Genomic DNA, 110806 nt, shown 5'->3' on the forward strand with positions numbered 1-110806 from the left:
TCTGTGATGGTGCATAGGCACACACACACAGAGACTGAGCAGGGATAGCCAAAGGGCAGGACATGGCCAAGGTCCATAAAATGCCCAGGTCTGCCTTATACCCTCCCAAATAGTGGTCCAGTCTACATTTGAAAACCTCCAGTGATGGAGCACCCACAAACTATTTCATTGATTCATTGTTCTCACAGTCAGAAAATTTCTCCTTAACTTCTAAGTTGGATCTCTCCTTAACAAGCTTCCATCCATTGCTTGTTGTCCTGCCCTCTGGTGTTTTGGAGAATAAGTCAATCCCCTCTTCCAGTGCTTTTTTTCTATAAAAAAAGGTGCTGGAACTCAGAGGTGCTGTCACTGGGAGTGATGCCGGTGTCTTGCTACGGCGTTGCCGCCCGTCCTTTGCACCCCCGCCCCTGCGGCTCGAAGCCACATGCCACGGGGATTCCCCTCCCCACAGCCGCCATGGGGATTCCCCTCCCCGCAGTTGCCATGCCGCGGCCCGTGCTGAGCCCCCACCTGGAGCTGCTCCAAACCCCGAACCAGAGCTGTGTTCCTCGTGGCAGTGGTCTCCGGCGCCAAACAGCCTCTTTCCAACCACATCCAGAAAAATTTGTAACAAACATTAGAATTCTTAGGCCATGTTTGGTATTTCCCAGGAATCTGTTACTGTAAGGAAAAAGCAATCCCTGCTGCGTTACTGATCCCAGAGAAGCATTTGCATGTATGCAGGTATCCTTAGGGTGCCATAGTTATGGATGAGAAATATTGGTTGCAAAGTTGGCATTTCTGGATGTAATACAGATATTTTGGACTTATTTTTGTTTCTTTGCATGTTTGATATTTTTAAAAAGGCATATGCAACTGACTACACTTATGCACATATGTAAGATCTTTTGCTAGGATACATGACCACTGCTTGTCCAGAATGTGAAAAGTGAAAGATTGTGACTAAACAAAATTTTAGTGTACAGATAATACCACCAGAAATTATTTTAGCCTTTTTAATAAATGTTCTTATTGATATTAAGCTCACCATGGAAAACATCATATATTGTTATGTATAGGTAAAGGTAAAGGTTCCCCCGCACATGCGTGCTAGTCGTTTCCAACTCTAGGGGGCAGTGCTCATCTCCGTTTCAAAGCCAAAGAGCCAGCACTTGTCTGAGGATGTCTCCATAGTCATGTGGCCGGCATGACTAGACACCAAAGGCGCACGGAACGCTGTTACCTTCCCACCGTAGTGGTTCCTATTTTTCTACTTGCATTTTTTACGTGCTTTCGAACTGCTAGGTTGGCAGAAGCTGGGATGAGTAACAGGCGCTCACTCTGTTATGCGGCACTCGGGATTCGACCCGCCAAACTGCCAACCTTCTGATCGACAAGCTCAGCGTCCTAACCCACTGAGCCACCGCACCCCTTAATGGTTATGTATATACTAGGTTAATTATTTAAAGACTGAAGTGCAACATAACTAGATTCTAAATAATCTATTTTTCAAAACACACAACAGTCCAAACACTAAAAGTAAAGTCCAAATTAAGAATATTTCATTGTTAAGACTTGTTTAATTTAAAGTGGTTTAGTTGTAATAGATGGTTATAGATTCAAAATAGTTTTCAAGAGTACAAAAGATACTATTTTTTTCTAGCATCAGCTAAATTAGACATATTACATTGAGAAAAATGTTTCTCATTTCTTTCCTCTTACCTTTATTGATTTCATTACAGAGATGTTAACAAAGGAAATAGATTATTTTGTTATTTAATTTTACCTTCCAAAAGACAGAAGCAGATGAAAAATGTGAGGTTCTTTCCTGTTGGCTTTTTTGAATTAGCTGTTTTAGATTCTAAAAGTTTAGTTCCTAAAGAAGTAACCTTGTAAATAATTTTAATGTCCTCCTCTAGTGCAGGGTAGGCAACCTTGGCTCTTTTATGACTCAAGGACTTCAACTCCCAGAATTCCTGAGCCAGCATGACTCAGCTTGGGAACCTCTCTCTTTCCCCTCAGTGTGGCTGGCTCAGGATTTCTGGGAGTTGAAGTCCACGAGTCATAAAAAAGGGCCAAGAATGCCTACTCCTAAAGCCAATAGAGAGAGCTTTTTTTTTTGCAAAAAAAAGGTGCTGGAACGTCGTTCTGAGCATTCTATGAGAAAAAAAGCCCTGCCCTCTTCTATGAAACAGACCCCGGAGAGCTGTGGTGGCACAGTGGTTTGAATGCAGTATTGCAGGCTAATTCTGCCAACTGCCAGCAGTTCGATTCTCACTGGCTCAAGGTTGGCTCAGCCTTCCATCTTTCTGAAGTTGGTAAAATCAGGACCCAGATTATTGGGGGGGCAACATGCTGACTCTGGAAACCGCTTAGACAGGGCTGTAAAGCACTGTGAAGCGGGATATAAGTTTAAGTGTTATTGTTATTGCTCAAGTATTGGAAGACAGTCATCATGCCCCCTCTTATTCCTTATTGATAGGCTAGACCACAGGTCTGCAACCCGCGGCTCCGGAGCCGCATGCGGCTCTTTCAGCCGTCTCCTGCGGCTCCCAGTCTTCTGCTATGTGTAGTCCAAAAAAAAAAAGTGGGACTAAAAAAGTTCAACCAATCAATTCAAATATGCAGGGTAGGTGCATATCTCGCCTTGGCTCCACTCTTCAGTCAAACCCTGTTCTGCGCATGTGCGCATGTACGTGCATGCCCACACATTTTTTGCGGCTCCCAGTTTTTCCTTTTGTGAGGGAACCGGTTCCGAGTGGCTCTTTCACTGTTTCAGGTTGCTGACCCCTGGGCTAGACATATCTAGTTCCCTCAACCATTCATCATACGATTTAGCCTCCAGACCATTTATCATCATTATTGCTCTTGTCTGCAACATCTTTTTTGTATCATGGTGATCAGAACTGTACACAATATGCCAAAAGAAAAGTATTTAAACAAAAAGTTCTACTTTGGTCTGATCCATGCATAGAATATTCTTCCAATGGCCTTCTCACTTATCCATGCAGTCTTCTGTGAACTATAGATAGGTAGCAATATTCTTTTTGGATAATTGTTGCAAAAGCCTCACAACCCTGCCATGCACACTATTGTTGTTCAGTGCTCTCCTGATGGTAGTTTGGGAATATTAAGATTCACAAATGCAGGAGAAGCCTTTAATCCCTCCTTACCCTACACCCTTGATCTTGGTGTGATAAGTCCCAAGGATAATAATGGTCTTGAACTGTCTTCATTGGTGCACAATCTACCTAACAGTAGACTGGTTGAGTCTAAACTTATTTTGAAATAGTTTTGTACAGTACTTTCTTTGTCCTAGAACGCACGGAACGGTGGCTTGATCTGGGCTCCAGAGGCCTTTTCCAGGTCTCCGGAGCTCGGATCGGGCTGTGGGGGGGGGGGCAAAATTGCTCCACAGCCATAGATCTGGGTGGCAGAGGTCTTTTCCAGGCCTCCAGAGCCCAGATCAGGCCACAGGGGGCTTTGGATGTGTCCCCTGGCCTCAGATCAGAGTGGCAGCAGGAACCGCGGCAGAGAGGAGATAGACCTTTTCCAGGTGAGTCCCACAGGGCAGGAAGGGAGGGGGAAGCATGAGGTATCTTAGTGGGGTGGGGAGGTCTTGGGGGCCTGTTCCATCAATAGGCCCTCCATGGCCTTCCCCACCCTGTGATACCTCATGTTTACTTAACGGACCATGTGCATTTTAACAAGCAAGAGAGTGATCTTGCTAAAAAAATGAGATTCACTCTACAAGTTTTCAAGTTACGAGTGGAATGAGCAGGCTCCATTACACTTGTAACTCAAGGACTACCCATAAAGCTCTTGCTTGGTGAAAGGAAGCTGCCCGGGGAAATCGGGGGCATTGAAGGTTGACCCAGAAACACTTCCATGGCTCTGAAAGGAGGCCCTCTTCTCTGCCTTGGTTCACGGGGCTCCCCCCACTGCCGTCGCCTGTCCTCACCCCCACCTTGGCTGCCAGGGACCAGGACTGGCTCCTGGAGCGAATCTCTTCGAGGGACCAGGCACACTCCCAAAGCAGCAGGGCCGCCGCCTTAGTTACTCTGGCTCCAGAGGAAGCCTCTGTGTCATCAGAGGCGGAGGAGGATGAGGTGGCAGAAGACATGCCAGTTCTGAACAAGTGCCCTCTCAAAAGTCGTGGCAATGGCATCGGTCAGCTGACGCTGCTCACGTGATCTGTGCCTCGGAAGCTCCCTAAAGCTGTTTCTTCTACACCACCACCACCCCTGCTCCGTAAAGGGCTTTTGACTGGAGACAGAGCTGTGTGTGAGTTCCAGCACCTTTTTTTTTTACTGGTTTTGTACCTTTTTCCAGCCTGGTGAATACCAGCTGTTTTTCAGAGGCCTTCAAAAATCTTGTTTGAGCCATGCCATACTTGACATGCCTCTGTCTTCACTTTGCTTAACTTCTGGTAATCCCCAGACTTCTGCTCTTTAAATAAAGCAGGAACTCTCATGCTCACACCTGATTATCATCCTATGGATTGAAACACCTGACTCTAATTCCCCTTTCAAATAAACTGATAATTCAAGAGGTTCAACTACTTTTGCCATACAGAAATATGTAGCTTTGGATCATTTCCTCAATAAATAATACAATCTTTGTGACTCATTTAATTGGGTTTTTCATCTACTGTAGTTTTAGGACTTGGGTAGAGAACATTGACTATGCTAAAGCCTTTGATTGTGTGGATCATAACAAACTGTGGCAAGTTCTTAAAGAGATGGGAGTACCAGAACATCTTGTCTCTTGAGAAACCTATATGCGGGCCAAGAAGCAACAGTGAGAACTGGACACGGAACCACTGATTGGTTCCAAATTGGGAAAGGTGTCCGGCAAGGCTGTATACTGTCGCCTTGCCTATTTAACTTATATGCAGAGCACATCATGAGAAAGGCAGGGCTAGAGGAGTCAAAAGTTGGAATTAAGATTGCTGGAAGAAATATCAACAACCTAAGATATGCAGATGATACCACTCTAATGGCAGAAAGTGAAGAAGAACTAAAGAGCCTCTTGTTGCGGGTGAAGAAGGAGAGTGCAAAAGTTGGGTTGAAACTAAACATTAAGAAAACCAAGATCATGGCATCTGGCCCTCTCAATTCCTGGCAAATAGATGGGGAAGAAATGGAGGTAGTGACAGATTTTATTTTCCTGGGCTCCAAGATCACTGCAGATGGGGACTGTAGCCAAGAAATTAAAAGACGCTTTCTCCTCGGGAGGAAAGCCATGGCAAATCTAGACAGCACACTAAAAAGCAGAGACATCACCCTGTCAACAAAAGTGCGTATAGTCAAGGCTATGGTCTTCCCAGTTGCAATGTATGGCAGTGAAAGCTGGATCCTAAGAAAGGCTGAGTGCCAAAGAATTGAAGCCTTTGAACTATGGTGCTGGAGAAGACTCCTGGGAGTTCCTTGGACTGCAAGGCAATCAAACCGGTCAGTCCTAGAGGAGATCAACCCTGACTGCTCTTTAGAAGGCCAGATCCTGAAGCTAAAACTCAAATACTTTGGCCACCTAATGAGAAGGAAGGACTCACTGGAGAAGAGCCTAATGCTGGGAAATATTGAGGGCAATAGAAGAAGGGGACGACAGAGAACGAGGTGGCTGGATGGAGTCATTGAAGCAGTAGGCATGAGCTTAAATGGACTCCAGAAGATGGTAGAGGACAGGAAAGCCTGGAGGAACATTGTCCATAGGGTCGCGATGGGTCGGACACGACTTTGCAACTAACAACAACAATGCAGATATATTGACAAGGGTTCACTAACCTTAATTGAGTTTGCCAATCAAACCTGATATAGACAAGTGGCAGGATTATTTTGCCTGCCCACCTTCCATCTTTTGACTATATAACCAGAACATTTTTAAATTGTTTACCATGAGAACATGACAGAAGAGAAGCAAACATAAGCATAACAGGAAGCTTTCATAACGCAAGTCCAGGGCTTCAGTTTGCCTGATGAGAGTGACTGAAACCAAACTTAATGCAACCTTGAAGACTGGAAACTTGGAGCTAATCTTTCTTGATAATTCCGTGACTACCTCTTCTAGGTTTACAGAGGCGAGGTGGAATAATATACACAGTGGATAAAATAAGCACCCTCTGTCTACCTAGTAGCAAGCTTTTCCCTCTGGGACAAGGCCTAGCGACATCATGGACATCACAAGGTACAAATTGCATCTGACACATCTGTCGATAGCTCAGCAGGACACTTAACAGTCACGCATCCTTCACCCTTCCCAAATTTGTCCCGAATAAAGCTCAGCATCTTGATCAATAACCAGGACAATAAGATTTGGGGGCAGGAGGGCAATCAGGCCCTGACCCCTGCAGAGAACCAAGAAGGCACTTGGACCAAAAAAACCTCCACATTAATGCAAGTTAAAGCAACAGCTTCTTCATTGTGAGGGTCCAGGAGTGTTGCCTCAACTTTGACCTTCCCCCCCCCCCCCAAAGTCAGTGCAGGCAACAACTGTCACCAAAGCAGCACACCAGCCTGCATGTTAGCTTCATGGCAATTAGGGAAGCAGGATGAACACTATAGACAGGGTGTATAGAGGTAATCCCACCCCACACATCAACACACACCAGAGCCCAGGAAATAATAATAATAATAATAATAATAATAATAATAATAATAATAATAATAATAATAATAATAATAATAATAATAATAATAATGATGATGATGATGATGGAAGGGACCTTGGAGGTCATTTAGTCCAACCCCCTGCTCAAGCAGGAAACCAAAAATGGCTGTCCAGTCTCTTCTTAAAAACTTCCAGTGTTGGATCATTCACAGCTTCTGGAGGCAGGTTGTTCCACTGATTAATTGTTCTAACCGTCAGGAAATTGCTCCTTAGTTCTAGATAGCTTCTCTCTTTGGTTAGTTTCCATCCATTGCTTCTTGTCCTGCCTTCAGGAGCTTTGGAGAATAGTTTGACTCCCTCTTCTTTGTGGCAACCCCTGAGATATTGGAACACTGCTATGATGTCCCCCTTCATCCTTCTCTTCATTAAACTAGACATACCCAATTTCAGCAACCGTTCTTTATATATTTTAGCCTCCAGTCCCTTAATCATCTTTGTTACTCTTCTCTGTACTCTTTCTAGAGTCTCAACATCTTTTTTACATCGTGGTGACCAAAACAGGATGCAGTATTCCAAGTGTGGCGGTACCAAGGCATTATAAAGTGGTTTTAACACTTCATATGATCTTGATTCTATCCCTCTGTTAATGCAGCCTAGCGCTGTGTTGGCTTTTTTAGCAGCTGCAGCACACTGCTGGCTCTTATTTAAGTGATTGTCCACTAGGACTCTGAGTTCCCTCTCACAGATATTACTATTGAGCAACCACCTATACTATACCTGTGCATTTGATTTTTCTTGCCTAAATGTAGAATTTTACATTTTTCACCATTGAATTTCATTTTGTTAGATAGCACCCAATGTTCAAGTCTGTCAGGATCCTCCTGTATCTTAAGCCTATCTTTTGGAGTGTTGCCTATTCCTGCCAGCTTGGTGTCGTCTGCAAATTTGATGAGTTCCCCATCTATCCCCTCATCCAAATCATTGATGAAGATGTTGAAGAGCACTGGGCCCAGAACAGAGCCCTGGGGCACCCCACTACACACTTCTCTCCATGTAGATGCAGTTCCATTGAGGACCACATGCTGAGTACGGCCTGTCAGCCAGCTACGAATCCATCTGGTAGTGATGCTGTCTAACCCACATTTTTCTATCTTATCAAGTAGTAGGTTGTGATCTACTTTATCAAATGCCTTACTGAAGTCCAAGTAAATTATATCCACAACATTCCTCTGGTCCACTAATTTTGCCACTTGGTCAAAGAATGCAATAAGATTTGTCTGGCATGATCTGTTTTTGACAAACCCATGTTGACTTTTGGTAATGACTTTGTTTGCTTCTAGGTGCTTCATTGCTTGATTATATTTTCTAGAATCTTCCCAAGTATTGAGGTCAGGCTGATAGGTCTGTAGTTTCCTGGATCCATTTTTTCCCCTTTTTTGAAGATGGGAACTACATCAGCTCTCTTCCAGTCCTCTGGTAGTTCCCCAGTGCTCCAGGATCTTTGAAAAATATAGTTCAGTGGTTCCGAGATCACATCTGCTGGTTACTTCAGAACCTTGGGATGTAATCCTTCTTGTCCTGGTGATTTGAACTTGTCTAGGGTGGACAGGTGCTCACTTACCATTTTTTTGCCTATCTTAACTTGTGTTTCTAATCTGTTTTTATAGGTTAGACTGTTTTTTCCCTTTCTGTAAAGACGGATGCAAAAAATGAGTTAAATAGTTCTGCTTTTTCCCTGCTGCTTGTCACCTTCTCGCCACTTTCTTCCACTAATGGACTAATCATTTCCTTAACTTTTTTCTTGTTTTTTACATGTTGAAAGAAGCTTTTTTGTTATTTTTGACTTTGGTCGCAAGCCTTAGTTCATTTTGAGCCTTAGCTTTCCTCACTTCATCTTTGCAGACTCGGGGTATTTGCTGATATTCTGCCTTATGTGCCTCTCTTTCCACTTTTTATACTTGTCCTTTTTATCTTTCAATTTATCAGAGAGTTCTTTATGCAGCCATGCTGGTTTATTTTGAGAGCTGTTATTTTTCTTCTTTATTGGTATTGTGCTTGACTGGGCTTTTATAATCTCACTTTTCAAAATTTCCCAAAGCTTCTTGAGTTGTTTTCCCCTTGAGGATTCTCATCCATGGAATCCTTCCCAAGCTCTAAGTTTATTGAAATTAGCTCTTTTAAAGTCCAAGACTTTAGTTTGACTGTGTTCTACTGTATTGCTTGTGCTTGCATAATGTTGAATTCTAATATTGCATGATCACTCCCCTCCCCAAGGTTCCACTGGCTTCAACGTCTTCTATCATTTCATCTCTGTTAGTGAGAATTAGGTCCAATATGGCTAATCCCCTAGTTTCCTTCTCTACATTTTGGCAGACAAAGTTGTCTGCTAGGGTTATCAGGAAATTGTTTGATCTTCCAGTTGGTGAAAAGTTTGTCTCCCAGCTCTCAGGTTAATTAAAGTCCCCCATTACTATTCTGATGTGCTTCCTTCATACCTTAGTTAGCTGACTAACAAAAAATTCATCTCTTTCCTCTGTTTGGTTGGGTGGCCTATAGTATACACCTATGGCAATGTCAATTTTCCCCCTTTTATATTGACCCAAATGCATTTGAGACAGTTTTCATCATTGTTGTGCTCTATTTCTGTAGAGATGTAGTTATTTCTTATAGAGAGAGCAACTCCATCTCCTCTTTTATTTGGTCTCTTTCTTTTAAATAATTTAAATCCCTCTAGCTATGTGTTCCATTTGTGGGTTTCATCCCACCAAGTTTCCGTAATGGCAACAATATCATATCTGCCCTCATTTACCTGAATTTCTAGTTCACCGTTTATTGCTCGTGCTCTGTGCATTGAGTCCTTTATGACTGACCCTGTGTTTACTTTCTACATAACTTGTGTGGCGCCTGAGTTCCCCTATTTTCTTACCACCTGTTTGATTAGTGTCCTTGGTGTGGCACTCACTATTAAAAGCTTGATTTTGCTTGACAACTAGGTTGATATTCTTGTCCACACACAGCTCTAGCTGGGTGACTTTGAGCCAATTACCAGGAGACTGTGAGTTCTAGTCCCACCTAAGCATGAAAGCTGGCTGGCTGGCTTTGTGCAGGCCACTCTCTATCAGCCAACCCACCTCACAAAAACTAGGAGGAAGGAGAATTAGGTATGATCACTGCCTTATTTTTGAAAACAATAATAAAGGTGGGATAAATAAATAAGTAAATGGTAAGTTTATGGTTCAGAAGCAAGGAAAACGTGAACTAGTGTGAGAACTGAGGAATGGCCCACAAACCTGGAACGACTTGGTGGCTTGTGGGTGCTCTCTCCAGCTTTCAACTTGCCTATTCTTATTTTATTCTGGACTTTATTGTAATTCAGTTTTTCATTCTGTCTTTTTCATATGATTTTATAGTTTGTACCTGTAAGCAGCCCACTGGGACAGTGAGACAAACAGTGTATAAATTTGATGAACAAAATAAAAAAAACACTGATCAGCTGATCAGTTCATTGTATAAACACTAGCATTGTCAAAGTGTTTGAATTCACAGCTACTAAATATGGCAATAGCCACTCATTTGTTTTGAAACAGGCGCAATTCATGGACGATTGGGTTACTGCTGATGGATAATTTTGCTGGTTCTTTCCAATCATCCAACCGCTAGAATCATAGACAGATTATTTTACATACCAGTGGCTAAGGACCTTCCTGAGTATAGCTAATTAGACACTGTGAGAATCCGCAGAATGCTAAATTAAGCAGCTGTTTGGTTTGGCCCAGCAGGATTATTAGACACACTCCATTTCTTGTCTGTTGCAACATTGTCAGAAGCCAATAATACAGAATAGAATAGAATAGAATAGAATAGAATAGAATAGAATAGAATAGAATAGAATAGAATAGAATAGAATAGAATAGAATAGAATAGAATAGAATAGAATAGAATAGAATAGAATAGAATAGAATAGAATCTGGAAGGGACCTTGGAGGTCTTCTACTCCAGCCCCCTGCTCAAGCAGGAGAACCAATACCATCTCAGACAGGTGATTGTCCAGTCTCTTCTTGAAAATTTCCAGTAATGGAGCGCCCATGATTTCTGGGGGTAAGCTGTTCCACTGGTTGATTCTCCTCACTCTCAGGAACTTTCTCCTTAATTCCAGGTTGCTTCTCTCTTTGATCAATTTCCAACCATTGTTTCTCGTCCTTTCCTCTGGTGCTCTTCTGAACAACCTGTCCCCCTCTTCCTTGTGGCAGCCCCTCAGATACTGGAATACTGCTATCATGTCTCAACTATTTCTTCTTTTCTTTAGACTAGCCAAACCCAAGTTCCACAGCCGTTCTTCGTATGTTTTGGCCTCCAGGCCTTTGATCATCTTACTTGCTCTTCTCTGAATTTATTCCAAACTCTCAACATCTTTTTTGTGATATGGTGACCAAGATTGGCTCCAGTATTCGACGTGTGGTCTTACTAGGGCTTTATAAAGCAGTACTAATACTTGGCCTGATCTTGATTCTATCTCTACTTTGAGATCAAGCCTGCATGTGCTCTTACAGCAGAGATGTATTTTCTGTGATATGTTGGGATATAATGCATCAATAAAAGACTCATTACCATAAGAATTACAGTTCCTAGTTGCTTCTCAAACCCATATCAAATGGATCATGAGATTTAATCCTGTAGAATTGTTTTACTAACTAGAACAATCAAGAATGCCAAAAGGAGCAGACCCAGAGGAGAAATTAAGGGCCCTTATGAGCAGGTGGGCTTGCAAATGCAGCAGGAACAGACAGACCTTGTATTTGGAAGTAACAGAGATCACGTTTATTATTTAGAGACAGGCCCTTTGTGGCCAACACTTGAGAATCGCCTCAGATACGCTGCCAGATTTCACAGGCACCAGAGCTGAAAAATGTGGTGCAGTTTCCTTTTGCTGCTAAATGGGAAACCTAATACAACAGTTGTGTGTAAGCCATTTAAAACACATACGTACATCTCCCATATACATCTTGCCAATAGAAAGCAAGATCATCCCAAAGTTTATTTTAAAAAGATGTACTGGAAGAGGATAGGAGAACATTACAGAAACATCAGCAACTGGATTGCTTTCACATTCAAATCCAATTTATCTTGCAGGCTGCTGCGGTAGAAACTCTTTCAGCCTCTCATCTGAGACCTCAGTGTGAATGGAGAGAAGATTCTTCTCTTAAATCAGAGGTCCTCAAACTTGGTCACTTTGAGACTTGTGGACTTCAACTCCCAGAATTCCCCAGCCAGCCTGGCTGGGGAATTCTGGGAGTTGAAGTCCACAAGTCTTAAAGTGGCCAAGTCTGAAAGTGGCCAAGTGGCTGGCTGGGGAATTCTGGGAGTTGAAGTCCACAAGTCTTACAGTGGCCAGATTTGGGCACCCCTGTCTTAAATGTTCAGGTACAGATAGTCCTCGACTTACGACCACAATTGAGCCCAAAATTTCTGTTGTTAAGTGAGACATTTATTGAGTTTTGCCCCGTTTTATGACCTTTCTTGCCACAGTTGTTAAGTAAATCAGTACAGTTGATAAGTTAGTAATAAGGTTGTTAAGTGAATCCGGCTTCTCCATTGACTCTGCTTACAAAAGGGGATCTCATGACCTTGGGACACAGCAACGGTCATAAGTATGAACCGGTTGCCAAGCATCCGAATTTTGATCACACGGTCATGGAGATGCTGCGAAGGTTGTAACTGCGAAAAACAGTCATAAGTCATATTTTTCAGTGCCGTTGTAACTTTGAACGGTCACTAAATGTCGAGGACTACCTGTACATCAAACAAAGTGTCATTCTCAAAGGTGCTTTTTTTCAGGAGGCAACTGGACTTTCTTGAAGACAGTTCACTTCTCATCCAAGAAGCTTCTTCGGCTCTGACTGGATGGTGGGGAATGGAAGGATTTATATTCCTTGCAGACAGCTGGTCATTTGCATTCTTTTAGAGCAGGGCTCTTCAAACCTGGCCCTTTTATGACTTGTGGACTTCAACTCCTTAGAATTCCTCAGCCAGCGTGCCTGGCTGAGGAATTCTGGGAAGTGAAGCCCACAAGTCATAAAAGGGCCAAGTTTGAAGAGCCCTGTTTTAGAGAGTCGTTGGGGCCATTTGGAGGCTTACCTGTGTCGTCAGGGTCACCTGAGTAGGCAAGTGTGCGTGGAGCCTTCTTGGCTACAGGATGTTTCCTGCCTTGTGGAAGACAGGCACAGGCTGTTGGGGATGAGTCTGTGTTGCCTGCCTCTCAAACTGAAGCGCCAAATGGTTCCTGCAGTCTGCAATGTTTGGAAATCCGTGCATACTCCCGCACCATTCGAAGGGTGTTCATCCAAAGCGCATAGCTAAAAAGTCATTCATGCCATGGTTGTCCCAAAACAAGTAAGTCCAGTTGCCTCCTGAAAAAAAGCACCTTTGGGACAACCACGACCTGGATGACTGAGAACCTTCATACATATAAAGCTATGTGTCATTATAATCATGTTTTCCCCAAACCTGGGCGAAATGGAGAATCCCTCACATGCGACAGTTCCACTCAGAAAAAAAAGAGTAGTAAGCCAAATATATATATATATATAAAAAAAATCATCATAATCTTAAAGGCAGAAAGTAACAGAAAAGAAAGCAACACCCTTCACTACAGGGAGTCCTTGACTTATGACAAAATTTCTGTTGCTGAGTGATGCAGTTGTTAAGCGAGTTTTGCCCCATTTGATGACCGTTTGTGTCATAGTTGTTAAATGAATTGCTGCAGTTAGTAACACGGTTGTTAAATGAATCTGGTTTCTCCATGAGCTTTGCTTGTCAGTTGGTCGTAAAAAGTGATCACATGACCCCCAGGACACTGCAACCGTCGTAAATATGAACCAGTTGCCAAGCATCCAAATTTTGATCACGTGACCGTGAGGATGCTGCAACGGAGATAAGTGTGAACAGTCATAAGTCATTTCCTTCAGTGCCGCTGTAACTTTGAACAGTCATTAATCAAAGTTTTGAGGACTACGTACATGTCCAAATATCTTTGTTCTTACAACTTCATTGCCCTCTGTTCACTAAACTTCTTATGTTGATAGAAGATGGAGAAGATTGTGGTTGAATGGAATTGATAAAAAAATATTTTATCAATTCCATCCAAACACAACTTCCTCCATCTTCTCACACCCCTGTACCCATTCACTCTAACTTCACACTTGTGTTTTGAGAGTTAAAAATTCATTTATTCTCTCAGTATGATCAAAGAACCTCAAGATGTCTCTTTCATGCTGGCCAGCTGCTTTTCTATTCAATGCACAATCATTCAGCACCTCTTCAGCGTTGATCCTCTCTCCTCTTGTTTTACCACACTGCACTTCTTCCAGATCCACTTTTCAAAGCATTCAGGTTTTCTGTTTCTCTGATGTTCCCAATTCTCATTTTCATAACCAGGTCCACAGAAACATATTCATGCACACAGCCAGTTTTGCTTCTTTCAACATTCATGGCTGCCTTTCTATCTATATTTGCACACCTTAAAATTTCTCAAATCTATTTTCTTTAACAAATATTCTCCAAAGATAACAAATCTATCCATTTGCTATATATAGTTTATGTATGCATATATGTGTATGGGACGTGGTGGCTCAGTGGGTTAAGACGCTGAGCTTGTCGATCAGATGGTCGGCAGTTTGGCGGGTCGAATCCCGAGTGCCGCGTAACAGAGCACCTGTTACTTGTCCCAGCTTCTGCCAACCTAGCAGTTCGAAAGCACGTAAAAACACAAGTAGAAAAATAGGGACCACTACAGTGGGAAGGTAACAGCGTTCCATGTGCCTTTGGCATCCAGTCATGCCGGCCACATGACCACCGAGACGTCCTCGGACAAACGCTGGCTCTTCGGCTTTGAAACGGAGATGAGCACCGGCCCCTAGAGTTGGAAACAACTAGCATGCATGTGCGGGGGAACCTTTACCTTATATGTATATGTATATATATAGTGCATTCAGAAAGTATTCAGACCCTCTTCACTTTTGTCAATTTTGTTATGTTGCAGCCTGATTCTAAACTTATTGAAATTCACTTTTTTTCCTCCTTAATCTACACTCAGTAACCCATAAAGACAAAGTGAAAACAGAATTTTAGAAATGTCTGTCAATCTATTAAAAAGGAAAAAAACTGAAATATCACATTGGCTAAGTATTCAGACCCTTCCCTCAGTATCTTGTTGAAGCACCTTTGGCAACAATTACAGCCTCATGTCTTTTGTGGTATGACGCGACAAGCTTTGCACACCTGGTTTGGGTTTTTTTCTGAAATTCTTCCTTGCAAACCCTCTCAAGCTCAGTCAGGTTGGATGGCGAATGTTGGTAGACAGCCATTTTCAGGTCCCTCCGGAGATGTTCAATAGGATTCAAATCAGGGTTCTGGCTGGGCCACTCTAGGACATTCAGAGACCTGTCCCTAAGCCACTCCTGTGTTGCCTTGGCTGTGTGCTTAGGGTCATTGTCATGTTGGAAAATGAACCTTCAGCCCAGTCTGAGGTCCTAAGCACTGTGGAATAGGTTTTCATGTACTTTGCTCCATTCAGCTTTCCCTCAACCCTGACCAGTCTCCCAGTCCTTGCTGCTGAAAAACACCCCACAGCGTGATGCTGCCACCACACTTCAGTGTTGGGATGGTATTGGGCAGGTGATGAGTAGTGCTTGGTTTCCTCCAGCCATGATGTTTAGAATTGAGACCAGACAGTTCACCCTTGGTTTCATCAGACCAGAGAATAAAGCTCAGATTGTGGAAGGCTGCAGTGATAGTTGTCCTGCTGGAACTCTGTCCCATCTCCGCACAGGATCTCTGGAGCTTGGTCAGAGTGACCATCAGATTCTTGGTCATCTCTCTTACTAAGGCCCTTCTCCCGATTGCTCAGTTTGACTGGGCGACCAGCTGTTGGAACAGTCCTGGTTGTGCCAAACGTCCTCCGTTTGAGAATTATGGAGGCCACTGTGCTCTTAGCAACCTTCAGTGCAGAAGAAATTTTACTGTAACTTTCCCCAGATCTGTGCCTTCCAATAATCCTGTCTCTGAGCTCTGCAGGCAGTTCCTTTGACCTCATGGCTTTTGCTCTGCTACAGTATGTTGTCTGCTGTGAGGCCTTCTATAGAGGCGTGTGTGCCTCTCCAAATCATGTCCAATCAATTTAATTTACCACAGGTCGACTCCAATCAAGGTGTAGAAACATGTCAGCAATAATCAAGAGAAATGGGAGGCACCTGAGCTAAATTTCAATTGTTGTTGCAAAGGGCTTGAAAGCTTATGCCAATATGATATAAAGTTTTTTTTTCTTTTTACAACATTTACAGACATTTCTATAATTCTCTTTTCACTTTGCCATTATGGGGTACTGAGTGTAGATCAGTGGTTCCCAACCTTTTCTATAGCCCGCACCCTTAGAATGCTTCTGATATATTCTCGCACCCCTTACAAAAGTTTGAAATAACGGTAATGAATTATGCATATACACTATAATTTTGAAAACCCAAGTTACCGTACCCCCTGGAGTATTTTCTCACCACCACCACCACCCCACGGTTGGGAACCCCTGGTGTAGATCAATGAGGAAAAAAATGAATTTCAACAACTGTAGAATCAGGCTGAAGCATAACAAAGTTGACAAAAGTGAAGGGGGTCTGAATACTTTCTGAATGCAATACATATAGCCCTCCACCCCTACAATCACGCTACGTAGGGATGCCACAGTTTGCTTTATTAAAAAAAATACAAAATAGTATTAACAGGTATACAGTTAAACGTATACAAAGTCTACAGTTTTATTACTGTACAGTGTTACAATCAGAGAAGAATTGCAGCCCCGAATGGCTGGGTTGGCCTGGGGAAAAAAGAGATCTTGTTTTTCTAAGTCTAAACTACTTAGAAGTCATTTCAAATCTTGCCTGTGAAGGAAGAGCAAAGGGCAGGCTCCAGTTGGTGAGCAGCAAACATCAAAATGATAGCAGAAAGGGGGCGGGGAGAAGATTAACCATCATGTTGGTGTCTAGGGAACTTTCATTCTTGGAGGTTAGGGAGCATCTGAGCTCTCTAATAATGATGGATTAATCAGTATTAATCCTGGTACAAGCTTGTAGTGCAAATACATTCCTTTGGTTAAACAGATCATCTGCTCACCCCAAGAATCTTCCTTTCCCGAAACCATCTCTTTTATTCTAATGCTAAATAAAAACATGCATATCTGAGCAAGAAAGATGGATTCTACCCCACCATCTTTTAAAGTACCAAAGCCAGGATTATTAATATTCTGCTTTGCCCATGTATTTGTCATATTTATTTATCTGTCACATCTATAAAACATGCTTCTTGCTAACTAGCTGGCTGTGCTGCCTCTCTTATTTCAATGGGAACTCTGGCAGTGTTCATCCAGATCCCAAGGTAGGATTCACTACCTAGACCAAGGGGGTTCAAGCTTGGCGACTTTAAGACTTGTATACTTCAACTCCCAGAATTCCCCACCAGTATGGCTAGTTGGGGAATTCTGGGAGTTGAAGTACATGTCTTAAAGTTGTCAAAATTGGAAAAACACTGGCCTAAGGCCTAATAGGAACATGAATTTCCTAGCATTTTAAAATGCTCCCACTGGGCTTCAGAGTGCGATATACTCTGCAAGGGAAATCTTACCTATTTTTTCCCAGGAAAATTCTTGACAGGTTTATGCACCTCTTGCTTTCCAAACCCACCTGGGGCTTAAAATTCACAATGCTGTCAAAAGAGAAATGTACAGTTCCTCAGCTTCCATCAGGCAGGATTCACACACCACCAATCTGAAGAGCGGTCAATGGGTTGGGTCCTAACTGCTGTGAGGCACCTCATCTTCACTGACTGTCACATCAGAAGAGATTAGAATGATGTAAAAATTGATAGCTAAGGTCTAAAGGAGGCTTTGCGCGGACGTGCCTAAAATACACAGCCCTTCTAGAGGCCAGTACAGACCGGTCACTGTTGAGAATTGGCTACTCACACAGCACCCAATATCCCTAACTAGACCACCAACATCGGTACCCAACATATACTGTACAATACATAAGGGTGTCTTTCACAAGCAATAGCAGTAGCACTTATATACCACTTCACAGTGCTTTACAGCCCTCTCTAAGCAGGTTACAGAGTCAGCCGATTGCCCCCAACAGTCTGGGTCCTCATTTTACCGACCTCGAAAAAATGAAAGGCTGAGTCAACCTTGAGCCAGTGAGAACCGAACTGCTGAACTGCAGGCAGCCGGCAGGCAGCAGCAGTAGCCTGCACCACTGCATTCTAACCACTGCACCACCACGGCTCGTGGGCGTTGAAGTCTTGGAACAAGGTGAGTAAAGAGTGCTCCTTAGGCGCCTGTTGAATAAAAAGATAAGGCCTTTGACAAAACAAAGGAACCGTGTTACTAACCATTGTTTAGTGGAAATGTCAATTGTGGGCACAACCAGTTGCCCACCTGTGTGTGGGGGGGGGAGACAACTGCTGGAAGTGGGGGCCCGCTTCCAATGGTGAGAGGCACAGAAAAGTCCGCATTGTATTAGCAGGGTCGTCTCACATCCCCGTTATTTCTGAGAAAACAGGCGAGGCGGGTGTGAGAGCTCTCCGCAGGGCAACAGAATTTATTCCACGTACTTGTATTTTAACAACTCAGTGGCCAGAGTGAGAGACTTCATACACAACTGTTCAACTGGCAATTACAAAAAAGCCATTGGAGATGGAAAAAAAAGCCCCCAGAAGTCCCTACTACAAAATATTCAAGTTTAACCAGAGGGAGAATTTGGGAGCAAGTTATGAATTTTCCCCGTCACCTCTCCCTCCCAATTTGAGTGTAACAGCCCTTTGAAAATGTGATCAGTGCCAAACACAATCCTGCCTCTTTCTCCTCCTTTGCAGAAAACAGAAGCTAACTTTCAAGCCAGGAAGGCTGTCAGTCCTACCCCGAGCCAAAGGCAGAAGCAGCTAGTTTGAACAACTTCCTGAGCAGGGAGGGATACAGGGTCAGTGGGCAGCTTTGCCCCCTCAGTAGTTTCAAAGAAATGCTACCAGCAGCACAGACCAAAGCCATCTGGATTGTTTCCTGCAGCAGTTTGGTAGCAGCTTCTCACTTGGGAGCGTCTCTGGTCTCTTACAGTCAAGACCTAAGCAGGAAAGCGCGTCTGGAGTCACACCCCGAGGCCTGAAATCCCTGACTTTCCATAGCTTTATTCTTCTGCCCGTGACCTCCTCTGCTGTGCGTAACTCTCCCTTTCCAGGTCCTGTGTTTTAGTAGAGCTTCTTGAGCCAGGTTCCTTCCACCTGTGCAGCTCTGCTCCCGGCTTCCCTCCCTAAAATGAAGCCTGCATCCCTTCATCACCGCTTTGGCTTGCTTTCTTGACAGACGTGGGTCCATGACCGCCTTTTCCGCCATTCCTGTAGCCCAAGGCCAATCGCAAGACCACAAATTAAATATATATATAAAACATGTAAATTAAAGCTAGCTTTTAAAGTCCATAAATAGGACAGGGGAAGAGGGAATAGTGGAACTCAGTGCCTCTTGGAAGTTATTCCGATCTTCTACGATACGTCTGTCTCCAAACCCTTCCCCCACCACAGGGATGGCTGACTTTCTTGGGTCACAATGCATTTCGCCTTGACTACAATGCCTGGGCACGCAGACCCGGCCCGTCGCTTTGCCAGCCAAAGGAGCTGCTCGCTCCCAATTCCTCGGGACACCTGTGAACCGAGAGGGGGGAAAAGTCTGGGAAGGGTCCGCTGCTGGCTACGGGTGTGTCTCTGCAGGCTTTTATTATTGCCCTGTGATAAAAATGCGAAGGAGAATAGCAGCAGCGTGGAGGCGGATCATCGCTTCACTTTGGCATCTTCCTTGATCTTCCAGATCATCAGCTCCATGCAGGCTCGGGCGTCCTCACTGGAGTCATGACCTTCCACTGTTAGCAACCAGAAAAATAAGAAGCCATTCATTTACTTACGGCATGGGGTTTACAGGCCCACCTAACCTGAACAGTGGGACTCTGGGTAGCATACAGTAAAAAACAAGCAAAACTCCAAACTAAACACGACATTAAAAAGCATACCCAACGTAGAAAGCGGCACCAAACACTATCATAAAAGAAGCAAAAGGGAACTCTGTTCAACTGGACTCAGATACCTTGTGGGAGGGGGGGGAATGACAACGGGGGACAGATTTTAACCATTTTTCCAAAAGGAGAGGAGTTAAGCACTTTGCCATATGGGAGGGAGGGGAAATTAGCTATTACTCTGGGGGAGGGGGCAATTGTATCTAAGTTAAGAGGAGTAATATATTACGTAGATTTTTTAAAAAATGTTGTTTTTTCAAAAGGCAGCAAATTTTATTGCGGTGGGCATTAAGTTGAATCACTGTTAAGTGATTAAGAGAACACAGTGATCATTAAGCAAATTCATTATCCACAATGGGCTTTTTTTTTGCTGGAAACTGGAAACAAACACTGGTTTCCAGTAAACAAAATATATATTTTAAGTTGCAGACAGGGAATCCCGAGACACTGCAAATGACCTTAAAGAGCAATAGCAATAACAGGTAGACTTATATAGCGCTTCATAGTGCTTTGCAGCTCTCTCTAAGCCGTTTACAGAGTCGGCCTATTGCCCCCAACAATCTGGGTCCTCATTTTTGCCCCAAAGTCTTACCGCTATCCTGGATGATGCGCTTGAGGTAATCCGCCATCAACGTACGCAATGCCCGCTTGTAAGGCAAACCCAGGCGGTGAGGGAAGACGACAGCTGTGTCTACCACCATAGAGTGGATAAGCTAGTAAGGGAAGAAGAATATTTATTGGATTCTTCCGTACATTCTTTCTTTCCTTTTGGACTTTTAATTAAAAGTGCTTAAATACAAGAGTGTATGTTTCAAGGAAGTGCGTCTTAAAAGACAGGCCAGAGAAGGCAATGGATTTGCCCATCAACTAGCTATGGCCATCATGTCAGGGGGAAGGGCGTATGTAAAACATGTGTGTGTTTCCATGCAACGTTTACCTTTAGTGCAAACAAGTCACTTTCTAAACTATGGCCTATCAGGATAGTTTCTGCGCTGAACATACTCAAGAGAACCGCCTGGACATCCCGAAGAGTTATTGACGCATTCTCCAGATCTGCCTCTGTCACACCTGAAAACCTGCCAAGGAAAACTGGTATCGTCAGCTGTTTTGTTGTGTTTTGAAATTCTGCTGCTTTTCAGACATATGGTTACCACCCATCACGTGTGCAACTGTAGGCTAACTCCAGCTGAGAGAACCTCCTCCCTTTTCTTTCACAAAACCTCTCGAGCAAAATGGACCCCGGTTTCTTTTTGGCAGCACCCCCCCGACGAGGATGGCTAAAAACAGAAGGAACGCTTCTCCACCATCTTGTGCTGGGAAATAGATAAAAACTGTAATATGGGCAGGAATGCAGGTACAACACAAATTCAACTTCCCCCTCAAATCCAGCACCACCCACATGTGTCACATGTGCCCTCTGACCTCTCCTCGATATTACACGTTTGTAAATATCGCCACAAAAAGTGCTCCCGGCCCTGCCTTATTGGAAAGAACAAAGTTCAGAGCAATAACCCAGAAAGAAACGCGAAAAGCAGGTTCCCCCCCATAGGAAAAATACCCAGCTCATTTATTGGGGCGATGTGATCTAGACGGATCCAACGGTTTGGGAGTGCAAATGTTCTGAATTAGTTTTTCTGATTCACAAACCAGGACAAGCAGAGAACAAGGCAATGAATCTGAAGTTCAAAAAATGGAAAATCGCCTGCTGAAACTCAGAAATCCCGCATGGAGGAAGTTGGGTCAGCCTAGCTTGTGCCACACGGCTTTCTTTCTACGGCTTCAGCAGGCAAGTCTAAAGGTGCAGATGCTTAGCAGATACCCTGGCCACTCAACGGCTGTCACCAAGCACGCAGACTTTTGTTTGTATTCCTCGTGCATTTTCACAATTTGTGGGGGCCTCACCGAGTGTTGTAATCCACAACTTTGGAGTCTGGCTTGACAAAGGTATCGTAGACCACTTTCAGGTCTGAGTTGATCACAGTGACACGCGTCAGCTCTAAACCCTGCTTAGTGTAACACTGCAGAAGACAAGAGGTGAGAGACACAAAGAAAGCATGTTTTAGGAGAGGTTCCCACCAGCTGTTGGGCAACAACAGCCATTCATCAGACCTCAAGCCAATTTTGCAATCAGAGGGAAAGACGTGAAAAAGAATCAGGGGGGAAAAACACGATTCAGAAAAGTTTCCAGTAATTTAGGCGTCGGACTCGGTATGCCTTATTTTAACCACATTTCTCTTCTGCCTTCTTTCTGAGGAGTTCAGAAATTGTAATTGGTACCTTCCGCTCTGTATTTTATCTCTACAGTAACATTCTCGGCTAGGGTTAAGTCTAGTACCAAGGACCAGTCCTAGATCCCTCTGCTCGGATAGCCCCCCGCCTCACCAGATGTTCTCCTCTGCAACTCCCAAAATTCCGACCAGCAGAGGTAGACTGATGGGAATGCTAAGAAGGGGTGCAGCTTCAACAAACCTGAAAGAGCACCAGTTTGGGGGAAGGGATATAGCAGGTACATCTGTGCCTGAGCCCCTTCTCATTTCATTTATTAAATTTATATACCGCCCTTCTCCCGAAGGACTCAGGGCGGTGAACAGGGCATATATAAATAGAAAATACAAAAATTAAAAGAGAATTAAATAATCGCCCAGATAAAACAGTAACAATATAAAAACCCATTAAAAACCCTAACATCCCCCATCAGGCCAGGCCAGCTTGTTCAAATAAATGGGTCTTCAGACCGCGCCGGAAGGAGCAAAGGTCTGGTGCCGTCTGGAGCTCAACCGGCAGTTGGTTCCATAAAGCCGGAGCGCCCACAGAGAAGAACCTCCCCCTGGGGGCCACCAGCCAACATTCTCTGACCGGAGGCACCCTGAGGAGGCCCTCTCTGTGGGAACGCACAGGGCGGAGGGAAGTTGACGCCGGCAGCAGGTGGTCTCAATGATGCTCAGACTAGAATTTTTATAAAAAAGTTCAATTCTGCAAACACACGAATTATGGAAATGTGATGAAATTGGCTTCTTTAACCACATCCCGGTTTATGTGCTTGCTAATTGCCTCCTCTTGAATCTCAACAGCCTTGTTTTACTTCGAAAACCCTTTCTGTCTTACCCAAACTCTTCACTGAGCATGCACGGTGGTGTCAAAGGTGTTTCCGTTGGGGCACAACATTTAAATACACATTTCAGAAGAAAGATGGAATCCTTAAGGTCATTCTCTATATGCATCGCCAACCTACCATTTCACAATCCAAGGCGTAGATGCCAGGATGCCCACCTGCCCGTGGCAACTTTTCAAACGTCTTCACAAAACCTTCCAGACTTTCCTTCCGGCCGTCATGGACATGTTGCTTAAGGTGAGAGTGGGGGAAGAATTAAAGAAGCGTTAAAAAGCAATGCCCGGAGAAAGGATCGGGAGGACTCCAATCTTGCCCACTTTTAGTTAGCAGACCAGACCGGTGGTCTTGCAAAATGCCAACCTGAGTAAACACAATACGGGAAGTAAAGGTTACCTTTTTTTTTTTTTTACCGGTGGGTGGAGAGAAGACTGAAAACTGACCTGCTCCATAACGCAGAATCAAAAGATCAATAACAATTATAAGAGTGAAAGAGAACGCCCTTGCTTTGTTACAGAACAATAATAATAATAAAAAACTGACAGAAGTTCTCAAGAACATCCGAGAGAACCACACAGATAAACAAGTCTATCTGGACAGCAAATCTTTTCAAAGAGCAAAACTTGTGATGTCTCGGGGGGGGGGAATAGGATGTACTTCTCCTATAATGTAGATAAGGAACCTTGATAGTGGGCCCAATATCCCATCATCTTTATGGTGGAAAAGGCCATCTTGAAAATGGGGACGTATCAAGACAGCTCCCAGGAGCGTCAGGTTTGAGCACAAAACATTTTACCCGCTCCTAGTAGGGACGCGGTGGCTCAGTGGGTTAGGACGCTGAGCTTGTCGATCAGAAGGTCGGCAGTTTGGCGGTTCGAATCCCGAGCGCCGCGTAACAGAGTGAGCGCCTGTTACTCGTCCCAGCTTCTGCCAACCTAGCAGTTCGAAAGCACATAAAAATGCAAGTAGAAAAATAGGCACCACTACGGTGGGAAGGTAACAGCGTTCCATGCGCCTTTGGCGTCCAGTCATGCCGGCCACATGACCACGGAGATGTCCTCGGACAAACTCTGGCTCTTCGGCTTTGAAACGGAGATGAGCACCAGCCCCTAGAGTTGGAAACGACTAGCACGCATGTGCGGGGGAACCTTTACCTTTTAGAGAGGTGTGGACTAAAATCTCTGGAGAGCAAAAAGATCTGATCTCCTTTAGTTTTCCTCACAGCTCTATTTCTATATCCCTCTAAATGCACTGAGCCCCAATCTCTCTCTCAGAGTGGAGAAGCCCATTTCCTCAAGAAATGCAGCAGCCTCGGGCCTGTGCAGAATTACTTCCTTCTCCTACCATCATTTTCCCTTATTCTCTGTCAAGGAAAGTCCTGCGGACGTCTTCATACTGTGACCAGGGTTACTATGTAATCACGATATACTCTGAATTATAGCTTTGGGATAGGGTGGTGGTAGTGGTGGGTCGAACACGTGCTAACAGCACGATCCAGCTGAAAAAAAAAGTACACACAGTCTTAGGCTGGATCAACCAAAGCCTAATATTAAGTTCAGGAGAATTTTTTGTTTAGATCATACTTGGGAAACACCAGGTTGATATTTTAGGAAGGGCTTTCTTAAACTGGAATATGTTCAGCGGAGAACTTAGATGATACCAGCCCTGGAAGGAAAAAAAAACTTCTGAGGAGGTATACTGGGTATGTCTTGTCTAGAAAGGGGGGAAAAATACACAAAGATGTGATAGCTGCCTTCAAGTATCTCAAAGGCTGTTGTGTACAAGATGGGGTAACACTGATCCAGGGGGGGGAAAAAAGACAAGAAACAACGGATTTAAAATAACTAGAAAGTTGATTTGGGTTGGTCATCAAGCAAATTTCCCAAATGCCAAGAGCTGTTCCACCATAGAGCAGACTGCCTCAGGAACAGCTTTCACTGGAGGTGTCTCAACAGAAGCTGAAGGGAGTATCTGTTGGAGATACTACAATAGCGGACTCTTGCACGGAGCACATGGTTGGATTAGATGACCTCAAAGATCCCTTCCAGACCTTACATTCTGTGATTCTTTGATCCCCGTCCTTCTATTTGGGGAAAGTGTTGAGACTGCAGCATTGTCCTCGGTAGCCAGGGCCCCGTTCTAAGCTTCCCTCTCAAGCTCTTACAGAAAATTCATGTCTGCTGAAGATTTAACAAGCCACAATGACTAACTGGATGAAATTAACCCTCGTGGTAAGAGGAGGAAATATTTTTGATATAATGGCCCATGTGTTTCATGGCATAGAGCCTCGTTTTCTTGAGTGGCCCTTGAGCGGCCGCGTATTTCCAATTGTCTCAGCCAATCCAGTATGTTTGAACAGCTCCTCTCTATTAAATGCTGCCATCTTGTGGGACTGAGGAAGTGGGCCTTCTCTGTCTCTGCCTAGGGAGCAGCATTCCCTGTGAGAGGCAAATGGCACTCCCTCTCCTCGGGTTCTGGAAAGCCCTTAAAACCTGCATTTGTTCATGGGCCTGGATTTCATGTGCGTACTGATGCATTTGTGGGGTCCCATTGTATCCGTTAACATTCGGATAAAGTCTTAAGTTTGGGCTGCTTATTTGGGTGTGTGTTTTTACTGTTTGCTGGATTTTCTAGGCCAGGGGTGTCAAACTCGCAACATCACGTGACGTGTTGTGACTTTTTTTGCCATTGCCGGCAATGGGGCCGGCACGGTTTCGCTATGATGCATCCGGCCCGCGGGCTGGCAGTTTGACGTTCCTCTTCTAGGCCATCCAAAGTCTAATGCAGGGGTACCTAACCTTGGCAACTTTAAGACTTGTGGACTTCAACTCCCATGCTGGCTGAGGAATTCTGGGAGTTGAATCCACAAAATCTTCAAAATTGCCAAGGCTGAACATCCCTGCTCTAATGCATTAGACCGCTATCACAAATTTAACAGTAAATGAAATATTTTGTCCTATTACTACAGAGAATAGCTGATAGAAGGAGCCATGGCTTTTTTCAAACCAAAATAAGATTGAAAAGCATCTCCAAAGCAACTTCTATGAAACAGAGATCAAAGTGGCAAAGCTGTGACTATGCTGAGAGAGAAGGTGGTCCACTTTACCTTGTACTTCATGGTTTGACTTAACATGGTTACATACTTTTGCAATTTGGCATCCGAGTGAACCCACGGCTCCTGAACAACAGCTATAATGTGTTTCCCAGCCACCTGGCACTGCAAAAAGAGAGAGAGAGAGAGAGAGAGAAATGCTAAGTGGGAAACCTTCACTGTGCACAAAACCATCAATCAAAGATTAAGCAAAAACTAGTCTGGTTGAGATAATCCTGATTTTAATACTAACACAATTCCTTTCTATCAAACTACTTGGGGAGGGTTATGTTTAAAATTATAATGAAGATGCAGGCTAGGAAAATGATGCTAAAGGAAAAAGAAAGCAAACAATAGTATGAGCAATTGCATAATGAACATGGAAAGCTAAAATAGCTTACTTCTGAAAGATTTGTAAGCCGTATCATTTAAATAATCTTTTTTTTTATTGAAAAGTTTTAACATACAGTTTATCTTTAACAGTCCCCCCTCCCCCTCCCCTCTCCCTCCCTCCCTACCCCTCCCCCCTCCCCCCCCCCCCGACTTCCCAGAGCTAAATACAAGGTATAGGAAAAAAACAATCATAAACAACCATATACTAACAACCATAAACTCTAAAATCTATCACTCTCTAGCTTATATAGGATAATACAAACCTTAATAATATTAAATATATATAGAGAAGAAAAAAAAAAGAAAAAAAGAAAGAAAAAGAGAAGGAAGACTTATTCAAATGCTACATGAAACTTCTTAACCCTATATTTGTTCTGGATATACTCAATCCATTTTCTCCATTCCATAATATAACGTTCTTGCGAGTGATCTTTCAAATAAGCCGAAATCTTTGCCATCTCTGCCAGGTCGGAAACCTTTAAAGTCCATTCTTCTATGGTCAGCAGTTCCTCTTTCTTCCAATATTGACCTATTAAAAGTCTTGCTGCCGTAATTAAATTCAACATCAACTTAGTGTCCACAACCGTAGCATCTGTGATTATTCCCAACAAGAAAAGTTGCGGACAAAACTTTATCCTTTGCTTGAAAATCTTCTGCATATTCCACCAAATTTTTATCCAGAAGGCCTTAACCTTTTTACATGTCCACCATATATGAAAATATGTTGCATCTTCATCACCGCACCTCCAACATTTTGGTTGATAATTCGGATACATACTTGCAAGCTTTTTAGGATCTAAATGCCATCTATAAAACATTTTATAAAAGTTCTCTCTTAAATTTTGAGCTTGTGTAAATTTTACGTTCCTCACCCAAATCTTTTCCCACGTGTCCATTGTAATAACTTCTTGAATATTTTGGGCCCATTTTATCATACAATCCTTAACAAGTTCTGTTTCTGAGTCAATCTCTATCAATGCAAGATATATCCGTTTAATATGTGCTGGTCCCTGATTTCTAATTTGCTTTATCAGATTTTCATCAGTCATTGTAAAACCAATTTTCTGGTCTTCTTTCCACCTGGCCCGTAGCTGAATATATTGAAACCAAGTTTGAACAATCTCCTCATCTCGCAAGAAGCTATATGGTTTCAAACTCCAGACATTTCTTTCCAAGCTTAAAATCTCTTTATACGTAGTCACATCATGTTTAAAACCCACATTTATATTTTCTATTGCGTGTTTTGGAATTGCCCACAATGGTATCTTGCAGTCTAACGTATGTCTGTACTTCTTCCAAACTCTCAGCAATGCCTGTCTTAAAATATGCACTCTAAACACATTATCTACCTTCTTATCATACAACAAATATGCATGCCAACCAAACAACAAGTCGTGGCCCTCAAGATTTAATAATCTCTCTTGTGTCAAATTAATCCAATCACTTATACCTACTAACGCAGCAGCTTCATAATATAATTTAAGATTAGGCATTTTAAGACCACCTCTTTCACGAGTATCCTGCATAATCTTAAGTTTAACTCGTGGCCTTTTCCCTGCCCAAACAAATTTATTGATACCTCTCTGCCATTCCTCCAAATTAGAATCTTTCTTAAGAACCGGTATCATTTGAAATAAGAATAAAAATTTAGGCAGGACATTCATTTTCACTGCTGCGATTCGCCCCAACAAAGACAATTGCAATTTTTCCCAGCTCTCCATTTCTTTTTGGATTTTTCCCCATAATTTTTCATAATTATTTTTATATAATTTTGTATTAGAGGGCGACAAAAGCACCCCCAAATATTTGACCCTTTTGACAATCTCAAATCCAGTTAACCCTTCTAAAAGGGCCTTTTGCGATGCTGTCATATTTTTGGCCAAAATTTTAGTTTTTTGTACATTAACTTTAAATCCAGAAACCTTCCCATATTGCATTATTATCTCCATCAGGTCCACAACAGAGCTCTCCGGCTGGGTCACTGTAACAACCAGATCGTCTGCGAACGCTCTCAATCTATAATCCTGATCTCTAATCTGTATACCCTTAATTCTTTCCGAACTTCGTATTTTTACCAATAATATCTCCAATGTTAACACAAATAACAAAGGCGATAACGGGCACCCTTGCCTTGTACCCTTCTCAATATTACATACTTCTGACAAACTATTGTTAACTATTATTCGAGCTGTTTGTTTTTGATATAATGCCCTAATTGGTTGCAAAAATTTATCCCCAAAATTCATTTTATCTAAAACTTTCATCAAAAATTGCCAATTCAATTGATCAAAAGCTTTTTCAGCATCTAAAAAAATTAGCGCCGCAGGGATCTGGTTGTTCCTTTCCAAAAATTCCAACACATCAACTATATGCCTCACGTTATTTTTCATTTGCCTACCACTAATAAACCCAGTTTGATCCCCATGAATCACCCGTTGCAGAACCCTCATCAATCTATTAGCCAACACCTTAGCAAATATCTTGTAGTCTGTATTTAATAGTGATATCGGTCTGTAGTTTTTTACTTGAGTAGCATCTTGGTCTTCCTTCGGAATCAGAGAGATAAAGGCAGTTCTCCAAGATGGAGGCACCTTTCCCCCTCTCTGGATTATCTGGAACAATTCCTTTAACGGTTTAACCATCTCTAATTGTAAATTTTTGTAGTAGGCCGCAGTCAGACCATCTGTACCTGGCGCTTTATCCACCTTCAACTTTATCGGAGCTTCACAAAAGCCCTCTTGATATATAAACAGAGTCTGAGGGAACAAATAATGCCAAAGTGTGATGTCTGTGGAGATTCTCATCATCCAGGTCGTAGTTGTCTCAAAAGGTGCTTTTTCAAAAAGTAACTGGACTGTTTTTTGAGAAAGAAAAACAAGGCCTTTTACTTCCCTTCCAAGAAGCTTCATCAGTTGTGACTGGACTGTGGGGGGGGGATCCTATCCTTCCATCCTATCCTTCCATTTCCCTCACCATCCAGTCGCAACTGATGAAGCTTCTTGGATGAGAAGAGAAACGTCTTCTTTCTCAAAAAGACAAGTCAGGCTGCCTTTTGAAAAAGGCTTCTCTCATTTTTTTTTTCTCATTGTCCTCCAATATCCAAAGTGCCACCTGACTACGTGACATTACTATTAGAGAATGGAGAAATACACGGCCACGAGCAGAGAACTAAAACCTAGCTGTCTGAGCTCTCAGATCAGCTTGCAAAACGCCATCTGTGCAGAACCTCACAGGTTTCCTGTCAGGATAAAAATCAATGTCATGCACTTTGAATTCCACTGGAGAAAGAATATGTTTTTTTTTAAAGAATGTAAAACTATTACCTCTCTGCTTGCGCAATCTCCCCCAGTGATGGATGCATTCTTCTTTACGGACACAGTTTCCAGAAGATGTTACCATGTATTCTGTGCCACAACGACAGCAAATCCTGCAAGAACCTTCCAGAAGAAAAAGAAGTGTGTGAAAAAGTATAGATTTTGGGCTCTCGGTCCTTTCTTGTATATCTATCTAAAACACTCGGCTTGCGACCACAACTGGAAGTGAATTTCCAGTTTACTAAGCAAATCGGTTGTGAAGTGAGTTGTGCCCCTTTTTTAGCCACCTTGTTTTGCCACGGTTGTTAAGCAAGCTCCTGCAGTGAAGTGGATCGTTTGGTTGTTAAGCGAGCCAGCTTCCCCCATTGACTTCTCTTGTGGGAAGCCGGCTGGGAAAGTTGCAAATGACAATCCCGTGATCCCAGGACCATGTTGCCGGGCGCCTGAATTCTGTCCCCGTGACAGTGGGGATGCCGAGACAGTTGCAAGTGTGGTGGCTGGTCACAAGCCACTTTTTTTTTTTAGTGCCGTTGTAACTCTGAATGGTCACTAAAGGAAAGGTTGTATGTCAAGGACTACCTGGAGTTCAGACAGACAAAACACACTTTGCGTGTCAACATCCTCATTCATACCGGAGAAAAGTTTTGTTTCTTGCGGCAGAAAGTTTGCAGTCATTCAGCTGAGGAAGACCTGGTTGGTATTACCCTGACATATGGGGTCTACCGAAAAGACTGAAATCTATGGGGGGAAAAAGACAGTTCCTTTCTGTCGCTGAAGGATGTACAAATATTATTTATTTATTATTTAAATTTATATACCGCCCTATTCCCGTAGGACTCAGGGCAGTTTACAGGGAAAATTAAAATACATAGTATACAAAATTAAAATCAGTTAAAACTATTAATTAAATTACAATCCCTGAAGTTAAACTAAAACCCAATTAAATTAAATTAAATTAAAACCCCTCAGTCTGGAAGCCCCTTACTGTTGGCTAAGGCCTCTTCTAGGGCAATTGTAACTGCCGCAACAGCATGAAAGAATATGAGAAAAGGGGAAGATTATTAAATACCCAGAGATTAAACACATTGCTGTATTTCATCAATTCCCCCCTCACTTTCAGACCCCATCGTTGTTTGTTCTGACCATGGTTACTGTACTGTCCCTGCCAGCTTATCATGCCAAAACCACACCTTCCTCTGATCTGATGGCAACGAACACAGAGAACTGCTTTAGACTTAGGGACGGAATCCGTTTACCTGGCCTAGTGCTCCTCTTATGACTGACATTTAACTTTTTGCTGTCTCTGACAGAGGTCTTCTCTCTGTGTTGGCTACTTCAGATCTTTAAAGTGGAAGAGCTGCAACCTAGCCTGGGCCCTGGGCCCTCCATTTGCTTCCAAGGTCCTAGCACCAGCCTTGAAGCCTTCTGGGGCAATCGCTCTACTGGATTCTGAGGTGGCATTTTATGACTGTTAAATAAGACAGATAGACTGACAGACCACAACCTCTGAAATGTCTCCTCAGACACAGGGCACCCCCTAGATCACCAATCTCTTCTTCACTACAGGTAGTCCTTGCCTTATGATTTATGTTGTTGTGTTGTTGTTGTTGTTAGTTGCGAAGTCATGTCTGACCCATCGCGACCCCATGGTCAACATTCCTTCAGGCCTTCCTGTCCTCTACCATCTTCTGGAGTCCATTTAAGCTCACGCCTACTGCTTCAGTGACTCCATCCAGCCACCTCATTCTCTGTCGTCCCTTTCTTCTCTTGCCCTCAACCTTTCCCAGCATTAGGCTCTTCTCCAGTGAGTCCTTCCTTCTCATTAGGTGGCCAAAGTATTTGAGTTTCAACTTCAGGATCTGGCCTTCTAAAGAGCAGTCAGGGTTGATCTCCTCTAGGACTGACCGGTTTGATCGCCTCGCAGTACAAGCGACTCGCAGGAGTCTTCTCCAGCACCAAAGTTCAAAGGCCTCAATTCTTTGGCGCTCAGCCTTTCTTATGGTCCAGCTTTCACAGCCATACATTGCAACTGGGAAGACCATGGCCTTGACTATACGCACTTTTGTTGACAGGGTGATGTCTCTGCTTTTTAGTGTGCTGTTTATGATTGATGTCTTTTAACAATTGGTCAACGTTACCACAGAGTTCCCAAAAGCCATTTGTGATCTGTTTTCAAAGTTACAGCAGCTGCACTTCTCCCTACATTCACACGATTGTATTTTGGGTGTTGGCAAACCATTTGCAGCGACTGTGATTTGTGACGTTTTTGCTGGTTTCTGGTGTTTAATTCGTTTCTGAGGGGAAAAACACTCATTGGGGAAAAGTTACTTGCTCAACGACTGTAGCGTTCACTTAATGCCCACAGCATTCACATAACGACCGCTGCAAAAATTATACAGGGAGGCCTCAACTTACAACTATTCTTTTGTTCAAAGTTACAACAGAACAGGAAAAAAAAGTGACTTTTGACTACTTTTCGCACCTATGACTGTTGCAGCATCCCCATGGTCATGTGACTCTTGAAACCTAGCATGTATTTATGATGGTTGCAATGTCCTGGGATCATGGTTTTGAGGACTTCTGATAAAGTCAATGGGGAAGCCAGATTCACTTAATAGCAGTGTTACTAACTTATCAACTGCAGTGATTCACTTAGCATCTGTGCCAAGAAAGGTCATAAAATTGGGCAAAACTCACTTAACAAATGTAATAATAATAATAATAATAATAATAATAATAATAATAATAATAATAATAATAATAATAATAATAATAATAATAATAATGATGATGATGATGATGATGATGATGATGATAATAAAAAAGTAGAGGTTTTCTACTCCAACCCCCTGCTCAGACAGGAAACCCTATACCATTTCAGACAAATGGCTGTCCAGGTTCTTCTTAAAATCTTCCAGTGTTGGAGCATTCACTGCTTCTGGAGGCAGGTTGTTCCACTGGTTAATTGTTCTAACTGTCAGGAAGTTTCTCCTTAGTTCTAGGTTGCTTCTCTCCTTGACTAGTTTCCATCTGTTGCTTCTTGTCCTGCTTTCAGGTGCTTTGGAGAATAGCTTGACTCCCTGTTCTATGTGGCAGCCCCTGAGATATTGGAACACTGCTATCGTGTCACCCCTGGTCCTTCTCTTCGTTAGACCAGACATACCCAATTCCAGCAAACATTCCTTATATGTTTTAGCCTCCAGTCCCCCGATCATCTTTGTTGCTCTTCTCTGCACTCTTTCTATGTCTTGCTTAGAAATAGAAATTTTGGATTCAATTATGCTTGTTTAGTCCTCGACTTAACAAGCATAACTGAGTCCACAATTTCAATTGGGTCCAGTCATGTGATGTCTCAACGTACTACTTCAACGACTTGCAACTGTAATTCTAGGGTCAGTTATGGTTCTATGTCGAGGACTACTTGTAGTTCATGTGCCTGCACCTCTGGAATGGCCTAGCAATTCAAGAGAAGACCTTCAGGGCTGGTCTAAACACCTTGAAACCTAGCCAGAACAGAAAACCTACAAACAGGACAGCCATCTGTAATCTTCTCCTGTTTTTCCTCCTATGTATTCAAACCAACATACTCATCCTTAGATCCAGAGGATTTGCAAGTACACACAACACTCCAGCACAAGGATCCAGGAGACCACAATGGACATCGCATGTCCATCACTGGCATCACTCTGCACTTCTCAATTGTATTTAGTGCAAACGGAAACTCTCACTGTTCACTGCTTGCTCCAGTCTGGTGCTACAGACAGAGTTCTGCATGAACCTATGTAAAATGTGACCTGCTGTTATAGGAGTTGCAAATTTTCACGGTTTAGCACAGGAACAAAGGGTCTACGTGCAAAAATAAAATAATATCTATAGTAAGTAGCTTCAGAAGATGCTTAAAAGCTCATTAACATCCCATCCACAAGCAGTCAGTGGGGATGTCTGCCTTGAAGGGAATATACTGGCTGAAGGTTCCTTTCCTGACCTCTCTTCTTCTTCCCATTAAACAAAACATCTGAATGGTTCTTAAGAGTCAGAAACTCTCTGGTCCAGCACAACTCACCATCAGTCAATTTCTTCTCCTCCATAGCAAAGACAACAGCCCGGCCAGGTCTCTCGGGACACGGTAACGGGTAGCCATGCTCCTTCAACTCATCCTCTGTCAGCACATATTCTTTGAGCCTTCGGTACAAAGTAGCCCCTGAGAATGACAAAGGTTAGGAAATGTTTATCTCGCCATTTTCTCTAGCTATTTTCAGACCAATATCATCCACACACCCGGAAACATTCTGGACAGCTTATACAGCAATAAAATGGCAATTGCAGTTGCAAGCAGCATAAAACCACAAGCCAAGGTAGATCTAAGCATCAGGCGGGTGGGGTAAAGTAGGAGAAAATGCGGAGAAGAAACGCTAGGCAGTTTTGTACAAAGACCATCATCAGAACAATCTGGCTGGACTAGGGCCAGGGGTAGGCAGCCTTGGCTCTTTTGTGACTCGTGGACCTCAACTCCCAGAATTCCTGAGCCAGCCATGCTGGCTCAGGAATTCTGGGAGTTGAAGTCCACGAGTCACAAAAGAGCCAAGGTTGCCTATCCCTGGACTAGGCCAAGGCCTATGCGTGTTCAGCATTTTGTTCCTTATGGTGGTCATTTCCTCTGGGGTGATGGAGACATATCCCTCTTGTAACTTTGTTCTCCAGATGCATGTATTCTGAGATGGGCTGTCCTCAGGACAGAAATAACCCTAATCGTAACTATGATAACTAAAGATAAGACAGAGTATTATGAAATTTGGGGAAAATTTTACGAGTGGGTGAAAAAAGAGAATATGCTTAAAAGACGGCTAACACTAATTTAGATGGAAGAAAAATGAGGAGATAAGGAGGGAGACCCAGGTGACACAGTATTGCATAACTGGAGGTAGTATAAAAATTTATAGAAGTATACACCGAGAAGGTCAGATTTATAGAAATATTGATGTAATAGAAAATTAATGTTATCATACCTAATATAGACACTGAAAATCCAAGGAGAGGAGCTGCTCGGACATCAGCCCTGAATTGTATCAGAAGAGGAATGGGAGGGAAGAAAGGAGAGGAGAGAGGGAAGAGAGTAGAGGAGGGGGAAGGAAGTAGGAAGGTTGGAGGGAAAGAGGAGGAGAAGTGGGGAGAAACGGGAGGGGAGTAGTGAGGGAAAGAGGAGACGAGAGGAAGAAGAGGGAAGTAGGAAAGAAAGGAGAAAGGGAGAAAGAAAGTAGAGAAGAGGAAAGAGAGAGAAGGAGGGTGGATGCAGTGAAAGGGGAAATGGATGAGCAGCACCCAAACTTACGTGTATGTATCTATGTATTGCAGTATATTTGTTGACTTGTTTGTGGAAGAAATGGAAAAAATATAAATGAATATAAACTAAGAAATAACCCTAATCGTGATAGACCTGTCCTTCGTGAATTTATTTATTTATTTATTATTGGGACTTATATGCCGCCCTATCTCCCGAAGGACTCAGGGCGGCTAACAACAATAAAACACAATAATACAAATGTTAAAAAAGATTAAACTAACAAGCCCCAGTGATAAAATATTAAAAACATTTTCTTTTTAAAAACCCCTATCATCAGTCCAGGTCAGCCTGATGGAAAAGAAATGTTTTGAGGTCGTGACGAAAGGACCGGAGATTTAAAGCTACAGGTAATCCTCCCCTAACAACCAGCTGCTTAGCAACTGTTGGATGGACAGACTTCTCTTCTCCAGCTCTACTTAGGACCTGTTTTCAAAGCTCTGAGGGTTACCCCCTGCCCCGCCCCCTGAATCTTGGGTGCTTAGCAACCAGTAGTAGTAGTAGACTTTATTGTCATTCCAATAATATACAGTACAGTACACAGTGAAACGACGTTTCCCCAGAACCAAGGTGCTACATCAGACGACAGGAATCAAAAGAAGAGCGGAACAACAAACTACACATAACTCTAAACTAAAAACTTAAAAAAACTACAAATACAAGTATTTATAGTTCCAGTTTCTTCGTGTTGAGAATTCTAATGGCTTGTAGGAAGAAACTGTTACACAATCTGGATGGCCGAGCCCGAATGCTCCTGTACCTCCTTCCAGATGGCAAAAGAGTGAAGAGTGTATACGAGGGGTGTCTGTAATCAGCCACGTTTTTGGCTTTACGGATGCAACGTGTGATGTAAATATCCATGACGGAGGGAAGAGCAACCCCGATGATCTTCTCTGCCATCCTCACTATTCGCTGTAGGGTTTTGCGATCCGAAACGGTGCGGTTTCCAAACCAGGCAGTAATGCAACTGCTCAGGGTGCTCTCAATAGTCCCTCTGTAGAAGATTGTGAGGATGTGTGGTGGAAGCTGTGCCTTCCTCAAGTTTCCTCAGAAAGTAAAGACGCTGGTGGGCCTTCCTTGTTATGGAACAGGTGTTGAGGGACCAAGAGAGACTCTCCGCCAAATGAACTCCTTTATGGCTGTTGTGTAATATCCAATGGTCACACCATCATAATTTTCAGCAGTTTTGATGTTATTTATTTAGCGTATGGCCACTGAGCACTTGGACAACTACTAAAATTATGTAGAATTTTTTATCATTATATACTAAGGTACGCATATGATAAAAATATGTGGTCACTGTTGACTTTTGATTTCTGGCACACACATACAAAAAATTGCCCTTCAGGGAAAATGGGTTCACTTAATGACCATGATGTTTGCTTAACTGTGACATTCGCTGAACGACTATTGCCAAAAAAAAAAAAAAGCTTGTAAAATCAGGGTTGATCAAGCGTGACCAATTTAATGACCACAACTTACGCGCCTAATTCTGGGCTCAATTATGGTCGCATGTTGGGAACTACCTCTATATAAGTCTACGGCCGTAACTTTGTCCTTTTGCTCCAACAACTACTATAAAGAATCCAAGATTAATTATGGACTATAGAAAGTACTTTCTTTGTCTCATCTAAATTGCATCTAAATTTCCTTCCATTCAATTTCACTGCATGACCCCTTCGGACAGGGAGAAAAAAAGATCCTCATACCCACATCCTTCATGACAATGCTAGATTTTAAATGCCTTAAACATTTTCTCCTGCACTCGCCTTCTCTGTATTCTTATACTTTTCTTGTAAGGAAGGTATTCAAGACTTTGGGGTTGTTCAATCTGTTTCCTAATGATCCTTAGCAGAGAATTTTCCCTTGTTCATAACTGCTGCACAGTTAACATCACTGAGTTATCTACTACGACCTGGGTTTTGTTGTTTTTTTCTCATTTAGTTAGGGACAGTCAGTGCCCATCAACGTATCTGTGACGTCAGGATTCTGTACCTGACCGTCATTGTTTTGCACAATCCACTCTGTAAGCGAAGAATCATCAAGTACTTTTGCTGATACCAATTTGGGCCAAGGGTAATTTCTCATTAACACTAATAAGCAGCTGCCTACTTGAAGCAAGCCTTCTCCTCTTCTCTCTCAACAAGACAGAATGCATTTGCAAAGACATCCCCTTCACAACTTAGGGCCATGCAACTTGAAAGATTATCTTTTCCCCACACAGACCTGGAATACCTTATGTGATTGATTAAAAAAAACATCTTTGTTTTGCTTCAAAGCTACTGTTTTATCCACATTCAAAACGGGCACGGATTAGATCGCTTACAATTTCTGCAATGAATCGTGGAAGTTGTTAACTGGGCAACAGGCTTACTTCGGGATAATTGCACTTTTATCACGAAAGGCCCTTCCCTACAGGGTAAATCTGGTCAAACTGAAGAGGGGCATTTAGAAGAATCACAGGTGCCATGTATCAACAAACCTCTAAAAAAAGTGACCTCAGCCCATTCTTCTCTACAGCTTTTCCGTGCTCTTTACAGTTTTAAATAGCTCTGAATTGGCTTCCAACACTGATCCTATCAGTTCTCTGGTGTGAAAAACAATCAGGCTACTTCTAAAATCAATCTGAAGGTCTTTAAAACAGACAGAAAGGAATAAAATTTCATCACCGCCACAGTCATTGTGTGCATGACAAAAAGGGGAGACCTACCTGTCAGGTCTTCTAGCCGTAAGCTTGTAGAACGATTAAGTGTATAACTGGTCCTGGCTGCCAGTTTCCCTCCTAGCATAGCTTCATGAGAAACCACTTTTCTGTTGCTGACCTCTGGAAGAAAAAAGACAGATGTCAATGTTAGCAAACATCCTGGGTCAACCACAAATAACATTTCTGAGTCAATGAAAGTTCCGTACAGGTCTCCACACGCTGACTGCTTTAAAAGGTCAAGACCAATATACTATGAATTAAGCTCAGAAAATGATCACAGGAGCCAGAATTATTTTGAGGTTAACATCATACAACCCCTTTGCCAATGTACTAAATCAGGGGTCCCCAAACTTGGCCACTTTAAGACCTGTGGACTTCAACTCCCAGAATTCCCCAGTCAGCATGGCTGGCTAGGGGATTCTGGGAGTTGAAGTCCACAGGTTTTAAAGTGGCCAAGATTGGGGACCCCTGTACTAAATAACATTTGTAATAGCAGCAGTTTGTGGGCAAGACTGGGACTGAGGTATGGCACAAGAGTACAGTGCAACCAGTTAATTGTGTTTGCACAGATGTTATTCGGCTGGCAAAGAGGCGTATTATGAAAGTTTTGCCCACAGAATTATGCTCCGTTGGCTTACCCAATCTACTGTGCAAATCTGAAGTGTGTTTTGTTAAAGATACTCTACATGTTTAGAAATGGAGGCTTAAGTGTATGTTGTTGTTAGCTGCGAAGTCATGTCCGACCCATTGCGACCCTATGGACAACGTGTATAAGGAAAGAATAAAACGAAGTGTAAAATAGCAAAGAAGCTTCAGTCTGAAAGTGAGAAGTAAAGTGTGTACATACTCTGAACCTCCTGGGAAGGGCTGGGCAAAAGAGTCCTCAGCTTCTTCAAAGTGTTTACCGCCACATTCAGGTAGATGTTGCGGCTGGTGCTTCGCTCATACACCACCTTCTCCTCAGCAAGAGCCTGTGAACACCATTCCCACCATCAGCATTTTTGAATTTCAATATACCAAATGAAATTGCTAAGGCAGGAAGTAGGAGACTAGAGAGAACTATTGTGTTAACATGTATCAGGTGGCTTCCAGTGCCCCCAGGAGAATGGTCAAATAGTCATCAACAAGGATAAGCAGGAAGAAAAAGGCAAGTTTCTACAATTAGTCCTCGACTTACAGCCACTCGTTTAGCAACTGTTCAAAGTTATAATGGCACTGAAGAGTCACTTATGCCCATTTTTCACATTTAAGATCATTGCAGCATCCCTGATCAAAATCCAGACACTTGGCGACTGGTTCACAGTTGCAGTGTCCTGGTGTCATACGATCCCCTTCTGCAGCCTTCCGACAAAGTCAACGGGGAAGCCAGGTTCACATAACAATTGTGTTACTAACAACTGACGTGATTCACTGAACAACTGGGCAAGAAATGTCATGTTGTTGTTGTTAGCTGCGAAGTGGTGTCCGACCCATCGCAACCCCATGGACAATGTTCCTCCAGGCCTTCCTGTCCTCTACCATCTTCTGGAGTCCATTTAGGCTCACGCCTATTGCTTCAGTGACTCCATCCAGCCACCTCATTCTCTGTCGTCCCCTTCTTCTCTTGCCCTCAATCTTTCCCAGCATTAGGCTCTTCTCCAGTGAGTCCTTCCTTCTCATTAGGTGGCCAAAGTGTTTGAGTTTCAACTTCAGGATCTGGCCTTCTAAAGAGCAGTCAGGGTTGATCTCCTCTAGGACTGACCAGTTTGATCGCCTTGCAGTCCAAGAGACTCGCAGGAGTCTTCTCCAGCACCATAGTTCAAAGGCCTCAATTCTTTGGTGCTCAGCTTTTCTTATGGTCCAACTTTCACAGCCATACATTGCAACTGGGAAGACCATAGCCTTGACTATATGCACTTTTGTTGGCAGGGTGATGTCTTTGCTTTTTAGATTTGCCATGGCTTTCCTGCCCAGGAGCAAGTGTCTTTTAATTTCTTGGCTGCAGTCCCCATCTGTGGTGATGTTGGAGCCCAGGAAAATAAAATCTGTCACTACCTCTATTTTTTCCCCATCTATTGGCCAGGAATTGAGAGGCCCGGATGCCATGATCTTGGTTTTCTTAATGTTAAGTTTATGTCATACGATGGGGCAAAACTCTCTTAACTTGCTTAGCAATGCAAATTTTGGGTTCAATAGTGGTCGTAACCTGAGACTAGCTGTGTTTGTAACATAGGGAACAGTACTTTGAGAACTAAGGTAAGATATATAGACCTGTGATTCTCTTACTATTCAAACAGGAAGCTCAACATTGGGCTGGCTGTCTTAACTTTGAACATGCAAATGTGTTTGCTCAGTGAACTTCTTTTTTTTTTTTTAACGTGATTCAATCCCTCCATCATTTGGGCCTACAGTTAAAGAAGCGCAAACTATGAGAGTTCAAATATGCCCAAGCATTCCTCCTATCGTTACCATTACAAATACACAAACCTTGTCAAACGCTCCCTGCTGTGAGGGGCAGAACTTCAAGCACTCATCAATGAAGAGGTTGAGGTACCTCTGACGGATGTTGGTGGGAACTTTGGCACCATATTCTGTGGGAATAACTGGCCTTTTCAAGGATGTGCTCTATGGAACATGGAAAGGGGGAAGAAAATAAGCTAATTTGATAGCACAGTTACTACAGTGCTTTTCCTGACTCTGATTGGTTCTTCTACTAAGCTATATATGAGCTATGAGCTACCTATGGTCTAATAGCCAACTTTCTGCAGCATCCAACAGCCCACAAGATCATACTCCTGAGATTCAGTGGTGAGTCAAACAATTTCCCCCCCAAAAAAAACACTGGAAACAATCTGAATAAAAATTAGGGGTCCTTGGTGGTCTCTTGGGCTTGACTGTTCTCTTGCAGATGTTTCATTACATCTACTAGCACTGCTGTTACCTAGTTTAGGTAATGAAACGTCTGCAAGAAAACAACCAAACTCAAGAGAGCACCAAGGAACCCTCATTTAAACCCTGAGCTACAATTATTCTCCTTTACTGGTATTTCCCAAATTATCCAAAATTCTGCCTAGGAATGACTCAAATACCATTTATATACAAAGCTGGACTATAAATCCTAGAAGAAACAAAAGGAAGCACAATCGTGCACAAGCATTTAACCTCAACACTCTTTGACTTCCAAATGTTAGAGGCTAAAATTGCATGCAGGGGAATGTTTCATGCGCTCAACTTGAAAAGTTAACTACAAAGCATATACTGGCAATTCATCACCTGCAGAGTGGGAGTATGGGCTATCCTTTTTGGGACACTTGTGGTAGTTGTTTTAGATACCATCCCAGTCAGTGTTCGAGCTTTCAATACTGGAGCATCAACACCATTGGAAGAGGCCACACTTGCGGGTGGAATGATCTTCTTAACGTTTCCAGGAACTGAAAGGGTGCACACACAAAAAAGAGAATATTCAGAAGTAGGGCGAAACTCTGACAAGTCTTAGAATTATGTAAGTCATGGAAAGGATGAGGACTGACCTACCCACTTCACGTAGACCATTTAGGGCAGAGGCATCCAACCGTGGCATCTTTAAGGCTTGTGGACTTCAATTCCCAGAATTGAATGGCATTCTGGGAGTTGCAGTCCACAAGTCTTATAGTTACCAAGGCTGGACACACCTGATTTAGGGAGAGTTGAGAAGAAGAATGGAGCAAATGTCGAAAACCCGCTCCTGAATCTCTTAGAAGTCTTTGCTCATCTTTGCTACTAAATTTGGTAACTGAAGTTCTCTAAGTCATCCGGAAGGGGCCACGTTAATGCCGTCTGAACTAGTCACACCTTGTTCAGATACAGCTGCCACTCAATACAAGGAAACAATCAAGCTTACCATCTAGCGCAGATTTGTTCTGCTCTAGCTCTTCAGGTATCCCAGGTAGGTTATTACTTTACTTCCTGTTTTACATGTTTTTGTTATCATTTCACCCTGTTTAGTGAGATCTATGAACTCTGGAAAAGGTCTCAGCATTGATAAGGTGTGAACATGTAAAAACATAAATAAATAAAAAAGTTCCTGGCTTGCATATTTGCTACTTGTTGCTGGATTACAGAGACTGAGGGAAAGAGAGACGAAACAAAAAAGGATACACCAGACTAAAGGCACTAATGGAATGATAAAAGGCGTAATTATCTAGCCATGGGTTAATACAAGGGCAATTTGGAAATAAACCTCCATTTGGTTATCAACGACAGACACTCACAGATACAGAACTTTTATTATACACATTAGAAAACTACATTATGGACTTCAGTTTTGCGCCATAGCGGCACGGTTGAGGGATTGCAGAGCTCCACACCCCACGGCTGGTTTTGCCCTGCCAGGAGACCCTAAATGGGTTTAAAGTTGCCCAAGAGAGCTGATGAAGAAGGAGGGCCCCCTCCATGGATCATGGAAAGACAGCGGTCAAGCCCTGCAACCTGACAGGAAAAACGTTAGCTGCACACCAGGGACTAGCCTAAACTACCAGCGGCCAAAGTCCAAAACTACTAACTAGAACAACCGTGAACAGCGTGCTTGGATTTGGGTGAGAATATCAATCTTCTCTCTCCTATTTTGTAACTGATTTCCTGGAAAAGGTCCCCCAAAAGCAAAATTTCCTCCGAAAGTGAGAAGGGAGGGGACCACACCCTCACACCTTCCATAGACCGAAGCGGCGATTTAATTTTTATGGGGGACAGAAATATATTGCAATGAACTTAATAATAGTACAGTCTGGATAAATCTGAAAATTATGACTTTAAGACTTTACAACTGAAAGAGTATTGATGAAATTACAAGGAAATAACTCTTTGCTTTAAAAGTTGGAAAATGAATAGCCACTGACAGCTAGTGGAGGATTAGATCAGACATGTCAAACTCGCGATGTCAAGTGATGCCGCGCAACATATCGGAGTCTTTTCGCCATTGCCGGCAATGGGGTGGGCGCAGCTTCCGGATGACGTGTCTGGCCTGTGGGCCGGCAGTTTGACACCCCTGGATTAGAGCATAGAACAAAAGCTGCATTGAGTCAGAAATTGGAAAGAGACCCAGAAATAAAGAACAACTTGTTCCTTTGAACCTCAGTGGCTTCTCACCAAATAGAGAACAGCTGGGAACAGAGGAAAGAAAACACACTGGGCTACCTACTACAGCAGGGGTGTCAAACTGCTGGCCCGCAGGCCAGATGCGTCATGGCAAAAACGCGCCCACCCCATTGCCGGCAATGGAAAAAAAGTTGCAATGTCTCGCAACACGTCATGTGACATTGCAACTTTGACACCCCTGTACTACAGAGTGAGAACTATATTTGTTTTAAAAACAGATGACTTTCTGGGATGATAAATACTTAGTGAGCTGTGATCTCTAAGCTCAAGAATTATTTGCAGAGAAAGAAAAACCTTGACTTTTGGCTAATCTTCTAGGGGGGAAATTTACTGGAAAGCTCCTAGGTGGTTAAACATTCTAGACTGTAAATTTGACTGGCTGATAATTGTAAGACCCCTGAATAGAAGAACTACGATAAAATACTGCTTTTAGCGATGCTTTGATAATTGGAAATGCATTGGATTATAAAAACCATATATAAAGACAAGAACTATATAAAATTTGGTTGTTTGGACTTTAAGATTGTCTAGTTTGGCAAGGCTAATTACAGAGACTATGGTATGGGTGAAGAAGGAGAGTGCAAAAGTTGGCTTGAAACTTAACATTAAGAAAACCAAGATCATAGCATCCAGCCCTCTCAAATAGATGGGGAAGAAATGGAGGTAGTGACAGATTTTATTTTCCTGGGCTCCAACATCACCACAGATGGGGACTGCAGCCAAGAAATTAAAAGACGCTTGCTCCTGGGCAGGAAAGCCATGGCAAATCTAGACAGCACACTAAAAAGCAGAGACATCACCCTGCCAACAAAAGTGCGTCTAGTCAAGGCTATGGTCTTCCCAGTTGCAATGTATGGCTGTGAAAGTTGGACCATAAGAAAAGCTGAGCACCAAAGAATTGAGGCCTTTGAACTATGGTGCTGGAGAAGACTCCTGCGAGTCCCTTGGACTGCAAGGCGATCAAACTGGTCAGTCCTAGAGGAGATCGACCCTGACTGCTCTTTAGAAGGCCAGATCCTGAAGTTGAAACTCAAATACTTTGGCCACCTAATGAGAAGGAAGGACTCACTGGAGAAGAGCCTAATGCTGGGAAAGGTTGAGGGCAAGAGAAGAAGGGGACGACAGAGAATGAGGTGGCTGGATGGAGTCACTGAAGCAATAGGCATGAGCTTAAATGGACTCCAAGAGATGGTAGAGGACAGGAAGGCCTGGAGGAACGTTGTCCATGGGGTCGTGATGGGTCAGACACCACTTCGCAACTAACAATAACAACAATGGTACCAATGAAAGACTGTCGGGAGGGGGGAGATAAAGTGGATGTTACATTCCTATCTAAAAGTGGTAGGAAACCACACCTAATATCTCCTTCTGAAGGCCCTAGCCTGGAACATCAGAGACCTGCAGGAGCAATACTTCAGGACAAGGCAAATATTTTTCAAGAGGAAATTTATGCAATGGTGTGACAGATTCAAATGACAATAGTTTCAAATCATGATGAGATTAAAAACAACTTTGACAACATAAATGAGCACATCTTCAACTTAAACCTACAATTTAAAAAACAGCAACAAAGAATGAACAAACAAACCAGATAACAGAATACAAACTAGAAGACAGTGACCCAAAGAGGAAAGCTACAAATGAAGAGAACCACAGTCTAATACAAACAAAAGAAATCTTGCAAGATTTTGCCACAACAATGGAAGTGGAAAAGATATATTTTTTAGGACTTCAAAATAAACTTCAAGATTGGAAAGAAGATCTAACAAAACGGATTATAGAGTAGCCAGGAGAATTATTAGAGTCTGGGAGACAAAAAACACACATCCTACCTAATTTGTCTTTTTTATTCTATTCCCAACAACGTTCACAAAAATACAGGAAGAATCCCCTGGCTACTTCGCAAAAGAAGGCTAGAGTTAGATTCAAGAGATTTGATGTGACTTACCAGATGGACTATTATACGATTAAACACTTATTTGAATATGGTTAAAAGAATAAATAAATTATGGGTACAAAGGGGCCCTCAGCAAGAGGGATAAGATATATAAGTAGTATAGTAGCCTTTATAATATATGAAATATAAAAATATTGAAATGGTATATGTGAATGAAAAGTTTGGATATTTAAAGGTTTGAATACAGACGGGAAATTAAGCTTAAATAAGAATCTTGAAAACAGGATAGTGACTTAATAAGATGACTTTTATAAATACAATTGAAACATAAGCGGAGCAGAAAAGATAATAATAATAATAAGTTGGAAGGGAACTTGGAGGTCATCTAGTCCAACCCCCTGCTCAGGCAGGAAACCCTATACCATTTCAGACAAATGGCTGGCCAGTCTCTTCTTAAAAACTTCCAGTGTTGGAGCATTCACCACTTCTGGAGGCTGATGTTATTTGTACAAACACAAGAAAAATGTTTATATGACTTCCGTGTGGCGCTTCAGCAGCGAGGATGGTCGGATTTGACCGCCGGCCCTTCGATCCCGTTGAAGCGGCGGAATAGCAGATGATCAGCTGTTCCGCCGCTCGAAAACCCTTCTCCTTGGGCAAAGAGGGAAGGGGGAGCTTCCAGGTAGGGGTAGAGCTCCCTTAGAGCCCCAGAACAAATGTGAGGGTGAGAGCCCCCCCCGAAGCCTGGAAATGCTCCGGACGAAGGACTCTTCTGCTTTAGCAGAACAAGACGCTGAATCTACTCCTGCCGGATCTGATTGACATCTTGAGTGACGGTAGCAGCAGAGCTGATGCAGGAGCAATATAAATATCAAGTACAAAGCTTTAACTCTGAAACTCAAACTCTCTTCCTGCTCCAATGATCGTTTTGAAAGAAGGGGAAGATGGCGCCTGTTTTTTTTTTCTTTTTAACAAGAAGCGAAAGTGTTTTTTTTTTCAAAGTAAAGTGACTGTTTGAACTGAGTAGGAATATGTAAAATGGACTTTTAAACCTTAAAAGAGCTAGTTATAATTTGGAGGTGCTAAAAAGTTATTTTCAAGATTTGGTTATTTCACAGTTTAACTACAAAGTAATAAATGGACTAGAAAGTGAAAGTGTGTATTGAAAGTTATTAGTTGCAAAAATGGCTCCCAAACCGCATAGACCAGTTTTTAAAAGTGCGGAGGCATTGTTTGTTCAGCAATCTGGAACGCAGTCTTTGAAGTTACCTCCCGAAGCTGCTGCATCTGTATTGACTTTAAAAGATTTACAATATGCTCTAAACCAGACATGTCAAACACAAGGCCCGGGGGCCAGATCCGGCCCACGAAGTGGTTTCATGCGGCCCGCAAAGCCATCCTGGAAACAGTGAGGGAATGGCCCCCACTGCCTTGGCCCTGGCCCAGAGACCCTCCTTCTGCCAGAGACCCTCAGATCTGTCCCACTCCTGCCCAGGCCCCCATAGGCACCTTTGATGCGAACGATGTAGAGCTGGCCATGCCCACCCAGTAGGCCATACGCACTCTAGCCACGCCCACCCAGTAGGCCACAACCTCCCAGGCCACACCCACACGGCCCCCTGAGGGCAACCCCAATGCTGATGCGGCCCTCAATGAAATTGAGTTTGACACCCCTGCTCTAAACGATGCCTTAAAAATTCAGTCTGAAAAAATATTTGAGGTGGCGGCAGAATTTATTGGAAAGGAGAGCAAGAAAATAAGGGAGGATACTTTGATGGCACTTCAAGTGTTTTCAGGCTGTATTGAGAATCTGGATGAATGTGTGGAAGAAGTGAAACAAAATAATCTGATGCTGGAGGCTAAAATGGGTGAAGTGGAGAATAAAATGCAAAAACTTGAAGATGAAATGATGATGATGCAATATAGAATATGGAATTTGCCTTGAGGATCAGAGGCTTGAAAGAAAATCTGCAGGAGAATCTGGAAGAGATGTTGGTGGATGCCCTGGCGCCTATTTTGGGGTTTCAACTTGAGGATTTTTTTGGGAAGATAGATAAAGTATTTCGTGTTAATTCTTGGATTGCTAAACAAAGGAAACTGCCAAGGGATGTGGTTGTGTATTTTACAAAGAGAAAGATTAGAAATGAGATCATTCAAATCTCTTATAATAAAAGACTTAAAGTGGCTAATCAGGAGGTTTTGATTCTGAAAGAGATTCCTCCAAGAATTTTGAGAAAAAGGAAAGATTTTTTCTTTCTGACAGATGAATTAAAGAAACAGCTTCGGTTCAGGTGGGAGATACCATCAGGGATTGTGGTGAATTATTCTGGAGAAAGATATTGTCTTAATACAGCAGGGAAGGCACGTGATTTTTATTCTAATGTATTGAAAGCAGGCTTACCATCATCCTCAGAAGTCAAAAAAGGAAAGGAAGAAGGAGAGCGACAGTTACAAGAAATAGTTTCGGAAGCTGTGCAATCCTTGGTTTTATTTAAAGATCTTAAGATTCAAAGAATGACATGGGCTGCATTTAGATTTAAGGAATAATAATAATAATAACAGTAGAGATTAAGGGAGGACTTTGATAGAAATAAGATTTAGAAATGGAACTTGTTAAAAGATTGTAGGATAATCAAGATCTAATAATGGTGGATATTTGGGGATGGTATTTACAGTAGATCTTAAAAATTAGTATGTATGTATTTAAATTGTTAGTCTAAATGTTGAAGATGTGGTTGTGCTGATGCAATGTATTATGTATGGTTGAATTGTAAAAGATTACAATTTTAAAAGTTAAAGTAATTTAGTGGAATATGTAAGATCTTTAAGATATTGGAAGAAGGCTGATTTGTTTATTATAGAAGAATGGATTTTGAAAGTTTTGAATAAGATAGAAATGGTAGAATTTGGAATATGTGATTAATTTAATATTAATATTAACTTAATTTAATTTTAATTTTATATTGTATTGTTTTTAAATTTTGCCTTGTAAACCGCCCTGAGTCCTTTGGGAGTAGGGCGGTATATAAACCGAATAAATAAATAAATAAATAAATAATATTTGTAATGGAGATATATTATGATGTTTAAGGAGAGTTAAAGCGCGACTGGATTTAAAGTGTAGTTATAGTTAGTTAGTATATTTTAGATTAAGATTGTGAAAATAATACCCTGTATTCTGCTTTGGGAAGTTGGGGGGGGGGCTGGGGGAGGTAGGGGTATTGGGTGGGTTAGGGTATGGGTTAAGAGGTGGGGGGGATGGGGTTTATGTTCAAAAATGTACTTTAAAACTTTTTAATAAAAAAAGAAAAAAGAAAAATGTTTATATCAAACCTTGTATGTATTGAAAGTATTAAGAATTACATTTGCTTAATGTTGATAAAAGGAGAACACTATTGGAAGAAGAGAAGATATATCATTAATTGATTATGGAATTATAGAAATTATTATTGTTTTTTAAATATATGAACCCAGACAACACACTGTTTACTAAGCACTCAATAAAATAAGTTAAAATAAAGAAGAAAACTACAACATTACATTACTTTTCAACATAATCGCCATTCAAATTGAGGCACTTGTCTTAATGTCTTTCAAGGTTTGAAATTCCTTAGTAGTAGTCGCTTGGCGCCAAAACTGGGCTATGGGGGGAGGGGGGGTGTGATCAAAAATTTCCCAATGGAACTGCTTCAAAAGTTCTTGGGTGTGTCTAGTGGTGTGTGGGCGACCATTATCGTGAACCAACACCACACCAGAAGTGGTGCCATAGAAAATCCCGCCAAATGTGAGGATGCCAAAGGAGTACTGCTAGTGAAGTTCGTGGAGCGTGGTTCACCCATCAATTCAGACGTCTACTGTAAAACGTTACGAAAACTCAAGACAAGCCATCTATAACAAGCGTTGGGGCATGCTGACTTCTGGTGTGGTGTTGGTTCACGATAACGCTCACCCGCACACACACCCTATAGCCCAGATTTGGCACCGAGCGGCTACTACTAAGGAATTTCAAACCTTGTAAGACGTTATGACAAGTGCCTCAATTTGTATGGCGATTATGTCGAAAAGTAATGTAAGTTTTTCTAATATGTATAATAAAAAGTTCTGTACCTGCGAGTGTCTGTCATTGGTAACCAAACAGAGGTTTATTTCCAAATTGCCCTCATACCTTTACCAAACTGATACAAAGAACCTGGTCTTGCCACCTAGGGAACTTTATGAGTAGAGACTGTATACTGGCTCCAAACAGAATTTAAAATATCCAAATATAAAGAGAAATCCAAAGACAGCACAGGAGTAAAAGTTAGCTTCCTTCCTGTTTCGCTACTGAGCTGCGAATCTCTGAATGTGTGAGCAACATGAATTTGGGGTTTCTTTATTGAGAGAGGTGTAGCATCTGCGTGGCCTTCCTCCTCTTTCCCTTCAGACTGCTCAGCTGATGCACGATCCCCTTCAGCAGGTGAGAGGATGAGGACACGCTGCCTTGCTTCTCCTGAAAGAATGAAAAATTCTTCTGCAAGAAAAACAACAACAACAACAACAACAACCCAGAAACATTCACTTGCCCAACTTGGAAACTGCCGAAAGAGCTGCACTGGGCACGTGAGCAATTCGCTTCCTTTCTCCTTTGTGCATAACAATGGAAGTTCTTCGAGGTGCCACCGGCAACTTTGTGGTCGGCAGGGGTTGCTGTGGCCGCTGCTGGGCCAGCTGCGCTGCCTGCTTTTGTGCTAGCTGAATCCTCTGGTAGCAGACCTCCTGGGCAGTTGGGGGCCGGTAAGGCCGGACCACCGGCTTGCTTGGGACTTCAACCTGAAAAGGAAATAAGTGTAGGGACGCTGGTTTGCATGATAAAGCAGAAACCTGTCACAGGCGGAATTCGGATCCACAAATCTTGAATGTAAGTCAAACTGGCAAAAGTATGGGTCAGAACGATTGGCCTTACCAATCCTGAGCACATGATTCACTCACACAAGACAAAACCCAAGCAAAGAGGATTTGAAGACAGTGCAAACAATGTTCCATCTACACAATTTGGGACATATTTGTTCACCTGTGATGTTTTCATACTGAAGACAGGTGCTGAACCTACATACACCTTTGCAAAAGGGTTTGGGAAGGGCAGATGTGCTAAGAACTTGCAAATATTTGAGTTTCAGAATTTCCAATCCATTTCACAGGAGTCCTTTTTTCCCCTTGCTCTGCAACAGCGCTTAATGGACAGATGGAAGGAACACGTATGACTTGTGAAAACAAAGAGCCCATTGATGTTCCAGAAGAGGCTAATCAAGGTCTGCACACGCACACACACACACACACACACACACACCTAAAGATCCAGCAGCTAGAATCTCCTTACTTCATTTTGTTTTAAAAAGATCTGTTTTCAACCCGCAAACCGAAAAATGTAGAGAACATTTTTTTAAAGAGGAAGGAAGCTAGAAATAATTTCTGCAAAGAAAGGAATAGTTTAAATACTTATACGAAATGCAACATCTATATGTCCCATTAACAATCTCACAAATTTAAAGGTAAATACTCTGAAAAATACTGGTGGTGATCTAAACCAGGGCTTTTCAACCGGTGGTACGCGTACCACTGGTGGTACGCGAGCACCTGGCTGGTGGTACGCAACGTCGCCTTCCTCCCCCCACCTCTCCCCCAAGCCTCCCCCCCGCCCCCCCCCACTCCTTCCCAGCTCACCTGCTGCCAGAAAACATGCTGCTTGGTGGCGGCCTGCAGGAACCTACCAGGGCACGCAAAGAATGCAGGTGCCGAGCGAGGCCCCACCCTCCCCTGGGACTCACTGTGCTGCAGCAACCAGACTGAACTCTTCTTGTGCGGGATCAGTGTCGTCCTTCCCCCAGAAGCAAGCACGAGCCTGAAGGGGACAGAGCCATCCACTCCCTCTGCAGGTAGGTGTTCACATCCGCTCGCGTCCATCTTTTTTTCCTCCCCCCTCCGCACAAGCTTGCGATACCCCTCACGGCCCTCACGTTGCTTCCCTCCCTCCCTCCCGGGACTCGAGAGTTTTCCCCCTCTCCTCTTCCCGATGTGCCCGGCTTTACGGAGGGGAAAGCAAAGCGGCCAGACAGTGCGCGCCCTCCCCGAGGACTCATCCTGCGGCAGCACGTGGGAATCGAGGCCCACGTTTGTTTTCCTGATGCGCGCCAGGGCAGGCAAAGCCATCAGAACACAGGTGTGGAGGGAAAAACACACCTGGCTGACTCCAACTGTTGGCAACTCTGTACAGCTGGCCCTGACCTCTGCCACCTGGAGTCCGTCGGCGGAGGTCGGGGCCGGCCATACGGAGTCACCAGCTGACCAGCGCCCCCGGATGCGGCCTCCCAGGCGCACAGCATCGCGCCGACCCGCTGGGACCTCTGGCGACTCCATACGGCTGGCCCCGACCTCCGCAAGTGGAAAGCTAGGGAGATTGCCAGGATTGTGAATTGGCGCATGCTAAGAAATGCTGATCTCACGCTCCTGCGTATCCCAATTGCTTGCCTTGCAGCAAAGTCCAGGAGCGTGAGATCGACATTTCTCAGCACACGCCAATTCGCGCTCCTGGCAATCTCCCTTGCTTTCCACTTGTGGAGGTCGGGGCCAGCCATATGGAGTTGCCAGAGGTCCCAGCGAATCGGTGCGTGGTGAGAAACGCCGATCTCGTGCTCCTGCGCATCCCGATTGCTTGCAGAAAGCAAGCTGTTGCTTGGCACAATAGTCCTCCTAAGCAAGGAGCTATGTTGTAAAAAAGCAGTAGTATTGTTTCTGTGATCCCTGTCTTTGCTAGTTATCTGTTTAGGTACAGCCCTACCCCTATTTTAAAGGGGAAAAAAGATGAGTTAAAATCATAACCACACTGAAATTCATTTCTGAGCATAGATAGATTGCTTTCCTCATCTACCGACCACTTGCCATGGCAGCTTATCACTGGAGGAAAAAAAGTAAGGTTCTCTTTTCAGACAGACAGTTCCTACACTCCCCCAGTCCCCAAAAGCATTCTCTTAAAAAAAAAGGCAAGCACTTGCTCCATCCTACTGGACACCTCTCTGAGAACACAAGCTTTGAAATATTGAAACACAGAACTTGACAGGAAGCTTTATGATAGTACAAGTCATCACCAATGATTTCAGTCAGAAAGTTATTGAGAACTGTGTTATAGCCAGTATTTACTGGCCTCACTTAAGAAGCAACCTCAAGCTCCCAGAGAAGGGAGGGAGGAGGGGAGGGAGGGAGGAGGGGAGGGAAGGGAGAAAGGGGAGGAGGGCACCCACCCCACTTCCACTCCCCTCCCCCAGAGACCCATGGATTCCCCCCACACAGACATCCTGAAACCTGAATGATGAGCTGTCTCCCCCCCCCCCCGCCAGCCATTGACTTCACTTGTCAAAAAGTTGCAAAAGGTGATCACATGACTCTGGGACACTGTGACCGTCATAAGTATGAATCAGTTGCCAAGCATCCGAATGTAAATCACATGACCTTGGGGATGCTGCAACAGTCATAAGTGTGAAAAATGGTCATTAAGTCACTTTTTTCAGTGCCGTTGTAACTTCGAACAGTTACTAAGCGAATTGTTGTAAATCGAGGACTACCTGTACTTTATCATTTTTTTTTTCCTATTTTTTTTGGTCACGTTTTTGACACCTTGCTGGGCGACTGGTGGTACTCGGATGTGGCCGTATCCTAAAAGTGGTACAATGGGTGAAAAGGTTGAAAAGCCCTGATCTCAATCAGGACTTTTCAACCTTTTCACAGATTGTACCCCTTTTAGGACATGACAATGTTCGAGTACCACCAGTGCTTAGCAAGGTGTCAAAAACTTGATAACGAGGGGGGGGGGGAAGGGCGGGATTTTGGGTTTTACTGATTAGATTCATTTGTTGTTATAGAAATGGCTAGTTTATACTATTATGGAAAAGTAAAAAGTTGAGGTTCGATGTTAAGGCTTCATTCTACTACAGGGGTCTTCAAACTCAGCCCTTTTATGACTCATGGACTTCAACTCCCAGAATTCCTCAGCCAGCATGCCTGGGAATTGGACGCCTCTGCCCTAAATGGTCTACCAGAAGTGGGTAGCTCAATCCTCATCCTTTCCATGACTTAACATAATTCTAAGACTTTCTGGGAGTTGAAGTCCATGAGTCATAAAAGGGCAGAGTTTGAAGACCCCTGTTCGACTACAACAGAGGAAGTTGGAAGTCAATGCCTTTTCTTTTCCCTTCCTCTCCCTCACTTTTTTCCCCCTTCTTCCTCCCCACTGTGTGCTACTACTCGCTTTTCTATTTTTTGTATTTTATTCCATAATCTAATAAAATGTTACAAACGTAAAAAAAAAGGAAAAAAGTACCAGTTTTAATTTCTAAACTGGCGGTTCCTTTGCTCTCAGGCCATGCAGAGGACCACCCCACCACCCCCCGGCAGCGCAGGCTGCATGGGTGAAGCAGTTATGTTTATGTTTATGTTTATTGGACTTATATACCGCTTTTCTCCCATAGGACTCAGGGCGGTTCACAAGGTATTTAAAATAATAATACAAATTACAAAAGTTAAGAACAATTAAAATAATTAAATTTAGTCCTTGAATAAAATAAAACCCCTGTTAAACTCCAATTAAAACCCCATTAAAATAAAATTACAATTAAAATTCTCAGTCCTGGCCGGAAAGCTCAAAGAGCCAGGTCTTCAGGTCCCGGCGGAATGAACGGAGGTCAGGGGCAGTCCTGAGCTCTACGGGCAGCTGGTTCCAAAGGGCAGGCGCACCCACAGAGAAGGCCCTCCCCCTGGGTGTTACCCGCCGGCAATCTTTTGCCGGCGGCACCCTGAGAAGGCCCTCCCTGTGGGAGCGCACAGGATGAAGGGAGCTTGATACCGGCAGCAGGTGTTCCCTCAGATATCCTGGACCCAAGCCATTTAGGGCTTTATAGGTCATCACCAGCACCTTGAATCTCACTTGGAGGGCAACCGGAAGCCAATGCAGCTCGCGGAGCAGAGGTGTTACATGGGAGTATCGGGAAACCCCCATCACAACTCGCGCGGCTGCATTCTGCTCCAGCTGAAGCCTCCGAGTGGTCCTCAAGGGCAGCCCCATGTAGAGAGTGTTGCAGTAGTCCAACCGGGAGGTCACGAGCGCATGAGTGACTGTGCGTAGGGCATCTCGGTCCAGATAGGGCCGCAACTGGCGCACCAGGCAAACCTGGGCAAAGGCCCCCCCTGGTCACGCCTCCTGGGCAAAGGCCCCCTGGTCACGGTTATTAAGGAGCAAGGGAATTCCCTGCTTCTAGATTAGCTGGGATCTTCAATATTTATATGCGAATGTTACGTACAAAAAGTTAGATTCTCTTTTATGTTCTCCATATCTTACGGCAACAGGAATACGAAGAAAATGAAAAGCTACACATTTAGGATCACCTTGAAAGTTCCAAAGCTATTTCTAGAATCTCACATACTAGAAACAAGTGTAAGCCAGACAGCCTTAAAGATGTCCTGAGTTCTGACTGTAGCACGTATCTAAAAAACATAAATGCAAACACAGAGGTGTACATTTTCAACACCTGAGGGAATCAACAGGATCTAGGTTTCAACACTGCATTCACAACCTCATATTACCTGGCTGGACGTAAGAATATGCCAAAAAATCTCATCAGCAAGAATAGAGATGTTCAAGACTGCATCACAGACAAGCTTCTGATGCCATTTCGAGATCTACTTACATGTCCTTGCTTTGTTACATGAGAAATCCTCCTTTTTTGTCCAGGAAAGAGTGTGGTTAAACTGTCTTCCGTCAACTTTTCTTCACCCCCTTCCTCTTTTGATAGCTAAAGGAAAAAGAAGAGAGAGAGAAAAGTAAATTTCCAAAGTAATAGGAGGTTTGATGTTTGTTTGTGTATCTTTCAAAATAACAAAAACACAAAGCTCATTTTGAAAAGCAGAACAGGTCACTGCTGCCTATTACAGCTTAGAGCTGAATTTGGGGAGGGGGAGATATCATCATTCTCACAGGGCAAAGAAGAAGAAACAGTCTCTCACATTCTTTGGTAACCACCTTCCAGATACATTGGAACTGAAACTGATAGGGACTTCTGCAGCTGCCGTGAACACATCTGGAAGACTGGGAAAAATTTATGGCTGAATTTGCTGTAGTAATTTTGCAGACAAGCAAATAACTTTATTTGGTCTTACCTTGCACCTGATGTGACTTTTAAATCCAGGATACAGATTTTTATTTTTTTTTAAAAGAATTGCTACTGTAGGGGTTGAAGGATGCTTCTTAAAAACAAAAAAATAATCATGTTTGGCCCACTGTACTACATAACTGACACATCCCTAATTTCCCCAATACAGGTAGTCCTCAACTTACGACCAGAACTGAGCCCAAAATTCCCACTGCCAAGCAACAGATTTGTTAAGTGAGTTTTGCCCCAATTTACAACCTGTCTTGTCCCAATTGTTAAATGAATCACTGCAGTTGTAATGTTAGTAGCTGCAGCTGTAAAGTGAATCTGGCTCCCCCCCCCCCCGGTTTATTTTGCTTCTCAGAAGGTTGCAAAAGGTAATCACATGACCCTGGGACACTGCAGCGGTCACAAACATGCCAAATGTCTGAATTTTGATCACGTGACCACGGGGATGCGGCAACAGTCGTTAAGCGTGAAAAACAGTCAGACGTCACTTTTTTCAGTACCACTGTTAACTTCGAACGCTCACTACACGAATGGTTGCAAGTCAAGGATTACCTGTATCACATATTGGAAGATTTTACGGAAGCTACAAGAAATCAGGAAATGATTTCCCTAGGAATCAGGGGTAGGCAACCTTGGCCCTTTTATGACTCGTGGACTTCAGCTCCCAGAATTCCTGAGCCAGCCATGCTGAGGGGATAGGGAGAGGTTTCCAAGCTGAGCCACGCTGGCTCAGGAATTCTGGGAGTTGAAGTCCACGAGTCATAAAAGAGCCAAGATTGCCTACCCCTGCCCTAGGTGGTTCAACAGTCTGGCCCAGTTTTTATTCTGACTGGCAGTGATTTTCCTCCAGAACCTCCAGCAGAGAAAGGCCCTTCCACAACAACTGTTAATTAGACCTCCTTCCTTTTTTTTTTAATGCCATGATCTGAATCTAAGTCTTTCCACAAGGAACACTAAGCTCTCTACCCTCTAAGCTACGGGATTTTTAATGAAAGAAAACAGCGAAGAAGCTCTATTGCTTGAGGCAACAGGCTTCTCTCACCCAATGTTTTCCTGTATAATGACACAGTGAAAATATAATTCCTAAAGCACGAGGTATATTAGGCCTCAGGAAATAAAACTGCCCCAAATCCCTAAGCAATCCCAAGAGTCTTTGCAATTTTATCTCTAATTAGTCAATACCCTGCTTGCTGTAAACTACTTTGCAAAGCCAAGGGCCAAGCGCCCTTGAAGTACAAAGGTATTTTATGACCCAATTTCTACTGTTTTTGTATACTAAAATATGTCTCTATATATTATGATCCCCTTAGTGACACCTTTGGCTAGCTTCCCCCCCCCCCCCGGGAAGCTATATAAACCATTACAGCCAGAAAATCCAAACTCACAGAATATATGGAATGGAAGTGGCCGTGATCATCATCTAGTCTAAAGAAACTACTGTCACTTATAATGTTCTAAGATAGTCCTCAACTTACAACCACAGTTGAGCCCAAAATTTCTGTTGCTCAGTGAGACGTTTGTTCAGTGAGTTTTGCCTCATTTTGTGACCTGTCTTGCCACATTTAAGTGAAGCAATGCGGCTGTTAAGTTAGTAACATGGTTATTAAGCGAACCTGGCTTCCCCACTGACTTTGCTTGTCAAAAGGTCTCCAAAGGTGATCACGTGACCCTGGGACACTGCAACCGTCATGTGACTCAGGTGCCAAGTTCTGAGCTTTGATCACGTGACCATGGGAAGGCTGCAGTGGTCATCAGTGGTGAAAACAGGTCATAAGTCACTTTTGTCAGTGCCACTGTAACTTTGAATGATCCCAAAATGAACTGTTGCAAGTTGGAAGATTACCTGTAGTTCTTCCTTTTATAACAACACTCAGTATGTCACATTTATACTTTTAAGTAAATCTTCTTACAATTCAAAGGAAGGCACAGTGACATCACGTCCAGAAACTATACAAGCAAGACAGGTATATTTTTAATTAAGCAGGCGGCGAAGCTTTGTTAACCCATCAGCCCACCCCAGTATTCTTAGATCTTTACCTGCTTTCCTAGCCTGCCTTTGTCTTCTGTTTTGACATCAGTGGATTCGTTAAAAATCCGAAGGCACTCCTCCATTGGGTCAGACTCAAAATCCAAATCCTTCTCTAGGCCAGAATAATCAATCTCATCATCAGAGGAAGAGGAAGCAGCAGGAGCCTGGGACAACTGAAGCTTCTTAACATTGGCTATTCCATCGTAACAGGGAAAAGTCAAGTCAGCATCCTCTCTGTCTGAGTCTGAACTCACATCAGGGAATGGGAGAAGAGGCTGGCCCCCCTGCTCCTCCTCTCCACTCTCATCGCCAAAGAGATCGACGTGGCTCAAGGCCCGCTGTTTAACTTTGCATTTGGCCTCTGAATTCTCCTTGGCCTGGGAATTGGGCAATGTTTCCTTGGACCTTTTCAAGGCAGGTTGCTTGTCTTTCCTCCTATTCTGTTCAGTTTCACTGGAGATTTTGGGCTTCCTTTTCAAGTCTGCAGCCTGGAGCTTGCTATTTTTTCTACTAGTCCCTGATTTTTCAGGAGCGGCAGCAGCTTTGCCAACATCTTTGTTCTTGCCAGAGTTCTCCTCCTTAATTCCAGGCGTGATCACAGATTTCGATTTCGTGAGCTTCAGGCCATGCCTATCAATGTGGGACTTGCTTTGTTTCTCCTTACTCCTTTCCCCATTTTTGTGCTGGGCCTTCGTATCCATCTTCTCCTTGTCTCCTATTTTATCGTGATTTTTCTTACCAGGTGCCTTGTGGTCATTCTTCTTTTTCAGCTTATCCTTTGACGCCACTTTGTTCTTTTCCTTTGCTTTCGCATCTCTGTTAGAAGGCACTTTGACCAACTGGGCATTTTCCCCCACTAAATCTTTGACAGCAGTTCTTTGAGGGCTCTCGATGTCTCCCATGTCATACTGCACGGCAGTCTCTTTCATTTGTCGAGGACTAGTATCGATCTGTGGGGTTCCCTTTTCCTTGGCTGCACCCAGTTTGCTTTCTGAACCTCCTTTAGATTTAAGGGGGATGGTAGAAGCTTCTTGGCATTCATCCTCCGAGTCAGAAAACCTGGCAATGGGCTCATCACTGCTAGTTTCGTCACAATATTTCTTGAATGAAAGAGAATACGCCTCCTCGTGATCAACTTCTCTCTTCCGCTTGGTCCCCTTTTGTTCTTTAGCTTTGCTCAACAGCCTGGCGGAATAATTTGAAAGGGGATCATATTCTAAATCTGTTGAAGGCTTGGAGTTGTCAATTATGTATTTGCTATTTACAACGGGGCTGCTGTACTTCTTCGGCTGACTGACCACAGTGGGAATATATTCCAGTGAGCTGCCCTTGCATTTCATATTGTTGAAGGAGTCCAAAGTATATTTGCTAGACTGACTAGCAGCAGCCACTGCAAGAGGAGTAGGATTGTAATCGTTATCACTATTTGCATTGTAACTACCTGGGTTATACTCCAGAGAACTGAATGAGTTGGATGTTGCTAATCCAGCAGCCTTAGAAGCAAGTAAAGGAGGTTCAGATGAGCCATACTCTTTAGCTGTCTCCAGCAGCTCTTCATACTTCTTTTGCTCACGTTCAACTTCATTCTTGGCAGCTTCAATTGCCTTGTCAAACAACTCAAGCTCCAGAATTCCAGAGGCTGACTGGACAATATTTTCCAAAGTGCCATTGCTGTCCTGGGCCACAGGTTTGGGAAGTTCTGGGTTATAGGGGTCATAACCACACCCTGAAAAAGGAAGAAAAACAAGAATATTAGCATCACCAGAATGCCCATCAAATCCCAATGATAAAAACTCATTTGATTATAAAAGATGTGAAAGCGAAGAACCAACTGCCATAAGGCCCTCAGAACAGTCTACATCAGCAGTCGTTCCTGTCATGTCATCCAATCTCGCTGCATAAAAGTATGGCTGAAGAGACTTCTGTATTTTCTCGCTCTTTTCTTTAGACTTGTGACACAAATCCCTGCAGTAACATGAATGCGCTTGCATTTCTTATCTAAATTTGAACTCGCTTCAACAATGAGATGGGCGGCATATAAATTTTATAAACAACTTTCCAGATCTTTCCTCCTACCTAAAATTGATAATATGCAACTTCAACCCCCATATATAGGAGACCTATCCATGACAAAGTATTATCTTTCGGGTCTCAAGCAAAGAACTTAGGTTGGGTTAGCGCTGTCTCTAGTATTTCACATTGGTTTGTAAAAATAATGGAGATTTTCAATTGCTTGGCCTTGAAGAAAGCGAGGAATGTTAACTGCTAAGTTATACAAATAAAATAATTATTATTATTATTATTATTATTATTATTATTATTATTATTATTATTATTATTATTATTATTATTATTATTATTATTATTATTATCTAGGTATACCTTCTTTCTAATTGGATTCAGGAGTAAATCTCAGCTAATCAGATTATCCTGTTCCTATGGGAGTTATCCTAATGCTAACATAACTAACAGTGATAGAGGATAAATCTATTATGGAGAAACTAATCCTCCAAATAATAACAGGCAAACTGCACTAAAAGTAGAACATGAATTAGCACACACCAATAATGAGACTGTGGTCCAAAATGAGAGACAAAGCCACAGGACTATTGCAAGAAAGGTGAAGGAACCTTAGCCAACAAAAGAGACAGTCAGCAGACAAGGACTGGAGGGGCATGCTTCGTTTGGAGCACAAATGAAAAGGAGACACGCATTAGCCATTTTCACTTCCAGTTCATGGTGAACAAGTGTCATGAACTTTTTTTTTTAAGTAGAAATATGCTTTTAATTTCTAACTGAATCCCTAGTGTGGAGGAAATATAGGAGAATTCTACCATCTCTTTCACATAATATTTCTACCTGATAAATCTAACTGTACTGAGTTTATGGAGGTTCGCTTTGATAAGAGTTAAAAGGGGTTTCATAAACGTTCAAGAACCAAGTTCACCTACAGCCGTGGTGATGAACCTATGGCACGCGTGCCACAAGTGGCATGCAGAGCCCTGTCTGTGGGCACGCGCACCATCGCCTTAATCCTAGGCCTTCACCTGGGTTTTATAAAACCTTTTCGCTTTAGGCCTCCGCCGCCTTGTGCAAAAAAAAAAAAGGTTCAGTCAATCAATTTCAACTTCTCGCGGGGGAAAAATAAGATCTCACAAAGTTGGAATTGATTGATTGAACTTTTTAGTCCCACCCAGTCTGCCGTTACCACTGCAGGCTCGCCCACCCAATGGGCCACACCCACCCAATGGGCCACACCCACCAATGGGCCACGCCCACCTGGCACCCGACAATACATAAGTGGGCTTTGGGTTGCAGTTTTGGCATTCCATCTCTAAAAGGTTCACCATCACTGACCTACAGCCATTAGCCATGATAGTTTGGAATTCTCACTGTCATCCCCGACCCTCTTCCTTAGCCACATATGCCAAGAGAAAAGACTTGGAAGAAAGTTGCACAACGCCTACTGATACACGCTATCCCCATTCAGGGAACACTGTTACTACTAGTAATTTAAGAATGCTGAGGGCTCCAGTAGACAGGAACAAATCGACCTCACGTTGTGAGAAAGGAATAGCTTAGGCAACAGGGATTGAGCTCCACCTCATCTAATTAATGTCTTTGGAAATATCAGCAAAGACTCCTCAGAACAAGACGAAACAGGGACCTATTGCAAGAAAAGTTCTAGGAAAAACCTATTGCTTTAAAAAAACCTGTTTTCAACTCCCTTTTTTTAAAAAAAAATGTCGCTTTTTCTTCCCCTCTTGAAAGCTAAAGATAAGACTGCTGTAGACAAAGGAGTGGTTTATCCAAACCACCCCACGTGGAAACATATCTCCACATCCAAAGTTTGTCTCTTCTTCTACTCTGAAACTCTACTCTCTCTACCTTCTGAAGTTATCCAAACTTCAAAACTTAAAATATGCCCGAAACGTTGTTTTGAGCAGGTCTATGCATTTACGAGAGCCAGTTTGAATGGTTAAGGCACCAGGTTAGAAGCCAGGAGACTGTGAGTTCTAGTCCTGCTTTAGGCGTGAAGCCAGTTGGCTGACCTTGTGCAGATCACTATCTCTCAGCCCTGGAGAAAAGACAATGGCAAAACACCTTCCCAGAAAAACCGCACGGGCTTTTTCAGGCAATCGCCAGGAGTCAAAAACTGACTCAAAAGGCGCACAGAAATACATTTATGGCTACCTCATGCTCTGTAGCACTTCAGGAAGATTTTACTGAAACTGCAATTCAAAAATTACTTTAGAAACTCTCGCAAGTTTCACTCCTGCAGAATCTGCATTTAAACACATGCCAAGGGTTTGAATCTTTCTTGAACATCTGCAGTTCAAAACTTAACATGTCTATAATTAGTAAGAAAAGAACTTCATATGCAGAGAGTACTTGAATGTTGGTCAAACCAGCTCCCAAACCCTAAAAAAGATTTATTTTAGTAGCCTATTTTTTTAAAAAAGCATTTCTTAAGGAGTTAAAAGTTTCTGATAACAAGTATTGGAAAAGTCCATTTTCTGTCTGAATATCTGAAAAACTGCCATCACTGACAGTAGATCAAAATCTATAATAGGTTAGACCTCATATAAGGAGGCTTTTCATGTCCCTAAAGTTAGCCACTGTCTAAAAACGTGCCAAAAGAGACCATCGTGGACTTAATTACAGATTAGACATATCCCAATTCAGTTACATTTTTCCCTCTTCTCAGAAATATATATTGGGAAAAGCTCAGGAAAATAATACTACCTGCACAAAATCACTTTAAATTCTGAATATGTTCCTGGAATAAATACCTACCAAGGATTTTAAGCTTTCAAAGAAATGTACAAGATCCAAGATGCATAAACATTTCATATCTCAGATCCTTTCCTTCCATACCATGTTCTTGTCATGTAACATTTTAACCACAATCTTAACGCAATTCCAATTGCTCAAACAATAAACACTGTTCTGCTATTAAAAGCTGAAAGGGGAAGACTTAAGAATGTAAGTAACATTTTATCTTCCGCCTAACACTATATACAACTAGATGATGCTATTTAATTGATTTCTAAACTTTTTCTAGTCAATGTTTTCATAAATAAGTCCAGAATTACCTAAAAAGAAAATGTTAACCAATGTTTTGGACACAGGTGGCAAAGAAGAGCTAAAATAGCCCACTGATGTATAAAAACTAAGCAGCTCTTTTGTATAACATTTTCAATAGTACAGCCAGTATGTAAAAAGACTGCCACTATGTTATTTCTTTCTGACATAACAAAGGTAAAATCATAACCAGTGGACAGAAATTTTATTTTCTTTTTACCTGGGCTCTCATGCACAGACAGACAATGGAGATACTTGTTCATACTTTCATCCAAAGGTCTCCTTCCCTTTTAAATGTCTTCTTTGCCTCTGCAGCCACCCTGACACATCAAGCTATCAAAACATCTCCTACTGTACAACTGCCAGCTCTTGGACAGCAAAGATAGTTGAAGACTGGAGGACAGCAGACAGGAAGCTTGTTAGTCCCACCTTCACATACACTGCTCTTAAAGAGGTACTTCCCTCTTAAATTACCCCATTCTTTAAAAAATAGCTCACATTCAGAACAAGCACCTCACATACACCAAAGCTCCAAATGTACAGTAGACAAATTTCCACGTTATAAACTATATATAGTTTAAAACTAGTAGGAAGTTGCAGCTGATTCATAAGGCAGCAACCATGTGCTTCCTAGCACCTGCTATCAGAAGCAAATTACGCCTTTGTGGAAGTCCCTACGCTAGATCCTTATAAGCTTATAGAAGCCGTTTAAAGGCCTGGTTGGGTTTAAAAAGCCCGATGTGGCTTGGCAACTACCTCCGGGACTGCGTACTCCAAGCAGGCTTGCTCCAGCCAATGCTGCCATCTCAGGACAAACAAATAGCCCCCGTTTTCCAGGGGACTGAAGCTAGAAAGTGCCATTTCTCAATGACATCACCCATTCTTTGAAATACTATCACCCTCCCTATTTACATTTAGGAAAATGCTGAAAACTGATTTTTTTTTAAGTGTGTTTGCGCTTTAAGATGGCATCACATGTGTTAAATGTGTTGAGCTGATTGGTTAGTAATACTCAACTGAAGGCGTGTATGCACTGTTGCTGACCTAGTTGCAATTTTAATGGAGTTTACTATGGTCGCTTTATATAATTTACCATGGGTGTTTTAATTCTTTTTGTACTGTTTCCTTATGTTAACCACTGAGAGTTATATTTTAATTGCAGTGGCATATACAGGGAGTGCAGAATTATTAGGCAAGTTGTATTTGTGAGGATTAATTTTATTATTGAACAACAACCATGTTCTCAATGAACCCAAAAAACTCATTAATATCAAAGCTGAATATTTTTGGAAGTAGTTTTTAGTTTGTTTTTAGTTATAGCTATTTTAGGGGGATATCTGTGTGTGCAGGTGACTATTACTGTGCATAATTATTAGGCAACTTAACAAAAAACAAATATATACCCATTTCAATTATTTATTTTTACCAGTGAAACCAATATAACATCTCAACATTCACAAATATACATTTCTGACATTCAAAAACTTAACAAAAACAAATCAGTGACCAATATAGCCACCTTTCTTTGCAAGGACACTCAAAAGCCTGCCATCCATGGATTCTGTCAGTGTTTTGATCTGTTCACCATCAACATTGCGTGCAGCAGCAACCACAGCCTCCCAGACACTGTTCAGAGAGGTGTACTGTTTTCCCTCCTTGTAAATCTCACATTTGATGATGGACCACAGGTTCTCAATGGGGTTCAGATCAGGTGAACAAGGAGGCCATGTCATTAGATTTCCTTCTTTTATACCCTTTCTTGCCAGCCACGCTGTGGAGTACTTGGACGCGTGTGATGGAGCATTGTCCTGCATGAAAATCATGTTTTTCTTGAAGGATGCAGACTTCTTCCTGTACCACTGCTTGAAGAAGGTGTCTTCCAGAAACTGGCAGTAGGACTGGGAGTTGAGCTTGACTCCATCCTCAACCCGAAAAGGCCCCACAAGCTCATCTTTGATGATACCAGCCCAAACCAGTACTCCACCTCCACCTTGCTGGCGTCTGAGTCGGACTGGAGCTCTCTGCCCTTTACCAATCCAGCCACGGGCCCATCCATCTGGCCCATCAAGACTCACTCTCATTTCATCAGTCCATAAAACCTTAGAAAAATCAGTCTTGAGATATTTCTTGGCCCAGTCTTGACGTTTCAGCTTGTGTGTCTTGTTCAGTGGTGGTCGTCTTTCAGCCTTTCTTACCTTGGCCATGTCTCTGAGTATTGCACACCTTGTGCTTTTGGGCACTCCAGTGATGTTGCAGCTCTGAAATATGGCCAAACTGGTGGCAAGTGGCATCTTGGCAGCTGCACGCTTGACTTTTCTCAGTTCATGGGCAGTTATTTTGCGCCTTGGTTTCTCCACACGCTTCTTGCGACCCTGTTGACTATTTTGAATGAAACGCTTGATTGTTCGATGATCACGCTTCAGAAGCTTTGCAATTTTAAGAGTGCTGCATCCCTCTGCAAGATATCTCACTATTTTTGACTTTTCTGAGCCTGTCAAGTCCTTCTTTTGACCCATTTTGCCAAAGGAAAGGAAGTTGCCTAATAATTATACACACCTGATACAGGGTGTTGATGTCATTAGACCACACCCCTTCTCATTACAGAGATGCACATCACCTAATATGCTTAATTGGTAGTAGGCTTTCGAGCCTATACAGCTTGGAGTAAGACAACATGCATAAAGAGGATGATGTGGTCAAAATACTCATTTGCCTAATAATTCTGCACTCCCTGTAAATGGAACGTGGTGGCTCAGTGGGTTAGGACGCTGAGCTTGTTGATCAGAAGGTCGGCAGTTTGGCGGGTCAAATCCCGAGTGCCGCGAAAAAGAGTGAGCGCCTGTTACTCGTCCCAGCTTCTGCCAACCTAGCAGTTCGAAAGCACGTAAAAATGCAAGTAGAAAAATAGGGACCACTACGGTGGGAAGGTAACAGCGTTCCGTGCGCCTTTGGCGTCTAGTCATGCTGGCCACATGACCACGGAGACGTCCTCGGACAAGCGCTGGCTCTTCAGCTTTGAAACGGAGATGAGCACCGGCCCCTAGAGTTGGAAACGACTAGCACGCATGTGCGGGGGAACCTTTACTTTTACCTATAAATGGAATAGTGCGACTCACTGAGTATAACTTAGGTTAGCATGTATTTATGAATTACCCAATTACTAGAAGGTGGCTACTGTATACATTTTTGGAAAGGGGAAAGCACTAGACATAGCCAGTCACTCTGATACTGATGACTGGGACAACTGAAGAATAGATTATAAAGCGATCAACTTGAAATAGAAACTATTCAAATAATTTAACAAAATGGCTACCAGCCAGAAGAAAGCCAAGGAGAACCAAAGCAATACCAGCTCAGCCACTGAGATCTTCAACTGAGGTCTTACTCGCTCTGTTGCTGATGCAAAATGTCCAAAGGATCGTCCCCTAGCAAGGGCTTTCTTGTTTATGATGTCACTGGCTTTGGAAATACAATGGTAATAAATAATAGTTTCCACTTCTTTTCCTCAATTCTATAGCATGATGGAAAACTAGTGGAAAAAATCTGTAAAACCAATTCACAATCCAGCCCCAAATTATATAAATATATATTTTATGGGAGAAGACAACAACTGCAGGACAAGATCCTGCAGGAGAAGGGCAGTGTGGACAAGCGTGGAATCTGGCAGGGTGAGAGCTGTGAACCATAAACACAAAGCTTTCGCTGTGTCCCTGCATAACAGATACAGTGGCCTTGCTGACCTTAATGGGGACATTAAGGAGACAGGTCAAGGTAGCTGTGATGATCAGGTTAAGGCTTTTTGGATAAAAATTTGGTGGAATATGCAGAAGATCTTTAAGCAAAGGATAAAGTTTTGTCCGCAATTGTTTTTGCTGGGCATAATTACAGACGCTACTGTTGTGGACATTAAGTTGATGTTGAATTTAATTACAGCAGCAAGACTATTAATAGGTCAATATTGGAAAAAGGAGGAACTGCCGACTATAGAAGAATGGACACTAAAAGTTTCTGACCTGGCGGAAATGGCAAAGATTTCGGCTTACTTGAAAGATCATTCGCAAGAACGTTATATTATGGAGTGGAAAAAGTGGTTTGATTATATTCAGAACAAATATGGGACTAAAAAGTTTCATTTAGCATTTGAATAAGTTTCCTTTTCTTTTTTCTTTTTTTCTTTTTATATGTAACATTAGTATTGCTTGTAGCCATTTTATATGAGCTAGAGGGCGATAGAATTAATAGTTTATTGTTGTTAGCATATGGATGTTTATGATTGTTCTTTGTTTTTATACCTTGTACTTAGCTCTGGGAAGTGGGGGGGAGGGGGAATGGGGGGGAGGGATAGGGAGGGTTAGGTAGGGGTGGGGGGAGGGGGGGATTGTTAAAGATAAAATGTACTGTAAAACTTTTCAATTAAAAAAAAAGGTAGCTGTGATGATAACTCAAATAAGCAGGGGATCGTGGTCCGAGATGAAGAACTTGTTTTTGACAGGGAGAAGTACGAATCAGGTATTACACTTCAGTCATGCAAGAAGAGCAAGGCATCCAAAAAGAGAAGCCACCTTCTGGTTGGTGATTCAATTATAAGGGATGTAAACTTAGGAAACGACACAGAGGTTTCGAAAGAGGTCAGGTGTCTTCCAGGTGCTACTGCTAGTAGGGACAAGAAGCGTATTTTTAAAATAGTCAAGAATGCCAGCAAGGACTGTAATGTGGATGCTATTGTGGAGGAATATTTAAACTAAACAATGGGGACAGTGAGTTAATTGATACAGAACATCCCTGTCCCCGGCAATCTAAAAATTATAGGGTTATCAATGCATGTAACATTGATGTCTGTGTGGACAAGTATATCAACCTTGCTATCAAGCAAAATCAAGCTTTTAATAACGAATGCCACACAAAGTGCACTAACCAAACAGGTGGTAAGAAAATAGGGGAACTCAGGCACCCCACAGGTTATGTAGAAAGTAAACACAGAGTCAGTCATAAAGGACTCAAATGTCTATACACCAATGCACAGAATATGAACAGTAAACAGGGTGAACTAGAAATTCAGGTAAATGAGGGAAGATATGAGACTGTTGCCATTAAGGAAATATGGTGGGATGAAACCCACAAATGGAACACACAGCTAGAGGGATTTAATATATTTAAAGAAACAGAGGAGGTGGAGTTGCTCTCTCTATAAGAAATAACTACATCTCTACAGAAATAGAGCACAACAATGATGAAAACTGTCTTGAATGCATTTGGGTCAATATAAAAGGGGGGGGGAGAAATGATACTGCCATAGGTGTATACTGTAGGCCGCCCAACCAAACAGAGGAAATAGACGAACAGTGCTAGGCTGCATTAACAGAGGGATAGAATCAAGATCATGTGAAGTATTAATACCACTTTACAATGCCTTGGTAAGGCCATACATGGAATACTGCAGCCAGTTTTGGTCACCACGATGTAAAAAAGATGTTGAGATTCTAGAAAGAATACAGAGAAGAGCAACAAAGATGATTACGGGACTGGAGGCTAAAACATATAAGGAACGGTTGCTGGAATTGGGTATGTCTAGTGGCTCAGTGGGTTAGGACGCTGAGCTTGTCGATCAGAAGGTCGGCAGTTTGGCAGGTCGAATCCCGAGTGCCGCGTAACAGAGTGAGCGCCTGTTACTTGTCCCAGCTTCTGCCAACCTAGCAGTTCGAAAGCATGTAAAAATGCAAGTAGAAAAATAGGGACCACTACGGTGGGAAGGTAACAGCGTTCCGTGCGCCTTTGGCGTCTAGTCATGCCGGCCACATGACCACGGAGACGTCCTCGGACAAGCGCTGGCTCCTCGGCTTTGAAACGGAGATGAGCACCGCCCCCTAGAGTCGGAAACGACTAGCACGCATGTGCGGGGGAACCTTTACCTTTTTACCTTTAGTTTAATGAAAAGAAGGACAAGGGGTGACATGATAGCAGTGTTCCAATATCTCAGGGGTTGCCACAAAGAAGAAGGAGTGAAGTTTTTCTCCAAAGCGCCTGAAGGCAGGACAAGAAACAATGGATGGAAACTAATCAAGGAGAGAAGCAACCTAGAACTAAGGAGAAACTTCCTGACAGTTAGAACAATTAACCAGTGGAACAACCTGCCTCCAGAAGCGGTGAATGCTCCAACACTGGAAGTTTTTAAGAAGAGACTGGACAGCCATTTGTGGTTTCCTGCCTGAGCAGGGGGTTGAACTATATGACCTCCAAAGTCCCTTCCAACTTCTTCTTCCTATTATTATTATTATTATTATTATTATTATTATTATTATTATTACTACTACTACTACTACTACTACTACTACTACTACTACTACTAAACATTGTCCATGGGGTTGCGATGGGTCGGACACGACTTCGCAACTTACAACTATTACTACTACTACTACTACTACTACTACTACTACTACTTCAGAGAAATCTCTACCAAAGCAGTTTTAGACCAGACTTTGCTATGGCAGCCAAGAATAATTAGTTTTTAAGAAGCATTGATATTGATCCATAAGTTGTCTCTGATTAAATTGTGCTGATATGCAAACACATTACTCTATGATACAGCCCCTTTATATATGGTACTATATAATGTATGAGCAACTTCTAATCTGTATATAAACCTTGCTTGCATCCGCCATTAGCTAGCAAGATTATGTCTCATAAAAGACAGGAAGACCTAAAAACCACTTTATAAATCTTTTTATAGTAATGTTTTTTTAAAAATTACAACTGAAAAGATATAAACTAATACAAACTGAAAAAAGAGAGAATGTGCAGAAAAAATTGAAAAGAAAAAGTACTATAGTAAAGAAAAAGAAAAGACATACATAAGAAATTACTTCCCTCTCCATCACAAGTTTAAACAGCTTTAGTAACTTATCATCTTCTCTTAAAATACAAACTATCTCTTCCTCTCATATAGCATCTCTTATCTATAAACAAATCCTTAAAACCTCATTGTTTAGTCCTGTCCAGCAAAAGTCCATTAAGGGTTACCACAGACAATTTTTTTATTTATTTATTTTAATTCCATTTATATCCCGCCCTTCTCCGAAGACTCAGGGCGGCTTACAAACTTAGCAGTAGCCTTCATTCTATGTATATGCCTGCTTGTTAGGGCTTTCATACACCTCCCAAGCGGCATTATTACAAAGTCAGCTTATTGCCCCCAACAATCTGGGTCCTCATTTTACCTACCTCGGAAGGATGGAAGGCTGAGTCAACCTTGAGCCTGGTGGGATGCGAACCTGCACTAATTGCAGGCAGCTGGTGTTACTTAAGGAGGCATTAGCCCACTGCTCCACCAAGGCTCTTATATACCTTTTGTTTTCTTCTGTTCAATTGGATTGATTCTTGGAGAATACCTGGATAAGTCCCGGCAGTTTTGTTGGCAAGGTTTTCCAGAAACAGTTTGCCATTACCTTCTTCCAAGAGCTGAGAGAAAATGAGTGGTCCAAGGTCACCCAGCTGGCATTTAGTCTAAGCTGGGCCTAGAAGTCATGATCCCACTGTTCCTAGCCTGATGTCAGTTTGGTATGAACTATACCTGTGGTGGCGAACCTATGGCACGCATGCCACAGGTGGCACACAGAGCCCTCTCTGTGGGCATGCGCGCCGTCGCCCCAATCCTTGGCCTTCAGCTAGGTTTTATAAAACCTTTTCGCTTTAGGCCTCTGCCGTTGTGTGCAAAAAAAAAAGGTTGAATCAATCAATTTCAACTTCTCACGGGAAAAAAAAGATCTCACAAAGTTGGAATTGATTGATTGAACTTTTTAGTCCCACCAAGTCCCACAGCCACGACCACCCAATGGGCCACGCCCACCCAATGGGCCACGCCTACCCGGCACCTGATGATACATAAGTGGGTTTTGGGTCGTAGTTTGGGCCCCTGGTCTCTAAAAGGTTTGCCACCACTGCTCTATACCGAACTCTCCAATATTAATATTTACTTTAACCTTGATCAAATATAACAACTCTATATTCCTTCCTTTTACTTTTAACAAATTTGATATATAATCCCTGCAAATACTGTCCTAGAACTGTCCTCCACCAATAAGTCAATAAACAGACACATTGACATCAACGCAATCTGCCAACGGCTGAGAACGAAAGAACTACTTTAACTGCAATCCCAAAGGCAGCATTTAAAACGAACAAGCACGCACCCCGCCACACAGCAACAAAAATCACAACCCCCACAAGAAGCTAGACCACGTCTCAACGAGGACAGCCAGCCAACAAAACAACCCAAAACAAACACCATTTGCATCACATGGACGATGCTTAAACACCAAAGACTACGGCCCAGCAACAAAAACCAGCCAATCAAACAGCCCGAAACCAGACCATGACTCAGAAACATCTGGACAAATAACACCCACACCAATTTATATCATACAAAAAGGTGTTTAAAGGGCAGTGCTCTGACAGATGAGCACAATTCAAAGCGCACTGAAGATGTCCCCCCGAAAGGAGACAAAACGTTTGCAACCAAATCGCCATGCTCAGACATCAAACCAACAGCCCAACTACCAACCTGAGCTACTAATATTCAAATACATCTCAGCCACTGTCCTAGAACTTGATTTCTTTTCATTTTTCTTTTTCCCTTCCCCTTCTCACAAAACTCTTCAAAACTTTAACAAGTCTCTTTCTAAGTCCAATATAGGGAAAGGAGTCTGTCATTTTTAAATCCTGTTAGTCTGTCTTGTCCAATAAAGCTTGCTCCTCTTCTGTAACATTTTTTTATATAAATCTTTGAGGATATAATGGCAATGTACAATACCAGCAAATATATCATTATGATGCAGATGAATTATACAATGCATATGTCAAATTAAAAAGAATCACATCATAGGTAGTCTCAACTTACAATCATTTGTTTAGTGACCATTCATATTTACAATGGCACTGAAAAAAATGACTTACAACCGGTTTCACATCACCACTGCAGCATCCCCATGATCATATGTTCAAAATTCAGGCTCTTGGCAACTGATGAGTATTTATGACAGTTGCATTGTCCTGAGGTTATGTGATTACCATTTGTAACCTTTCCAGCTGGTTTCTGACATGCAAAGCCAGATTCACTTAACAACCACAAGATTCACTTAACTGAAGTGATTCGCTTAACACCTGTGGCAAAAAGGTTGTAAAATGGGGCACAACTCATTTGCTTAGCAATAGAAATGTTGGGCTGAATTGTGGTCATAAACTGAGGATTACCTGTATAATCTTAAAGCAGGAAGAACTTTAATAGCCAGGTTACATCTGTATAGCTTGGAGGAACAAGCATGATATACACTTTACCCTGACCATAAACATTACCTACCAGGTTCCTTTCCCCACCAATTTAATTTTAAAAACCGCTTAAACTAAAACAAAAAGTGCAGTGGTATCTTATCAATTCACCTTCTTGGAAACTGAATGTATATGTATACATTCGAACTAGACTGTGATGTTTCTCTGGGCCGTGTGTGTGTGTGTTTGTGTATGCATAATGCAACACAATTTCATTTTAATGTATGCTGATTAGTGTACATTTAAAGTGACAATAAAATTATATTCTATTTTCTATTCTCTATTCTTTTGCACAGCACAGGAGCAAGTGGAAAAAGCAAGCCTCTGTGGCAACGACCTAGCAAGCAGGCTGGCAACTTGTTTTCAAAATCTTGCATGTTTACTGACCTAACCTGAAGCAAGCCAGGAAGCAAGAGTGGCCCTTTTACTCTGGCCCATCCGTATCAGCACACAGCCAGGGTCAAAACCTTTTCTAAATGCAGAGGCTCTATTTAATTACCACGCCATTTCTAAAGCTAACTGTACACATGACCACGCCCACATTTCATGACACCGATTCCCACAAATTATGCCTTGCGAGGAAAGAACCTCGTACAAAGAAAGCAACTGTGAATTGAGAAGGCATAGAATGGTAGGAGACAAGTGTCTATACCAAACATGTCAAACACAAAGCCCGGGGGCCGCATCCGGCCCACGAAGTGGTTTCATGTGGCCCCCGAAGCCATCCTGGAAACAGTGAGGGAACGGTCCCTGCTTCCTTGGCCCTGGCCCAGAGACCCTCCTTCTGCCAGAGACCCCCAGATCTGTCCCACTCCTGCCCAGGCCCCCATAGGCACCCTTGATGCCAATGATGTAGAGCTGGCCATGCCCACCCAGTAGGCCATACGCACTCCAGCCATGCCCACCCAGTAGGCCACGCCCACCCTGGCCATACCCACCCCCCAAGGGCAACCACAATGCTGATGTGGCCCTCAATGAAATTGAGTTTGACACCCCTGGTCTATACTCACTCTCTCTCTCTCCAAGACAAGTTTTTTTTAAAAGAAAAACCCTCTTGAATTGGTTACAATAACTTACGAACGTACACATCATTATTATTATTATTTCTTACACAGATGCGATATGGGAGTCAGGGAGGAGGAGTAATTGCCCCGGGGGGGGGCTTCATTCTGCCCACCCCGTTCAGGAGAAGCTGCTGCAGGCGCGTTAAGTGGCTGCTCCTTGCCCTACCCCATTGGGGTATGAGCGATTCTACTCTGGGAAAAGGGAAGCTCTCCTGGCCTTTCCTCCCATCCCAAACGCTCTTGGGAAATTCCCTCACACTTACAAGGTTAGTTCTCCTTCCCCAGATCAGGGCGAGGAAGAAGCCTCGCCGAAGTGATTTCGCCCCCCCCCTCCCCCGCGACCACACCTCATCCCACGAGACAGGGTGGGTTATAAAGCCGCCTGGGGGGGTGCGGGGGGGGCTGTTGCCGTAATATAGAGAGCAGGGGATTTCTTTAACCTAAGAAAAGCCAGCCACGTCCCGGCCTTTACGAGCTGCCTTTATCCGACGCGAGACGGGGACGCCGATACTTTTCGTCTCCAGCCCGAGTTCAACAGCGCCACGGAGCATGGCGAGAGGGCTTTTTCCTCAGACCGCGGGTGGAGGAGAGGTCACCGTGCTGTCCGATTACCTCCGAGTGTGGCGGGGCGTCTGTCGGGACCAGACAGGGCCAAAAGGCGTCGAGGCGGTATAGGGCCATCGGAGGTGTGTTGGGCCCCGGGCGGGTGTCTGAACTGGCAGTAAGGCCTCCCGCAGGCCTGCCCGTAGGGACATTCGATGCCGCGGAAGAAGCCGCTCGAGCAGAGCATCCCGGCGGTGCATGAGGAGAAGAAAAGCAGGTCGCGGAATACCCCAACTGTCGCTTTCCCTCAGCTGATTTTTTTCGCAGCTTCAGGCTGCGGCCATCTTCCTTTTGGGCAAGAAAGTGTCGTTCCAAAGTTAATGGCGCATGCGCAGAGTCAGGGCGACGGAAGAAGCCAGCTCTGCGGCCTCCACTAAGGGCAAGACGTAGGAAGTAAGGAACAAGGTTGCCATCTTACTTAAAGAAGCTGGGTCCCAAGGGCGCATGTTCCGCAAAGACCTCGGCTGTAACTTTAAGGCAGAGGTCAAAGGTGTGCAGCACGGGATAGAGATGCTGAAAATTTCGCAGCCATTAAGGACAACATAAGGAATGCGCGTTCGCCATTGGATAAAATAGGGCAGGTCCCTTCCGGGCTTTGCATGGCAACACAGCTGGCTTGCTTTAAGGTGGCTATGAAGGTGCCTGTTCAAAAATGCCTGTAGTTTATGAAAAGAAATCCATTGCTTTGCAGATTTTAAAATAAAGTAAGAAAGATTTAGAACGTTTCCCTACAATCAAAAGGCTCAAATAAAACTGACAAATCTGGACTTGAGATTTCCATCGTTGCATCCTTAGAGCAGTATGCATGCATGGTGGCTGTGGATTCTGGCAGTAAAATGTTTCACGTTCCTTAAAATTTCCATCGTTGAGAAACGCTTTGTATCTGCATTGTTAAATGGGCTTTTCCCCCCAGGAGAAATGCAGCTCAGGAGATAGTCCAGCTCCACAAGCAATTATGAAAGTAGACAGATGCTATGCCAGTGTGGAAGACATGGAAATTAGATACTGACCTTTCATTTGATCCTCACAACTGGCAGCACAAGCTGAAAGCCCATTGAGAATATCAATATTGGTTCTCCTGCTTTTATTATTGCAAAGGGGAGGAAGATCTAATAGCAATCCCCTTGCAACATTACATGAACAGTCTGCTGAAACTGGATGGCCAATAAATTTAAATAAAATGTGGATTTAAATACAGGCTTTCATGCAATATGCTGAGCTCTGATGTAGTTTGCTTGTTATCTGGGTAGTGTGTTCCGTGAAACCTAAATTATCATTTAGCTGCAGGTTGTATAAAGCTGTCAATCCTGGGGCAGTTATTAAAAAAGAACTGTATCAACCCAAATGACTGATTTGTCTCCTTTAGCTTACTAGAGAATCTTACAAAATATAACTAGTATACAGGGTATGTTTTAAAAAGTTGAGATATATGGAGCAATATATGATGCTATATTGAGCACATGATTGGGCTGCCATCTTGAACTTTTTGACCACTTTGCAGACATCCCTACTTCTTTTTTCCCCTCAGGAATCGTTTTGTCCAATGGAACCTGTGCCCAGGATAACAAGTTGTAGATAACCATACAGAGGCTGAAGCTGTGATTTGCACCACCTTTTCTAGACTTGGCATCTTCCAGATTGTTTAGATGCAGCTCCTAGGATTGCTCAACATGAAAATTCCAACAGGATTGCTATTTTGGAATTCTAGGATATGATCCCAATGTATCTGGAAGACACCAGTTTAGAGAATGTCGAGACATGCCAGTTCTGATAACTTGGATTCACCAAAGAGATGCTCATTGGCCCATTTTGGTAATAAACAAATCAATAAACAATAGAAGTGGATTTTTGATAAAGTACCCTTTTCCTTATAAACAAAAAAAGCCCTGTACAAATACCTCCATGATTTGTAATTTTCATTTTAATGATTCAATGTAATGTATCCATCTTACTTTATTAGCAATCCCCTAGGATTGAGGCAGTGAATAAATCACATATAAACCTTTTTTTAACAACCTGTGATCCCTTAATTTGGGGTAAAGTTGGAGCAACTGGATGGAGCTGAGCATTTACTGGTTGGATGCCCTTCCTGATGCCACGCGGAGTTTGCAGCAGATATTTTTGCTTTGTGCCCTTGGAGAGAAATATCTGCCGCTACCCAAGATTTAATTTTCAGCTTTCAGGTGGGAGAAGAGCCTCTTCACCATTAGTTTACCACGCCGCTCACCAAATGAGTCAAAATATATAAATGTTAAATCTTTTCACACAAACAAAAAATGTTAAATCTCTTCACTCACACAGGTTAAAGAGAAGAGCCTGTTTTTGTTTGTTTTATTTAAAAATAGAACAGAGAAAATACACACAAAATGGTGCACCAAACTTCAGTGCTTATTATTAAAAATACAGATCTGGAGAAAATGAAAATAACTCCTTCTCAATTCAAACACAGCACACAACAGCATGCAACAGATACACTGATCAAAATACAGAGATGGATTTTAAAGCAGAGGATCCACTAGAGCATAAACACGTGTATATAATCATGTAAAATAAATGCGTCTGAAAAACCATTCTCATCACTTTTCGATCTAGCAGTTGCCATAGAGGTTCTGGGATTATAAACCTTTAAAAATCATGGCAGACTGGCAAAGGTGGGGGTTCTTGGTAAGAGGTTTATTTCCTACATACTGTATATTATTTTCCCCTCTTCCTGTAGCCAGTATCTCAGCAGAGGAGACTATCAGTTATAAATGCATGGGGAAAGGATTAAGAGGGGTCTTTTGTTCTAATAAAAAAATACTGTAGCATCTCCACCAAAATCAGAATTCTCCTCTAAAACTTTGGAAGTGCAACATGACTTGTTTTTTGTCCTACAAAAATACATTCCAGCAGTAAGCGCAAGCTTTCATTATTATTTCAAAAGAAAGAAAATATACTGTACTTTCCTTTAATAAAATACCAGTTTGATTATATATGGCAAAAGAGGAAGGATGGGTCCTTTTAAAATATATCCATTTGTCTATAAAAAAACCACTCAACTGCCTAATGCCATGTATGGGATAAGGTATTTACTCCACTTCACTCCCGGAGCACTTCAGAAATCTAAATACGGTAGGCACCCAAAACTTCTAGAGCAGAGGTTATTCAAGCAAAAGAAGACATCTAACCTGTTTTATTTTCCTTCAGTGCCAGGACACCAAACAATGGTCTTAAACTTATGCAAAAGCATATTCTTGTTCAGTGATAACAAAGCCTTCCTTATGTCAAGAGCAATGATCAATCTGGAACCAATGATCAAACGCACCAGTGAACTCTGTGCTGGATATCCAGATTGCTTTCTTGCAATGGACAGTTGTGGATTAACTCATTGGCTACAGTGCCTCTTTCCAATACCATAAATTCTCTGTCCTGCCATTGCTTCTGACCACTGGAAATCTGTAAGGCCTAGGATCAATGGGGTCCTGAGTTCAAATAAATAAGGATGGCTCAGTGCATCCTGGAATCAGTCCACAGGGCTGCATTTGAAGACACAAAATTTAATGCTACTCCAGTTGGATTCCTATTTCAAGTTAAACCAGGTGGATGTTATTTCCTGGGCTACTTTGTGTACATTCTCCTCTCCCCAGTTATCATTCTGCTTACCTCAATTGCTTTGTAACCCCCAGACGATCCTTAACCATTCCCTCCCCTCCCAGAATAGGAACAGGGGTCCCCAACGTTGGCAACTTTTAAGATTTGTGGACTTCAACTCCCAGAATTCCCCAGCCAGCTGACCCATGCTTTAGAAGCTGGAGTCAACCCAAGGGAAAGATTGCTGTCAGGGTTAGCCTAAGTTACAGGTAGTCCTCTACTTACAACCATTTATAAGTAAACTGTTTTTAAATTTACAATTGCATTGAAAAAAGTGACTTATGACCGGTCCTCGCACTTACACCCATTGCAGCATTCCAAGCGGTCACATAATCACAGTCTGGGTGTCTCGCAACTGCCCTTATGACCACTACAGCATCCCAAGGTGAGGTGATAATCATTTGCAACCTTCCTAGCTGGCTTCTGACAAGCAAAGTCAATGGGGGAAGCCAGCAGGCACGCTCGCAAGCGGTCATGTGATATCTCGCTTAACAACCACAACAATTCACTTCATAACTGTGGCAAAAAAAGATCGTAAAATGCCTGTGTAAGGGATGCCTCACTTAAATGACTACATCGCTTAACAATGAATGTTCCGGTTCTAATTGTGATCGTAAGCTGAGGACTACCTGTACAGTACAGTCCTTGATTTACGACCACAACTGAACCCAAAATTTATGTTGCTAAATGAGACAGTTATTAAGTGAATTTAGCTCCATTTTACAGCCTCTCTTGCCACAGTTGTTAAATGAATCACTGTAGTTGTTACGTAACACAGTTGTTAATCTGGCTTCCCCATTGATTCTGCTTGTCAGAAGGTCACAAAAGGTGACCACATGACCCCGGGACTCTGTGGCCATCATAAATATGAATCAGTTGCCAAGCATCTGAATTTTGATCATGTGACCATGAGGATGCTGCAGAGTTATAAGTGCTGGCTCAGGAATTCTGGGAGTTGAAGTCCACGAGTCATAAAAGAGCCAAGATTGCTTACCCCTGGCCAAGGGGAAGACTCATTAATATGGCAACATCTATTCCCTTCTGCTTTTTGCTTCCCAGTTCCTTCTATTGCTATCCCTTAAAACATATAAATGGCACCTCTGCCCAGATCTCATTATTCCATTCCACCTTATTTGCAAGGCTGTGAATGGTGGCAGCATGGCTTGTTCTCAAAATGCAAGTGCAGACACAGCCATGTTTGCATAAATGGATTTACATTTTCAGAAACAGAGCACTGAAGGAAATCAAAGATGCTTTTATATAAGAGCCAATTCTCTCCAAATCAGAAGCAAACAGCCTGATACTAACCAGCAGCTTCACACCAGCTATGCCTTATGGGCACTAGAAGCCACCAGAAAATAAAGCTGGATTTCACAATACACGTACTTTGCATTTAATACAAAGCAATCACTGAAATTCTTTCATAATGGCTACATTCATTTTTCCACCATAAATCTACTTACTGGAGCTTTGTGTCCTCAAATGCCTGTTTGGGCCTGCTTCCTGTCTAGCCTTGTTGAGAGACACCTGACAGCTTGCAAAGAACCATCATCACCAAAAGCATTAAAGCATCCATTTTTAAACAAGGAACACACACACATACACACTTGCCTGGTGTACAGCTGTGCAGAGCAGTTGCCACAGCCCCATGAAAGTGAGAAAAAGTGCTTTTAGGTGTCCTGAGTCATACTAAAAATCCCATTCCTTTCAGGTTTAGTTCACCCATGTGCCAACCATTCAGACAATAAAGCTTTACCACTGGTCTCCTACATTCTATCTTTAAAGGAATAAATACATATTTTATAAAAAACCATAAACACACACGCGCACACACACACACCCTGAAACAGATACACCCGTAGAAACAGGTCCTCATCTTTTTTACCTTAAGTAAAGTTGACCTGGGGGGGGGAAATATATATTTACATACAGTATCAGGTCAAAAAGTTAATTACCAACACCCAATTTCCCTGTGGGGAAAAAAGAATCATCTCCCACTTTTGCTGCAGGTCTAGTGTCAAAGGGCCTACATTTCCCCAAAAGATGGTTTGCAGACAATCAATTTAGGCCGGGGATGAGGAGACAAGATGGAAAGCCATGATCTCATATGTTTTGCTGTTAGCCTTGATGGCTAAAAATGGTCCCTCCCTACTCAGAGGCAATTTAATTCTGATTATTGAACACAAGAGGGCCAAAAAGCATAGAGAGCCATTTCCACCACCCTCTCCTTCTAAATGCGAAGAGTCAATAGTTTCTCCTTTATCTGTAGGTTGGCCAGAAAGAGAGGCTTAAAGCTAAGTGAAACAAGGTATTTTCTTTTCCTGAGGGCTACAATAAATGTGAAAATCAACGTTCTCACCATGATAGGGAAGAGTTGAGCTGAACAGGTCCAACAATACCAAGCACAGACCTTGGAATAAAATCAGGGGTGTTCAATCTGGGCAATTTTAAGACCTGTGGACTTCGACTGCCAGAAGGCCTGGGGAATTCTGGAACTTGAGCTACATAGGTCTTAACGTTGCCAAGGTTGCACACCCCTGGAATAAAGTCTCTTTGCAGCTGGAAAACTGAGGCAGTGTGATGTTGGGACTATCTCTTTGACCAAGCGCTAGGAAATCATCTGTTAGCCCCTGACTGGGGGCCACAAAGGATGTTCCAAAGGAACATCAACAAAGTTTAATCAAGTCTGCTGGATTAGTTTCCACAAATCCTGCCATCCTCAGCTTGGGTGGGATGGGAATGTGCATAGAGGCTACAGCTTGGAAGCAAGCAGGGAGAGGGATTTGTACAATAATCAAAATGCCCACCAAGCACAAGAAGGAGCCTTTTTTTTCCTGAAATAAGGCATATTAAACCATAACTGGAAGTGATGGGGAAACCAAGTTTCTGAATCAAAAAAATGCCTCTGAAATAGTACCTGGTCTCCCCCTAGAGGCCAGGTCTGGGAAGGACAAGAAACAGGGTGGCATGCCCCCTTTAAGGGGCGGGGCTGTCAGAGGCGGGGCTGCCAGGGGCGGGGCTTCCGGCCAAGCTGCTGCCAGCTGAGTCAGTAGGGGAGGCTCTGTAGCAGTCAGATCGTCGGACCATGCCAGGCTGGAAAGCTGGGTGGCGGCGGGCGTGCTTGGTCAGGTGGTCGCTCCGCATAAACCGCTTCTCACAGAGTGGGCAGGCAAACCGCTTCTCGCCGGTGTGGGTGCGGAAGTGGCGGGCTAACTCATCCGAGCGTGCAAACCTCTTCTGGCAGCCGGCCCAACTGCACGGGAACGGACGCTCACCTGCAAAGAGAAAAAAAGGCAGGGAGAGACACAGAGAGAGACGGTTATTTTGGTTACTCTCAGGAGCTGGTGATACTACAGCAGTGATGACAAACCTTTTAGAGACCGAGCGTCCAAATTGCAACCGAAAACCCAGTTATGTATCATTGGATGCCGGGTGGACATGGCCCATTGGGAGGGCATGGCCTATTGGGTGAGCGTGGCTGCAGTGGTAACGGCAGACTGGGTGGGACTAAAAAGCTCAATCAATCAATTCCAACTCTGCGAGATTTTTTTTCCCCGCGAGAAGTAGAAATTGATTGATTGAACCTTTTCTCTTTTTTTGCACATGGCAGTGGAGGCCTAAAGCGAAAAGGTTTTATAAAACCCAGCTGAAGGCCTAGGACTGGGGTGACGGCACCCACGCCCACAGAGAGGGCTCTGCATGCCACTTGTGGAATGTGTGCCATAGGTTTGCCACCACGGTACCAGAGCCTCCATGTGCAGAAGCAACCTATCTCTGAAGACCAGATTTTAAATAGGCAAATAGGCTGTGTGTGGCTGGAAACAAGACACTAGAAAAAATCCTCTGAGGCAGGGGTAGGCAACCTTGGCTCTTTTACGTCTCGTGGACTTCAACTCTCAGAATTCCTGAGCCAACCATGCTGGCTCAGGAATTCTGGGAGTTGAAGTCCACGAGTCGTAAAAGAGCCAAGGTTGCCTACCCCTGCCCTAAGGTAATGTTTACAATTAAATGGTAGCATTCATCCCAAAGGTAAATAAGTATAAAGGTAAAGGTAAAGGTTCCCCCGCACATGCGTGCTAGTCGTTTCCGACTCTAGGGGCCAGTGCTCATCTCTGTTTCAAAGCCGAAGAGCCAGCGCTTGTCCGAGGACGTCTCCGTGGTCATGTGGCCGGCATGACTAGACGCCAAAGGCGCACGGAACGCTGTTACCTTCCCACTGTAGTGGTGCCTATTTTTCTACTTGCATTTTTACGTGCTTTCGAACTGCTAGGTTGGCAGAAGCTGGGACGAGTAACAGGCGCTCACTCTGCTACGCGGCACTCGGGATTCGACCCGCCAAACTGCCGACCTTCTGATCGACAAGCTCAGCGTCCTAACCCACTGAGTACAATGCAAACAGAAATCCTAAACGACAATCAACAGCTTCAGCGAGCTAACAAGTTCACTGCCACATAAGCTCTTAATTATTTATTTCCTCTTTATCCTTGTAAAACCCAGAGGATTTTATGGGAAGGGAAGCAAACTAAACCATCCCAAGCAGGCATTACAAACGTGAAGGACAAAAATCACTTTAAAACCAACAAAATTAGTACAGAGTGTCCTCAACTTACGACTGGTTCCTTGGGGACCATCTGAAGTTCCAATGGACCAGCCTGGGGGGTATTTGCAATCCAGATTCAAAGTTCCAATGGATGCACCTCCACTCCCCGGCAGTCATGTGACCACACTTGGGGATCTTGGCAACAGGGCCTCTTTATTTGTATTCTGCCTTTATTGCTTTTGCAAATACCGTATATACTTGAGTATAAGCCGACTCGAGTATAAGCCGAGACCCCCAATTTCACCCCCAAAAACTGAAAAAAGTTATTGACTCGAGTATAAGCCGATCCGCCGTTCTGCAAGCCTCCGCCGCCGGCGGAGGCTGGATCCGCGCTCTGCAAGCCTCTGCCGCCAGCAGAGGCTCGATCCGCCATTTTGCAAGCCTGAATACACAGGAATACCCTGTGTGGCCGCGGCTCTCGGGGAAGCCCTGGCTGTCCGCTTCCTCGCTCCACGCTGCCATTCGGGGCCCGCGTGTTCCCCGGGCAAATCGCGGCACCCAGCAGGCGAGGAAACACGCCCGCTCCAGTCGCCCCCCCTTCCCTCAGGAGACGCGAAGCAACTGACAGCCCGGAGCTTACCGAGGACTTGCGCACGGCCGAGGCTTCGGTGCTTCCAGGATCGCGCGCACCTCTCCCAAGCCGCCGCCGTCTGGAGACCTGCCGAAGTTTGGGGAGGTTTGGGGAGGTGCGCGCGCACCTCCCCAAACCTCCCCAAATGTCGGCAGGTCTCCGGACCTCCGCGCCCTGCCTGCCTGCTTCTTTCCGCTGCGGAAAGAAGCAGGCAGGCAGGGCGCGGAGGTCCGGAGACCTGCCGACGTTTGGGGAGGTTTGGGGAGGTGCGCGCGCACCTCCCCAAACCTCCCCAAACTTCGGCAGGTCTCCGGACGACGGTGGCTTGGGAGAGGTGCGTGCGATCCCGGAAGCACCAAAGCCTCGGCCGCGCACAAGTCCTCGGTAAGTTTTTTTGTTGACTGGAGTATAAGCCGAAGTGGAATTTTTCAGCCCAAAAAGTGGGCTGAAAAATTCGGCTTATACTCAAGTATATACGGTAATTTAAGGCAGTGAACATATCCAGCATACAACCTTCCTCCTATTTTCCCAACAACAGCAACCCTGTGAGGTGGGTTGGCCTGAGTGTTGGAGTGGCTGAATATGCTGCTTGCAGCATCCTGTAGTGACGTGATTGTGTTTCATGATGGTTACCAAAAAGCAACATTTATGTCCAGTTTTCAGCAAAACCATGCCCTAGCAAACCATTGGTTTGCTTAACCGTGGAGTCGCTCAGCAAGGTCTGCAAAAAGCTCATAAAATCAGGTTGGTCACATGACAGACCTGTTTAACAGCTGTCACGTGTTACTACTGAGATGGGCAGGCGACATTACAGTCGTAACTTGAGGATTATCTGTATCAAGAAAGCTTAAAAGACTTCTGCCCTGAAGTAGCTGGCTGAACATGAGGGACCTTGAGAAAGAAGATTAGCGGCAGGGATGAGGGGACAGTTCTGTAACTGAAATGCTGTCACTCCGATCAGCCTTTCTCAACTGACATCAGAATAACAGCAAAACTGTGAGATTACAATTAAAAGCATGATTTTTTTTCTTTCTTCAGGGCATAGAAGTATATTGAACTTGTCAGACAATACGGAACAAAAATCAAGAGAATTTTGCTGCAGCTTAAATGCTTTGAATTTTGCGAATTAGCTGCAATATTATTCCTTTTCACATACATATGGCCGTCGACTTATGACCACAGTTTGGACCAGAATTTCCACTGCTAAGCAAGGTGGTTGTTAAGTGAATTGCACCCAATTGTATGACTTTTTTGGCCACCGCTGTTAAATGAATCACTGCAATTAAGTGAATTACCCAGTTGTTAACAGGATCCAGCTTTTCCCCATTCATTTGTTTGTTGGAAGCCAGATGGAAAGATCGCAAATGGCCCCAGGATGTCGCAACCTTTGTATATACACGCCAGTTGCCAAGCTCCCAAGTTTTGATCCCATGTCTATGAGGACTAGTTGTAACTCACTTTTTTTAGTGCTATTGTAATTTTGAACAGATGCTTAGAATGAATAGTTGTATAATTCTACTTCAGTGTACTACATGGTTGAAGCATAATAAGATTTTTGTCTGATTCATTGTTCATTCTGACGATTGGCCCTCCCTCAGATTAGCTAAACTGAAAGGAAGTGCCCCTATCAGTCAACAGATACTGTACTACTACAGCCCTAATCTTTCCTTGATATGGCCTATTTTTCTATTACATAATCATTTCCATTTCATTCCTTATTCTTAATGAGCAGGTTTCTCTGACTCATTGGGCCAAATGCAAGGAAACTGTGAGTTCTAATCCCACCTTACGTATATTTCCTGACAGTTAGAACAATTAACCAGTGGAACAACCTGCCTCCAGAAGTGGTGAATGCTCCAACACTGGACGTTTTTAAGAAGAGACTGGACAACCATTTGTCTTAAATGGTATAGAGCAGGGGTCAGCAACCTGAAACAGTGAAAGAGCCACTCGGAACCGGTTCCCTCACAAAAGGAAAAACTGGGAGCCGCAAAAAATGTGTGCACATGCGCGCGCATGCGCAGAACAGGGTTTGACTGAAAAGTGGGAGTCAAGGCGAGATATGCACCTACCCTGCATATTTGAATTGATTGGTTGAACGTTTTTAGTCCCACTTTGTTTTTTTTGGACTGCACATGGCAGAGGACTGGGAGCCACAGGAGACGGCTGAAAGAGCCGCATGTGGCTCCGGAGCCGCGGGTTGCAGACCTGTGGTATAGAGTTTCCTGCCTGAGCAGGGGGTTGGACTGAATGACCTCCAAGGTCTCTTCCAACACTACTACTACTACTACTACTACTACTACTACTACTACTACTGTTATTTGAAAGGCAGCTGGTTGACTTTGGGCCAGTCACGCTTTCTCAGCCCAAGCCACCTCACAGGATTGTAGTTGTAAGGAAAATAGGAGCAGGAAGTAGTATTAGATATATTCACCACCACTTGTCAATTAATAAAGGAGGGATAAAAAATAAATAAATACGTTTGTATGGCCATGCATCTTAAAGCCGAAGTCTGGGCAGCTCACAACCAAAGGATAAAACAATATATACATGTAGTAAAAATAGAAAAATGTAAAGCTATTGATAATGTTTTATAAATAACTTTGGGCTCTTTAACTTGGAAAAAAGGAAAGGAAGGAGAGAAAATATGCAGGAAGATAAAATCAAGCTTACAACCACAATGGAGTCCAACTTTTCTTTTCCTAAGCAAAAGAGTTAAGTGAATTTTGCCTCATTTTACATCCTTTCTTGCCACAGTTGCTAAGTGAATCGCTGCAGTTGTTCTAACACGGTTGTTAAGTGAATCTGGCTTCTCCATTGACTTTGCTTGTTAGAAGGTCGCAAAAGGTGATCACGTGACCCCAGGTCAATGCAACCGTCATAAACATGAGTCGGTTGCCAAGCATCTGAATTTTGTTCAAGTGACCACGTATACCATGAGGATGCTGCAACAGTCACAAGTGTGAAAAACGGTCATAAGTCACTTTTTTCAGTGCCTTTGAATTGCTACTAAATGAACTGTTGTAATTTGAGGACTAGTTGCAATGGGGAGAAACAGATTTATTTACATGTACAGACCCCTTTCTCGCATGCTTGCACTGGTCCTTCATTATTATCATTAGCACATCACTGCTCCAGTAATACCCTGAACATCAGCATTAACTTATCTAAGTCTCTGTCTGCCCTCCTTCAGATCTCTGGAGGAATCCAGGATAAAAAAAGAGAAGAGTCCAGTTATCCAAGGCACCAACAGCTTTATTACTGTTCTTGTTATTAACATGATTAAAAGGGAAGCTGGCAGTAATTAAGCACAACCTTCCATTTTGCCCCTAATCTTAGTCCTTTAAAAAAAGAGGTTCTTTGAGCCATAAAGCACTTTAGAGCAGCTTATTGCTATATATTGTAAACTTTGTATCGCACTTTTATTTGTGCAATTCAAGGCATTGTAGCTAATGGTCTTATCTTTTTTTTTTAATCCCATTTATACCCCGCCCTTCTCCGAAGACTCAGGGCGGCTTACAATCTAAAGCACAAATCAATGTGCTTAGCAATAGCCTTCATTCTATGTATATGCCTGCTTATTAGGGCTTTCACACACACCCCAAGCGGCATTATTACAAAGTCAGCTTATTGCCCCCAACAATCTGGGTCCTCATTTTACCTACCTCGGAAGGATGGAAGGCTGAGTCAACCTTGAGCCTGGTGGGACTCGAACCTGCACTAATTGCAGGCAGCTGAGCTGGTGTTACTTAAGGAGGCATTAGTCCACTGCTCCACCAATAGAAATAGAAATCTTCTATTTCTCTCAACAGTGTTTTTCAACCTTGGCAACTTAAGACTATGAACTTCAATTCCCAGAAATCCCCAACTGGCTAGGTAATTCTGGGAATTGAAGCCCACACAACGTAAGATCGCTAAGGATGAGAAACACCAATACTACGAAGTGGGCTGGGCCAAGAGAGAGGGACTGATCCAAAGTCATCCAGCTGGTTTCCTTGTCTAAGGCAGAACTAGAATTCACAGTCGCCTGGTTTCTAACCCTAAGAGTTTAGCTGCTACATCAAACCGGCTCTTTGCAAGTCTTTCTCCATTTTTTGCCTCATTTTAATCAGCTTCTGTTGCAGCAGGTTGCACTGATATAGATAAGCGATTCTGCCACAGCCTTGTATTGTCCACCCAACAGTCACAATGGAGTTTACACCGGCTTATCTCATTCTACCCTGAGTCATCTGCCGGGCTCAAGCTGTTTCCATACTGGCTCAGGAATTCTGGGAGTTGAAGTCCGCAGGTCATAAAGGGGCCATAATTCCCCATCTGTGCTCTAAACCAACTTTAGGCTCCGTGGGTGAGAGACAAGTTGCATACTTACAGGGAGTTTCCTTCCGGAGATAAATATTTGGTTTTGCTGCCACTGGATGCAAGGGAGAGGAACCAAAGAGGGAAATTATTTCTGATACTAATTAACAGAATCGGAATGATTATTTACAATCAAAGGCCCAAGTAACTGAAGTGCTCCCAAAGCTGTGTCATAACCCCAAGCTATCAAACCAAGCTTTGCCACGTTGTCAGGCTGATAGTGGGCCCCAAATTCTTATGTTATCATAAGAATTCAGTACCATATTCATTCCGACACCATTATTCCCAACGTAATTACATCTACTACACAAGAAGGCGGTCTCAGAAGTCACAATATGGTTAAGAATGTAGCTCGTGCTTGCAATGAATTAACAATACACGTTGCCATGCAGACTGGAAACTGCACTGAACTGGGACTGATTTCTATTATAATGGCAGAGATCTGAACTTAAGAAACCAGCTTTGAGTGGCAGTTTTTTTTTTAATGGAATGGTAAAATAAAAGTAAATGTAGGTCTGAATGATATCTATTATCAAGAATATGGAGCAAGTATAAGCTAGACTTTGTCTAAAAATATCACCGTTGACATCTACTGAAGAAGCAGATAAAGAACTAGGGTTAACATATGGGGATTTATTAATGCAAGATAAGGAAGAAATTAAGATTTATTTATTTTATTTTTATTGCATTTATATCCCGCCCTTCTCCGAAGACTCAGGGCGGCTTACAAGCTTAGCAGTAGCCTTCATTCTATGTATATGCCTGCTTGTTAGGGCTTTCACACACCGTCCAAGCGGCATTATTACAAAGTCAGCTTATTGCCCCCAACAATCTGGGAAACAAGGGAACTATTAGCAACAGATGGATACTCTTCAACAGTTCTCTTATAATCGGATGTAATAGTGTAGTGGTGGCAAACCTATGGCACCTGTGCCAGAGGCGGCACTCAGAACCCTCTCTCTGGGCACGCACGCCGTCACCCCAGCAGAGTTCGCCAGAGTAGCAAGCATGTGACATTTGGAAGCGACAGGGCAGGAAGTGAGTGAGCAAGCGGCGTTGGCCCCCGGGGGATGCTCCAGAGATGGCGAGGGACTGGTCCCCACTGCCCTGGTCCTGGCCCACCCACGCTCACCTGGTCTGCCGTGACCACCGCAGCTATGCCCACCCAGCGGCCATGCCCACCCAGTGGGCCACACACACATACTGCTCCCCCTGAGAGCACCACAATGCTGATGCGGCCCTGGCACTTTTCAATAAATAAGTGGGTTTTGGGTTGAAGTTTGGGCACTCAGTCTCTAAAAGGTTCGCCATCACTGTAATAGTGTGTGGCAAAAGACTTTGGGACACAGGAAGAGAAGCTGCCTAGGGAATGGTGAGATAAGAGATGGAATAACCCACAGCTGCATAATGGGTAGAAAAAGAACTAAGAAGAGACCCTCCCTAATTTTACAGGCTGTAAAGGAGATGGGGAAAATACAGGTGGTCCTCGACTTACAACAGTTCATTTAGTGACCATTCGAAGTTACAACAGGATCGGAAAAAAGTGACGTACGACCGTTTTTCACACTTATGACCATTGCAGCATCCCCATGGTCAAGTGATCCAAATTCAGATGATTGGAACCTGACTCATATTTATGACAGTTGCAGAGTCCTGGGGTCAAATGATCACCTTCTGTGACCTTCTGGCAAGCAAAGTCAATGTGGAAGCCAGGGTCACTTAACTGTGTTTCACTGAACAACTGTGGCAAGAAAAGTCAAAGTGGGGCAAAACTCATTTAGCAAATGTTTCACTTAACAACAGAAATTTTGGGCTGAATTGTGGTCGTAAGTCGGGGACTACTTGTATGTACCTTCAGACTTAAAAGATTTTGTTAATGTAGCCTTACAATAAAACAGAATTAGCTTATCTGGTCTTGTTGCCTGTCTGGTCTACCTGGTAAGGCCGATATCTAATGAAGGAGAGGTTTATTACCGTAGTTATCTTATGGTAGGATGGGCAGCAAACAAATTTAATAAAAGAAATAAAAATAGTTTAATAAATATTATGGATAAAGGGAAAATCGGACCTGAGAACAAAAAACTGAATCAGAAATAGAATTATGTGGGAATGATGATTATATAATAGCTAATGTACAATCTGTTATTAAGATTTGAACAGATGAAAGCCTACATAATGAAATGGGCTACAAATTTTGGTTCGATATAAACATGGATCTATGGCAAAAAAAATGTGGGGAACTGGGAATACGTTTATGTTGTGCTATAATTTAAGACAATTTTTATAAAATAAGGTACCAATGCTATGTAATACCTGCTCAGTTGTGTAAAGTGTCTAAAGGATATCCAGTCAACGTCAGAAGTGTGAAAAAGAAGGGGAGTTTTCATCATGCATGGCGGGCTTGTGAAAAAGCAGCAAAATTTTGGGTACGAACCCATGCAATGATGCAAAAAAAATTACTGATATCACAATGCAATTATTATTCTTATTCAGTTTTATGGACAAGGAAATAGAAAATATGCAAAATTAATATTGTATATAGTAACTACAATGATTGTATACAAAAAGTTGGAAAATTAATAACATGCTTCCAGTGGAAGATTAGATTTATAAAATTAACTAAAGTTGGAGAAATGGTAAGCTGACCAGTTTGGTCAGAGAGAAAAAATGATAAGGACTTTTGAAAGATTAGAATTCATATGGACTTTCTATGGAAAAATATGAATGGGTGATTTTGGAACCTAGAGTTAAAAATGAGACAAAAGAGGTGGGGGGAAAGTTTAAAGTGATAACTACTGGATAGAAAGAAGGACAAAACACATAATTGAATGTTTTTTAAAATCTTTCTTGTTTCTCTGAATGTTTTTTTAAATCTTTCTTGTTTCTCTGAATGTTTTTTAAATCTTTCTTGTTTCTCTATTTTTTATCTTTTTTGTTTCTTTTCTATACTTTACTGAAAAATTCATATATTCTGCAATATATTCATATATATATTCTGCATACTTGGCTTCAACCCAGTAGCTTCTCCAGGTTGTTTAAAGAGACTCTCTCACACTTCACCTGCTGACAACCTGTTAATAACACAATAGCATGCTGTCCAGGGGATTCTGGGAGTTGAAGTCCATACACGTTAAAAGTCACCGAGGTTGAGAAAGATTATATAAACCATTGAAAAATGAAGACTCCTGACTCCTATCCAAGGAGAAGACATGGAGTCCTCCCTAGCAGGTTTAGCAGATTGTGTAACTGGTTATTATTCCTTTCAGATTCTAAGTAGTGGTAGTCAATGGAAAACCCCAAACCTAACAAAAATAGGGGGTAGCTTGAAACGCTGTGCTTGTTAAAGGTTTAATGTTAGCTTTTAATGAAAGATTTGATGGGCACCAAAAGCAGCGACATAAAAGACAACATAAAGAGACACAGTTCCCTTTAATTATGCTTGTGGGAGGTTTTGCAGGGGATCCCTATGGGAGAAGGTTGGCCTCAGGCAGCAGATGGTGGATCTTATGTGACTAGACAGGACTTTTTTTTTTTAATTTGAGCATATAAAAAAAAAAGAATGACAGAGCAATGGAGGAAGATGACCAGGATAAGAGGAAAAAGAAGCTCCGCTTAAAACAAAGTCGGCTAATGTGGCACTGCAATGCAAGTAAAATTTTCTCAGGGAAAAATATGGGTTCTTAAACAAGGAGATCTCTGCATAGAATTCCTTCCCTTACATACCATAGTTTCATTGTCAAAAAGCTGTTCCTGGCTTCCATTTCCATATGTATTTTTATTTATTTAATAAATTTATATGCCACCCATCCATCAAAGTGACTCTTCCTTGCTTTGGTTTTTTCCCCAATTTTTCTTAAACTTTCATTCTTTGTATTTAATGGTCCTTGTGCTTCAAGTAAAAAAAAACACGCAAAGAAAGTTCACCCAAGTTGGGCCTACGCTATGAAGGAATTGGAGTTCTTCGGCCTATCATTTATTTTGGATTTTTTTATCTAGCTTTTATTATTTTTATAACTCAAGGCAGCAAATGTACATAATCATCATTCTCCTATTGTCCTCATATGAGCCCTGTGAAGTGACATGAACCAAGAGAGAGTGACTGGTCCAGTCACCAGCTGGCTTTCATGCCTAAGGCGGGACTAGAACTCACAGTCTCCTGGTGATTGGCCCAAAGTCACCCAACTGGCTTTCATGCCTAAGACTGGATTAAAACTCGCCATCTTCTGGTTTCCATCCTGGTGCCTTAGCCACTACACCAAACTGGCTTTATACCAATGGTATCTTCTGGCTTATCCCGTGAACATTGCTGCAACATCAGTAATTGCCTACAATACAATCCAAGTTGGGTTTGACTTGCCAAAGGGTATAAATGTTGGCACCAGTAATCTAGTCATTCAGTTTGCCTTGCCTTGATATAAATGAATAAGTGGCAATTGGAGAAAATGATTGGATAGGGAACACACAGGTTTCTCCTAAAAAAAAAAGTAAGCACACATTGCATAAAACTACAAGCTCTCAGATACGGAGAGGGTTTATTGACCCATCCAGTAAACATCTGACACTTTTTAGGCATAGCACTTTAATGTACAGGAAAGCCCTCAACTTAGAAGTATTCCTCTAGCAAGCATTTGAAATTATAATGGCACTGAAAAGAATGACTCGTCCTCACATTTACAACCACTGCAGTATCCCCATGGTCATTTGATCAAAATTCAAGTGCTTGGTAACCAGCATGTATTCACAATGGTTGCAGATTCCCAGTGTCAAGTTATCACTATTTGCAACCACCCCAGCCAGCTTCTGATAAGCAAAGTCAACAAGTGAAGCTGGATTTGCTTAACTACTTAACAATTGAAGCGATTCACTTAACAACTGTGGCAAATAAGATCATAAAATAGGTGTTACTCACTTAACCACACCTCATTTAGCAATGGAAATTCTGGACCCAATTATGGTCACAGGTTAAGGGCTACCTATACTTAAAATAGATTTATGGAGAAATCCTTAAAGATTAAAGATGGTAGTGTGATGTTAAAGGATAGAACAAAACTCTGGAAGTTGACTGTGAGAAATCAGTCTCACAATCTCCACATGGGTGTAGGCTAAAAACATAATCTTGAGAGATTGGGGAATTTCCAGTATTATTCCAGATGTTAAAGACTGACATTTGGAAATATGTAATTTATCCATTGTGGAGAAGGCAGCATTTTCCATCAATCAGAAGGTTAAGCAAATTCTTTTGTGCTATAGATTTTAGGACAATTTCAGAGTAATATTTTGTATCTGATTACTAGATTATGATGTGGTATTTTAGTAAACCAGTGACTGTAAACTTTAATATATAAGGCACACCTTTTTTGTTTGTTTCTCTCTCACTTTTTTTCCTGGTTTTTTTATTTGTAAAGGATTGCTTAACTAAACCTATTGTAGTGTATCTTGGTATTTTGCCTATATTTTGTCCTCTTCTAAAATAATGAATGAAAAAAAGAAAACAAAAAACCTCCCATGTCGTCATCAATCAGACAGAGATTTCCTGGCACAAGAAAGAAAGTTGGGAAAACAAAAACATGTTTTAAAACGTAACACAATATGTGGAAAAAGCTGAAAACTAGGACTGCAAGTTTTTAGGACGATTAAGAAAAAGACTACCACCATGAAAAAAAAGTTAACCTTCATTTACTGTAAAGCCCACTGAAAGAAAATCACTTTTTGAAGTTTTCTTTTGAAGAAGAAAGGATTTTGCTGGATAGAGCATGGAAATTCTGCTCCTTTTTTAACTTTGACAGATGCAAACAAATGCTGTGGAAATCAGTAGCAGAGGGTGAAGGCAGAACAAATCAAAGCAAGGCCCACATTTGACCCAATAGTTTTTTTTAATTATGTTAGTTTATTTATTTTTATCCCACCCTTATTATTTTTTACAAGTAACTCAAACCCCTAAACATATCCAACACCCCTTCCTCGTGCTATTTTCCCCACAACAGCAATCTTGTAGTTGGTTGGGCTGAGCCTGGTGCCTTAACCATTAGACCAAAGTGGTATTCTTTTAGTCCTGGAACCAAGCCTCCATTTCTTACACACACAAATCCACTTTTTCATTAAACTTTCTGCAACTCAGCAGCTTAAGGTAAGGGAGAGAGGTCCCTTGCCTGGTGTTGACTGCTGTTATTAAATCACAGGGAGTACATTTCGTCCCTGCTCCTTGCCTTCTGCCCAAATTACATCTGCAAAGACCTCATTTCAGTCTCCAACTGAGGACAGTTTCACGAGAGGGCAAGATTAGTTTTAAATTTGAAGAACAGGACATTAGCACCAAATGACTTCACAGCTTTCCTTATGTTTGGCATTAAGGATTCTGGGTTTTAGTCTTGTTTTAGGCATGAAAGCCGGCTGGGTGACTTTAGGCCCAGGAAACTGTTGAGTTTATTTTATTTTATTATTTATATTTATTTATTATTACTATTTATTAATTTAATTTGTATACCGCCCTTCTCCCGAAGGACTCAGGGCGGTGAACAGGGCAATACATAAAAACAAGATACAAAAATTAAAAATTATTAAAAAGTAATTAAACAGTGCCCGTAATAAATTAATACAGATTAACAGTTAAAATCCATTTATAAAATCCAACCCCGTCCCATCAGGCCAGGCCAGCTTGTTCAAAGAGATGGGTTTTAAGATCGCGCTGGAAAGAGCGGAGATCGGGCACCATCCGGAGCTCGACCGGAAGGTGGTTCCAAAGATCCGGTGCACCAACAGAGAACGCCCTCCCCCTGGGGGCCACCTTTATTATTTTTACAAATAACTGAAGGCAGCAAACATATCCAACACACCTTCCTCCTCCTATGGTTCCCCACAATAACAGCCCTGTGAAGAGGGTTGGGCTGACTGGCCGAAAGTCACCCAGCTGACTTTCGTGCCTAAGAAGACTCTCCGTGTCTCACTTTTCTAGCCTGGTGCCTTAACCATTATACCAAACTGGCTCTCCAATTCTAGTCTCAGCTTACCCATTGAAAGCTGGCTGGGCGACTTTGGGTCAGTCACTCTCTTCCTCAGCCCAATCCATTTCACAGGCTTATTGTGGGGAAAATAAGAGGAAGGAGCATTACAGTAGCTATGTTTGCTGCCTTGAGTTACTTCTAAAATAATAAAGGCAGGATATCTATAATTAAATGAGTGCAGGCATGGAATAATACATTTTTGCTGGATTTACTGCCCACTGCTAGCCACGGGGCATTCGGCTTTCCCCACTTAACACTCTTCTCTTTATATCCAGGGCTTTACCATCCAGGGTCTTTATGACCCTGCAATACCATCCTTTGGCTTTCTTCTAAGAGTTAGAAAAAAATCATGTCCAAATCTTTGCTTGTGGAACAGGTCTGCACAAGTGGCCGACTGTTGCAAGACCCTGTGTGCTTAACAGATTGTAAACGCATTCATGTGCCAGCTTCAGCAAGGTCGGAGAAACCACCAACTTTAAACATGATAGCATCTGGGCAAAGAAAGCCTCTCCCACACTGTTGTTTTTTTTAAAAAAAATCAAGCTTTTATGCCTTTGCCTACACAATCCTGCCAGCTGCTTAACCCAGCTATCCGCCCACCAGAGGATTAAGGGCACCAAACATAGCTGATGCAAAACAAGCAGCCGAGGTTTCTCCTGGCACATTCAAAGGATCCCTGCTATCAAAATTCATCCTATTTTTCCCAACCCCATCTCCTTTTGCATGCACAGATGGATAAACATTGAGCGTATTAGAAATATAGGAGGATCTCAGCGAGGCATCTTGGGAGTTGTAGTTGCAGAGTGGCAAACACAGCCAGGTTGGGAAGAACCGCCCTAGAGGGCCCTTCTTTAAACCCACCCCATTAGTGAACGGTCTCGGCAGCCAACTTGTCTTCTGTACAAGCCCTTGTTCTGTACAAACCAAGCTGTAAATAGCCTCTCGTAAACTCACCCCAAGTCACACCACATTGAACACATCTGCACTGACTTTGTACCCAGTTTTGGGAGGTGTGGTCCCTGACAAGTGAACCCCACCGAATTAGCATCCTCCACAAGATGGCATCAAGTCATTTGCTGGCCCTCCCAACACCCCTGCATAAGTAGGGCAACTTGAGCAAGGACTTCTGAAGGTCATCAGTGGATTTCCAATACCAGGGGTAGTTTGAACCAACTGCTCCTCTTCCCAGCCCCAAATCCACACTTCAGATTACACTGGTCTTTTCCAAGGACCCTCATTCAGGGTCCTGCTGAATAATTTCTCTTGGGAGAGAATTCCAAGCACAGGGCAAAGAAGTGACTACTGCTGGACCCCTGGCTCTTCTTGGCAAAATTCAACTCTTTTTAATGTTTTTTAAAAAATCTCCTCTCCTTTCCGCAGAGCCAAGCTTTGCGCTCGCATGGACAAGGCAGAGAGAGGTGGTCGTTTGGCGGACACACCCACGCGGCTTCTATGCTCACGCGTTGCTCCACCCACCCCGGGTGCAGCGACAATTGTACCACCCTTTGTGTCCCTCTTCAATTGGGGGGGGGTAGCCGTGCAGGGAGAAGAGGCTCTGGATCCATGGGGAAAAATCCAGGGCTAGAACTCCCTCCCCGCCCTGGGATTAAGTTCCAACGGGCAGGCCCCCATCCCATCAGGCCACCCCGGATGGCCCCACCTCTCTCCGACCGGCGTAGGCAAGCAGACACCAGGCTCTGCCAACAAGAGTGGGCGAGATTCGAAGCTCGCAGCCATCTCCAAAGGAACCTTTCGGAAGGGGCGGGGGCTCTAAGCGAGCCAGAAAGACACCACCACCACCCTTTTCCTTCTGAGGGGGCCCCGCCTGCCAGAAAGGCAGAGACTACATTTGGAAGAGCCGTAAGGAAGGGCAACGCTTCCCTGGCGCGCCTGGAGTTCCTTCTATTACGGTAGCCTACTTTAGAAGGTAGAGGCTCTACTGCGCCATCGGCAGGGCCATTACCTGCGTGTACCCTAAGGCTAAATACCCGCACCGATCAAGGAGGGGTCGCCAAAGTTTCCCCCTGCCTCCCTCCCTCCCTCCCTTCTCTAATCCACTTTCGCTTTCGAGACGCCCGGCCAAGCACGTGGGGCCAAGGATCCGCGGGGGGGGGTGGGTGGCAGCGGCGGCATCTTTCTTTTTTTTCCTCCCCCTTGGAGGGATCAAGAGAGGGTGGGAGGCGAAAGCCTGCAGGTCCCGAGCCCGAGAAGCAAGGGAGCTTATAGGAAAGCGACCAGCCTTGCGATATGCCTCCCACCCGGACCGAAAGGAAATCCGTGCGCCAAAGCCGAGAGAGGCGCGGTGGGTGGAGACCGTGGGGGGGTGGGGAGAGGAGGAAGCGGGAAGAAGGGTGGCCGAGCGGGGCCCGAAGGATGCGGACTGAGAGGCGATGGAGGGGGTTCTGCAGGGCTCCGGGGCACCCTGTTGGGGGGTCTCAGCCGGGAGCCACAGGGAGAGGGGAGGCGGGATCCAATCCCGGGCTTGGCTAGGCTAGGCTCTTACCGGTGTGCGTCCTGAGATGCGCCTTCAGATGCGACGATTTGCCGTAGACCTTAATGCAGCCTTGGAAAGGGCACTGGTGCCTTTTGGCCGGGGAGATGGCGGAGAGGCTGGCGGGGCTCTCCGCGCCGGCTCTTCGGGGAAGCTCCCCCGCTTGCGGCAGAACCGGGACGCCGCTTGGCGGCTCGCCCCCGCCGGGCGACGAGGAGCAGCTCCCGCTGCAGTCCGAAAGCGCCGAGTCGGGGCGCCCCGGGTGGCGGGCGCTGGGGAGGGAAGGGGGACGGCCGCCTCGCTCTTCTTTCGCGCTGATGAGGCTGGAGGCCGGGTGGATCAAGGCCCCGCTGGAGATGGACATCAGGCACTCGGCGGCCAGATAATCCAAGCCTGACATGACGCCGCTCCAGAAGCGGGGAGCCGTCGGAGGCGTCTCTTGGAACGGCTCGCCCGGCCTCCCGAGCGAAGATCGGGACGCCCGGCCTCCCGATACCGCGGCTGGCTACACCAACGCGACTGCCTCGCCCTGGCGCAACGTGGAGACGGAAGGAAGGGTGGGGGAAGAGCCGCCTGCCTGGTCTCCGCCCAGCCAGGGAGCGTCAGGTTGGAGGGCAGCCGAGGCTGTGACCCTCCTCCCCGCCGAGTCTCCACCTTCCCAGGCGGGGGGAGGGGGGAGAGGAGCGGAGCGGGTGGCTTCGGGGGAGGAGGACGTCCGTTTAGGGCAGGGGTCTTCAAACTTGGCCCTTTTATGACTTGTGGACTTCAACTCCCAGAATTCCTCAGCCAGGCTTGCCTGGCTGAGGAATTCTGGGAGTTGAAGTCCACAAGTCATAAAAGGGCCAAGTTTGAAGACCCCTGGTTTAGGGCTGCCAGCCTGGGCTGCAAAAAAAATAAATAAATAAAAATCCGGACGAGCGCTGGACGGCGCTGTGGATGCGCCTGGGTTGATTGGCGGAAAGGAAAGTCCGCACTGGGGTCAAGGCTGTTAATTTTTCCCAATTAACTAAAATTAAGTCCGCTTTAGGAGTGCAGGTGGTCTTAAGGAGAGGATTGGTGGCGTTACGAAATGTGTTAAGGGCTGCAGCCTGAGATTGCAATTGTAAACTTACTAGTGAATAAGCAGTTGGATGCAAAAGGGACGACGTACGTGGTAGAATGTATTGGTTAAATTTATTTGCTGCCTATCTCGTCGTGGGGCTACCATAAAGTGAGTTGGAAGGCACGTTGGAGATCAGTCTCTCTCTCTCAGAAAAATTAATTATATTGACACAGAAATGAATTACTGTACGGCAGTGTTTTGCACCTTGGCAACTTTAAGATGGGTGGACTTCAGCTCCCAGAATTCACCAGCCAGCATTCTGGCTGGGGAATTCTGGGAGTTGAAGTAACCCATCTTAAAGTTGCCAGAGTTGAAAAATATTGCATTGCCAACAGGATTATCTCTATTTGATAGGAACTGGCAATATAATTGCAATTCTAAACATGCTGTTGCAGTTGGGGGTTCATTTGCGATGTAGCTGCTTATATTGAAGTGAGGTGCTTACAGGAGATGGAAAGGCTGAACTTTTGAGGAAACAAGGTGTGTACTGTGCAAGTAATAAAACAAGAGCACAATCCCAGTTTGCATATCTCTGGAACTAAAGAACTCAGTAACACCCATTCATTTGTGGACTCGAGTGAGAAGCCTCCCCAATGATTTCTCCAGGTTATTTATTTACTTAAAATATGTATATGGGCCACCCAACTCAAATCAAACTGATCTTGAGCAGCTTACAAGATACATTTAACAAAACCTAAGGAAGAGGATATAAAACCACAATACAGAAACCTCCAAACAATAGTGAAAGAATTGAAACCAAAGGGGCAATTGCTGTGCAGAAAATAGGAGAATGGAGTACAGGTAGTCCTCATCTTACAACCACAATTGAGCCCAAAATTTCTGTTGCTAAGTAAGATATATTTAAGTGAATTTGGTTCCATTTTACAACATTTTTCCACAGTCACTGCAGTTGTTGGTAACATGGTTGTTAAGGGAATCTGCTCCCCCAATGACTTTGCTTGTCAGAAGGCGACCCTGGGACACTGCAACCTGTCCTAAATACATGCCAATTGCCAAATCTCCAAATTTTGGTCACAGGATCACGGGGATGCTGCAACAATCATAAGTGTGGAGAATGGTCATGTCACTTTTTTCAGTGCGGTAGTAACTTTGAACAGTTACTAAATGAATAGTTGTAAGTTGAGGACTATCTGTATTAGGTATGTTTGCCTTATTATTCATAAAAAAAGACTGGATAAAAATTAAATGGATAAATAACTCGCAAATAGCAACAACTGCACCAGCCAGTTGAGGTGCTAACTTTTCCCCAAAGGCCTGGAAAAAGAGACAGATCTTGACTGCCTTTCTAAAGACAATCAGGGTCCCAAGGTCATTCTGTATAATAGGGGCCACCACCAAGAAGACATGCCTCCTGGGTCCTACAAAATGCCAATGAAGGGACCCTCAGAGCATGTGGAGCAGGCAACATCCTGGCAAAAAAGCACACTCTTCACTGCTTCTGTGCCCTATAGGGCCTTAAAGGTGATAATCTTAAATTATACTTGGAGGGTAAAACTGGGAGCCGGTGCAGCTCACAGAGTATGGTCCTATGTTGCATAACAAGAAATCCCCATCATCCACGTCGCTGCATTTGGGTTCAATTGTGGCTTCAGGGTAGTCTTCAAGGACAGCCCCATGCAGAGCACATTGCAGTAATCTGATCGGGAAGTGACTAAAAGGATGTGGTGGAATGTTGTCTGGATTCCCAGAGGGGAGGGGCTGCTTTTCAGAGGGCAAAGAGGCAGCAGAGCTTGGAAAGTTTGATTGACAGAGGGTTAAACAGCTCCTCACTAGCTTTTCTCAGAGTAGAACATAGAATAATAGAGTTGGAAGGGACCTTGCAGGTCTTCTAGCCCAACCCCCTGCTTGAGCAGGAGACCCTATCCCATTTCAGACAAATGGTTATCCAGCCTCCAGTGATGGACCACCCACAGTTTCTGAAGGGAAACTATTTTATTGGTTGATTGCTCTCACCATTAAAAAATGTATCCTTAGTTCTAACTTGGTTCTGTCCTTGGTTAGTTTCCATCCATTTTTTTTGTCCTGCCTTCTGGTGCTTTGGGAAATAGATTGAGTATAACTGTAGTTATGCAAATGCTTGCTTTCATCTATCAAGATTCTGCCTATAGATGAAAAACAATAAAGGAAACTTCTCTTAAGTAGCATCCACCTGTTGATCTTGGTTCTTGGGACTTGACAGATGGGGTTGTTCTGTACCAGCCTGCTACCGGCCCTGCAGAAAAGGCAGGGACAACCCCTTTTACAATAAGGCAAGAGGCTGGAATTACGCCTGCCAAATTTATAGCTACAAAAACAAACAAGACATGAACCAAGAAACCGGAGCTTTAAGAAACACGAACTATCCAAGCGGTTGCCTTCAGCAAACCAGCCCTCCCCACACATTCCCCTTATATAGAGTTCAGGGCGTGGCTTCTCTCTGCCTCCTTCTGAGAAGCCCCATTGCCTTCCTCTGTCTACTCCTAATTGACTGCCTCCTGCATCGGGTGTCCTTGTACAGGGCCAGCTGTGGGTTATCTTCATCCACGCTGTCAGGCTCACACAGCTGGGTCTCCGTGGTGACCAAGTGGGAGGGGCCTGGCTGAGGGCTCTCATCAGCAAGATCTTCAACCCCCTCAGCAAGGTCTTCAACCCCCTCAGCAAGGTCTTCAACACCCCCCTCCTCCTCCTCTGAGTCATCCGACCCAACTGCCGAACCCACAGGCTGACCCTGAATCACAACAGGGGTGTGGGACTTGTTTCCTGTTGCTGCAGTTCCTAGCATCCCATTGGCCTCCCGTAAGCTGTTGAGTCCCAGGATACCGTGTTTAATCTGGTTTGCAGGTAAGAGAAAGATCAGTACATCCCCATTGCTACCTTACTGGTGAGTAGAATTTTTTAAAGTCTTTAGCTGTCCCTTCTATGATTTGGGTTCACTGACAGAAAAAAAAACCTGTCCCCTCCAGGTATCCGGGGGCCTTGAAACCTTGTCCCTAGAGCCATGGTGGCAAACCTATGGCACGCGTGCCACAGGCGGCACGCAGAGCTGTCCCTGTGGGCACGTGCGCCATCACCCCAGAGGGATGTGGGGCCAGGCTGCTCCCCTCTACCTCTCCACGTGCGCCTGCACTCTCGCTCTCTTTATCTCTGCGCTGGGAGTCAGGGAGCAGCTGCAAGAGGTGGGCGGATCCAGGCTGGATGGTGGAGGCAGCTGCCAGCACAAGTCCAGGCTGCAGAACGATTTCGTGCCCCTCCCCCCCATGGCCGATCCAGGTGGTAGAGGCCTTTTCCAAGCCTCCGGAACACGGATCCGTGGCCGCGGGACAATTTTGCATCCCTTCCCATGAGCAACATCAAGGTGGCCACGCCCACCCACTCTGCCGTGACTACCGCAGCCACGCCCACCCAATGGGCCACGCCCGCCCGACACCCAATGATACGTAAGTTTATAGTTTATAGTTTTATTTGATTTGTATACCGCCCTTCTCCCTAGGGACTCAGGGCGGTTCACAGGGCATATATAAATAACAATACAATACAATACAAAAGTTAAAAAAAAGATTAAATCAATGCCCAGTTAAAAACAGTAATACAATTCTAAAACAACAATTTAAAACCCAAATCCCCCGTCAGGCCAGACCAGCTAATTCAAATAAATGGGTCTTCAGGCCACGACGGAAAGTTCGGAGGTCTGATGCCATCCGGAGCTCCACCGGCAGTTGGTTCCACAAAGCCGGGGCACCCACAGAGAAGGCTCTCCCCCTGGGGGCCGCCAGTCGGCATTCCCTGACTGGAGGCACCCTGAGGAGGCCCTCTCTGTGGGAACGCACAGGGCGGAGGGGAGTTGACGCCGGCAGCAGGTGGTCCCCGAGGTAACCCGGACCCATGCCATGTAAGGACTTAAAGATCATAACCAAGACCTTGAACCTCACCCGGAAGACAACTGGTAACCAATGCAGCTCGCGGAGCAAAGGTGTAACATGGGAGTACCGGGAAACTCCCAAGACAACTCTCGCGGCCGCATTCTGTACCAGTTGGAGCCTCCGAGTGGTCTTCAAGGGAAGCCCCATGTAGAGAGCATTACAGTAGTCAAGGCGAGAGGTCACGAGCGCATGAGTGACCGTGCACAGGGCATCCCGGTCCAGATAGGGCCGCAACTGGCGCACCAGGCGAACCTGGGCGAAAGCCCCCCTAGTCACGGCCACTATATGATCTTCCAGGGTAAGCCGTGAATCTAGGAGGACTCCCAAGTTGCGAGCCCTATCCACGGGGGGTTTTGGGTTGCAGTTTGGGCACTAGGTCTCTAAAAGTTTCGCCATCACTGCCCTAGAGGGTCATCTGCCTCTTCAGAAAGACCCTCCTATTGAGGGGCTATACAAAATCCCGTTGTTGTCAATAATGGATATGCTAGGCTGTAAAATCATATGTGCAAAGAGGATAAAATGACATGGAGTCATACATGGGGTCTAGCACTATTGATTTTCTTGAGTTGCTGAAGTGGGCAGTGATGCTATCAGAGATAAAGGAGCCTGTACAAGATTCCATTTAGACTCATGGATGCTTTACCATAAGGGTCTGCAACCTTGGCAATATTAAGACCTGTGGACTTCAACTCCCAGAATTCCTCAGCCAGTCATGCTGGCTAGAGAATTTTGGTAGTTGAAGTCCACAAGTCTTAAAGTTGGACAAGGTTAGACACCCTTGCTCTACTATCAGCCCATTCTGTCCATTCTATTCCTGCTGTTCTCTCAAAAGCAGAGATATCTACCCTATGGGGAATTAAATCAGTTGACAAAACCAGATTCCTAGAAAATCAAAATAATCAAGCAGAAGACTCAAAAAGAAAAACCAACCCCACACAATTTGACTTGTTAAACACTCCTTGCTAGCAAAACCCAGACAGAAAACAGCTGGTTGCAGTGCTTTCTTAGTTGGAAATTGCTGATTGCCAGCAGAAAGCAAGCTGGCCTGTTTGTTTTTGCTAGCAAGCAAGAAACAAAGATGCTTTCACAGTGACCGAGAATGTTCAGTGATGTCACTCTGCTAGCCTCCACCTGCAGTGGCTTTATAAGGTTGACAAATAAGAGAGGGGCTTGCAAAGTGGTATCAGTGTGGGACAGGACTAGCTACATCCTGCCCACTTTGTCAATGACACCCCCAGAGGTAGGAGTGGGTTTGTACCACATGTTTATTGCTATAAAGGTGAGTTTCATGTTCACATAACATGTGATGTTTAAACTCCATTGGATGATGGGCTAGGTCACACAACATGTTGAGATATCAGTTGGGTTTATGTGCGGTCTTTGGTGCTCTTTGAGCTTGATTGTTTTCTTGCAGGCATTTTATTATTATTTTATGTCTAGTTTAATAAAGAGAAGGACTAGGGTGACATGATAGCAGTCTTCCAATATCTCAGGGGTTGCCACAAAGAAGAGGGAGTCAAGCTATTCTCCAAAGCACCTGAAAGCAGGACAAGAAGCAACGGATGGAAACAGATCAAAGAGAGAAGCAACCTAGAACTAAGAAGAAACTTCCTGATACAACAATGGAAAAACCTGCCTCCAGAAGCTGCTAATGCTCCAACACTGGAAGTCTTTAAGAAGAGATTGCACAGCCATTTGTCTGAAATGGTATAGGGCAGGCATGTCAAACTCGCAATGTCACGTGATGTATCGCAACGTATTGCGACTTTCCCCCTATTGCCGGCAATGGGGAGGGCGCGGTTTCATCGTGATGCATCCGGCCCACGAGCTGGCAGTTTGACATGCCTGGTATAGGGTTTCCTGCCTGAGCAGGGGGTTGGACTAGATGACCTCCAAGGTCCCTTCCAACTTTTTATTATTATTATTATTATTATTATTATTATTATTATTATTATTATTATTATTATTATTATTATTATAGATAACAGAATATTTTTTGACACAAATATTAAGTAAATCACTGCAGTTGTTAAGTAAATCACAAAGTCATTAAGTGCTAGAAGGAAGTGGTGTTTGCTCTAACCCTACTCCTTCCAGCACTGATGATGTTACCTAGTTGGGTTAATGAAATGTCAGCAAAAAAGCAACCCAGCTCAGAGAACACTAAGGACCCCATAATCCAACCCTGAGCTACAATTATAAACCAATAAATTGCAAATTAACTAAAGCTATTATAGGTGGATCTAGTATATTGGGTGAATCAGATTCATTGGTGTTTGGTTGTCAGACTGAGAAAGGAAAAATGGAATGGAATTTAGAAGAAATTGATTATTGTAAACTGGGAAAGCTTTGGGTATGGCTACAAAATACTTCCAAAGTTATTACCAAATTGTCATTTTTAATGTAATAGAGGAAGATATGCGGTGAAGAAGCCTATTAGCTGTTTTCATTTTAATTAAATAAAATGAAATAAAACTGAATTTACTTTTTGTCTTAGAATTGTCCACTAGTTTTGGAGTGTAATCCCTATCATGTCATTCAAAGACTAAACATGATTTCTAGCCTAGGAAAAGCAGATAAAAGTAGTCCTTGAATTACGACCACAATTAGAATCAGAATTTCTAGTGCTAAGTATAATGATTGTTAAGTGAGTCATGCACAATTTTATGGCCTTTTTTTGACACAAATACTAAGTAAATCACTGCAGTTGTTAAATAAATCACAAAGTCATTAAGTGAATCTGACTTTGCCTTGTCTTTGCTTGTCCGAAATTGGCTGAGAAGGTCACAAACGGTGATTACACAATCCGGGATGCAGCAACCATCATAAATGCCTACCTGTTGTAACCATGGGGATGTTACAATGGTCGTAAGTGTGAGAACCGGTCGTGAGCCACTTTTTTCAGTGTTGTTGAAACTCTGAATGTTTACTAAACAAACGATTGTAAGACAAGGGACTATCTGTACTCCTGCTTTAAGAAGAAATGGCTGATTTCTCCTTAATAATGAAAGTAATAATGATAATAATGATAACTTTATTGTCACTTTGAATGTACACCCATTTCATTTTAGTCTCTAGGGAGTGAACAATGGCAAACAGGACAGATGGAAATGGGGCTCCATGCTTGTATTCTGACAACCTCGCCTTCTTTCCTTTTTCTGATCCTGACTCTTCCACCTTTTCCTTAAAGAGGCTTGCTTCTTTTCGCCCCTGGAGCACACTGCTGCCACCTCCAACTCCTCCAAAAGCCTAACTAGCCAAAGTGTTTTTCATACTGCTTTTAACTATGTCTCCTTTGTGACTTTTCTTTGTAAACCGTCCAGAGTCACTTCAACTCCTCTTCTCCGCGAGCTGCATTGGCTTCCAGTTACCCTCCGGGTGAGATTCAAGGTGCTGGTAATGACCTATAAAGCCCTAAATGGCTTGGGTCCGGATTATCTAAGGGAACACCTGCTGCCGGCATCAACTTCCCATCGTCCTGTGCGCTCCCACAGGGAGGGCCTTCTCAGGATACCGCCAGTTAAGGAATGCCGGCGGGTTATTCCCAGGGGAAAAGTGTTCTCTGTGGCCACGCCGGCCCTATGGAACCAACTCCCCACGGAACTTAGGATTGCCCCCGACCTTCGTTCATTTCGCCGGGACCTGAAAACTTGGCTCTTCGAGCTGTCTGGCCCAGACTGAGGGGTTTTAATTTTAATTGGGTTTTAGTTTTAAATTTTGGGGACTTGAATTAATTAATTGTTTTAACTGATTTTAATTTTTGTATGTTATGCTTTTAATTTTCCCTGTAAACCGCCCTGAGTCCTACGGGAATAGGGCGGTATATAAATTTAATAAAATAAAATAAATAAATAAATAAACTCAGGGGAGAGAGGGTGTAAAAGAATTGTTAAATAAAAACAGTAAATAAGGTATGTGTGAATAATTAATGGCTAGAAAGACAGAATTTCACTAAAGTCTAATCCTGAGAAATAAAATAACGGGTGGCACAGATTTCACTTCCCCCCTGCCGTTCTTCTTTCTAGTGTGAAACATGGGGGGAGGAGGGGGGAGTGTTTGTGTGTATGTGTGGAGACAGACAGGAAATTGCTCCATGCTTCTTTACAGAGAAATGAAAGAGCTGATTTTTTTTTTCCACCAGGTGGTGGTGGAAACCTTGTGCAGACCAGACAAATGACTCTTCACTTGGCTCATCTCGTGTGATAGGAAAAGCTGGCACTCGCCTCTCCTGTATGGACCAATTAAAGAGTTTTCCCCTGTTTGAGATGACTTGAAATGTCCCACCCTTGAGTGGAAGAAGGGATCCAGGCTGGAGAAGAAGGAAATATACTTTCACCAAAGGTTAACAGACATGCCGGTAGGAAGACATATAAATGGCCGCACGAAAAAAATTGCCAGGTTTTGAACTACCACACTGGCAATGGTTAATTCTGAATAGGGTTTGCAGGTGACACGGCATCTGCTGGGGCTCACTGTATAAATGGGGCATAGTTGTTGAGACTCTAGAAAGGGTACAGAGAAGAGCAACAATGATGATTAGGGGACTGGAGGCTAAAACATATAGGGAACGGTTGCTGGAATTGGGTATGTGTAGTTTAATGAAGAGAAGGGCGAGGGGTGACATGATAGCAGTCTTCCAATATCTCAGGGGCTACCACAAAGAAAAGGAAATCAAGCTATTCTGCAAAGTGCCAGAAGGCAGGAGAAGACGCAATGGATGGAAACTAACCAAAGAGAGAAGCAACCTAGAACTAAGGAGAAATTTCCTGACACAACAATTAACCAGTGGAACAACCTGCCTCCAGAAGTGATGAATGCTCCAACACTGGAAGTTTTTAAGAAGAGACCGGACAGCCATTTGTCTGAAATGGTATAAGGTTTCCTGCCTGAGCAGGGGTTGGACTAGAAGACTACCAAGGTCCTTTCCAACTATTATTATTATTATTGTTGTTGTTATTATTATTATTAGTAGTAGTAGTAGTAGTAGTATCCTCCCTTCAGTGTGATTGTGGAGTCCCACATTAAACTGTTAATCATATTGTGACCAGCTGTAAATTGAGGGCACATACTGGTCCAGTATCTGATTTTTTTTTTCATATAAACACTACTGCGCTTCAATGGTTAGATGGTCTTGTCATTGGTATCAGAATACAGGTAGTCCTCGACTTACAACAGTTCGTTTAGTGACCATTCAAAGTTACAGCAGCACTGAAAAAGTGATTGATGACCATTTTTCACAGTTACAACTTTTGCAGCATCCTCATGGTCATGTGATTAAAATTCAGATGCTTGGCAACTAGTCAAGGGTCATGTGATCACTTTCTGTGACCTTCTGACAAGCAAAGTCAATGGGGGAGGCAGGTTCACTTAACAATCCTGTCACTAACTTAACAACTGCAGTGATTCATTTAACAACTGTAGGAAGAAAGGTAATAAAACGGGGCAAAACAAATGCCTCACTTAACAACAGAAATTTTGGGCTCAGTTATTTCCCAACCTTGGCAACTTTAAGAACCATGGACTTGAGCTCCCAGAATTCCCCGACCAATAGGGGGAGTTGAAATCCACAGGTCTTAAAGTTGCCAAGGTTGAGAAAATGAAGTTGCAATGGCCCGGAAAAAATGACTTGTGTGTCTTATGTAACTTTGGTCACTAAACAAATGGTTGTAAGTCGAGGACTCCATGTAAAACACAGAAATAATTATAATGCAGATATATAGATTCCCAGAAAGAAAAAAAGGAACAAGAACCAGCAGGCATTTTGAGAAAATAAAATGTGGAGGGTGTTTATATCCAGTGCTTGCCTATCTTTTACTATGCATGTTTGTGATTAGCCACACTTCAGAGGACAACTGTTTTATGAGAGTGCCAACAATATGTATTCAGAATTCCAATTTGTCCAGTAGCCCCAAGAATTGGAGAGCCTTTTTTAGAGGTATGTTGGCTGGTTTCACACTACAGGAAATTTACTTATTTATTAAATTTACACGCTGTCCATCTCTCTATCCAAAGTGACTTTGAGCAGCTAAGTCATAATATAATTAAACATGCTTTATTTAATAAACCATAACTGGAAAGCTTAAAACAAAACAAGCTTAAACGAGAAACCCTGGTTTATAAACTACAATGGCAGATTCATACAACATTCTAAACCAATGGTTCTCAACCTGGGGTCCATGAACCCCTGGGGGGGTCTGTGATGTCATCACAGGAGGGCCCGCGAAGGCTTGAAGAAATATTATTTAAATCTTGAGTAGTTACGTTTTGGGAGTCCGTGGCCATGGTCCATGGTATTTAAAGGGGTCCGGTTGATGAAAGGTTGTGAATCACTGTATTAAACCATACATAAGGAAACTACGTTATGGCCTAGAAGTTGTATAAACTCAGTCACAGACTTGAGCTTTCCACATTCTCTGGTTCTATCCAAGATGATTGTGAATGTCCACACAACTTTCTAAGGGTGGTTTTGGATTCAACATTTACCTATGTAAATAAACAGTAGATTATTCAGTTAAATGTCAATGTCACAGATCCACTCAAACACTGACTCATAAGTTAGCCACAAAGGCTGAGTTTGCATAACTCGCTTTGGCAGTTTGTTTTTTTAATACATTTCAATTTTGTCTTTTCTCAGAGAACTCTAGTGAGGCTGGTTTATTATATTTATTTATCTAGCCTTCTCATGACTCACCCCAATCCACAAGGAAGCGTACAATGTACAAATTCAGTAAAAAGAAAACCAAAATGCAAAGTGAATCAGATGAATATCAAAGACACACACACACACACACACGCACACCCAAGAAAAGATATATCCAGTTGCATTAAGTATCATGAAGTAACCATGAAGTACGAATTACTGGCTGCCGAAGGCTCAGGTGCTAATTGGTACGGCATTGATACGTGTAACTTTTTAAAGAAAACAATAAGAAGTTAGTGCAAACTGAGAAGGTCCAACTGTTTTTGCAGTTTGCCAACCCCACGCAAGACAAGTTGGTGACTGTTCATAGCACGGTGTGTTGAGCAGATGCAGGGCTGGCTCCCCCATTGAGCTCCTCCCGCTGGGACCATAGCGCTGTGGGCTTCCCTTCACCGTCCCAGCCTCACTGAATTTCTCAGGCATAGGATGACAAAGGGAAAGCTACAGAGCCAAGCAGGGCAGTGGCTGGGTATCCTTCCAGGTCATAATTCAAGGGGACCGGATCTCACTGGAAGAGAAGAGAAGAGAAAGGGGGAATGAGTGCTCACAGAAAAGAGACTGGGAAAGGCAGTGGTTTAATTAAGGACATAGAAGATTTGGGAAGAGATTTTTTTCAAGCTTCTGTGCATTGGGGAAAAAAACAAAGAGAAAAATCAGCAAATTTAATTCATGCATTTACAGGGAGCCCCTGACTAATGGCCACAACTGAGCCCAAAATTTGCATTGCTGAGTGAGACAGTTGTTAAGTGAGTTTTTCCCCGTTTTACAACTTTTTTGCTGCAGTTGCTAAGTGAATCACTGCAATTGATGAGTTAGTAACGCGGCTGTTAAGTGAATCCGGCTTCCCCATTGACTTTGCTTGTCTGAAGGTCAAAAAAGGGGATCACGTGACCCCAGGACACTGCAACCGTCATAAATACGAACCAGTTACCAAGCATCTCAGTTTTGATTGTGATCATGGGGATGTGGCAACGGTCATAAGTGTGTGAAAAATAGTCCTACGTTGCCTTTTTCAGTACCGTTGTAACTCTGAATGGTCACTAAGTGAACTCTTGTAAGTCGAGGACTACTTGTATTATGCAGAACATAATGCCCTAACTTAACACCTGCAGTGATTCACTTAACAACTATGGCAAAAAGGTCATAAAATGGGCCAAAGCTAATTTAACAATGGTCTTGTTTAGCGATAGAAATTTTGAGCTGAATTGGAGTTATAAGCCAAGGACCACCTGTATGTCTGTTTTGTTACATGACGCCTTGCTCTTCTTTTCTTTAATTAGATCATCTTTTTTCTGCGTTTGGTTATGATAGTTCTTTTTATATTGGTTTTCTTGTACACTTGCAGTTAGCTAGCCAGTGTTATGTATTTAAGATGGGCAGCCAAACAATTTTGCTAAATAAACAGGACATACAGAGAACTTGGCATGGTTGAGCACTGTCTGCAGGAGTTCAACATCCCCATTTTGTTTAGAGTGGTCAAGGACATTTTCAGTGCAACCCCGTGACATCATCATCATCATCATCATCAAGTTGGAAGGGACCTTGGAGGTCATCTAGTCCAACCCCCTGCTCAGGCAGGAAACCCCATACCATTTCAGGCAAATGGCTGTCCAGTCTCTTCTTAAAAACTTCCAGTGTTGGAGCATTCAAAGCTTCTGGAGGCAGGTTGTTCCACTGGTTAATTGTTCTAATTGTCAGGAAGTTTCTCCTTAGTTCTAGGTTGCTTCTCTCCTTGATTAGTTTGCAAACAACGTCTCCTAAATAAGCACAAAGTCTGGGGTGGGAACTTTAACGCACTGCAAATGGCACCCTTTTCCCATGTATAAGATCATTAGAATAGAACTGGGCCAGAGAAGACCAAATACCTTTGTGCAGGTAATCCTTGATTTATGACCACAGTTGGGACCTGAATCTCCATCATTAAGTCATTAAGTGAGTCATGCCCAATTTTATGACCTTGACAACCAGCTTACTCTTATGACCCTCAGTTGTGATTTGAGACGTTCCAACTCCCAAAAGCAAAGTCAATTGGGGAAGCCAGATTCATTAAATGACCACATGATTTGCTGAACAAGTGGGGTAATTCTCTGAACGATGATAGCAAAAATGGTAAATAAAATCTGACTTTATCAACCACACCATTTAGCAACCAAAATTTCAGTCCCAATTGTGGTCGTAAATTGAGTATGTGCTATATTGGTTCCATTAATAAATATATGACAGCTTTGTTACATCAATTTCTTTATGCCCTTTCTAAGAATTCCAAGAGTGGAATTTGCCTTTTTCACAACTGCTACAGGCTGAGATTACCTTTTCATGCAATTATTCTCCACATTCCTGATATCTCTTTCCCAGTTAGATCCACCTCGGTGCATAAGCCAGGATGGAAAAACAGATAAAAATGGAAGTTCACAAGTCTCTCTTCCTCCAATAAGTGCATCCAATGACTCTGGACCAGTTTAATTCATTGGGTTATTATGGGGATGGCAATAGAATTAGGGGAGATAATTTCAACTTCCCACATAAGGCCGCCCAGAGTCACCATCTAGAGGCCCTATAAATTTATTTAATAAAATAAATAATCAATAAAACAATTAGTAATCATAGTAATGTGCAACGTTAAGGACTTTTGCCCCCCAGCTGTAGCATTTTACTCTGTTTGCATTTTGTTCCACGCGCTGAACTACATTTACCTCATGAATGCTCATTGCAGGCCTTCCAGACCCATTTCTAAAAGAGTCTTTTAAAGTTTGTGGTGCCCCCTTTAATCTCCCTAAATGCTTTGTGGCATCTCTTTTCTTCTGCTGGAGATCAAAGGTCCTGTTGCTTTTCTCCCTGGAGCTGTCCTAGGACTGCCCCCCTCGTGCTCAGCTTTCAGCCTGAGCTAGGATAATGTCTGTGAGAATTCGGTGACCTTGCAAAGGAAGGAAAGATAAAGGGATTTTAGCCAGGCTAGGTGCCCCTAATGCTGTTTTACAAACACGTGACCTGAGATGCCTGCGATCCTAAGCTTTCCTTTTTTCCCCTCCCTGTTCATTAAGCTGCTAGTCCACTTTTGGCTGAAAGTATTTGCTTCAAGCTGACCAACAGCAGCTGAATCCTGTAAAGCCCAAAGGGCCATCAGAATAAAATGTTAGCGAGTTCCATATCTGCGGTAAACCTCTTTGGTGCCTGCCGAACACAGAAAAAAAGTGCTAAATATATTCAGTATATTATTACAAAATACATTATGCCAAAGAAGGTACCTCTTGTGTCATTTCTATCCACTACAGAATTTTTCATAAGAAGCTACAGGTAGTCCTCGACTTACAACAGTTCATTTAGTAACCGATCGAAGTTACAACAGCCCTGAAAAAAGCGACTTATGACTGTTGCAGTATCCCCATGGTCACGTGATTTGCATTCAGGAGCTTTGCAACTGACCCACGTTTGTGACGGTTGCAGTGTCCCAGGGTCGTGTGATCCCCTTTTACGACCTTCTGACAAGCAAAAATCAATGGCGAAGC

General features: G+C 43.3%; 2 protein-coding genes across 8 annotated transcripts; both read right to left on the minus strand.

Annotated features, from left to right (window-relative positions):
• Positions 1-16313: 16313 nt before the first annotated feature.
• Positions 16314-73247, minus strand: REXO1 (RNA exonuclease 1 homolog). Of its 7 annotated transcripts, XR_014028678.1 has the most exons (18): positions 72939-73247; positions 56865-58582; positions 54357-54461; positions 49206-49452; positions 40887-41044; positions 40101-40238; positions 38482-38605; positions 37641-37754; positions 33656-33793; positions 29602-29715; positions 25938-26011; positions 22918-23028; positions 21588-21703; positions 20623-20761; positions 20278-20398; positions 17788-19017; positions 17257-17337; positions 16314-16453 (listed from the first exon to the last, which is right to left on the minus strand). XR_014028678.1 is itself a non-coding variant. In XM_081345786.1 (16 exons), exons 1-16 carry the CDS (start codon positions 73114-73116, stop codon positions 18740-18742), a joined length of 3873 nt encoding a protein of 1290 aa, XP_081201912.1. In that variant the 5' UTR covers positions 73117-73247; the 3' UTR covers positions 16314-18739. The 7 variants fall into 7 exon arrangements, 3 of the variants coding, with proteins under 3 accessions (XP_081201912.1, XP_081201913.1, XP_081201914.1); XR_014028679.1 differs by having other exon boundaries at positions 16314-17337; XR_014028680.1 differs by having other exon boundaries at positions 17257-19017.
• A 2006-nt stretch (positions 73248-75253) lies between these two features.
• On the minus strand, positions 75254-96106 carry KLF16 (KLF transcription factor 16). Its single transcript, XM_081346778.1, has 2 exons — positions 95591-96106; positions 75254-79834 (listed from the first exon to the last, which is right to left on the minus strand). The coding sequence occupies exons 1-2, from the start codon at positions 95976-95978 to the stop codon at positions 79536-79538; spliced, it is 687 nt and encodes a 228-aa protein (XP_081202904.1). The 5' UTR covers positions 95979-96106; the 3' UTR covers positions 75254-79535.
• Positions 96107-110806: the final 14700 nt, after the last annotated feature.

The sequence above is a fragment of the Vipera berus genome (genome assembly GCF_964194415.1).
Source record: "Vipera berus genome assembly, chromosome: 1".
In the NCBI taxonomy this organism is placed as follows: domain Eukaryota; kingdom Metazoa; phylum Chordata; class Lepidosauria; order Squamata; family Viperidae; genus Vipera; species Vipera berus.

Bases quoted from the DNA above. Each gene is read 5' to 3' on its own strand.
- REXO1 (XM_081345786.1), bottom strand. From the start codon at position 73,116: ATGCTCTGCTCGAGCGGCTTCTTCCGCGGCATCGAATGTCCCTACGGG. The intron at 37,755-38,481 runs GTATGTACACAC...TTTTTCTTCCAG, and splicing joins CCCTTCCCAGGAGGTTCAGA to AGGTCAGCAACAGAAAAGTG. The intron at 19,018-20,277 runs GTAAGACTTTGG...CTTGGGCTACAG, and splicing joins GCGCATCATCCAGGATAGCG to GAATGGCGGAAAAGGCGGTC.
- KLF16 (XM_081346778.1), bottom strand. From the start codon at position 95,978: ATGTCAGGCTTGGATTATCTGGCCGCCGAGTGCCTGATGTCCATCTCC. The intron at 79,835-95,590 runs GTAAGAGCCTAG...TTCTCTTTGCAG, and splicing joins GCATCTCAGGACGCACACCG to GTGAGCGTCCGTTCCCGTGC.